We start from the raw sequence: 123,837 nt of genomic DNA on the forward strand, positions 1-123,837 counted from the left end.
TGAGGATTAAACACCTGAAACTATATCCTTTACAGCTCAAGGAACATATAATGTCTATAAAGTATTAATAATAGTTCTTCTCCTCTTCCCTGGGACTAGAGTGAAGGAATGGGAGAAGAAAAAAGAAGTCTTTTTTAAAAAAATTTTTTAACTAATTTATTTTTATTGGCTGTGTTGGGTCTTCGTTGCTGTGCGCGGGCTTTCTCTGGTTGTGGCAAGCAGGGGCTACTCTTCATTGTGGTGCGCAGGCTTCTCACTGAGGTGGCTTCTTTTGTTGCAGAGCATGGGCTCTAAGGCTCATGGGCTTCAGTAGTTGTGGCACGGGGTCTCTGGAGTGCAGGCTCAGTATTTGTGGTGCACAGGCTTAGTTGCTCCGCATCATGTGGGATCTTCCTGGACCAGGGATCGAACCTGTGTCCCCTGCATTGGCAGGTGGATTCTTAACCACTGTGCCACCAGGGAAGTCCCAAAAATAAGTCTTAATTAAGTGAGCATTCTTAATGCTGAGAAGCCTGTTCCTTGTTTCAGGGGAAGTAAGAGTATTTGTTGTTCAGCTTCTAATTTTACTGAGGTCTCAACTCTGCATATTAGAAACTCTTAGAGTTTTATAAAAATATTGATGCTAAGACCCCAACTCAGCCCAATTAAAGCAAATCTCTGGGGAGAAGGACTGGACATCATAATTTTTAAATACCCCAGGGGATTGTAGTCCAGGATTGAGACCCACTTTGTCCTGTGCTTGTCATGTTGGCTACCAAAGAGCCTACGGATGTGATCATGGTCAGCAGCTACACATGCCATGTCTCAAGTTACTCCACAGTCATTCAACGGGTGGAAAGTTAGGAGGGAGTGGCAAGATGCACCAACCCATAGTTATAGACACAGACATTATAGTTAATGAGACCCAAAAATGTCAGCTATATTTATAGTCAGTCAGGTGCTAATTTCTCTCCTAAAGCACAATGTTCTTTGGCAAAACTGATTTTAACACCACAGTAGGCCATTTTTTTCCCCAACCCCAAACTGCAGATATCAAAATTAGGCAGGGGGACTTCCTAGGTGGCACAGTGGGCAAGAATCCGCATGCCAATGCAGGGGATGTGCATTCGATCCCTGCCCCAGGAAGATCCCACATGCCACGGAGCAACTAAGCCCATGCGCCACAACTATTGAGCTTGCCCTCTAGAGCCCATGAGCCACAACTATTGAGCCCGTGTGCCACAACTACTGAAGCCCAAGTGTCTAGAGACCGTGCTCTGCAACAAGAAAGGCCACTGCAATGAGAAGCCTCACACCACAATGAAGGGTAGCCCCCGCTCGCCGCAACTAGAGAAAGCCCGTGTGTAGCAAAGAAGACCCAACACAGCCAATAAAATTAATTAATTAATTAATTTTAAAAAATCAGCAGGGCTGATCTGATGTACTCACCCAATTGCAGGCTGAGAGGCTGGACTAGAGAGAGCTGGAGTAACTGGACCTTCTAGGAAAAGTCCCTTTCTCTTTCCTCAAGGCAACTGGAAGAACAAGAGAAGTCAACTGCCTTTTCGGCTGAGCAGTGACATTTTCCTCCTGTTAAAGCAAAGTACCCTACCTACTAGTAAAAAGCCATGGCCCAGTGAATGCACAGACTCTGATTATCCACCCTTCACCTGAAGGGAAGAGAAAATAAGAATGTGAAGTAGGAGGTTAACACTCTCCTATTTTCCAAGTACATAGAAAATAGAAAAAAATCCTTGTGTCTGGGCCAAAACAGCAATGTCAGGTCATACAGTGTCATCAAAAGTCCACCAACTGTGTTCTATCTTAACCAGTAGACGTTACAGGCAAGCCTCTGGTCACCAGGAGTGTGAATGGCCCCAATGATTGTCCTGCATGATGACATACCACACCACCTCCAATGCCCTGATACATACTGCTGAAATTCATGGAATGCCCACTTTCCGTGGTTTTCTCCAAAATGCTTTGACATGGAGCAGAACATTAACTAACTCAAAGTTATGCTGTATACCTAAAAAGCCAATTTTCTTCTATTTCTCATTTCAAATTCTGCCTAGTAACTCTATTCACTGTAACTCATCCAAGATTATATGTGGCAGCATAAATAATACCCCAAGTAATACAGTGCCCTAAAAATTAATAACATAGATTGTCTAAATATGAAGTTGCCAGAGAGATTAAATTCCTAAATGAAACATCGTTCTCATGCACTAGAAAATTTAAGTTCAAAATCAGTTTTCTCTTTAGCTAGATTCAGGATAATCACTTAATCCGGGTTTCTCCAGCAGCTTGGTACATCCTGTCCTGTATTCCACTGGCGACACCCAAACTGTTATTTCAACTTTAAAACTCATGTGTGTACCTCTTTTCCAGTCACACTGAATAGGATACAGGCTATCACATCACTGTCCTCATACACATAAAACTTGTAAAACAAACCTTTGGCCCCTGTGGGTATATTCCTAGAGGAAAAATATATATATATTCCAGAATTTGAGACTACCCATACCTACAAAAGTGCTAGTATTATCTTGGAAAGAATGGTAGACAGCAAGTACAAGAGATAAAGGGAGAAATGTCTTGCCTTCAGTGGCTCAGGATGCCATTCAGTCTGTGAAAAACAGTCTGAAAGCTCATAATCTGTTAGCTGAAACTTATTTCTAAGAAACAGCCCACTGAGAGGTTAATCGTCATAATATGCTTCCTCCATCCTGGGGGTAAAATCTGTCTGTATGCACTGCTTTCTCTCTCAGAGCATTTGAGACATTTCAGTCTCCATAAGCCTTCTTTTTGCCCTTTGATCCCACATATTTAAAACCTCTTAATCGCCATTTTCCCTTAGAAAATGTACTTAGTACCCTGGGCATGAATTTCATGTAAATTATTTCTCATGTAACCACAGGTGCTTGTGATAAGCAGAGCTCCTCCCATTTTTAACATGCAACTTCTCCCAGCAACACTTATTACCCTTCTTTCTCTGCAGCCTCTTTATCCCTTTCTGCATCCCAAGAAGATCCCAAGGCTTTGCAGCCATATGCCACATGATGCCTGCGAATCCTGTCTCCTAGGACCAGTTTCCCCACAGACCCTACATACATGCCCGCTGGAGAGCTACTCTCAGCACATCCCAGAAACGAAGCTGCTGTTGGTGCTTCCAAAGCCCACGCCCTCAGAAGCACGATGAGGTTCAAGGCTTTCCCTCACTTTCTAAAGTTTCTAGATAGTACATAGAAAACTAAGTAAATGGAAAAAAAAAGTTAGTTGTTAACTCCAGGAGAAATTAAAAGTTATACAAGAAAAACTATAATTGCAGTATACCAAATGCCTCAGTGAACAACATGTACATGGTTCTAATAATCTAAACCTAATGCTCACTTAACCAAATGTATTAAATAAATGTGTTAAAAGGACGATAAATGGAAGCTCATGGGAGCAGGATATAATAAAGAACTAAATCTTCATCTTCCAGAGTAGGAAGCCATCTCACAATATACTAAGTTGAAAAAAATCAAGAAATAGCCAATAAGCATGCTACTCAGAAACCTGGATGTAAATACTAGAAGCAGTATTCAAAAATGTTGATAAACAATTTTCCCTGGGGAGTAGCACTCAGGGATGAGAGACGGGTCATTTGATAACTCCTTGCATGTTTGTGTGTTAAGTGTGTTTAACATAAGCCTATGAGGCTATCAAAACTTCCAAACCATATACAGATACCAAAATAAAAATTTTAAATTAATGTATAATATTACACATACCAAGCTGAGAGAGTTCATTGTTCTAATTTCTGTCTTTGTCAAGCCACATAAATACACCAGAAATGGAGCACTGAGGGTTTAATGGCTAAGAACATACCTACGTGTATTTAACAGAACTTCTATCTTAATTCTAAACACAATAAAAACAGACTAATTAGTTGGGTTCCCCTGCCTCATTTTTTCTAATTATCTATACGTAATCTCTCATTCTTAAGCACAGAAAAGCGATATGCAATTTTCCATTTCCATGAAGCAAAGAAATAAGAACCATCTGGAAAACCCTGTCTCCCAGCCTAAAAACTTCAAGGCAGCTTTACTCGCTTGGGCTACATAGTGCCCTGAATTTTAAAGAGAGGCAAGGAAAAGAGATCAAGACGGGTAAGTGAACACTCCATGGAGGAAGACGTTTCTGAATCTGAGCCAATGGAAGGATAAAAAGCCCTGTCTTGCTGATGGCGGCAGAGGCCGCACATTTGGAAGGAGTCCTTCCCCCATGCAAATCCGACTGACAAGCCTTCTAAGCCTGACAAGGACTTTATGCAAGCGAAAAGTTTCTTCTTCAGACTTCTAACTGTGTTCCCATTTAAAAAAGAAGAAAAAAAAGATCATTTTCCCTTTCTGGATGCAGGACACGGCATTATAACTTCTTTACAGACAACTTTGCTTTGTTGAAAATGCCTGTGTAATTTGAATGAATATCTTTAGTTGCAGGTCAGTTTCATGCCCCATCCATCCATGTGATTCCTATTTAATACAAAAAAATTCTTGTATTATGTTGGGTCCCTTTTCCTATCCTTTAAGATTTACTGATATTTACATGGTATTTCAATGTGCTCTGTAACTAAACTGTAGATCTGGAGATTTGAAAACAAGAAGAAACTTAATGAAAGGATTGCAAAGGATTGCAAAAGGAACATAAGGAAATGCTAACTGAATTCTGATTTTTGAATGTGAGTAGAAGCATTCATGAATCTGAGAAGTATTCATCACGTATGTCAATGTACCATAAGAAAATATTATAAAGGAATACTGGTCATACATTTTTTTCTAACTCATTGAATAAATGCCAGAAACAATTGTAACTTGCTTCAATTATGGATTGAATACAAAACTACTTGATTTTATTTTATCCTGAAATAATCAAACAAGGAGCAAACTTCATATTAAGCTTGGCAACATTCTCTTTCTGCCTCCAGTTATGTGGTCTGTGGAGACCAGCCTGGTTTTCAGTGATTACTTCTGTCTGGAACATTGGTATTTCTCTGTATTGCCCTGCCTCACGGGCAGCGGTTCCCTTGGCTCTCTCCCTGGTGGAGGTGGCCAGGCTTAGCCCTCTTTGTGATCAGTAGCCCACCTGCTGTGCACTCCCACGCCCAGGCAGCATTCTGGGCCTGTGGTCAGTCTCTGCCTCCGCTGCCCAGCTTCCTGCTGGCCTCTTGTATCAGTCCACCAGTTCTGGTCCGTCTTACTGGGTGCTACCTATTTTAAAGAAAGTTTCAAACACAAAAATACAGAGTGCAGCAAAAACAGAGTCAAAGTACCCATATCAACACTTTATCAAAATTTGGCCATATTTCTTTCCTCTCTTCCATATGCCCTCTTTCATTATAAGAGTTCCTAGTTTTAAAATGAATCCCAGACTCCAGGAGATTTGATCTTTATCTACTTTAGAATGAATCTCAATAATAATGACAATAGTAATGATAACATGAATGACATTTCCTTACCAAATACACTATTTTCATATTTTTTAAAAACACCAATAATTTCTTGATATTATCTAATAGCCAGCCTATTTTCAAATAGGCCTAATTTTCCCAAAATAATAAATTTAGAACTTGCTTTCATCAGATGCAAACAGACAATGCATTTGATTGTTACCTCTAAAGTTTCTTTTAAGTCTATTCGTTTAGAACAGTCCCAACATTATTATTTTTTTTTAATGCCATTGGCTTAAGAAACAAGGTCACTTCAGATCTGGCTCATGGCTTCTTTATATCATTTAGCATGTCCTTCACTCTCCATATCTCCATCAGATTAGAAGTTCGATGTAAAGGCTCAATTCAGTTTCAATTTTTCTTTTTTGGGGGGGCAATAAACAAGAAAAATTAAGTGGTGCTGTGTAACTCATATAGCATGACATTAAGAAGCATATAATTTATTTTTCCTCTTAATACCATTAAGGGTGGTCAGTAAATTCAGGTGGTAAACTTCCTTATCAGTAAAGTTCCTTACCATTCTTTCACCTAATGGTATCAGCGTCATTGATAACCTTTGCCAGCATCATTTTTTTGTTTAATTAGGAATTACAAAATTTAGTTTTTCCAACTCCAATTCCTTCTGCATTTATTACCTGGAATTCTTCAATGGAGAACTCACCCTCATTCACTTGGGCTTTTTGACTACCCTGAAACAGAGCTCAAACCAGAAAGGATAAATGCTTAACTCTTACCCTTTTATTATTTGTTTTCAATATTGAGGGTTTGTAGCAGCCAATAGTGGCTAATGAGTTTTCTTTTCTGTTTTGCCTATTTTTTTCCACTGGCATCTTTGTCTTCATGGTTCATACTACATAAATTCACGATATTTACATATTCAATATTTTTTAATCAAATGCAGTCACTTGAGGTGGGAGGCAGTGCTAAAATGGTCTTATTTGGGCCATTAGAAGCGCCTTCAACCTGGCTTCTGTGTCCTTTTGATACAACCTCATTAAAATTTGATAGCTTTCCGCAAATTCCTAACCACTGGACTGCCAGAGAATTCCCTATACTATTGTGTTTTTAGTTTCAGTTTCTGGTTGTTTATTGCTGGTATATAGAAATACAATTGATTTTTGTATATTGATCTTGTATTCTGCAACCTTCCTAAATTCGCTTAATCTAGTATGGCTTTTTTGTAGATTTCATCAGATTTTCCATATGCATAATTATGTCATCTCTGAATAAAGGCAGTTTTATTTCTTTTCAAAAAAAAAATAATAGCTTTCTTGCATTCTGGTTTCAGATATACAGATTTACTTTGTACACTTACTGTTCCAGAGCTGGAATTACTCATTTTTCTAAAGAACCTTGACCCTTATAGTGGGAAATATTGCTTAGAAACAACAATCTGGGTATTGTATATGTTCCTTGTTCCTGAGTTCTCATTGTTTTTAGATCTTTTTATCAAGCAGAGTTAAGAAATAAATATTTATCGAGAAAAATATGAATTTCCCTGATATTTACCATTCAAATTTAGTATTGACCTCCTTGATTGTATAATTTTACCTCTTATTCTAAATATCTAAATATTTCCTAACAATATTAACATAGTTCTGTGCTTTATTACACAGTAAACATATAATACTTTCAAATTAATAATGCAGTTTTTTAAACTAAAATTAATCTACTAAATGAAGTTCAAGGGTTTTTTTTGCAGTTTTTAGTCCTTAAGTTGTATATAGCTGAGGATTTATAGTCACAGCACTGTGTTCTAAGATCAAGTGGAATAAATCTTTTCTCTGTAACATTTTCCACCTATGTAATATACAGTAACATTCATTTGTTTCTATTGTTTTCAAATTTCAACAATACTAAAGACATTTTTCTTCATTACTTAATTTTTTTGACTATGTAAAATATTTACATGATTCCAAACTCAAAACTCAATGAGTGGGACTTCCCTGGTGGCACAGTGGTTAAGAATCTGCCTGCCAATGCAGGGGGCATGGGTTCAATCCCTGGCCAGGAAGATCCCACATGCCGTGGAGCAACTAAGCCCGTGCGCAACAACTACTGAGCCTCCACTCTAGAGTGCACAAGCCCCAACTGCAGAGCCTGCGTGACACAACTACTGAAGCCTGTGTGCCTAGAACCCATGCTCCACAATAAGAGAAGTCACCACAATGAGAAGCCCTCAAACCGCAACAAAGAGAACAAAGCCCCCACTCACCACAGCTAGAGAAAGCCCATGTGCAGCAACGAAGATCCAACGCAACCAATAAATAAAAAAAAAAAAAAAACTAAAACAAAAACTCAATGAGGTATAGTCAGAGAATTCTTACATCAACCCTAAATTTCCCTCCATTGTTCTTTTTTGTAAATACATATATTTTCCCATTTCCCTTTTTTTATATGAAAGTGAGCACTCTAAATACATTCTTCAGTACCTTGCTCTTTTCACTTTACCATATTTCCTGGAGATGACTGTACTTCATTGTACAGAGAGTGTTCTAATATCCTTAATCCTTTTAACAATTGCATAGTATTGCATTGTGTGATGTACTCTGTTCAACCAATTACCTATTGATAATTGTGTGAGTTTTTTTTAGTCTCTTGCTATTACAAATAATGCTACAATGAGTAATCTTGTGCATATGTCACTTTTCATTTTTGAAAACTTATGTTTATGATAGATTTCCAAAAGTTAGCTTGCTAAATCAAAGGAGGGAATTTAGTGGGAATTTTACAAACGGCAGTCAAACACTCCTACATAAAAGTTATACCATTTTGCACTCTTGCTAGCAAAGTATGAGAATGCCTGTCTTCCCAGAGCACACCAACAGAATATGTTGTGAAATTAATGGCAAGTAACAGTATCTCAGTGTGGTTTTAATTTGCATTCATCTTACTATAGGTCGAACAGCACTTTTTCATATTTATTCATCGAGTCATTGTCATTCTCTTTTGAGAACTCTGTGCTTTTGCCTGTTTAAAAAAATCAAGTTGTTTTTTTTCTCCATGATATCTAGGATATTGTTATATATTAAGGTTATTAGTCTTTTTCTGTGATAAAAGTTGCAACAATTTTCCCCCAATGTGTCATTTGTCTTTTGATTTTTGCCATGCAGAAGTTTGTTTTTCCTTTTTTATTTATTTGTGGTTTTTTTTGCACACAGGCTTAGTTGCTTCGCGGCATGTGGGATCTTCCTAGAGCTGGAATTGAACCCGTGACCTCTGCATTGGCAGGCAGATTCTTAACCACTGCGCCACCTAGGAAGCCCCAGAAGTTTGTTTTTAATATGGTCAAATTTATCAACATTTATGCTTCTGCATTTTAAGTTACTATTAGGAAGTTTTTCCCTATACTTAGATCAAAAAAGAAATTCATGAATGCTTTCTTCCAGAACCTGTACAATTCCACTTTTATGATGATAATCTTTTGGGAATTTTTCTTAGTTTATTGTGTATGATCTGAATAATTTTACCTTTTCCCAAATGAATGACTAGTTGTTCCAATACTTTTCATTAAAAAGTCCATCTTTTTGATAAATTTAAGTTCCTAAATTTATCATATGCAGAATTACCATATTCATAGTCTAGTTTTTAATTTCTTTATTCTATTCCATTAGTTTTCCTGTTCATTAATTAATATTCTACTTCTTTAATTATAAAGGCTTTATATTATGTTTTAACATACAATGGAACTAATCTCCCTCAATTTTTTCTATTTAAATTTTTTTTCTGGTTATTCTTGCTTATGTACTCTTCCATATGAACTTTTGAATCAATTTGTATGGTTCGAGAAAAAAACTGTTGGTATGGTTATTAGAACTATTATTAAATATACAAATTAGAAAGAGGTGCATCCTTATGACATTAAATCTTCTTAGTATATCTTTCCATGTAAGTCAATTTTTATGTTTTTCAGGAATGTTTTAAAACTTACTTCATAAATAGATTGCACATTTTATATTTCTTATGATGATTATAATTTTATTCCATTATATCTTCTAACTCATTGTTTGTATATATAAGCCTATTTAGAGAGATAGATAGACATAGAGTTGTCAATTTTTTATTCTTCTACTTTATTAAGGAATCTTAGTTTTGTAGTAGATTTTCTATTGATTTGGATTTTTTAGATATACAATCACATTATCTGTAGATATAGATAGCTTTACCTTTCCTGTTTTCAACTCTTAGGTCTTTAATGACTTTTAACAGTCTACTTTTATTAGTAATGCTTCTGGTACTATGTTAAATATTATCAATGATTTAGGAAATTTTGTCTTGTTTCTAACTTTGGGAGGAATATGTCTGGTGTTTCAGGCACTCCTGTTAAATAAAATGTTGCCATTGGAGTATACATGTTATATTGTTTTATTCTTATATTTTTAATTCTATTTTAATTGGGAGTAGACATTGGTTTTTGTGAAATACATTTTCAGAATCCATGGAGATGATCACATAACTTTTCTCCTTAGATGCAAATCAATAAACAATCTAGATTAATGGAACCCATAATATTAAACCATCCTTGCATTGCTGAAATAAATCTCACTGAATCCAAAGGCAATATACATTGAATTCTGTGTGCTTTATGATTTTATAATTAATAATTTTGCATCAGTATTGATAAGAATAATTTGTCATTCTTTTGTGCAGTTTTTATCTGATATTGGTATTAATGTTATATTTATATCATAAAAGAATGTGGAGAAGTTTTCTCTAATGTACTTATATAGCTTAAACAACATTGACCCTATCTGGTTCTTTAAAGGTTTAGTGGAATTTCCCTGTGAAATTATCTAAACCAGTGCTTTTGTGCAGGGAAGCTATTAGACAACTTTTTCTATTACTTCTATGGAGATTGGTGCTCTTGGATCTGCTATCTCAACTGCAGTCATTTGTAATAAATTGTATTTTCATAAAGACTTATTCACTTCATTTAGTTTCACAGTGTTTTCCAAGAGATGTATAATCACATGATATTTTAAAATTTTTTAGTCTTGCTATTTATTCCCCAACTTTTTATTATGTATTTGTGCGTCAGAGCTTGCCTTTATAACTAGACTAGAAAAGTGGCTTCCATTTTGTTGATAACTTCAAAAATATGCTTGATATTTTCTTTATTAATTATATAGTTTTTGTTTGCTAATTTTTTGGGTTTTGCTTTTATCTTTACTAATTACTTATTTCTGCTTTTTGTAAAGTTAATTTTGATGTTCTTTCCCTAACTTTTTGAGTGGAAGGTTTAATTCACATACTTTAAATGAGGAATCACTGTCTGCTACTCCAAGCTGTGTTGGAAATGTGCTGAAGCAAAAGTCTATAAATTTGCAAACCTTAACCTGTTGCATTTTCATCTTTAATGGGTACATTCCCTTTGACCTGCATTTGGTCACTTTCCAGTGCCCTCAAATAGTTGCTTTTATGTATTGTCCATATTTTACAATTTTTATCTTAGAAGAACTAACTTGACTAAGCTATTCTGCCACTACCAGAAGCTAGGGTATCTGTTTGGTTTATAAAACAAGAGTTCAAAAGATTTTTTAAAAACCTACCTTGCTTTATTTATTTTAGGGCTCCAAATCTCACAGCTTCTGCTGTAAAGAGGCAAAAAAAAAAAAAAAGAGGAAGCATTCTCCACGTAGCGTGCTTTTAATAGAATCTTGAGAGCATATGTGAAGTGACAATGGGTTGATCAGAGAAATAAGATTTCCCTCTAAGCCTTAAAAAATAAAGTAAAGCTATAATATATTTGAGATTAAATAAAATTACCTTTCAGAGAATGAAGGGTCCTACCATAAAAAACAAGTGACTAATGATATCAACTTATTTAAAGAAAAATTACATTGATGCAAAACTCCTATATAAAATATTAAGTCCCTATTATTGAATGGGTTATTATTTAACTTTTTTAAGCTTAATTTTTATTGTAACTATTTTCAAACTAACAGGAAAAAAAGGTATTACTAGAATCAATCTCTTTATATCTCAGTGTTTCTTTTCTTTTTTAACACATAGTAATATAGGGTATAACTCAATAATACAAAGAGGTTAAACATCAGAAAAAATCTGTCAAAGCAATTCACCATGTTACCAGAATGAAAGAGAAAAATATCAATAGAGGAAGAAAAGCCTGTTACAATGTTAAAAACCTATTAATAATAACAATTATTAGAAAATTATGAATAGCACTTCCTTAGACATGGCTTTCTTCCAAACATCCTTAATATAAAAATTTTAGAAAAATTTTATATAAGTTTAGGAACCTGGTAAGAATTTTTGCCATTACAGTGACTCCTCAATAAAGCGTTGTAGGCCTTGTAAATGAAATAAAACATATAAATAAATAAATAAATAAATAAAGCTATAATAAGTTGATATTATTTATAAAAGAAATTCCAAGAGAATTACTGTATAAACTACTAGAACATAAGTTAATTTTTTTACTTAAAAAAAGAGCCATATATATGATTTAGTGCTATTCTTCTACTCTATTCCAGCAATAATCAACTATTAAAATATAATATTCCACAAAATATATGAAGTTCATAGGAATTAACCTAGCAGAGAGAGCATAAGACCTTTATGGAGAAAAATTTAATATTTTATTAGAGGATTTAAAAGATTGTGTATGTGTGTGTGTAACAGCAGTTCTCTTCTAAAATAACTTATAAATTATTCATTCCATGAAATTACATTAAAATCTCAGAAAGTTTTGAAAGGAAGAAGTTTAACAAATTAACTCAAAAATTGACAATAATGAATACATATCCCTGCATAGCTAATACATTTTGGAAAAAGACAAGCAAATATGTTTGCATGCAAGCAATACTACAAAGCCAAGTAATTAAAATAGTGTGCCACTAGAACAAGAACAGATAACAAGTGCAGAATTCATGAATGTCTTTTGTAGACATTTGACTTATATGATATCTGGGAGAGAATGAAGTGATTTTGTAAATGCTGTCAGGATAGTTGATCTTCATATGAAGAAAAATAAGGTTGGATGTATTAAAATAAAATTTACATAGATAAAAATCTAAATGTAAAATAGTAAAGAAGAAGAAACAAGAGGTTATCTTTGTGACTTTATGGGGTAAAATGTCTTAACTAACATCCTAAAAGTATAAGACATAAGAGGAAATTAAATATATACATTATATTATGTCAAAATTGAAACTTCTCTTAAATAAAGGACATCTTAGACAAATTAAATGGATGGAAGACAGACTGGGGACAGTATCTGCAATTTTTATAACTGACAAGAGTTAATATTGAGGATATATATGGAACTCCTGAAACGAACGAGGAAAATATCGGAAACCCAATAGAAAATGTAAGGTCTTTATACCTTTTAATTCAGCGATTTTACTCTTGGACACATACACCAAAAAAACTCAATCAGAATGTTGAGTGCACCAAGATATTCACAGAGTATTGCTTGTGGTAGCAGAGGTGGATTTAATTAACAGTCTCACCGGTGGAATGGCTAAGTAACGACATATTGCAATAGTCAGAAGCCATGAACTAGACTTTCTAACACTAATGGTCATCAAAACATAAATGTTGTGTGAAAATGGTAAGAAAGAGAATGCAACTCTAACTTTTATTTTATAGCATTAAATTTACATGTATTAAAATGACAGAAAATCACACCTTATATTTTTCGAAGATTACAGCATGTCATGGAAGGTGGATTGGAAAGATTTATATGACAAATACAAAGTGGATATCTACTGAGGAGATAAGAAAATGGAATTGGGCATAGGCTGGTAAAGGAAAATAATAAATACCACAAAATAAACATAACCATAATTAGCCATAAACTGAGGAGTATGATCGATTTTCTTCTATTCTCCCAAAGGGAAGAAGGAAGTAGCATTCCGTGTGTGACTAGGAAGAGAGACTGTGGGTATCAGGAATAAAAGCATAAAATAAGAAACACTGTATCATTCACTGTCTCAAGATTAGAGTACCCTGATGCACTCAAATGTCCCATGCACCTTGCACACTGGGCTGGTATTTAGCATGTATGCACCATTTTGGTAGATTATAGCCAAAGTCCTAACTGAGGACATTATCCATTATATGGGTTGAGTGTGTGTTTACTTATTGTAGAGGCAACTCCACTGTGGAGAGCAAAGCAGCAAATTATCAGAATTTGATGATATTAAGTATTTAGATCATATAATTAATTCCCTTGTTCTGACACCATGCCTCCAGATAACATCATCATTAGTTTGCCTATAGGAAAATATATATTGATTAAAAGAAGGAAACAATTGTTGTACCAAACAGCTTTATTTTTAGTGTAAATTAATAGTGTTGATATTATGGTTGACTTTTATAATACAGTGTCTTGAACATACAAGTTGAAGTTGAAATCTTGGATCCTGAATAATGCATCGAATGAGATTGCTTTTTATGTTTGTTTAATTTAAAACATTAAAAATTGTTTGGATTTTTAAAATGTTTCCTGACTCCATTTCAGTATTTATGAGGTCTGAATTTGAATGATTAAACATGTAATTTCCCTTTGGTACCCATTGTTGAGGAAACCTTCCAATAAAAATGGAATTCTATTACCTGGAACATTGTCTGAAATGATTCTAAATTGTTATAATAATCAAGTTTCCCTAGCTATGAACTTGCAAACAAACCATGACTCCTGCCTCTGTCTTCCAGAATATCTCATAAAAAGAAGGAATATTTGATCAACTGCCTTTTTTCTTTTAATGTCTTCTCGAAGTTGATATTTTGATTACACATTCAAGCATTTATATTTTAGTCCTACCAGAAATAATGTAAAGTTTCTTTACCATTTCAAATACTCACAACCAAAAGGGTCTCTGTGCTGAAATCATGTTTCTCTTTTCCTAGAAAGAACCTCCTTGACAGTGTGTGACCTGCCCTTCCAAAGAGAGGAAGACCAAAAGGAGGTCTAACCCCTTACTACCTAAAGAGTCGTGCTCCTGTTCCCATCCACTGCATCTGCATCCCCTGAGATCTCCTTAGAAATTCAGTCTCAGTCTCCACTCCAGGTCCATAAATTAGAATCTCCACTTAAACAAGAGCCCTGAGTAAATCACACGCACTTTAAATTTTGAAAATCACTGGTCTCCCCAAATCTGGCCAATCATCAAAATTGCCATAAATAATTTTTGAAAATATTGAGCCTTGGATCTTGCCCATGGCAATTCTGATTTACTTAGTTTGGGATGGATCTAAATCTCAGCTTTTAAAACTTCTGATGCTTGGTCAAATTCAAGAACCAATGCATCACATGTTTTCATCAGTAATGCCCAGAGATTAATTCCATCAAGTGTGAACAGCTATTCATTTGCATTGAGGAAATGACTCTCCTCTAACATGAGAGATCCAACTTTGAAAAACCTAACAAAGTACCCATTAGAGGTAAACATTCTGTTCTATAGAGGAGAAAATCCTAGCTAGAGATGCAAAGTGATTTCTTCAAAATTACATTGTTAGTAATTCCAGAACCAGGCATTGAACATAAGCATCCTGCCTCATACAGTAATTTTCCCACTGTGCCAGAGCTGTCCTTTCCTTGTCTTTTGCAATCATGAAAATTCCCTCCTTGTTCTCTGGATGGGAAGGAATGTGAGGAGGTGAGCAAAATACCACATTTCCATAAAAAGTCCTGTGTTCCCTTCTCTCTGGAAGAGGGTAAATTGGGCCAACTGAAATCTCAGTTACATCTTTTTTTTCCTATCAAAGCTATAAGGTGTAAAATACACAAAGTTCCAAAATCTAAATTTGAATATTATTTTCAAAATTCATGGGGGAATAAAATCCTGTAACCTCACTACCCTACCACAACTTCTATTTTCGTAGTGTCACTTCTAGTTTTTGTACTACATGTATTACATATGTTTATGTATAACAATTACAAAGCTTTAGCTCCAAGAATTCCTCAAAATCTCCCCTCCAAAAACATTGGTTGTGGTGACAGGAAATTCACTGGATTCACACTGATACAGAAGGACAGCATTAGAGGGAAAGAGAGTCTTGAGGCTCACAAAGAAAACTTCCTATTTGCAGTCAAAACTTGGATTTGGAGCATATTTTTAATTACAGTGATATCAACATAATTTCTACTTAGACATTCTCCTTTTCTAGTCCTGTGTAACTTTGTGTTTTGTTTTGGTTCTAAAGGTAATTAGAGAGAGTGAAATTAGCAGTGAATTTGATTAGCCTCTCATGTCTAAACTTTTGAAACTATAGCATCTCAACAAAAAAGAAATTGACTTACTTGAGTATTTCCTCTCCCTTCAAGCAATTACCCTACATGTTTTTCAGTGTAACATGGGTCAGGAAAGTGGTTTTTAAACTGTCGGCAGAGAAAAGTAGATTGGACTTGAGTCTGCTCCACAGATTTCTCACTTCTAGGAGAACAATTCAAATCTATAGGCTTTATTTATGTTACACATCCACGTTAAGGAAAAAACAAACAAGATTTTAAACATTGTGAAGATTCGTCTCGTAACGGAGCTTTGATGCCGTGTGTTAATCAACACTGGGGCTGGGAAATGCTGCGATCATGGATAGCAAGGAGGAATGGTAAATGCCCAGCATGTGTAGATGTTGACGTTCACAGTGGCCAGAATTAGAGATGTCTGTATCACTACTTTCCCCAGGGTTAGAACCCACCAATGTATTTTCCCATAGGTGTTTTTTGTTTGTTTTGGTTTGGTTTGTTTTCCCATAGGTGTTTTGTACTTCAAGCCATTTATTTCTGATTGTAGAATAAAATAATTTGTCCCCTCTTAAATTTTCTTAGTGATCAACAAGCATGAGAACGAGTATGGTGGAATGCTTTCTAGTACCCCTAAAATCACATTTCCTTCACACAAATAAGATAGACCAAGCCTGGCAGGAAAAAAAAATCTGTTGTCATAGGACCCACAGATCTGAAACTCTCATGTATGAGATCTGAGAATTCAACAAAATTTTAGCAAATCTAATCAAATGTTGTATATAAAAGGAATAATGTATCATGCTCAAGTAGCATTTATTCCACATATGTAAGCTGGCTTAATCTTCAAAATTTCATCAATCTAATTCACCACAGCAACCAGCTAAAGAGTAAAAATCATATGATCATATCAATTAACACTGAAAAAACTTCAACATAATTCAACTTCCATTCATTATAAAAACTCTTCTGCATACCAGGAATTGAGGGGAACTTTTCCAGCCTCATATAGAACATCAATAAGTAATCTATGGCTAACGTCATATTTAATGATGAAAGACAATGCTTTCCCTCTAAGATCAGAAACAAAACAAGGATCTCTCACTTTTATTTAACATAGAACTGGAAGTTTAGGCACTGCAATAATGTTACTGAGTCCAAGATCATAGTGCTCACAGCATGACAGGCCAATACATTGAGAGGCAAGTTTTTGGAGCAAGGAATAATGACTTTATTTGGAAAGCCAGCAAACCAAGAGGGTGGTGGACTAATGTCCCAAAGAACCATCTTATCTGAGTTAGAATTCATGCTTCTTTTATACTAAAAGGTGGTAGGGGTGTGGCTGGTTGTTGTAAACTTCTTGGTGCAGGAATCCTTTGCTCTTGTAGGTGTCCAAGTAGGTCTGGTCACAATGTTTCCACCAACCTTCACCAAGACAATTTTTTTTTCTGTTTTGCAACTTTTTATATGAATAGAAAAGAGTTATAGCTTTAAAGGTCAGAGTCTTGAAAATGAGATATCATGTATATTTCAGGCTCTAGGCAACATTCTTTTATAAAGGTGTAAAGCCAGCATGACTAAGCACAAGAAGCAGAGCTGGAGGGTTAGAGCTAAAAAAATAGATTCAATATGGAGTCAGATTTGTTCTTCTCTGTTACAATAAGCCACAGAAAAGAAACAAAAGGCTTAAAAATTGGAAAAAAATAAATAAAACAACCTCTATTTGCAAATGGCATTATGTAGAGATAGAAAATTCCAAGGAATCTACAAAACAAAACCTAGGACAGTTTAGCAGGGTCACAGTATTAATGATCAGCACCCAAAAATATTGACAATGAAATTGACAATGAACAAGTAGAAAAAAATAAATATACATATCATTTACAATTGCTCGAAAGCAAATGAAATATATATAAATGTAACAAAACATGTATGGGATCTGTGTGTGAAAATGAGGAAGTGCTGAGGAAAAAATCAAAGATTTAAATACTCGGAGAGAACATGCCATGTTCATGGATTTGAAACTCCACATAATAAATATCAATTCTCCCTAAATTTATCTATATGTTTATCAAAATTCCTATCAAAATCTCAGAAAGTTTTATGTGGACATAGACAAACTTACTCTACAATTTATACAGAAGGGGAAAGACTCTAGACCTTTATTTTTCAAAATAATTTTGAAAATTAAAAATGAAGGGCTTCCTAGGTGGCGCTGTGGTTAAGAATCCACCTGTCAATGCAGGGGACATGGGTTCGATCCCTGCTCCAGGAAGATCCCACATGCTGTGGAACAACTAAGCCCATGCGCCACAACTATTGATCCTGTGCTTTAGAGCCCGTGAGCCACAACTATTGAGCTCATGCGCTGCAACTACTGAAGCCCACGTGCCTAGAGCCCATGCCCGGCAGCAAGAGGAGCTGCGGCAATGAGGAGCCCGCGCACTACAACGAAGAGTAGCCCCCACTCACCGCAACGAAAAGAAAGCCTGTGCACAGCAAAAAAGACCCAACACAGCCAATAAATAAATAAATAAATAAATAAATAAATAAATAAATTTATTTTAAAAAAAATGAAGTGGGAGGAATCCCTCTTCCCAATGTCCAGGCTTAGTATATAATTGAAATAACCAAGAAAGTATGTTACTGGCAGAAGGAAAAACACAAAAATCAATGAAATAGATACAGAACCCAGAAACTGACCCACATTTAGATGTACAATGAAGTTTTGACAAATAAGTAAAAGCAATTCAATGGAGAAAGGATTACTTTTTCAAAAATGGTGCTGGAGCAGCTGAGTATTCATTGGCAAAAGCAATGAACCTTAACCTATATCTCACACCTCATACAAAATTAACATACAAAAATGGGTCATAGACTCAAATGTAAAATTATAAAATGCCTAGAAAAGAACATAGGATAAAATATTTGGGACTTAGGACTAGGCAAAGTGTTCTCAGACTTGACACTCAAAGCACAATTCATAAGAGGAAAAAGTAATAAATTGAATCTAATCAAAATCAAGAACTTTGATCTGTACAATATCCTGTTAAAAGACAGAAAAGATAAATTATAGACTCAGAGAAAATACTTGTAAATACTTGTATGTAATACATACCCAACACAGGCTTTCTATTTAGAAGCATATGAAAATATGTTCAACATCATAAGTAATTAGTGCAATGAAAATAAAAATCACACTGAGAATCACTACATACCTATCAAAATGGCTAAAATACAAAATAATGACAACATGCAATGCTGGTGAGGATGAAAAGAAACTGGAACACTCATACTTTGCTGGTGTGGATGTAAAATGTAAAAGCCACTTTGAAAAACAGCTTGGCAATTAAGTAAATAATAATAATAATAATAATAATGTGAAACTATTATAAAGCCCAATGGTTGTGTTCCTGGGCATTTATCCAAGAGAAATGAAAACGTATGTTCACATATAAACCTATACACAAATGGTCCTAGAAGCTTTATTCATAATTGTAAGAAACTAGAAAAATCCCAAATGCCTTTCAACATCTGACTAAAGTGTATTATATCCATAACACAGATTAGATGTCACAATAAAAAGGAATAAACTCTCGACATGTACAACAACTTGAATTTCCAGAGAATTACGCTCACTTTAAAAAATCTACCTCCCAGAGGTTCATACTATATGATTACATTTGTATAACACCTTTATAATAATAAAACTATAGAAATGGAGAAGAGATTACTGGTTGCCAGGGGTTAAGGAAGAGGCAGGAGGGAGGTTAATTAAAAATTTTAAAAAGTGGTCTTATATTACCTCTGATGCTGAGAAAACTCAATTATGATAGTATGCTTCTCTATCCAGGAATGAGAATTTTCTACTCTTCCAATCTTTCTCTTCCACTTTTGACCTTTGTTGGAGATACTACAATGTAGGTACGTCAGTCCCTACTCACATCCCTTTTGATGTTATCATTGGAGTGAACACTAGCCAATTTTCAACTTTCCGAGGACTTTCTCTTCAGGCTAAAACCTGTATAAATCTGGCTAGAAGTGCTGGGGAATCAGTGTTCCCCCTCTACACCCACCTCTGCAACATTTCTTAACCCTCACCCTTTGGATGGGCAAACCATGAGGTACATTTTCAACATCCTGGGAGAATTAAGCTCCAGTCACAAACAGTAGTAACTGGTTTGATTAAGCACCCTTTATTGATTCCCTACCCTTTCTCAATTTCCCACTCTCCAGCTGACTTTTCCTGAGTCACCGCCTCCCAATCAAAATTCTTGTATTAAAATCTTTGTATTAGGATCTGTTCTTGAAGAACCCAAATAAGACAATCACTCCACAAATCTAGGAGTTAATTTTGGTGAGCTGGGATTATCTTATCTTCTGCTGCATGTTTCTGCACTTCACATACCCTCACCTAGACCTTGGAAGTAGGAGATCTGAGGTCCATTCTTCCCCTCTCTTTGCTTTGACCTCATGAGCCATGAGTACAGAGCCAGCCTAAGCATCCCTGGTTCTAGTGCAATTCCCACCTCTTGTTAGCTCCCTGAACTCAGCCCAGACAAACAACCACACTGGCTCTGAATTTTTTTCTTGAATAAATAAGGATAAGTACCTGCCTTACTGCCATCACAAATTTGTGCTACGATAAAATGTGAATATGATTGGGAAAGAATAAGGCATGATAAAATGCGAAGTCAGAACATCCGTACCTTTGTTTTCCCAGGGAAAATTCTCTCTGGAGTCACACTGCTCTGGTGTGACCGGCTGCTGAGAGGGGAGAGGCTCTGAGTCATCCTTTTAACCTTCCCCTTCAAGGCTTTCTCTGCATTCCACCAGCGCCAAACGGCTTTTGTAAGCAGCGTAAGTCTGGTTGTGTTCTATCTTGTTGGGAACCTCAAGATATCTAATTTCCTTTTCACAAACGCTGCCCCGACATCATTTCGTATTCAGCCTAAGCCAGCAAAGGAGCTTCAGTTCTGTAAAAAAGCATTTACATGTTCCCTTTGTTGTTTTGTGTGAGTCTCTAACAAAGGAATCTGAGTTTTATGAATTTTCCCTTCCCCACATTCGTAACAGAGATACGCTATTTTCTCTCTCTTTTAAATTCAAAGGGAAGATGTTGCCCAAGGCAGAAAATACTTATTATCAGATATTCATTTTTTATTTAGCTTTCCCCCTGCTGTGGCTTAATGTAGAGATGATGAAGCTACAGCTCTCATATAATCTGAGTTTTAAATAACTATGACAAAGGTCTCTCTCACACGTCTTGGCTGAAGTGCTGCAGATCTCTTGAAATAAGGGAAAGCTTTCGGAGTAAAGAAATGAGAAATGTTTGGTGCATCAGGTTCTAAGAAGTTAGGCTTCCAAAGCCTTCTCCCACTTCCAAATTCTCTTTTTGAAGTAGGCAGTAGTAACTATAATGCCAAAGAAGGTTTCATGTTATACTTTGATAGCTGTGTGACCTCCAGCAAGAGACTTAACCTTTGTAATCCTTAATCTGGAAAATGGGTATAATAATGATGACACCTGCCTCATGGGTAAAAATGCTCAGTTCCTGGCACAGAGTCAGTTTTTCAACAAATGTTCACTGCTGCTATTATTAGCATCTTCCTCAGTAGCGCTAAGATTATTTTTTCAAAAGTAACATAATAGTCATTAAGATTCTCTTCTGAGAAGACATATAGCTATTAACTAAATATTTTTCTTTTCTTTAAATGGCAGATTTTTCCTTTGCTTCCAATAGCATGGTGGTACTGGCTCATCTGAGAATCTATTCCACTCCATAGAAAGACAAAATTTTTGTGGGTGTCCTAAGAATCACCAGTTCCTCACCTGTAATGCTTGGCACTCATGATGCCAAGAAAAAAGTGCCTGCCCATGTTTCCCTAATATCATCTTTACTTTAGTTTCTTAATGTTCTTGTGTTTAGTATCATCAGGAAAGGGGCTTAATGAAGCAGACATAAATGGTAAGCAAACTAACTGCTTTGCCTGTTTTCAGGAACTGGGGTATACTTTTAAAATATGTAATTAATAAACTTTATTTTTTTGAGCAATTTTAGGTTTATGGAAAAATTGAACAGAGAGAAGAGAGTTATCATACAATTGTGTACTTTTAAAATCAATAAAATAATAAAATAATAGTCATGAGCCACTTACAAATAAGACTCCATCTGGCTAAGTGCGTCTCTCTTATAAAGAGATGGTCTCAAACTAAAGAGTTCAGTTTTGCTTGAGAGTAGGATGCAAAGGTAACACAGGTAAGAGATGATGCTTAAGTAGAGGGCCAAGAGAGAACTCAAAAGACATTGAAAAGGTGTGAAGATTTTATCCTAGAGGTAATGGGAAACTATTAAAGAATTTTGCACAGAGAAAACAATCAGATTTGTGTGGTAAGGTCATTCTGAAAGCAATGTGTCAGATGGATTAAGGAAAGTCAAGGCTAAGCTAGTGGAAACTAATGTGTCTATAAGTAATTCAAATGTGATCATTCAAATGAGAACTCAAGCAGTGACAGTAGGATGAAAGAGAGGATGGGTCATATTTAAAAATTATTAAACAGATGTAATTAACAGACTATGTTGGGTCATTCTTGATGAGGACAACATAGAGGAAGAAATATAGAATGACTCCCAGGTTCTGACTTGGGCAATTAAATTAATGATGATGTCATATCCTGGTAAAGAACATGTAACAAGAGAAGGACATCAGAAAAGAGAGTAAGTGGAGTTTTAAATATGTTGAGTTTAGGACATTCAGGTAGAGCTATCTAACAGTATATAAGATGTAGCATTCTGGAGCCCAGAGAAAGATGTTTAAGCTGGAGATAAGATTTAGGGGTCATTAGCTAATTGAAGAGTTTTCCTAGGGTGTATGTACTGGGAATACAGGGGGGACTAAAGAATACCAACATTTATGAAGTAGCTAGAGGAAATAGTGCTAGTAGAAAAAGAACCAGGTGAAGGTAAAGTCAAGGAAGTCAACAGAGAAGAAAATTTAAAGAAGGAAATGATCAATGAGCCTCTGTAAAACATTCTTCTAGTGTATTTAGTCACTAGAAGGTCACTGACAGCCTCAGCAAGGGGAAATTTGCAGTAGACTGAAGTATGAAGTGGAAATTGGTCTTATTCATCACTGAATCCCCATCACCTAGCACAACTACTGGCCCTCCTCTTTGTTCAGTAAATATCGATTGAATGCAGGGGGGGTGGGATGATCTGGGAGATTGGGATTGCCATATATACTTTCTAGTAAGAAAAAAAAATCAAGCTGTACACTTTAAATATATGTAGGTTATTGTATGTCAATTATATCTCAATAAATGTTCTTAGAAATGAAAAAAAATATTAATTGAATGACTGCACGATATATCTTTTTCTAAGTCACTTAACCAACAATACGCAGCAGAATTGTTATTCTTTTGTTGTATTCAAAATTTAGTGACTCTCCTTCTCTGATCTGAAAGCTCATCTGATACGCTAATGTAATCACACTCACTCAGCTGTACCCTTTACGTTCTATGCTCCTACTCAATTATTCTTGATAGAATTTTAAAACAAAGCCCTTTTCTTTTCAAACAGTTTAAAATAAATTTTAATGCTTTTTGAAACTTTTAATTGTGGTAAAAAAAATGATTAAATTTACCATCTTAACAATTTTTAAGTGTTAAGTACCCTAATGTTAAGTGTATTCACATTGCAGTGTGACAGATCTATAGAACTTTTTATCTCCCAAAACTGAAATTCTGTATCAATTGAAAAACTTCCTATTTTTCCCTCCCCCAGGCCCTGGAAACCACCATTCTACTCTCTGTTTCTATGAGTGTGGCTCCTTTAGAGTCTTCGTAGAAGTGGAATCATATAGTATTTGTCTTTTTTGTGATGGGCTTATCGTTCTCAGGCATCATCCATGTAGTACAACAAAAAATGGACCTGTTTTGTAAACATGGTTTCAATATTTCTCTCCCAAAAGTTCTAAGAATCCAACACCACATTATAAATCATACAATTTCAAGTTAAGAGGGAATCATGAGGGTTTGTCCATCTGCTGTGTGTTTCCCTAACAGGGAAAGAAATTATTCTTCTTATCAGAAATCATTCAGTGATAGGGAACCCACAAACTTTGAGGGTTTTTTAACATACCTCACCACTGAAAATTAATACTCCTCTACTCTCTATACTATTCTGGAGATGCATTTATTGAAATCCTAGAATTTGACGGAAGTAAAACAGCCATCTAATGCCAGTTTAGAGCACTGATTTTCCTGAAAACCTCATAACATCCTTCAAGTCACCTTTGTCTTTCTGGCAAATAGCCATTCTATTCCTTGTATCATTAAACTGGGGTTACTGATTAATCATCCCCCATGAGATGACTACAGTAACAGTGTTTTGCAAACAGGTTATGCTTTCTGGCTTGGGGCAATGAAAAGAGAGAGAGGTATAAAAGAGGAAGGTTAGAATTTATCCTCAAAGACCAGACAGAAACAAAAAGCAGTCTGCTATCTCGGCTGCTGATGGCTACCTCCTACACGACCAGATTTTACTATAATTAAGCTCTCAGTATCCAATTTAGCACAACTACAATTTCCAACAGTATTTCAGATACAGAAAGCCTAAAGCATATTCCACACATTTTCATTTGTAGTTTGGTCAACAGAAAATCTGAAAATGAGAAAGGAAGATGTCTAACTTCCTACGTAAATAGACAATGAGGGTAATGCAGCCTTTGTGCTTATCCTGCCACACATTTACCCAGAAAGAACTGGTTAATCTTAGCCAATGTGGTTCTTCCCTTTGGCCAGGTACAATAGTCTAGACTCCTGAGGGCAAACATGTTTAGCTATTTTCCCTAAGGTTGAACAAATAAGCACTAAATCTTTCTTTAAAACTTGAGCTGACCCTCAGCACAACATTTTAGGAAGTTCCAAAAGGTTCTGTTGCCTTAAGTTTTCAACCTGGTGTTTTCACTCGTTTCCCTGCTGTCTGCTAGCCAGTCCTCATCTTTTAAAAAGAAAAGAATTGTTTTGAGAAAGATTTTTATCAGCTCTCCCTATAAAACATGGGGGGAAAAAATCCATGATTACTCTGTATACGTCTACCTAAGATATCTTTGTAAGTTTTTGACAGGCAAATAGTCCTCTTCCCACCACAGAACACAAGCAGTACAAACAGTATTGTGGCCTTAGTACTAGTATTTACTAAAGTTTTCCCTTTCAGAAGACGTGTGAGTGTATGTTGAGATTAACAGAAATTTCTTTATATGGAAGACACTAACGGTTGAATTTTACTGTCCTATCTACTCAGATATATACACTTTTTTTTAAAGAATTGTTTTATTTATTTGTTTATTTATTTATTTATTGGCTGCACTGGATCTTCGTTGCTGTGCGCGGACTTTCTGTAGTTGTGGAAGGCAGGGGCTATGCCTCACTGCAGTGCGCAGGCTTCTTACTGCGGTGGCTTCTCTTGTTGCAGAGCACGGACTCTAGGCATGTGGGCTTCAGTATTTGCAGCACGGGGCTCTAGGTGCACGGGCTTCAGTAGTCGTGGCTCATGGCCTCAGTAGTTGTGGCTTTCGGACTCTGGAGTGCCTGCTCAGTAGCTGTGGCGCATGGCCTTAGTTGCTCTGCGATGTGGGATCTTCCCGGACCAGGGCTTGAACCTGTGATCCCTGCATTGGCAGGCAGATTCTTATCCACGGCACCACCAGGGAAGTCCTTATACACTCTTGAAGGCCTTTCATAACTGTTCCCAATGCCCAAGAATGCAGAGTTGGATTGTGAAGTATGTCTTGAGTTTTTACCAAACTACATGATTCTGCTCTAGGATGAAGCTGACTCTCTAGCCCCAGGCCCTCTACAGATTTGAGAAACATCCTCTGAAATAAGCCTCTGACTTAGACATGAGACACAGCTGTACAAAAATAGTAATTCTCGACACTTTGATAGAAAACACAATTACAAAGTATGTTTTCATGTGTTACCTTAACACAACAATCTGAGATAACCAGGTCTGGAAACACGGGCGCATTTTATAGGTCGGAAAACTAAGGATAAGCCCACAGTCTAAAACTAAGAGGTGAGCAGAGTGGAGACCAGATCCTCGGTTTCCTGACTGTCCAGGATGGTTTTCTTTCTGGTTATCTGTGTAAGCCCTAGAGCGAAAGCAATATCGTTCTTAACATTTCTTCTTTCTCTATGCTCTTCATCTCTGTCTTCCCCTCATCAGTCTTCTGTGGGCCTCCAGAAGTTACCCCTGCCCCGTAAGAGCCAGTGCATATTTACCCTTTGTAGCCACTCCCTGAGACTTCCTGGGGCAATGATTTTCCTGAGCTCCAGAAACCTCTCCTTTTTCTCAATGTCCTGCTAGCCTGTTGGGACCAATTCACAAGAAACTAATGAGAGAGAATGCTTTTGTGCAGTGCTTCTCAATCAGGGTGATTTTATCTCCTAGGTGCCCTTTGCAGCGTCTGGAGACATTTTGTGCTGTTGGCATCTAATGGGTAGAGGCCAGGGATGCTGCTAAACATCCTTCAAGGCACAGCCCCCGAAGACAAAGAATTACTTAGCCCCAAATATCAACAGTGCTGAAAATGTCAAGACTGAAAAACCTTAGCTTAGAGCAATAACCCACTCCACAATACTTTTTATAACCATTTTCCCAAAAGAATGACCAACATCAGGACTTTTACTCACCAAGGTAGCTGGAGAAGATAATAGGATTCAATGGAGCGGGGAGGGAAGAGTGGCAAGAGGGGGTGGTGCTTTCAGTGGGGTCACGGAAGTAAGAGCCTCGTTGGATTGTGTGAACCGATCATTCTTGACACAATAAAGCCACGTTAACTTCTCAGGGCTGCTTGTGGCAACATAGCAGAGACTTGCCATGAGAGGGAAGCAAACAAGTGAATGTGACCATGGAGTTCTCCATCTGAGAGACACTCAAGGTTCACTGTGTGAGCCCCACGATGGAACTCTTGCTTCCAGAGGCGAGTTCTGGGCAAATGAGTTCCAAGCAACTACAGGAAATGATTACATGATGGCAAAGCCTTAAGAATTAAAAGACAAAAAATATTTTTGATCTAATATCCCATGGTGAGGAACACATATCAGACGTGACAACTTGAATGTGAAATCCATGATCTGCTTTTGCTGGATCTATCAGAGCTGGAGGTTATCTAATTCTACTCCATCCACAGAATAAAATATTTATAAAAATTCATTCTGAGACCTATGCCATGTAAATTTCTAAGCAGCAATGCAAAATTCCACTTCATCTCAGGGACAAAAATAATTTGCTCTCAGGTACAAGCTTCCTTCTTCCTTCTCTGACATCGTCAATTTTTCTTGGTTCCTCCTGTCTACCCCCACGTGGGACCAGCTCAAAGGACAAAGATGTCCTTTCACCCCACTGCCCCTCCACTTTCGTGTTCATGAAGTGTATTCACAGTATTTTGAATGCACTATCATTACTTAATTCTAGTGTTTTTTGAAAGAACATTTTCCTTAAACTTCTTACTTTCCAACTCCAAGTCTCCCAATCCAAAGTAATTTCTCTCCTCGCACTTAGCTAAATCCAGGGACCAATCTTTGTTGTCTACCTTCTGTACCCCCGTTTCACATTTGATGCTTTTCCACGCTCTCTACTTGACTGCTTTCCAGTTTCAGCTGCGGAGGCATTTAGTTTTTATCTTTCCTCTCTTATTGCTTCTTTAGGGTACCAGAAAATTCCACATACACACATCACTTCTTTTCCTTTTGTATTCTAGGATTGAAACTATATGGGTATACAAGTTTTACTTGCCACTACTCAAGGAAAACTGCATTTATTTTGAGCTTTCCTCCTAATTAACTACAACCCACCCATGACAGTCTGAGTCATCTACTGAGATAAATGGGCTGGAGCTCTCCTAACCTTCCTTCTTTCCATAATCAATTTCTAGCAAAACTACTTGTGGGGTGTGTATGAGTGACTGTGTGTGTGTGTGTGTGTGTGTGTCTATCAAAACAAGAGAGAAGGAAGAAGATGATTTTCAGGTATTTAGTGGCGATAGAGGTCTTTTTGTTTCAAGCAGTTTCTACCTGTGTCACTGGCTGGTATAGCACATACGACGTAACACAATGACCCCTTGCTCTTCCATTTCAAGGTCCCAAGCTTATAAGGATCATGCTAAGAAAAGGAGGTTTTAGGACTGTGCTAGTTTCTGCTCACGACTGGAGTCTCTTCCAATCGTTGACCATTTTTTATCCTTTGGCAAGGACAAGTTTTTTTTTTTTTGTTTAGAAAATCCTTTGCTGTTGGCAGTAGCAGATATTTCAATTCTTTGAAGGAAGTGGAGAGAACTGTGTGACAGCATCTTTCTTGTTTTTTTTTTTTCCCTCAAAATGGAAGGATATGGGTCATTGAGGATGAGAAAAATAAGGTGTATTTTGACCTCTACAAAGTAAACACTGTATCTATTTTACCATCCCACAGAGCCGAGGTAAATGTCTATACCCAGTGTCAGGTCAGTATTATCGCCAGTCTGTTTCTGTCCTGAAAATCGGATAAAAAAAATAGTCAGATGAGAACTTCACGTGAAAGTGTACATTTCACCTTTATAATAAAATCCTGCTTAGAGGGTTAAATGGCTCCACCCAGTGAAAGTGTAATCAAAAGCTTTAAACCTTTCAATGTGCTGCCCCCTAGTGAGCATTTGCTAAAAAGACATCTCTGCCTGAACATTCCTTACCACAAGCGAGAGGCGGGGCCGCGTCTGTGGGGTCAGGTTGGTGGTGATGGTGGTGCTGATGTGTGCAGGGGATCGGCAGAGGCAAGAAATCCACCGAGAAATACAGAGACCAAAACTGGTGTGGAATGGCTACTTCTCAGACGTTTCTCTGATGCATTAATAGATTGTGTGGACTAAGCCAGCCAGGCTTAAGCCATGACAAGTTCCAGTGATGACCCCAGCACTCTATTTTGGAAACCAGGAACTAATGGGAGGAACTGAGAGGCAGTGAACAAGAAGTTGGCCTACCAGCTGGTGGTAAAAAACAAACCAACCTGAAATTCACATATAATCAGAATACTGAAAGATGCTATCTGAAAGAGCTGGCTGGCTATTGAGAAATACTCCAGCTTCCCCACATTACCTTCTCTGTACAACAAAATTATCATGGGAAAGGGAGCGTTGCAGAGTGGAATTTGTGCCGTGTTGGGAAGGGTTGGGTCTGGGCCCTGGGAGTGCGCAGGTCCAACACCGGCAGTCTGCTGGAGGTGAGATGTGGGTACGCTGAATCCAGCTTACAAAAGGATGAGGAGTTTGGAGCTCTGACCATGCCAGTAAACACTGAATCTTTTGTTTCAGCACTTTAACGCAACCTACTGTCCCCTTCTTGGGTGTGGAATATAGGATTAACTTTTTCGAAACTGTAAACAGGTAAAATGCATTTTAGATGCCATCTCTTCAAATAGCAACCTATCCCTTTTTGGTAGCCTTGCTGCTGCTACTACTACGACTACTATTACTACTACTAATGTAGGACGTATACTAGCCATTGTTTTTGAATACCTACTATATCTTTAATCCAACCCTGGATGTAAATTTAATTCCCCAGAGGCTGCTGCTAAGCGAGTTGCCAGTGATTAGGAAACTGGTACATCACAGTACTGAGACTCGACCTGCTTTGTCTGATACTAAAGACTAGTACCAACTTGCCTTCTCTCCTCTTTAACAGTCATTTCCTTTCAAGTCATATGAAATTCTGTTTGCTCTTCAGGAAGATAATTAGTGACGTTGATCTAATCTGAGCAAAGTAACCCTCCCTCTTCTCCTGAGTCACATGCACATTTGTCACCGTGGCTTTTTGAGATGGTGTCAGACTCAAGGAGATCATTGGACATTTCCAATCAGACACAAAGGGAAACTGTGACCGAATAGTAGAGGTAATTCTGGACAGATGAAATCCTACGATTCCTCTCAAATGAAACAATATTTCTTTGGATAAGCAGACTCTCCCTGGCGCTTTGTCTTACTAACCCATTGTACTGGGTTAGTAAGTGCCCCTCCACCCCAATGCATGTCCATCTGAAACCTCAGAATGTGTCCTTATTTGGAAATAGGGTCTTTGCAGAAATAATTGTGAAGAGGATGTCATACTAGATTACAGTGGGCCCTAAATTCAATGACTGGTGTCTTTACAAGAGAAGAGAGGAGACTCAGACACAGAAACACAGAGGAGGCATAAGGAACATGGAACTTAGGGAACAGAGATGGGTGTGATCTCTCCAAGCCAAGGAAAACTGTGGAGTGCTGGGAGCAACCAGAAGCTAGGGAGAAACAAGGAAATTTCTTCTCCTAGAGCTTTCAGAAGGACTACAACTGTGTCAACACTTGACTTTGGACTCTTAGCCTCCTGAGAAATGAGAGAATAAATCTCTGCTGCTGTAACCACCTATTTTGTGGTACTTTGTGATGGCAGACCTAGAGAACTAACAGAACCTTCATCATTTATTGATATATTCATGTAGTCATCCTCTTGAACTCTGAAAAACATAGAATCTGAAAGACTGAAATAGAAAATACTCAAGTTTCAGTGGCTGCTGAAAGCACAGAAACAAGACATGCTGAGTGGTCGGAGGGAAAATATGGTGATCCTGGAGCTGAGAGAGCAGATAAGATGGAAAGGACAGGTGAGACCACCTGCTGTCTGTGTTTGTCTAAGGGTGCCAGTTGATGACAGGCAGTCCTGCCAATTTCCTAAAACTAAATTAGGAAAATGAACATGCTTAGAGGGTTCATTTTTGTATTGGGGTATAGCTGATTTACAATATAGTAGTTTCAGGTGCACAACATACTGATGCAATATTTTTGTAGATCATATTTCATTTAAAGTTATTACAAAATAATGACTATACTTCTCTGTGCTGTACAATATATCCTTGTTGCATTTTTTTAAAGATTTTTTGATGCGGACCATTTTTAAATTTACAATATTGCTTCTGTTTTATGTTTTGGTTTTTTGACCCCAAGGCATGTGGGATCTTAGCTCCCTACCAGGGATCAAACCCACACACCCTGCATTGGAAAGCAAAATCTTAACCACTGGACCGCCAGGGAAGTTCCCTTGTTGCTTATTTATTCTATGCATAGTAGTTTGTATCTTTTAATCCTGTACCCCTATCTCACCCCTCCTTCCCTTGTAAACACTACTTTGCTCTCTATATCTGAGTCTGTTTCTATGTTGTTATATTCATTCATTTGTTTTAATTTTTAGACTCCACATATAAGTGATAACATAAAGTATTTGTCTTTCTCTGACTTGTTTCACTAAGCATAATAATCACTTAGAGGATGTTTTTAAAATTAGTGTATTTCTTTTAAGTTATGCTTTAGATACTTTATGTAAATAAAACCAGTTTTCCCAATAAAAACATTATCTAACAAACTTTGATTCTGATATGTTAAACCAAAACATACATTTTTAGATAAATGAGTGATTTTTTAAAAATAAATAAACTTCAAAAACCAATATTCATATGAAGGCCTTCCTAAAGTCAACAGTAAATGTACGTTTATATTATTAGTTCTAGCCAGAAAATGCTTTCAAAACAGTATTTGTACAAACAGTTCTTTGCTTAAGGTTTCATAAAACCCTTAGTGAATACGTTTGGGGGCTTTTTAGAAAAACAAAGTTTGAGTTGAAGTTAATTGCTTTCCCAGAATAAGCAAGCTGGAGTCTTGGATGGGGTGTGGAAATCCTTTATAGTCCCATTCATTATTGAGGAAAAAGCAGAAGGACTTCATAGCTTAATAAAAGGAGGCTTGTGCAGAGAATCAAGGGACTTCAACTGAATTATAGCCCAGGCTCTGACAGTGATTCACTGTATGACTTTAAGGCAAATATTTCATCTCCCGCTGTCTCAAGTTTCAACTTACTGTTTGCTGTGTAACATTCGATAAGTTATATAACTCTCTACCTCAGTTTCCTCATCTGTTAAATTAAATTACACCATCTTCTTGTAGAGCTGCCATGAGGATTAAATGGGTTGACATGTCTAAAGCATTGAGAACAATGCCTGACACAGAGTAGCTAATATTAGTGATTGCAGTGTTACATGCCTTCTCTCCCTTAAGAAATCATAAGCTTCGTGAGGACCGGGATCATATCTTCCTCATCCTGGTATCTCTCAAAATACCTAGCCAAGGATCTTGCATATAGTAGTTGCTCAATAATTATTTACTGACCCAAATGTAAACATCAAGGAGAACGGCTATAGGCTATCTAGGTTGTTGGAGTTGCATTCATTTAAATGTTTTTAAAATCCAGTGATCTGGGAAAATAAGAGAAATCTTTGGGGAAAACATCTGTGAACAAAACATTCCCATGAGAAAGTTTCTATCAGGTTGGAAAAGTACTTCAAAAAATCTTCGCCCAGTGAGGGCAGGAGACTTTCAGTGTCTCTGGGCGCCAGCGTCCCCTCTCTTAGCGCAGCCTGGAATATACCCGCTGTCTGGAAAAGCCTAGTTCCTCTTGTGATCCCCTCCTCTTCCTTCTGTTTTCCCCTTTCCAGCACCACGTCTAACCCCAGCCTCTTTCCCACTCTGCCGGAGGCCTCCTTCTCCCACGAGAACTAACTGTAAATTCTTTATTACTTTAGCTTTATTGCTTTTAGCTCTGGAAACAGCGTGCTTTTAGGGGGTAATTATATTTCATTTATAAATATTATCTCTAAGAGAATAGCTAATAGCTTTTTGGTAATGCTGTCTGTAATTCTGTAGCTGCTAAATTTATGTGCCAACTAGAATCTTGAAGTAAACAGAGCTTATAAATTGATTCCTGTAGAATGATGTAAGATCTTGCCAAGCTCTAATACCACTCAGATAAGAACAACGGAGCTCATTGGCTAAGCCAGTAGTGAAATTAAAAATACAATAAACATTCTGAGCAGTCTTCAAGAATCAGGATAGGGACTTCCCTGATGGTGCAGTGGTTAAGAATCTGCCTGTCAATGCAGGGAACACTGGTTTGAGCCCTGATCCAGGAAAATCCCATATGCCACAGGGCAACTAAGCCTATGCACCACAACTACTAAGCCTGTGCTCCAGAGCCGGTGAGCCACAACTATTGAGCCTACATGTCACAACTACTGAAGCCCATGTGCCTAGAGCCTGTGCTCCACAACAAGAGAAGCCACCGCAATGAGAAGCCTCCGCAAAGCAATGAAGAGTAACCAACGAAGAGTAGCCCCAGCTCTCTGCCTCAACTAGAGAAAGCCCATGTGCAGCAACAAAGGCCCAACTCAGCCAATAAATAAATAAATAAATTTATTAAAAAAAAACAAAAAGAATCAGGATAAATTAACAGTAAAACTCAACATGTGAACATCAGTTGTTTTGTGAAGCAGTCCGGTTACTGGTTACTTGGCCTCCAAAGGTTCATGTGGTTTTTCCCAAGTTAGGTTCAAATTAGCTTTTCCCATTAAGGAAAAAAAGAATGATTCAGGTGGAAAGAGTCTTTAATCTTCAGAGCAAAGAGTTCAAGGAATTGTAAAGAAGACTATAAATTACAGGTAGCTCTACTGACTTTGGAGAAGGTAAGCAGATGGAGATGCTTCTCAGTAATAAGTTAGAGACCACTCTGATGTCTTAGCTGTAATGACAGTGTGAGGGTGAGGATAGGGTGGTGGTTGGATCCCATCTTTATCTGGAGGGGCTCCTAAGGAAAACTATGTGCAGTGGCCTTCCCAACACTAAGGAGCATGAAATGTTGGCAAACATCTGCATATTTTGATGAGATTCACTTTCTCTCGAGAGGTAGCATCATGGCATGGTAAACTGCATAAGCTCTGAGGACAGAACTTCACAGGTTTATATCAAAATACTCTTTGAGTTGGACATGCTGTGTTGGTGTTTTCCATTTGCCAAATGGACAGTAGTTGCCAAGACTGAATGAGTTAATGCTATGGAAGGACCCAGGACATCATAAGAGATCAATGAGTGTTTGCTATTATTAGAGTTATTTTTATTTAGAATAATTATTAGGGTTATTTCATTCTGAATTGTTCTATCATTTAGAATCATTATTTAGCTCTTTCTTAGCTCTTGCTACCTTTATTTCAGCTCAGCTCCTTCCAAGCTGCTGCCACCATCTTTACTGTCCTGAAAATCTCTCTCTCTCTTTTAATTAAAAGACCAAAGAAGAATGAAAACAGTTAAATCTGAAAAGAAAGATAATACATCGCACAGCCTTCCAAAGTGACTTGGTACTATTGCTAAGGGAACTGAGTTCCCCGAGGAGCTTTTGGCATCCTCGGGGTAGGGGAGAGGAAGGCTCTATTTCTGGGAATACAGGAATTTAGGCAGTTTTCCCCTCCTCTGAGCTGTGGCTTCTGTTTTCATCTACTGGGATTCCTGTTTCCTCGAGACTGGTTACAGAGTGGATCACAGCTCTCCCTGAACTTTCCCTCTTTGTGCTATCTCCCCAAGTTAACAAACAATACTTTTTCATCCAAGAATTTTACTACTATTACTATAGAGTAAAAAATGGGGCTTACCTTTTTTTTAATTTTTAAAAAATTTCTCAAACAAAAAGTAAAAAAAGGGAAGCTACAGAGCTCTCAAAGTTCATATGAAACTCTAGGATTTTGACCCTAACTGCCTTTCCTACCTGCAGCTCAGATTCCACTGTTCTATTCTTCTGTCAGTCTTAAAGGTGGAATTTACCAAAATATCATCCATTACTAAACTTTCTCCAAATCCTTTTCTTTTTGAAGACTCTTCAAAATAGGGATAAGGACATAATTAAAGTAAAGAAAGTAGGCGCTCCTCAAATGAGTGCCACGTACCTCGGATGAATTCTAGACATACAGCTCTCATTTGGGGCCACCTCTGTGTTCTTCCACTTCTGTAATTAACGGTCACTGGGTGAAGTCTGTTTATTTCAGGACCCAATTCCCATCCTTAATCCAGTGGTTCTCCCATTTGATTGTGTATCACAATCACCTGGAGAGCTTGAAAAAGCACAGATTACTGATTCCCACTATCAGAGCTTCTTATTCAATAGATCTGGGATAAGGCCCGAGAACTGGCATTTCCAGTCAGGATCCAGGTGATGCTGATTCTGCTGGGAGCACTCTGAGAACCACTGACTTATTATGGTCCTCCTATGCTGGCTCCTCCTTTTTGCTCAAATAGAGACAGCCTTTCTGCAAAATGCCAGATTGAGACACACAAAATCAAAAGGAAGGACAGGGCACACCGACAGAAACGAGATTGTTCAACTCTGGGATCCATCAGGGTCTGAAGCCAACTTCAACACTCCATTTTCCAGTTATATATTAAAAGTTATAAGTATCCTTTTTGCTAAGCTAGTGTGAATTGTGTTTATGCCACCTGCAACGAAAGAAGACATGGCCAGTATAATCTCAGTAAAAGGTACAGTTATAACAATGTCCACTCAAGGGCATTTCTCACTGCTCCTGCAGGTATCACAGAAGTTATTTCTCCACATCAGTTCATCAGCTGCATCAACAACAAATACCGTTACCAACGTGACAGCTGCCACATGTTTAATGATGGAGATCTGATGCTGGTTGAAGCAGATGAAATTTCCTCCAGGTAGATGCAGGCAGAGAAAGCAAAGTTGAGTATGTGTTTGGTGGGTCCAGAATCGTTCATCCAGTGATTCAATAAATATTTGTTAAACCTCAGCTACATACTCCTCACTATGCCAAGTGCTGGAAGGAAACAGTGAAAAAGACCCTTCCTATCAAGTTGGGGTGACAGAAGTAAACAGTCACTTACAGTAGCGTCAGATCAGTTTTCTGCAGGCATCAGCACGGTACCATTGGCTCTGGAGAGAACAGAACCAGGGAACCCGGAATGTGCTCTGTAAACCATTGCTCTGAGACAAGTTTTGGGTGATGGTGAGAACACAGTGGATTTTAGTGTTTGGGGAGGCAGGCTTTTGGCTTGGACTGGGGACATGGCTCCACTGTCTTCTTGTCTAGTTAGTTACATTGATTAATTCCCTTGAAAGCCTTGGTTTCTCTTATTTATAAACTATTATAAGCTATTTTTACCTATTTTAGGTTAATATTGCAGTAAGAACTGCATACCAGTATCAAACATACAATAAATGTTCTATCAATGTTTGCTAAACAAAATACCCCCAAATTACATAATTTTAGAAAAACAGTAAAGGAAGCCTCCATCTTCCACTGGAAAGCTACTTATAGAAGAAACATGATACCTGAAATTCCAAAGACCAATGTGACACTGAAATTAAATAGAGAAATTTTGAGTGATCAATAGCTTCAGACCTGACACTCTAAGGAACATCTTTAAGAATCAAGACTGAAGCTATAAAAGTTATTGAAAAATATAAGAAATGGCATGGTATCTGTTTTTGAAAATGGAAAGATGATGGAAATAAAAAAGAAGCTGTGAGAGATGCAGATTTTATTTTATTTTATTTATATATTAAGCTCTTTATTGTAGTATAATTGCTTTACACTGTTGTGGCAGTTTCTCCTGTACAACAAAGTGAATCAGCTGTATTTTTACACATGTCCCCATATTCCCTCCCTCTCGTGACTCCTTCCCACCCTCCCTATCCCACCCCTCTAAGTCATCACCAATCATAGAGCTGATCTCCCTGTGTTATGCAGCAGCTTCCCACCAGCTGTCTATTTTACATTTGGTAGTGTATATATGTCAATGCTACTCTCTCACTTTGTCCCAGCTTCCACTTCGCCCTCCCCACCCTGTGTCCTCAAGTCCGTTCTCTACATCTGCATCTTTATTCTTGCCCTGTCACTGGGTTATCAGTACCATTTTTTTTTAGATTCCATACATATGAGTTAGCATACGGTATTTGTTTTTCTCTTTCTGGCTTACTTCACTCTGTATGACAGACTCCAGTCCATCCACCTCACTACGAATAACTCAATTTCATTCCTTTTTATGGCTGAGTAATATTCTATTGTATATATGTGCCACATCTTCTTTATCCATGCATCTGTTGGTGGGCATTTAGGTTGCTTTCATGTCCTGGCTATTGTAAATAGTGCTGCAATGGACATTGTGGTACATGTTTCTTTTTGGATTATGGTTTTCTCAGAGTATATGCTCAGGAGTGGGATTGCTGGGTCATATGGTAATTCCATTTTTAGTTTTTTAAGGAACCTCCATACTGTTTTCCATAGTGGCTGTACCAACTTACATTCCTACCAACAGTGCAGGAGGTTTCCCTTTCCTCCACACCCTCTCCCACATTTATTATTTCTAGATTTTTTGATGATGGCCATTCTGACTGGTGTGAGGTGATACCTCATTGTGGCTTTGACTTGCATTTCTCTGATGATTAGTGATGTTGAGCATCTTTTCATGTGTTTGTTAGCCATCTGCAAGACATGCAGATTAGAAGCAGTGAAGACACAAGTGTTCTGTGGCCCTCATTAATGGAAAACAGGAAAATTCACCCTGCAAGATTATTCGTGTACACATAGTGGAAGAAGGAAAAAAGGCAAAACATCAGGCTTTATACTTAGATTTGACCCAGAACTAGCTCCACCACTTTCTAGTTGTGGGGCATTAAATTCTGGGTTCAAGTCTCATGATAAATGATGTCATCATAACACCTGCAAGACAGGCTTGTGGAGAATCAAGAGAGACAGGAGTGTGAAGAGCCCAGGACAGTGCTTTGCATCTAAGAGGCACTCGAAGGATAGGAACTCCAATAATTGGTGCGACAGAGAGAAATGAATTGATACCCACTCCGCTGAGCAAGCAACACTCCATTCTGATGGCTTGAACCTTCCCACTGCAACACTTTTTCATCTTTTGCAGAACACAAGAAAATGCTGCCATAGCCAAAGTCAAGTTGGTTGCTGGACCTTCAATCACTGTGGGTATGATAGTGACATTACAAAGAATTTCAGCCACTTTAGATGGCATTTTCTGTCCCAGCCCAGGAGTTTCTAACGAAGAATCAGCTGTTTGAAAGTTGCCCTAACTCTGACCCAGCAGGAAAGTAGAGTTTCTTAAAACATGGTTCTCAAATTCCATGGGCCTACATCCCCTCTTGCCCTGAGCAGATGCTGGCACAAACAAGCAAGTGGTGTGTCAAGACTGGGCGCTCCTGGAAACTACTGAAATTTTTGTTCCATATGAAAAATTTTTCCTGTTTGATTATAAACCTGTAGACAGTTTTTCTCCCCTCCAGTATGATGGAAAGGGATAGTGTCAGAATCCATGGACCATTGAATCTTTTACATAGCATTTTAAAAAATAGGTGCTTTTAAAAGTAAGAGAACACTGATCCTACTGAAATGTGTTAAAACTGATAAATGAGTATGGCATTTATATTCCGTACATACCTCCACTTGTTTTATGTATTTAAATATCCACTATCTGAAAAACATTTTTAAGCTAAGAGGAATCCTACAGTTAAAATTAAATCTTAAAAAATCCCTGCAGGTCAGTGATGAATTGTTAGAGCCTCGAAATACAGAATTTGTAGAAACATCCACAGTTGTAGGAGAAAAAACATGGTGAATAAATCAATAAAGAATTTTTATTCATTAGAGTTCAGTTAACAATACTTGAAAGCATACTGGTTACATTAACAGATGGAGTTGTTTTATAAATTAATGATAATCAATTATAAGGAATGGCCTATATAGGTGGTGGAAGGCTGAAACTGTGAAAGAGAACATTGGGGTAATACAGAGGTTAAGTTCCAAAAGGAGGAACCACCATATGGAAGGTGAAATTGAGGGAAGGAGTTGGTGGAGACCTTCTGAGCTGAGCAGACCTCTGGGAAGACGAAGACTTGCTGGTGCTGACACTCTGCAGACACTAGGGGGCGCATAGAAAGAACTGGAGAATAGAGCCAGCACTACCAAGATGGCGGAGCTATTGTTGGAAGCCACTGCTGCCCTGAACAGGAACCACTCCCTCCCTCTGCCTCCCAACATGTCCCTGGCAACTCCTCCTTCAGAGACCCCAAACTACATTTCGAAGCCTCCCAGCCCAGAGTCACAAAGCTGAGTATAGAATGGTGGGTTTGGAGTAGAGAGGCAGTAACTTCATAGATCAACACAGTATCTTTTTTTTTTCTTTAGTTTAGATCTTTATTGTAGTGTAATTGCTTTACAATGTTGTGCCAGTTTCCACTGTGCAACAAAGTGAATCAGCTGTATTTATACACATATCCCCATACCCCCTCTCTCTTGATCCTCCCTCCCACCCTCCCTATCCCACCCCTGTAGGTCATCACCAGTCATAGAGTTGATCTCCCTGAGTACCGTATCTTCCTAGCAACCCCTTTGAGTAAACTCAAAAAGAGTCACAAATCACAGCAGGAGCTTCGACTGGCATCTGCAGTTTGCATTGCTGTATCCAGAGAAGGGATGCCACTGTTTATGTCATATTGATCTTTGCAACTGAAACCAAGAAGCTCCCTGTGGGGCTCCTGGGCACAGAAGCCTTTCTGTGTCCCGCAGTTCTTGATTATAGGAAATAGGCTTCATTCAGCCTCCATGACCTTCTCTGAGTTCCAATGGGCAGGTTCAAACAGTTGTTAATTAGGGAAGGGAGGGGATGTGGAGACAAGGGAAAAACAGTCAAGAGAAACAGTAGTGCAGCCTTGAGGCAGGGTCCTGGTTGCCCCTAAAGGGATGTACATAACAATATCTTTGAGCTGTTTTGCAGGTGCTGAAACCCCTACCCCATGGGAGAAATTAACTGTACAGCTGCACACAAGCTTATAGACCCCTAAACCCAAGACCAGTTGGAACCAGAAGGTTGATAATGCTGACTTTCACTTACTTCACCACCAACCAATCAGAATGTCCACAAGCTGATCACGCCCTCTTTGAATCTTTACTATAAAATTTCTCACTATCCCAAGTTGGGACACACAGTTTTGAGGGCTTTAGCTACTGTGGCCCCTTTGGCTGCCATAAAACTGTTCATTTCTACTTCACCCAAAACTGTCTCTGAGATTTAGTTCAGTGTTACAGTACAGAGGCTGGATTTGGCTTCACAGCCATCCATGCACAAAATCATCTCATTAATTTATTCTTGTGTTTATTCACCCAAGAAGTATTTATTGATGTCCTTCTCTTTCCAGGCATTTTTTTCAAGGTCCTGAGATGGTTATAATAGTGAATAAAACAGATAAACTCTTTGTCCTCATGGAGCTAATATTCCAGTGGGGTACATGGGCAGCAAACAGATAACCAACGCCCAGTAGTGCTAGGTCCATGGGGAAAAGTGGGTATTCAATCCACTTTCTTTTCCTAATGTGATGAACACACAGAAAGTTTTATAAAAATAACTAATTGCTCCAATTTACCTGGATTGACATTTTACATTAACTTTCTTTCTGTCATAAGCCATCATTTCAGCTGTCAAATGGCTCATATTAAGCAGCCTGATTGACATCGTGTACCTGATAAAACAATATCTAAGATATATTGTTTTATGGGAAGAGCAGAAATATAGACACATCAGCTCAAATCCAGGTCGTTGAGGTGGGTAGGCTGTAGGGCACTCTCTTTGAGGATGTTCTAGTGTCCCAGACATATCCTGTGGGTGTCTGAAATGATCCATCTCAAAGAGATTTAGTGATGCTGCAGGTGCAGATTTTGCAGGAGAAATTAAAACCTAGAGGAGATATTTCAGGGACCGATCCTTCTTTTAAAGCTTCAGTGGCAAATCATCTATTTGTAGCTTAACATACAGTTAGTTGCCTAGATAAAATTATATAAGATGATTCTTTTAACTTTATTTTTACTGTAGGAAATATATATGTGACAGATGCCTTCACTCCAACTTATTTTGCTTCTTCTAGGCACCATGACTATTAAAATATGAGAAAAATTAATCAAACGTGTGTGTGTGTCTGTGTGTGTTGTGGTAACCTCTGTTAGAAGAAGTAACTGAGGTTATAGTGTACGTTTACTAATCTTTAACTAATTTAAACTCTATGCAATGGGGGTGGTGGCTGTGAACAGGAAGCTGGGATGAAGTGAGAGAGTAGCATTGACATATATCACTACCAAATGTAAAATAGACAGCTAGTGGGAAGCTGCTGCGTAACACAGGGAGATCAACTCAATGATGGGTGATGACTTAGAGTGCCAGGACAGGGAGTGTGGGAGGGAGTTGCAGGAGGGAGGGGATATGGGGATATGTGTATAAATACAGCTGATTCACTTTGGTGTACAGCAAAAACTGGCGCAACAGTGTAAAGCAATTATATTCCAACAAAGAGCTTAAAAAATTAAAAAAAAATAAACTGTATGCAACATCCATAGATTATGTATACTAACTTTTTTAAATGCCATGGATATAAATCTTAATTAATTTTAGAGCAATTAAATAAAAATCTTCTCTGCCATATGATTGATACCCAGGAGGGCCCTGTGGGGTTCCTGGGCACAAAGCCCTTCTGTGTCCCCTATTTCTTTGATTATAGGAAACAACCTCCATAACATTCCCTGAGTTCCAATGAGCAGATTCAAGCAGTTGTTAATTAGGGAAGGGAGGGGATGCCCGAGACCTGGGAGAAACAGTCAAGAGCAGCCTTGGGATAAGGTCCTGTTTCCCCAGCAACAATACACACAACAATATCTTTGAGCTATTTTGCCGATGTTGAAACCCCCGCCAGGTGTGAGAAGTTAATGATGAACGATGGTGTGCTGCCCACAAGCATGGAGACCCCAGACCAGTTGGACCTGAAGGTTGATGACGCTGACTCCTACTTAGCTCACCACCGACCCATCAGAAGAATGCAGGACTGTGACTGCCTTGATCCTTATTGCCTCCCCCTGACCACGAGCCCTGACTATAAGACCTCTCCCTATTCCCCAGAGAGGGGGGCACAGTTCTTAAGGTGCTAGCCTACTGTGTTCCCCTTTGCCTGGCAAAGTAATAAAGCTATCCTTTTCTACTTCACCCAAAACTCTGTCTCCGAGATTTGATTTGTCAGGGAAGCTAAGCTTTCAGCAACATGATCCAGCAAGCCTACTCCTGGGTATATATCTGGAGAAAACTATAACTTGAAAAGATACTTGCACCACTATGTTCACAGCAGCACTATTTACAATAGCCAAGACATGGAAACAACCTAAATATCTATCAATAGATGAATGGATGAAACCATAAAAAAGAATGAAATAATGCCATTTTCAGCAACATTGTGTGGACCTAGAGATTATCATACTAAGTGAAGTAAGTCAGAAAGAGAAAGACAAATACATATGATATCACTCACATGTGGAATCTAAAATACAGCACAGATGAATTTATCTATGAAACAGAAAGACTCACAGACACAGAGAACAGACTTGTGGTTGCCAAGGGGGAGGAGGGGTGGAGGAGAGATGGACGGGAGTTTGGGATTAGCAGGGGCAAACTATTATATATAGAATGAATAAACAATAAGATCCTACTGTACAGCACAGGGAACTATATTCAATATCCTGTGATAAGCTATAATGGAAAAGAATCTCAAAAAGACCATATATATACACACACATATATACATATGACTGAATCACTTTGCTCTACAGTAGAAATTATTACAACATTGTAAACCAACTATACTGTAATTAAATAAATTAAAAAACAAAACAAAACACCTCCTTACCACATTCCTTCTCATACCTAACATGAAAACCCATATTCTGACTCCCCTTCTGAAAATCTAGGACTACTGGGCCCAAGTTCCTGGTGGCTACTGCTTGTAGATGTCATTTAAAATGTAGCACAATCTCTGGTTCTGTTCAGCCAGCTTCACTAAGTTTCAGCATGGACTGGCCCCTGGAAGCATTTGAGCTTTGCAGACTCCATATTCTACTGAAGAACTCAGAAGAAACATTAAACATATCTAATAAGCAGGAAGGCATGGGCAATAGAGTGAGGTCCTAAAAGTCTCGGGCAGTGTTAGGCATTCAGCCCTTGGTTTCTGATTATGTGTAGAAGAGGCTAGGGTGTGGAGGTGCAGGGGACACTTGGGGGGCTCAGGACAGTACATGCCTATATTGTGGAAACAGCAGTATCTGAAAAACCCACGTGGCCATATCGATTGAGAGTTAGATCCAGGTGAACACTTTAGGTGAAGGAGTTGTAAAACTCCTTCATGAGTCTAAGGTAACTATTGAGGGAAGGGAAGATATGGAAAGGAAAGAAAAGGTGGAGTGAAGAAAGAAGATATGGGACCTTCAGTTGCATAGAGCTAGAGGATAAACAAAGAGTGTGTGTGTGTGTGTGCGCGTGTGTGTGTGCGCGCGCGTGTGTGTTTCTACCAGAAAACCTAAATAAGGAAAGTCTGTAGAGATAAGAAAGAATACTGTTTCTAAGGCTCTGGACTTTGAGCTACATAAGATGCTGGACCTTGAAATATCTAAGAGACTCCTGTCTTAAAATGGGTAAGAAAAGCAATGATTCCCTGGGCCTGCAAGCCTCATAATGGAAAAACCTCAGGCAACAAGACCTCTCTTAGATCCCTTATCCCACTTATCTTTCTCCATCCATGGGACTGAGTGTCTCTCTTGCCTTTGTATTTCCCATACATCAGATAGTGCCCGGCACATGGTGTGTTTCCTCCCCTGCCTTTCATGCTCCAAGCTGATTTAGGTGTCCCCCCTTTGTTCCAGTTTATCTCAACTGAAAGGTCCCTCAGGGAACAGACTATGTCTTATTTATTTAACATTGTTGTAGCACTTGGCTCAGAGTAAGGCTTAAGATATTTGTTGAATAGATAAGTGGATGAATATCAATCCATAAACTATCCTGGCAAATGCTTGTGGAGAAAATCTGTAAGATTAGGCATTTATTTGCTTAAAGTATGTTGTTGACTTATGGGAAAATGGGGCAGACCTTAGTGACTGTACCCAAAAGTCATTCCCAACCCCTTCATTCTGGTGGTCTCCCTGTAGAGCAACCGGAAAACTTTATGGTCCCCTTTGCTTAGAGGTAACCATGTAATACAGCTCTGATCCATAAGCAGAAGTCTGCTGGGGTGAGGATAGGTGTAAATGGTTTATCCTCTGGTTATTTTGGATCTTTCCCCTGTTTTCTTCACCCTATCTTAAACATGGATATGATGGCTGGTGCTGAAGCAGCCATCTTGAAGTCATGAAGAAAAGAACATGAAAGCCCAGGCCAGGACATCTTTGAGCAGCCCTGACATCTTTGAGCAACTGAACTGTCACTAGAATCTACATACACTCACTCTCCTTTTTAAGATTAAGAAAGTGAAGGTTAAAAAAAAAAAAAACTAACAGCCAAATGTCCTGTTACTTGGAGCTGAACACATTCCTAATCAATAAATAGCAAATGTTAAAGTTATACAATTCTGGAATATAGTCTCTCTGATAGGCACATTGTGGGAATAGGGAATATAAATGTATTTAGATCTAAGGATCTGAAAGAGTGGGGTGTTAGAAACCAAGGTGTGTTTTCTGAACTTCCTCTAGTCTTTAGATGATTTGCTTTCTAGACATACACTAAGAATGAACCTACCCTGCCGGAAAATGAAAAAATAGACTCAGAAATTTACTCCTCCATTTCCCTGAGATGAGATACTTAAGCCTCTAATAAGCTCCTTTTCACTGTCAAGAATGTTGCTAAACTTCTGGGTACAACTTCCCTCCCTTTCCCATTTCCCCAGTGGCCTTTGCACCTGTTTTACTGACTAGGAATAATAAGTCTAGCCCTGCCCCAAACTGTATTCCTTCTGTATTTTCACAATAAGACTATCTTAATAAGAAGTACTTTAATACCCTGCTACAATGTTACAAAACCAATTACAGTGGTTAAAAGATTAATAATATTGCTATCCATTAATATTTATCACTGAAAAACTAATCAATATTGATTAATTCAACTCTGCCTGCCCTTGCCATTCATTTCCAGCAGCTTGAAAACTTCTGGATCCAAAGTAAAAGATCAACAACTTATTGAATAATCATTAAAAGGAGGCTTAGAGATTCTATCATTTGAACCTCCTTATTTTACAAATGAGAAAACTGAGAGACCTAAAATGGGAGCCATCTTACATATTTTTATGTTTCCATCACCTGTGTCTATTTATATAAACTAATAAGGGACAACGATTGCTTTCTCGTGTTCTTTTTCTTGTTTTATTCATCCAGTGCCTAACACAGTACTTTGCACACAGGAGACGCTCACTTAGTGTTTACCGACTGAAGAGGTGATTCCACACATTTTATTAGGTTTTGTCTCATTCATCAGACAATATCAGGCTGGCCTCCATCGAGTCCTCATGGGCCTCGTGGGCCTCTGAATGTGCCCTGATCATCTGCCCGCCTTCTCTCTAACTATGGGCCCCATTCTGCCAACTCAGGTTCCAGCTCCCCTAAGGAGCTGTCCATGCAGTCTCCAGTCCTCATGGCTCTCGCTCTGCTAAAAGAGCTCAAAGGACAATCAGCCTATCTTACACAAGTTAGGATTTAATTATGTAATCTCTTTTATTGATTTCTCTTTTTCTTGAATAATTTTGTCCCTGCTGTCATTCAAATGGGCAGTAACAATATGCCATATTTTCTGTGTACCAAAGTGTACATCCTGTTCCAGAGCACATGGAGATCCTCAGCCAGTCTTTGATTTGTTAACTGGAAGAAACAGAAACTGTCCCCAAGTTCCTTTGTGACTGCCTACTCTAAAAAGTAGATGTGAAATAATTTGCATCTCATGAAACCAACATCCTAAAAAAGAAATGAGAGGAAGAGTATTTTACTGAGAATCAGAAAACCACACTAGCACTAATAAAATAGAACAAGTTAACATTAAAGGGATTCTAACAAAGTGTTCAAGATGCAGGACTGGGTACATGCATTTATATGCTGTACCTCCCAGAACACACTGAAATAGTTCCGAGACACGCACACACACACACACCACACACACACACACACCACACACACACCCACCCCGCACACACGATCAAGAAAATAGAAGGGATTGGGGACATGAATAACCAATAGATGTGTGGTTTCAATAAAGACAAAAAACAGAGTGGAGTATACTGATGGACCACAGTGAAAGAAGTGCTAGCCTGGAATGTTCTATGAGGGGCGAGTTAGGGGGCGGGGGTGCCATGATCTGCCAACTAGAATCTCGGAGATGCTCTGAACTCAGGGGGAGGGATTGGTCTAGGGCCCAGAAACAGATGGATTTATTGAAAATATAAACAGAGAAGAGGTATGCCCATTCAATTCTCCTCTCTCCACCTCCCTCCCTGCTGACGTTTGCAAGCTGTCCGGGGGGCTGGGGCTTTTAGTGGGATGTGGGCACCCACAGGAAAGTTTTCTCACTCTGACTTTTGAAGGAACCCCACCTGACAGCCATCTCCACATCGTCTCCTTTTAAAGCTAAGCCTGCCATTCCACAAGCTCCTGCCTGTATAAACAGAACTCCCTCTCAGAATTTCCACCCCATGGAGCAGCCTATCTGGAAAGAAGTTGGAAACCAATATAGCAGAGGCGATGTCTATACCAGATCCCATCCTTCATTTTTAAGTATGAAGAGACAAACCAAAGATTAGTAGACATGAGAGAACAACAAGCACCACAAAGAAAAAAAAAAAGAAGATTTAAAAAAAACATAACCACAAGGGAAAAAAGAAAATTCAGGATATTCAAAAAAATTTTACATCCATGAATGGGATGTGAAGAAAAAGGAGCAAGCAGAGAACAGTAAAGAGGTTAAAAACAAGATTGTAAAAAACAAACAAACAAACACTAAACCAACCAACCAACCAAAGTCAGTAAAATAGGAGAAAAAGAAAAGACAGAAATATCACAAAAAGTAAGCAAAATGATAAAGAGAAATACAGTATGAGATAAAATATAAGAGAAATAGAGAACCCAATTTTGACTTAGAAACCCAGAGAAGAGAGAACAGAGAAAATGATGTCGAGGATAATATCAAAGAAAAAGTTAAAAAAAAAAAATTCCGAAAACTTAGAAGGATAAGTTTTCAACAGATAGCTCAGTGGGATGTGTGAAAAATCTTTGAAATTTTAGCACACTAATGATAAAAGATAATCATAAACATTTCCAGAAAGGAAAATACACACGTGATCTAAAAAAGAGAGTGTGTCTGGGATGACACAGTGATGCTACAAGGTTGAAAAACAACAAGTCCAGAGTGATTCAGTAGGACAGAGACTCTGGTAGGGATGTCTCCCCCAAAACAATTGGAGGACTTGGTGCAATAAATAATCATGAAGCCAGATAAACTTGAGGGTATGCCAAAAAAAAAAAAAGGACGATTAGAAAAACACCAAAGAAACAAGTAAGCAAACCAAAAACTTTACAGGACTTTAAGTAATTGATGACATGTAAGGAAAGAGAGTCCTTTTGACCTTAGTCCTGGAAGATGTTCCACTGAGCAGCCCGGAAATGTAGACGTTGAATGAATGGAGGAAGAAATATTTTCTAAGCATGCTACTTGGCCCTGGTTTAAAAAAATAAAATTATATAGTTGTAATAATGGAAAGGCTGTCCATGAGCTCTGCTTTAATCAATTTATAGGAAAATCAATTTACAGGAAAAAATATAGAAGGTTCATGTAGGGCGAGTGAACAGAAAATTAATGCTAAAAACCTTGAGGATGTAAAAGAAAAGTTGTGATGACAGAATGGGGAAAAGAGGAAGGAAAGTTAGAAAGAGTCATAAAGGCACTAACAGTCTCATCCTAATCCTAAATGAGCAAAGATTCAAGACAATAACTAAAGCTGATGGAAGAAAAAATACCACTTGAACTATATTTTCAAAATTATAGTGATAATCAGTAAGAGAGCTAAAGATAATAAGGATTGAATTTAGGGAATAAGAATGGATGTGGAAAGGGCTTCCCGGGTGGCGCAGTGGTTAAGAATCTGCCTGCCAATGCAGGGGACACGGGTTCGAGCCCTGGTCCGAGAAGATCCCACATGCAGAGCAACTAAGCCCGCAAGCCACAACTACTGAGCCCACGCGCTGTGACTACTGAAGCCTGAGTGCCTAGAGTTCGTGCTATGCAACAAGAGAAGCCACTGCAATAAGAAGCCTGTGCACTGCAATGATGAGTAGCCCCCGCTCTCCACAACTACAGAAAGCCCACATGCAGCAACGAAGACCCAAGGCAGCCAATAAATAAAAAATAAAATAAATAAATAAAATTTTAAAAATATTAGAAAAGAATGGCTGGGGAAAGTCACCAATGGTGTAAGTTAGTATGTCATCTTTTATAACAGGAAGTCTCTATATGTTGTTTAATTAAAGGTATAAGCCTATAACTTAAAGTTGTGATAACTACAAGAAGATAAAAAATAGAAGCAGATAAAGAGTTAACTCTAGAATATGGAGAACAGAGAGAATATAATGGGTACTTTGCTGTTTGGAATAAGCCCTTTAGTTTTATGAAACATATTTGTACACTGGTTTTATAACACTAATTTTGTAATAAAATAACGTATTAAGGGAATTCCCTGGTGGTCCCATGGTTAGGACTCTGAGCTTCTACTGTAGGGGGTGTGGGTTCGATCTCTGGTTGGGGAACTAAAATCCTGCAAGTGGAAAACAAACAAACAAACTACATTGCTATTTAAATGTTTCATATAATTCCCCAGAAAATAATGTATTAAGAACCATCCCCAAGGAGGTAGAGGGGATGGGATGAATTGGGAGATTAGGTTTGACATATACACACTAATACATATAAAATAGATAACTATAAAAACTATATATATCTATAAAAACATTATTTTCAAAAAAAAAAAGAACCATCCCTCAGCCTCAGTCCCATTCCTGAACCCCATCTTATCTTTATTCTCACCCCAAATCTCATATCTGTCCAAGCCGGGACTTACAGCCTTCATTACTGAACCTGGACAGAGCACATGGCTGATGTATCAAAACTGCCCATCAGATTGGCCCGACAAAAATATCATGAGTGACTGGTCATTTCCTCCTCTAGACCGCAAGCTTTTCTTCTGTAAAATAAGGGCATTCATTGAATAATCTAAAGTCTCCTCCAGTTTTCACATCTCTTAAGAATATATGTGCACATTTATTTGTTTACATACGTGTGTCTGTCAGCATTAGTGTGTGAATCTAAACATCCACAAGATGGCAGAGTAAGTCCAGCTCTATAAAGAGTCTGCCCTTATTTTGCTTTATAATTGTCTTAGGCTTGCTGGTAGAAACCACACAGCATCAAGGACTAAAACATATTTTGAGGAAAAGTTCAGGACAGCCATCAAACCACCCAGAGACCAGGCTTAGCTCCCCCAACATTCAAGCCTTTACCAAACCTCTCCAATGGCTTGTGCATTGCATTGTCACAAGTTGTAACAGCCTGAGGGTAAACGTGTCTTCACGATGACAGTCACAAAACCAAATTCTCTGCTTTGGGCCTTCACTATCACTGTAGGAAATATGGTCTGCTGCCCATTCCCCTAAGCCCTCCAGCTAGTTCTGAAATCGCCGGCAGGTGCTTTATCAGCCAAACCTGTTACACCTTCATTTCTGTATCAGCCACTGTTCTGCCACAGAAACAGAATGACTAAGATATAAACACAGAGGGATAAATTAGGAGTTTACTACACACTACTCTATATAAAATAGATAAACCAGGACCTACTGTATAGCACAGGGAACTCTACTCAATATTTTGTAATAACCTATAAGGGAAAAGAATCTGAAAAATATATATATATATAACTGCATATATATATACATAACTGAATCACTTCACTGTACTCCTTAAACTAACACAACATTGTAAGTCAACTATACTTCAAATAAATACGTAAATAAATAATTTTATTGCTAGAAATTGATGTACATGATTGTGGGAGCTGGCTGGGCAAGACTGAAATCTTTAGGGCAGGCTAGAAACGCTCAAACAGGAGCTGATGCTCTAGTCCACAGCCAGGGTTCTTCTTCAGGGAAATTTCAATTCTACTCTGAAAGTGTTGCGACTGATTAGATCAGGCCCACCTAGATTAGCAGGGACGATCTCTTTTATTCAAGGCAGCTGATTGCAGATGTTAATCACACCTACAAAATACCTTCACAGCCATACCTAGTGTTTGATTGAATAACTCCACACGGTAGCCTTGCCAAGTGAATACATAAAATTGACCATCGCAATTTTCTTTGGGGCAACGTTAGCTCCCAAGATGCAGGTGTTGCTGGTGTTGCTTTCACGCGGGGTTTCTGGAACACTCCCTCTCAACCACTGAAGCTGCAGCCCCCCAGGGTTTGAATATCCTTGTTCTCCCTTGTCCTCTTAATTTCTTCACCCAGATTTCAGCAACATGGTCTTTGGTTACGGCCCCTCTTCCCTGGGTCTCAGGACACAGGATAATCTGGGTGGGAAGAAACCAGGACGCATTCATGTACAAGCCCACCCTTCCACCGGCTGTTTTCTTTAGACGAAACTTGTATACCTTGACTTTCTCTTCCATTCTCTTAGAATGGATAAATAAATGTCTAATTCTTGGCGTGGCCTATGAGACACAAAGTGTCTGACCTTTTCGGTTTCTGTCTGGTTTTGCTCCTTGTTCCCATTGCTTCCCTAAACCATTTAATTCCTCTGTTCAAGTCCTGGAACTGGCCAGCCTCCCTCCTGCTTTGAGCCTTTGTACATGCACTTCCCTCTGCCTGGTGTGCTCCCATCCATGGCACCTTCATTCCTCCGGTATCCAGATAATTGTGTTTTTCCTCCAGATCTCACTTTAGTTGTCATTTCTTCAAGAATATCTGTTCTGACAACCTTACGCCGTTATTTCTCCCATTATATACACCTCTGGCTTTATGTGCCACAAATACTTATAGGCCTTACCACGGTTGAAATATTTTTATATGTCACTTTTATTTAATGTATTTCTTCCCAACTAGAGTGTGAGTGCCAGAAAGCCAGGGACTATGTCTGTTTTTTTTCCTTATTATGTTGGAAGCACTTAGCACGAGCACCTGACATAAACTGATGCTCCAAAAATTTGGTGAATGAATAAACATTAGTCTCTGTATTCCTCTCAAGACCTAACCCAGTATATGCATTTCCCAAGATGCTGCCATAACAGAGGCAAATCAGGCTTCCAACTGCGTGACTTAAAACAACAAAAATTTATTCTCTCACAATTTTGACAGCAAGATTCTGACATGAAGGTGCTGTTTAGGCCATGTTGCCTCAAAACCTCTAAAGAAGCATCTTTCCTTGCTGCATCCAGCTTCTGATGGTACAGGTGTTTCTTGGTTATGACAACATAACTTCTATCTCTGCCTTTATTGTCACATGGGCATTTTACCCCATGCAGGATGTCTGTGTCTGTGTCCAGATTCTCTTTTTCTTTTTTTTTTCTTAATCTTTTCTATTGTTTTTTATTTATTTATTTATTTATCAAAGTATAGTTGATTTACAATATCATGTTAGTTTCAGGTGTATAGCACAGTGATTCAGATATACATTCTTTTTCAGATTTTTCCCCTTATGAGTTATTATAAAATATTGAGTATAGTTCCCTGTGCTATACCGTAGGTCCTTGTAGATCACCTATTTTATACATAGGAGTGTGTATCTGTTAATCCCAACCTCTAAATTTATCCCTCCTCCTCCCTTTTCTCCTTTGGTAATCGTAAATTTGTTTTCTATGTCTGTGAGTCTCTTTCTGTTTTTGTAAATAAATTCATTTGTATCTTTTGTTTTAGAGTCCACATAGAAATGATATCATATGGCATTTGTCTTTGTCTGGCTTACTTCACTTAGTATGATAATCTCTAGGTCCATCTATGTTGCTGCAAAAGGCATTAATTCATTCTTTTTTTATGGCTGAGTAATATTCAAAAAGTGGGCAGAAGATCTAAATGGACATTTCTCCAAAGTAGACATACAGATGGCCAACAGGCACAGGAAAAGATGCTTAACATAGCTAATTATTAGAGAAATGCAAATCAAACCTACAATGAGGTATCACCTTACACTGATCGGAGTGGTCATCATCAAAAAGTCTACAGATAATAAATGGCGGAGAGGGTGGAGAGAAAGGAACCCTCCTTCACTGTTGCTAGAAATATAAATTGTTATAACCAGTATGGAGAACAGCATGGAGGTTCCTTTAAGAAGTAAAAATAGAGTTACCAGGTGATCCTGAAATCCCATTCCTGGGCATATATCCAGAGAAAACTATAATTCAAAAAGATACATGCACTCTAGTGTTCATTGCAGCACAATAGCCAAGACATGGAAGCAACCTAAATGTCCATTGACAGATGAATGGATAAAGAAGATGTGGTATATGTATACAATGGAATACCACTCAGCCACAAATTCCCCTTTTCTTAAGGACAATAGTCATATTGGATTATGGACATTGGGCATTGGGTAGAAAAGAGACTTAACGCTATGCGATGTTCACGGCTACTCTTTTTTTTTTTTTTTTTTTTTTTTTTTTTGGCACATGGGCTAAGTTGCTCCATGGCATGTGGGATCTTCCTGGAGCAGGGATCGAACCTGTGTCCTCTGCATTGGCAGGCGGATTCTTAACCACTGACGTCTACTCTTTTAATGTTTACCTTGTGCATAGACAAACATGTACATGATAGCCAAGTAGCACAACAGTTTGAATCGGTCAATAAGGGGGAACAAATTCAGAAACAGCTCAATGAATTCAAAAATCTAATAGAAATGGTCTTCCCAGGGTTCGTGAAGGGCTGACACATGACAGCAGGTGGCAGTACTATACCTGACTTGGATTAGGGGACCCTGGGCAACAGTGAAAGGAAGGTAGCTGGCCATTCATTCAGAAAAGAGCTGGAAACAGGCTCAGTGACTTAGGACCTCTGGCCATGCAAAGAATGGTCTGTTCGTGTTTGAAATACGTTTAGATCTATTACTTGATTTTCAGAGTTTTATACTGGAAGGGTCCTTGGCAATTATTTGATCCAATATCCTTGCTTTAACTCTCAAACATTGAGCCCAAAGAAGACGAGTGAATGAGCTGATTACCTAGTAGGTGCTGTACAGCCAAGCCAAGCAGAACCCAGGCCTCCTGACTGTTTTGCCCCAAGGAGATGGTGTGACTGGTGTGGACCATCGTCCACAGGATTCTTTCTTTTAAATTTCAGTTTCAGCAGCCTGAGTCTGCCCTAGTAAAGTAAGAAGCCAGGCAGCTCATTTCAAGTTGCAAAAAGCACATGCTAGTTTATACAAGCACACAACTTTTGCGGCCTGTATAAGCCTTCCCCTCTAGTCTTTCATAAAATATAAGTCCTCTTTTGTGCCTCTCTTTGAAATAATTCGGGGTCATATTTGCTCAGTTCTCACAATATTAGTTTTTATGTTGCTGAGTCTTGTGTGATTATTTTTCCTCCTGCTCTAAATATTGGACTTACTGATTATTCTTGTCTCTGTATCTTTCCTCTTCACTTCTCTAGTTGCTGAGAAAACGCTCTCCTCTCCTCAGTTTATGGTAATTCTTGCTTTTTTCACAAGCACAGTCAGCAGCACAGTGGTAATTGTTTAATGGCAATTGTGTCTGTTTGCCTCGGGTGTGCACACCGGAGGAGCACCTTCTCCGTATATGCTGTTTCCTGCTCTGTGATGCTAGGCACTCTGGAATGGGTGTTGGTGTCTACATCACCAGCACCATCACCCCCACCAGCACCATCACCCCCACCAGCACCATCACATCCAACTTCCTCGCAAGGATGCAAACAAATAGGAAAGGGGTGGAGGATAAGTGAAGGTCCCTGCCTCCACCTGCCCAGAAAAAAGCGCTCTTTCTGCCTGGTCTGCCTACTCCTGTCAGAGGAGGCAGATGAGGACAGGGAGGGACAGAGGCTACAGAGGGAGGGTGGCCATGCAAGGCAATGGCAAGAGGTCGACCCTGGGAATAATGGCACCTGTTTGGCTCTAACTTCTTGGCATTTGTCCAACACTTAGATTCTGAACTCTCTGACATTCCCTGCAAGTGAAGAAGCACTTAACTGGGTTAGGTGTGGAGGAGGGAGGCAGTCTATTTTCTTAGTCAACACCCACAGTTTGAGTCAGAACACATGACTGTTAGCCCCTGTTCTCACACATATCATATACCTTACTGGGGGCAAGTACAACTGATCTCGGAGAGACAGCAGTGAGTGGTCCTGAAGAGAGATCTTAGTTCCCTGCCAGGGAATTGGACCTGGGTACCCTGGATGAAAATGAGGAATTCTAGCCACTAGACCACCAGGGGCAAGAGGCTAGAAGCAAAGTTCCCTTGGCTCTTACCCTCATCGAAGTAAGAATGTTTCAAGGATGCAAAATCTGTAAAAACAGGTACAAAGTTTATTATTAGAGACACAGCACAAGATATGGGAGAGCACACAGAGAGGCAGTTTATTTATTTAAGTCAGAAGCTAGGCAGAGGGACCTCCCTGGTGGCGCAATGGTTAAGGATCCACCTGCCAATGCAGGGGACACAGGTTCAATGCCTGGGCCGGGAGAATCCCACATGCCACAGAGCAACTAAGCCTGTGTGCCACAACTACTGAGCCCACATGCCACAACTACTGAAGCCTGTGTGCCTACAGCCCATGCTCCGCAACTAAAGAAGCCACTACAATGAGAAGCCCACACACCACAACAAGAGTGGCCCCCACTCACTGCAACTGAAGAAAGCCCATGTGCAGCAACGAAGACCCAACACGGCCAATTAATTTTAATTAATTAATAATAATAAAAAAAGCTAGGCAGAAATACACACCCAGAGAGAAAGGGTATGGGCATCCTTCCTAACGAGGAGGAGCTCAGTAAAGAGGTGATTTGAAGCCCTTATGTAGGACGGTTCTTCCAGGTCTTTGTTTTCCTTTGGCTAATTATCCTGTTTCTTTTTTCACACCTGACTGGTCCCAGGACCCTCCCCAACATTCGTGCACAGTTTTTGCTAAGATGGATCCCACTGCAGAGGCCTGTGGGCACATGTCCACACTTATTATGGGATGGTGACCCCTCCCTTTTTGACCCCCAAGGAGCCTTCCTGCACATGTGCAGGCAAGGAAGTTTTCTTTGACCTCAAGAATAGTCATCTTATCTCTTTACTTCAGCAGAGCTCAACCTCTGCCACTAGCTTTGTCTTTGGAGTGTCTGGGTGAGAACAAAGCTTCGCTATTACTCCACCTGACAAACACCAGCTGTCCAGCCCAGGGGCCCATCTATCTCCGACCTCAGAACCAGTTAAATCTGTCACTGGGCGGTAACACGTTAAGAATTTGCTAATTCCCAATATTTACAATGTAGGCTTGGACCACATCAGAGTTTTTTTTAATTAATTAATTTAAAAAATTATACCACATTTTTATTGTATTTTTTAAAGAACTTTTATTGCGATATAATTGACATATAGTAAACTGCATATATTTAAAGTGTACAATTTTGTTTTTTTCTTATTAGTAATGTATATATGGCAATCTCAATCTCCCAAAAACCTCCCCCCCCCCGCCCCCCGGCTTTCCCCCCTTGGTGTCCATATGGTTGTTCTCTACATCTGTGTCTCTATTTTATTTCTGCCTTGCAAACTGGTTGATCTGTACCATTTTTCTAGATTCTGCATATATGTGGTAATATATGATATTTGTTTTTCTCTTTCTGACTTACTTCACTCTGTATGACAGTCTCTAGGTCCATCCATGTCTCTACACATGTCCCAATTTCGTTCCTTTTTACAGCTGAGTAATATTCCATTGTATATATGTACAACATCTTCTTTATCCATTCATCTGCTGATGGACATTTAGGTTGCTTCCATGACCTGGCAATTGTAAATGAACATTGGGGTGCATGTGTCTTTTTGAATTATGGTTTCCTCTGGATATATGCCCAGTAGTGGGATTATTGGGTCATATGGTAATTCCATTTTTAGTTTTTCAAGGAACCTCGATACTGTTCTCCATAGTGGCTGTACCAATTTACATTCCCACCAACAGTGCAAGAGGGTTCCCTTTTCTCCACACCCTCTCCAGCATTTACTGTTTGTAGATTTTCTGATGATGCCCATTCTAACCGGTGTGCGGTGATACCTTATTGTAGTTTTGATTTGCATTTCTCTAATAATGAGTGATATTGAGTAGCTTTTCATGTACTTCTTGGCCATCTATATGCCATCTTTGGAGAAATGCCTGTTTAGGTCTTCTGCCCATTTTTTGATTGGGTTGTCTGTTTTTTTGATATTGAGCTGCATGAATTGTTTATATATTTTGGAGACTAATCTTTTGTCTGTTGATTCATTTGCAAATATTTTCTCTGATTCTGAGGGCTGTCTTTCATCTTGTTTATACTTTCCTTTGCTGTGCAAAAGCTTTTAAGTTTCATTAGGTCCCACTTGTTTCCTTTTGTTTTTATTTCCATTACTCTAGGAGGTGGGTCAAAAAGGATCTTGCTGTGATTTATATCAAAGAGTGTTCTTCCTATGTTTTCCGTTAGGAGTTTTAGAGTGTCTGGCCCTGCATTTAGGTCTCTAATCCATTTTGAGTTTATTTTTGTGTATGGTGTTAGGGAGTGTTTTAATTTCATTCTTTTACATGTAGCTGTCCAGTTTTCCCAGCATCACATCAGAGTTTTCAAACTGGCACAAATTAAGAATAATTGGAGACCCCTGTTAAGAAACAGATTTTAAGACCTTTTCCTTGGAGAATCATATTCAGAAAACTTGGAGTGGGGCCCAAATTTTCTGTGCTGTTAACAAGACGTTCCCAATGGCTCTTATTATCAAGTGTCAGAAGATCTCAAAAAATCCTCCAACCCTAAAATTCTACGAGAATTCCCTTCTGCAGTTTTTCTCTTTCATCTATTGTGTTATCCCTATTTGACATTGTGCTTCCTCCACTTCCGGGGTTTATATTAGAATCGCCTTTGCGGGTTTTAAATGTATCCATGCTATTTCCTAACTCTAAGTAAAAAATCACTGGGTGACAAAGAATGTCTGTTCTTTGATACTATTGCTACGCTGGATATTTCCAATTTGCCCCTTCACATCCACTCTCCACCCTTCTCCACCTGATCTTTGGTGTTGAAGGTGGACCCTACTGACCACATCAATGGGCTCCTTTGCCTTCCAACATCAAATTAGGTTTATCCAATGGGAGGCATCAGCAGAAAAGTAGCGAAAGGGGGAACAGCATTGGGGTATTAATTAGCCTCACCTCCACCCCTCCTGATTGCCCACAGGATCACAGTGGGTTGGCTGTATCTCACTACCGAAGACCACCTCCCCCTCGGGGTGGGGGTGCTTTCCTATGATTAGAGCTTACATCTTAGGGTTCCTCCAGATCTAGGTTGCTCATGTAGCCCCAAAACTGTTGCTAGACCCAAGTTACTCTACTACCTTTTGTAGATTCTCCTCAACCCTTCCCAAGCCTTTATAAGCAGTTCCTTTGTTAAAATTTCCTCAGTTACTCTGTTTGAGAATGGCATCTCCACTCCCAGGATTTTGGTGGGGACAATGATTTACCTTTATCTTTTTCACATGTGCTATTTGTGTAATAAGAGTTTTCTTGTGTCATTTAAACTAATAGAAAAGATAGAATTAGAATTTAGGAATAGAAAGAATGAAATTCTAGGGTTTGAATGAGCTTTAAATTATGTCTATTCTACATTATGTTTTGTAACAGGAACTAACATAGTGCAGTAGGTCAAATATACTTTAAAATCAAACAAACAAGCAAATAAACTCATAGAAAATAATCAGATTTGTGGTAACCAAGGAGGGGGGCAGGTGGGAAGAGAGGGAATTGGATGAAGACACTCAAAAGATATAAACTTGCAGTTATAAGATAAATTAGTACTAGGGATGTAATGTACAATATAATAAATATAATTAATGCTGCTGTATGTTATATATGAAAATTGTTAACAGAGTAAATTCTAAGAGTTCTCTTATCACAAGAAAAACTTTTTTCTATTTCTTTAATTTTCTATCTATATGAGATGACGGCTGTTGACTAAACTTATTGTGATAATCATTTCATGATACATGTAAGTCAAATCATTATGCTGTAACCCGAAATTTATACAGTGCTATATGTCAATTATATCTCAATAAAACTGGAAAAAAATAGACAAATTATATCTATTCTGGCTTACCACTCAGTACTAGAATTCTACACGAAATAGGTCTGCTCCAACCTGTTCATTGCAATTTTTAAAAAATTTGCTGGCAATTGTCATTTTCTCTTTGCCTAAATATTTTGCATTCTTCAACAGTTCTTCACATAGCATGGTTTCTAGATCCTTCTCCATCCTGGCCGTTGGCTATGTTCTTTTGGGTGAATTCTGCTGTGTCAACATTACTGCTTCATGTTTAGGAAACATTTGCAAAGTAAGCTGAATGTGGACAGATTCTCTGCTGGAGAAAAGCACAAGAGTCCCTAAGTGAAAGGCACACGCTTCCACTGGGATAAGCAAGTACAGACTGAAGTTTCTGGTTGCCAAACGGAGCAGCTGCTTGAAAACAGGCACATGGGTGGAGGCAGAGGGGCTCCTGCTGGGGGGAAAGCATCCTTACCATTACACACCTTGCATGTCATGGTTTCACTTTTGAATTTATACCCTACTTTTTCTTTTATAATCTTTATTTTCCACTAAGTGTAATAGGGAAGAACAAATCTGACTCCATATTGGATCTGTTTCTTTTACTTTAACCTTTGTATTTTATTGTTTTTGCTACAAGCTAATCACTAAAGGGATGTAGCTAATCACTAAAGGGATGTTGCCTATAGTATACATAATGGACCATCTCCCAACCCTGGCTCCCATGCCTGAACATTGAGTTAAAATATCTTTGTTGAAGCTCACAGGAAACATCCTGACCCAGTCCACCTGTGAATGGCTACAAGAAAGAAGAAATTAACAATGCCTCCTGGAGTCTGGCCAGAACCAGAAAATATTTGCAACAATTTATCACCTCCTTTACTTTACCTCCTCACCCCTTCCCCACTGTAAAAGAAACTAGCATCCAAACCTGGGCAAGATGGTTCTTTGGGACACTAGTCCACCATATTCTAGGTCTGGTGGCTTTCCTAATAAAGTCACTATTCCTTTCCCCAACAACTCAGCTCTTGATTTTTTGGCCTATCATGCAGTGAGCAATACGAGCCTGGACTCGGTGACATGAGGAGGGAATAAAGTGGAATTCTAGTTGGGCCAAGGGTTAAAATGGAAAATGGGCATGCTTTAAATTCCCATGATCTGGAAATCCAGCCTCCTTACCCCATTCCAAACCAGATGTGTCCTTTGGGCTTTTAGATTTCTGGCCGGAAGGTAACAATGTCATTTGTGCAAAACAGTGAATGCAGGGCCTACAGCAGAAGAAATGTTGTCCAGTGCTAAGCATCTTTCATTCCCATGCTCAAAGTCACAGAATTTATTGCTACCTTGAACCTTAGATTACCTAATTCAGGCAAACTGGAGGATCCCAAGCATGCGATCTTTGCCCAAAATGATGGTGCCAGAATTAGAACCCAAATCTCTTCCCCCTCTATCATCCTGCTTCTCTTTTCAGTTAATTTACTCCGTTCCTTCACCACAAATTACAAAACTGAAATGAAGAAGTTGATACTGCTAGTGCCTAAAGCATCCAAGTCAGATAGAGGCAGCCCTTGAATTACACAATTGCCTTGAAAGTATTGGGGAAAGATAGCTATGTGCACATTACATTTGACACAACTTCGGGGTGAAGCAAACCATCATTTTCTTTTTCTGATTCCACTACCTATCTTTTGCATCTGAGTCTAAACTTTAAAGGACATAAGTCTTTTCAATCAACTCAATCAAGGCACTGAAAAGAAGGCTCACATTGTCAGAGTCTTGAGTTTAAATCTCCAGGTTGCCACCAAGTCAAAACTGTACAATTTAAAGCTGCTTCAGATATCAGGGATAACCTAGTTCAATAACATTTAGACCCAGAGAGGTTGTGATTTACAAAGTTACAAAGCAGAATCAGAACTTGACTATTAATCCTATGCTCTTTTGCATGCTCTGTGTTTATTTCCTGTGATTATGCCTTCTTTGTTTAATTGGGTTTGAGAGGACATCAGATATTTGCATATAGCATTTAATACAACTTCATCATGAGATTTGAGGTAAATATCTCCTTTATTAAAGAAAAAGGGGGAGGAGTGACAAAAATTGTATCTTTAAAATCTATTACCAATCATAATGAATGCCTAGCAAAAACAGATTTGAAGGACTTAAACTTTAGAGAAATACTAATGACTTCTAACCAGCTGATAGGAAAAAGTGGTAATATTTGAAATGCCCTATCAAAAGTTGATTTCACTCACTATTCTGAGGTAAATTATACTGCATGAGAGAGACTGACACTAAGAGAATGCTTAGTAGTAACTTAAGGGAAATGACTGTGTAAGCCAAAGAAACCACTTCCGACAGCTGCATGTCAAGCCTCTGGCAGATCAATAGGGCAGAAGTAATCAAAGTTACAGCAGATGCTGTTGAGAGTGGCAGAACCTCTGGTGTCTCAGATGATCCCAAACTGAGCGAGCTCGTGCAACTCCAAGTGGCTGAAAGCCTCCCAAGGACAAATCACCGTGATATCTGCAAGAGAGAAAAGAACTTATAAGCCAATCTCACCCCTAGCAGAGCCTCTTCTGCTCAATAGGGCATCCTTCAGGCAGAGACACCTCACCCCTCTCTCCCATCTGCTGTCAGATGACTGGGAAGTTGTCTAGAATGGCCCTTCAGCCCGGGAAGGATAAGACCAATTGTTTAATCCTCTGCAGGGCTCTGATTCCCCCCAAACAGGCTCCCCAGGTATCTGTGTTGGTTTTATTCTGCATCCTTTTGGGGGAGATGATCCAAGGCTTTTGACTGGGGCTATCTTGTGGGAGTGTAGCTCTCTGATTACACAGAGTCTCACCAAACCACTGAAGAGGGAACAAGGTGGAGGTCTAGTTAGGCCAAGAGTTAATGTGAGAAATAGAGGTGCTTTCAATTCCTATGGTCTGGAAACCCAGTCTCCTTACTCCCTACCAATCCAGATGTGTTCCTTGGGCTTTTCTGACTGTTCTTAAGCTTCTTAACACTCTGAAATGCCTATATCCCAGCGCATATTGGGAAGTGACCTCAAGGCATCATCCCAACCAGTCTCTTGCATCAGCAATAAGATATTATTGTTCTCAAGTTACAGAGAAGCTGGCTGATACCCAGAGGGATTAAACACCCAGCCAAAAAAGCTCACAGTTGTAGAGATTGAACTAGAACCAGGTCAAAGACTTCAGAATTTCCCTCAACATAAACCTCTTGCCACTATTCCAAATATGATGGCAAAGTTAAGGATATATTCCAGAGTCCAAAGTGAATTTGCTGGTCTTATATACAAAATAGAGACGCATTTGATTTAGAAGAATAGTATATGAGCTTTATAAAATTGGCTAGAAATTCTATCTGAGATCTGAGGAGTGGCATTAGACAATAAAAATATACTGAGAATTGCCTGGAAATGACACTGATTGGTATGAGTGCCACCATTTATCAAAAGAGTATTGGATGAGTTGAAAACTTGTGGCCACACAAAAACCTGTACGAGGAAATTTACAGCAGCTTTATTCATAATTGTCAAAACTCGAGAGCAATAAAGATGCCTATCAATAGCATAAATAAATTGTGATACAACCATCCAATAAAATATTCAGTGATAAAAAGAAACGTTCTATCAAACGATGTAAAGACATGGTGGAAGCTTAGATAAATACTACTAAGTGAAAGAGCTCATACTGTGTGATTCTAACTGCAGGACTACCAGGAAAAGGCACAACTATAGAGACAGCAAAAAGATGAATGGTTGTCAGGAGTTTATGGGGAGAATGGGATGAACAGGTAGAGCACAGGAGACTTTGGGGGCTAGTGAAATATTCTGTATGAACCTGTAATGGATACATGACATCATGTATTTGTCAAAACCCATAGAACTGGACAACACAAAGCCTGAACAAACTATTTCAGTTAATAACAATGTATTGATATTGGTTCATGAGGTATAACAAACGTGCCACACCAACGCAAGATGTTAATAGTAGGGGAAACGATCTATAGAGAGAGGAAGGTGGCAAATGGGGGTCTATAGGAACTCTGTACTTTCTGCTTAATTTTTCCATATACTTAAAACTGCTTTAAAACATAAAGTTTATTCATATGGACACCAAGTGGGGAAATCTGGGAGGGGAGGGGCGGGCGTTGGGGGGGAATGAATTGGGAGATTGGGATTGCCATATATACATTACTAAGAAAAAAATATCAAATTGTGCACTTTAAATATAAGCAGTTTATTGTATGTCAATGTATCTCAGTGAAAGTTCTTAAAGAAAAAAGTTTTTAAAAATTAAAAAATAAGGAAATAAAAATGGTTTATTAGTTTTTTAAAAGGATATGTAGTAATTTGCATGTATTATCCAACAAATAAAAATTCTAACCAATTAAAAAATATTGTATCAAAGATGAACCAGTTTGCAAGGCAGAAATAGAGACACAGATGCAGAGAACAAACACATGGACACCAAGGGGGGAAAGCGGTGGTGGGGGGGGTGTGTGAATTGGGATTGACATATATACACTAATATGAATAAAATAGACAACTAACAAGAAAAAAAATAAAAATAAATGAAAAACAAAATTGTACCGAATACTTTCAGTGTGTAGGGCCCTGTTCTGGGTGCCAGAGGATGTGTGAAAAAAGGAAGTTGGTGAGGGAGTGGTGAGCCCAGTAGAGTGGAAAGGCTCTCCAGGCCCCACCCTTGTTTCCAATACCTCACTCTGTGGCCTCAGTCTGTCACTTAATTCCTCTATGTCTCAGATTTCTCTTCTGAAAAATAAAGAAGTTGGTCTAGATTGACTCTGAGCATCATTCTAGTGTGGAAGTCTACAACTCATCATTGTGTGTCCTCAAGAGTGCTTAGCAAAACAGGGGATTCATTAAATTTGGGGGCTAGTCTGATTTCTCTTAGAGGTTTTACCTCTGGGCACACACATACTTATTTAGGAAGTTAAATTGAAACCCCACTTTTCTAGGTCTTTAAAGAATCTGTCGCCTTAGGTATTTCTGGTGACTTTCAACTGCCCCTTGAAGCCTGAAGTAGAAAAAAAGGTGAAAGTCCAAGGGTAAAATTCACTTAAATCTTTGGGTCGCTCACCTGTTCCTAGTCCCTCCATACCCGGAATGTCATCTCCAAACCTACAGGAAAAAGTACAAGAGAAATTAGCTGATATTGGAGCCAAAGAATCCTGGAATAGTCATGTGAAGAGTGTCCTGATTCAATGGGAAAGAAGTTTAAGTTTTTGTATTTGAGAAAGCCCTTATGTTTGCATTGAACTGGGCCAAAGGAAATGCCACTCAGGCAGGTTTTAGACAACGTGTCCCAGAGGAGTAATAATTTCCGTCTGTAAAAATTTAACCTAAGACAATTGAGAGCCAGGAAAAAAAAAGATCAGTTGGACAGTTTAGTCAAGCGCCACTTTTTAAAACAGAAATTGGAACGATAAAGCAATATGAAAGGCATTAAAATGATTAATTTATCCATTTGTTTAGTGTATCCAAAAGTACATATTAAGCATCTACTATGTCCCTAGCATTGTGTTAGGCACTGGGAGTTAAGGAAAAAACAAACACATATTTTCTGAGAGATCTCAGTCTCTGGGAACAGATGAAAAGAAATCAATATAATGTAAAATAATACAAGTTACTATAGCTGAATGTACAAAATGCAAACATGGAAGTAATGATAATGTTTGTCTAAGGGAGTCAGTAATGGCTTCCAAAAGAAATTAACATGAGTGTGTATGGAAAAATAAATAAGATTTTGTCAAGAGAGAAAGAGAAAAACAAAGAACCAAAGAGAGAAGATTTGAAGCCATAAAAATAAACTGTGTGTTCTAGAAGTGGCCAGTGGTTCTGTGTTCCAGATTAAAGCACAGGTTACATCAGCGAAGGAAAGTGGTCAAGAAACGTCTGAAAGGTCAAGTAGAAGGTCACTGTGAAAGGTTCCATTTTCCATGTTAAATTTGGCGGTAGATATGGGAGGTGACAGAGAAAGGATTCCAGGACTGAAAACATGATTCAGCAAAGATTCTGTTAGAGAGGAAAACAGAGGGTGGGGTGGAAACTTTTACAAGTCTATTTAATATTGTGACCATTAATTTCTCAAAACCAAAGCAGCCTTACGGAGGGAAAAAAAGTAATAGAAAGTCTTTTTAATCTTGTTCTTACCCTTTCACACCTTTCTTAGGAGGCTTGCTCTTGAACTGACGAGTCTGCCTCTGCTTGAACTTGGGGGGTCCTTTGCGTGGGGTGGTGGGACCCTGGTTTGAAGCTGGAGGAGCCAACGTGGTATTGTCACTCATTCTGCTGGTCCTTAGGGGGCTGATGGTTTTCTTTCAGGCTCCTTAGACAGTAAGAGAAAAAAAGAAGACCCTTCAAAGTATGAGGACCATTACTTACTAGACCTTTAAGGTAAACTGGAGGGGAGAAAAGCACCTTGATAAAGAAGCTCAGTATTTTGTGTTGACACCAAAAGGAAGAAGTTATCATCATTTAAAGGGATTTTTAAGAGAATATGGTATAAAGCAGCGGAAGCACTCAGTATAGTAGAATATAAACTGACAACAGAGTTCAAAAATCTAAGTAGATTTGTTGTTCCAATAAATCTGCCACTAACTTTCTATGTGAATTTATTATAATGATGTGTTTCTGTTTGATCACCAGTTCCACCATCTATAAAGGGAGATACGTGAAATAAAGGATGTCTATAGTCTTTGCAGCACTGAAACGTTCTTTAAGCTTTACATATTTCTCCATCCAGCTATACAATAACCTGACTCTAAATGTTTATTGACCCTTTTTTTGTGGCCTTTGTTCTTTATGGCCTTTGTTTTATTTAATTCTCATGCAATCCAGAGACTTCTGTCCCAGCTCTGGGGATGACAGTGTAGTCGTCTGGGGAGGCGGAGCTCTGAACCAAGTATACAGACACCATGAAGTAGTCAACACATACCAATACACACACACACACACACACACACACACACACACACACAAGACAATGCAGGGTTATTAAGTGGTGGGTTTGTGCTTTAACTCCACATCCAGATATGAAGTTCTTTAGCCACATATTTCTCAGAAACCTTCAACATTTTCTCCTATCCAAATCAAGGACCTATCCAATATGGTTTTCCCAGACTTTCATTTTAGCTACAGAAATATACATTGTCATTCTTTAAGTACATACAACAGAACATAACAAATTGTAACATGTGATAACAAATTAACATGACTTACCCTAAACTAAAGGATTTTGTTTCTTTCTCCTTTCCTATCACAAAAGTTGATAGCACACAATCGGGGAGGGAAGATTCTGAAAAAACTCCAAAGAACTCCAAACAGCCTTAATCTCCCACCTTGAGTCAAACTTTCCATAATCTACCGCCTGGGAGCTTTGTTTTCATGGAGTTCCATATTTCATTTGTTATAGACTTATGTTAATATTCTTAACTTCAATTCTCCCTGACAATGTTTGGCTCGTGCTAACCATCTTTTCTCTCTCTCTCTGCCACACTGCACATCCCTCAAATCTTATGTTGTATAACTTTTATAAACTTCTTCTTATTACTCTCAAAATCATGTTAAATTATTAATAAATCCTTGCCTCCGAGATATTTTTCCTTATCTTCTTTTCCCCAACTACTATTTTCATTTTCTCTTGCCAGTCCTCAACTTGTTCAATAGAAACACCTTGACTGCTCTGGGAGCTGGAAACAAGGATGGTGAAGCAAGTCGGGGCCCTGGACCATCTGCACATGCAATGGATCTTGTCTTAATCCCCCACTGGAATATTCTCCATGAGGCTGTTTTTTCCAGTCTTTGTTCATTTCTGTAGCCTCAGAACCTACAACAGTACCTGGCACATAGCAGGTGTGCCATATACACATTCGTCAAATGAGTGAATAAATAACTAAAGAGACTGAACTAATACCGTGAACCTTGGGTCCTGAGATCCTAACCCTGTGACCTTCTCCATCAAACCATAGGGAAGGCATCTGCTGATCTTCGCCTCGTAAAGCCCTCAGTGGCTTTAGAAAATGTGCTCCCAGCTCTTCTACTCACTGAATCCGATTCTTGTGCTGCAGGCCCTCTCCCACCCTGGTAAACAGGGAGAGTTTGTACCTCTCCCAAGTGTGGTTGGGACCATGGCAATGGCTGGTGAACAGCCAAGAGCAGCATTACTCTCGGACGGTGCCACCAGTAACCAACACATCCCAGCTCTGCCAAAGCCACAGAGGAAAACTAGAGAATTTCTCTCAGATCAAGCTTTTTGGACTTCCCAATTCTTTCAAAGCAATAAGAAACTACAAACTTTCCTTTCTCTCATCTAGAGAGCCTACTAGGTGTAAGATTGCCAGATTTAGCAAATAAAAGTACAAGACAGCCGTTAAGTTTGAATTTCAGATAAACAACAAATGATTTATTTTAGTATAAGTAGATCCCAAATATTTCATGGTGCATACTTATACTTAGAAACTTGTCTTGTTGTTTATCTGAAATTCAAATTTATCTGGGCATCTTCTGGGTTATCTGGCAACTCTAACTAGGATCCTACTATGTTAGATCCAAAGTCTATAATGTGAGGGCCTAAGGTAACCTTAATCAGTCAAATCACCCCTTAGGGGGTGAAACAGTGTAAAGAGTAGATACTTTAGAATCAAATAGAAATAATCTCAAATTCCTGCTCCATGAAGCTCTTTATGTGATCTTGGATAAGTTGCGTAAACTCTCTAGGTCTCATTCCATCTATAAAATGAATCAAATAATATCTTCTTTTTTTTAGAGTAATGGGGAAAATAAGAGGGAATAATGTAGAGTGCTGAAAAATACTCAAAAAGGAGTAACTATATAGTAGACCTTCTGACAGTCAAGGAAGCCCTGCAAGGAAATTTATGGTTTCGACATAGGTTCACCAGGACTCCCACACCCCTTCTCCTGGGGCCATCTGCTGAAGGGTCCTTGTCAAGCACCAGGGAGGTAGTTGCTACCTGCACTTTCTGGGTAAGCCTCTGCATCCTTCAAACACCCCAGCTATTAATCTATTTTTGATCTCAAAATTCTGACTTAAGAAGCCTTCTCTGGATTCCTTTGACACCCCTAACAGCAACCCCAAAGGACTTAAAATTCATACTTGACTTCTATGCACCCCTGATTACACTTTCCCTTTTCTCTGGCGAGTTTCTTTTGTATGTTTATATAATTCTGAAGTTGCACCTCTAGGCTTATACCGAGTTCCTGTCTAATTCTAAGCGCGATGCAGTACGTAAAATAGTTGCCTGGCTAATCCCTGAATCCTCACAGCCCTCAGGATTTGCACCATGAATAATAATTGTTTTTACATTTATTGTGTATTTCATGTACAATATTTCATTTTTGAATACCTAGCACAGTCAACCAATCCCTGGGGTGTTTCTGTCATAGATTTACCCTCCAGTTCTCCCTGTAACACCTTTGGGAGAAGCAGAATAAATTTGATGTTGTCTGGCCTGGAAGTCAGTCCTGTCAGCCACAGGTATCCCCTACAGCTGAACTTATCCTGACCATGTTTTCCTAGGAACTCCAAGGGCATCCCTGGAGGTGAACAATCCTGCATCTAGTATCAGCCTTGATTTTAGCTACAAGGGGCGGTTTCACATTTTTTGCCTCCAAAAGTGTCAAGTAACTCATTCCTTTGTGAAGCAGAATGTTTTCCTGTTTTTAAAATAATGTTAACCCTTCCCCTTTTGAAGATTACAAACTGTTCTTCTGCAGAAAGAAGTGGATGCAGCAACGTAAGATTTCAAGGTATAGTTTCGCAGTGTTGCCTTAGACCCAAGGTCTCCATGATTCCAGCTAAGGAAGGGCAGTTTCTGAAGATGCTTGAATCAGGCTCTCTGATGCTACTATTATCATTTTAGACTTCATTTCCCTCTTTCTCAGTAAAGATACGGACAGATGGACGATTCCGTTGTTGGTGGACAAGGATGGGGAGAAGACGGGTGGAGGAAGAGTTTCCTCCACTGATGTGGTCGGACCCATAACTGTCACCCAGGGTCCTGCTGAGGCAGAGAGAATCAAATAATTCGGAGAGCCATGGAAGACCCAAACCAAAGCCGTGAAAGAACAAAAACAAAAACCCGGAGAAGTACCTTGCTTCAGCTAGGAACAAACAAATGCTTTAACCTTGGGGAGAGGCGGTTTAGCACACCCGCCCGGCACTGCGGTCCTTCCCCTGCTGGCTGTGGGCTCCTCCCCCTCCCCCGCGCACTCCCACATTAGCCTCTTGGTGCCTGGACCAAGTTTTCAAGCACATCCTGGGAGTAAAGAACTGTTTGCTCTGTGGTCATTTAGTGCGCCATTTCCCTCCTTTCCCAGAAAACTGTTTACTATGGAGCCGCCAAAAGGGAGGGGTGGTTTTGGGTTCCTTCTAAACGAATTTAGTAATCAAGGTTTGCAGTCACCGCATAATAATCAAATTTCACTCAATAGCTTGTCACATGGCATTATAAGGCAGTTTGGGTGTATTCCCTCCATGTTTTCTCCCATTTCCATCCCCAGGCCTGGTCCAGGCCCACAGGTTAGGGTGTTCTTTTCTTCCACTTCTTTGTTTTAGAGCCAGATCGAACCCAACCCCCACTCCACACCCACACACTCACACAAAATTTCTTTGATTATATCCTGCTTAAACTCTCCAGAAGTTGAGAAATACTCACAGAGCTGAATGTTTCTCCTATAAGCTGTCCAGCTGCCTTCTTCACAGTAGATGAATAAAGGATCTTTGCATCCTGATTTATCTCTCTGTAATACCCTCACGCTACCTAATCGCATTGTCATAGGCTTAAGAGCATCAACCCAGGTGCAAAGAAGTTGGAAGAATGTGGGGTGAGACTGGGACAGGCTTTTCTGATAATTGGATGCTCTTACAAACTGACTTGGGCTCTCTCCTGTCCATAATAGGTATTGAATTCACAAACACATATAAAGTGTTGATTTCCAAGGGGGGACTTGCAGATTGTAATTCAATATCTTTTGTCCTTCTCCATTGCAACCTTTAGTCCATACCCCCCATCCTTTCCTTTCCCTGACACACACATGCCCATGCATACTGTCTCTCTCTCTCTCTCCTCTCTCTCTCTCTCTCTCACACACACACACTTATATACACACATACATCATCACATAATTCTTACAGTGTCCCCTGCTTCACTGGGGACACTGATCAGGTGAGCAGTGACATGGAGAAATACCAGCATCTCTCCCTAACTAATATGCATTTTCTCAGACAGATGAAACCGCAAATCAGGAATAACCTAAAATTCAGTGATACATGACAGAGAAAGAGCCCATGCGATAGCTGGGAACCTTTCACTGATGATATTGATTTGAGAACTGATTGCCGGATCTTCCACACCCAAAGGCTTCAGGTGGTAGGGTTGAGGCTACACTCCCATTCAGTGGGACACTTGACTCCCATCTTCCAACTAGCTTTGAGCTACTAGTATGAATTTGTACATCACTTTATACAATTTTATACTTTATGCTTTAAATAGACATTAATTCATATGCCAGCATCATTAAGCTCTTTTGACAAATTTGTCATAAAGAAATTAAATGATGTATTCAAGACTGCATATAAAGTGAGTAGGGGAGCCAGGAGCAAGGCCCAACCCTGCAAGTATCTTGCATATTCATTCTACGGTACTACGGCGAAGCAGGCCTGGGCCAGCCTGTGTTGCGGATTGCTCTCATGCATTGCTAGTGAATTGTAGTGTGCTTCTCTAAATTGTTACTTGTAAGACAACTGTACTCTGTCAGATTATAGAGAAAGAAGGTCAATTTATCCTTTCTAGGTAGGGAAAGATTCTTAACCTGCAGCCACAAGCAGATTATATGGGCAGCTAACCAGCTTAAGGGGGTTTTCAGTAAGCTTTCCCTTGGTACTTACCAAAATTAGAGGAGTTTTGAAGGCAGCAAACATCTTGCAGAGCCAGCAGGGTGTTTTGTCTCTGGATGGATCTTTCCATTCCTCCCCTTTTCCTCCATCACTTTTCATAGCTTTCTCTACTCCTACACACCAGACCCATGGATTTTTTTTTTTCTTCCTTTTGGTTGGGTTGAGTCTTCCTTGGTGTGCGTGGGCTTTCTCTAGTTGCAGTGAGTAGGGACTACTCTTCGTTGTGGTGCACAGGCTTCTCATTTCAGTGGCTTCTCTTGTTGCAGAGCATGGGCTGTAGGCGCATGGGCTGTAGGCCCACGGGCTTCAGTAGTTGTGGCACAAGGGCTTAGCTGCTCCACGTCATGTGTGATCTTCCCAGCCCAGGGCTTGAACCCATGTCCCCTGCATTAGCAGGCAGATTCTTAATCACTGTGCCACCAGGGAAGCCCGCACATGGATGTTTTGATGCTTATCTGTCAAACCCTCCCACATTCTCCATTTCTTTGGTGAAGGACAGAGGACTTCTCATCAGAAACAGTGGGGGCCAGAAGGATGTGGCATATTTTTCACGTCCTTGGAGAAAAGAACTGTCACTCTGAATTCTGTTATCAACTGAATTGATCCTTCAAGAATGAAGTGGAAATAAAGACACCCTCAGACAAAGGAAGATAATAAGAATCTGTCACCAGAATACCCTAAAATAATAAGAAAGGAAGGTCTTGAAACAGAAAGGAAATTTAAAAAAAGAAGGAAATTTTGCACATCTAGGAAGAAACAAAAATGAAAAGAGTAAAATATGGGATACGAGGAGGAATACAGAAGGCAGGGAACTCAATCACCCTCAACAAGGCTCTGTGGACAGTAAAACTTTGTTCAAAACACTGAAGTTCTAAAGACCTGGTCACCTTGTATCTTCAAGAAGTGTCTTCACATTTCCCCGTTCCACGTGGCTGCTCTTTCTGCTCTGTTTCTACTACTCCTGCTGCCACTGAGTCTTAGAGGATTGGAATAGACTGGCCAGTCAATCAACACTCTCCGCCTCTGTTGGACAGAGCGCTTCTGCCAGGTCACTTTATTGGTCATTGCCTTGCCTAGTGTGATGAATTTTTGGTCAGTTATCTATCTCTGATCTTATCAATCAGGTAATAGGGCCACACAGCTTTAAACAAGGTGATCAAACAAGTAATTTCCTAGAAGAACCTTGGGTGTGCCTGGATTTCATAGACAAAAGAAACAAAGCCAGCAGGAACCTTGCTGGGGGTGGGGGGGAGAAAAAGAGAGAGAAGACTTACAGATGGATGGAGGGACCTAAATGTAATGACATTATTTAACAGATTGAATATTAAACACATTTTGCTAAGTGAAAGAATCCAAAGTGAGAAGACTGTATACTGTCTGATTTATTTATGACATTCTCGAAAAGGCAAAACTACGGGATTGGAGGACGGATCAGTGATTGCCAGGGGTTGAGAGGAGGACTTGACTATAAAGGTAAATGAAAGGAATTTTTGAAGGGTAATGGAACGATCTGGTATCTAGATCTTAGTGGTGGATATACAACTGTATGCATTTGTCAAAATCTATAGAATTGTACACCACAGAGAGTGAGTCTTCCTGTAAGCTAATTTTAAATCTAAATATCATAAAATACTTTTTTGAAGAAAAAAATCTTTGTTCCATAGCTCTTTATTCCTTGGTTCTTCATCTTTTCTGATGCATGGGAAAGTGTTATACACAGGAAGAGAATTAAAAGACAAGTACTAAGTAATTAGAAAGTAATTAAAATTTTAGCTGTCCTATAAGCTGCTTACACAAATGCTAATCTCTAATCTTTCTTTAGTGTTTCTTAAAATACCAGTGAGTTGGAATACACACATCAAAATTACATCTCCTCCACACTTTGAATCTCCTAGACTGAGCTTCCCACTCTACTAACGCGCAGTACACCCTGGAGAGGAACACTCTAAACATGAAGGAGGAATGTGCAAGGCTGGCCCCTCCTTCCCTTAATACCCTACCATGCTCAGGGATTCTCCAGAACAACATTATTAATCTTGAAAAAATAACTTCATTAAAAATATAATATTCTCTTTCAGAAAATAGAAAGAAGGGTATACTTCCCCACTTATTTTATGAGGCCAGTTTTACCCTCATGAATTTTTAAAATTATTATTGTGTAAAATTCAGGTGTAAGAATTATAGTTTAACATCTATATATACTACGAAGTGATCACCACCTGTCCAGTTAACATCGGTCACCATACAAGTGACCCCTTACCCATATCCTCATGAGACTTTTTGACACTGAAATCAAACAAAAAACAGTAAAAAGGAAAAATACAGACCAATATCACACAGGAATTTAGATGCAAAAATCCTTAAAATATTAGCATATCCAATACAGCAATGTATAAAAATACTAATACATCAAGATCAAGTGGAATTTATTCCATATAGGCAAGGTTTGTTCAATATCCAAAACTCAATCAACAGAATGCACTATATCAACAGACTAAAGAAGAAAAATTGTATGATCATATTAATTGTTGCAGAAAAAGCATTTCACAAAATCTGGTATCCATTCAATATAAAAACTCTCAAAAAGCTAGAAAATAGAGGAAAACTAATAAAGAGCATGTACAAAAAACCTACAGTTAACAGCGTGTTTAATTGTGAAAGGTTGAATGTTTTCTCTCTAAGATCAGGAACAAGTCAAGGATGTCTGCTCTCATCACTCTTGTCAACATGGTACTGAAAGTTCTAGCCAATACAGTCAGGCATAAAAAAATAGAAACCACAAAGATTAGAAACAAAGAAAAAAACCTGTTTCTATTCATAGATGACATGATTAGAAAATCCTAAGGACTCTTTATTTTAAAACCCTCCTAAAACTAAGTGAGTTCAGCAATGGGAGATTTCATCCATTTACATTGTTTAAACCAGTATTTCTCAAGTTTTACAATTTACCAGCAGAGTTTTTTTAAAACAGCTTCCTGGCACCAATCCTAGAGATTCTGACACAGTAGGTCTCAGGTCAGGACTACGAATTTGCATCTCTATCAGATTCCTAGCTGATGCTGATCTGCTGATCCACAGACCACACTTGGGTAACCTGGTTGAAACGACTACCCATAGCCTGATGAGGTGTAAATCACTAATTTAGGGTTGAAATCCAGTTTTATACATCGCACTTACTGTCTGAAATCACTTCCTGGAAATGACCCAGTGTCTTTCAAACTCAATACTCAACACGTCCAAACTCAAGTCAGTTCCCCCAATAGTTCTGTTCCTTCCTTCGTGTTCTCCAACTCAGTTGGTGTTCCTACCAAGAACCCACTCATTCTAGCAAAAAACCCATAGGTCATCTGCAATTCCTTACTCTTCCTCACCCTCATCTTTCATATCCTGTTAATCATCAAGCCATGCCAATTTCACCTAAATATTTCTTGAATATGATCGCCTCTGTCTCTATCATGAGAGCTCTAGTTCAGGCCTAAACAGTCTCCAAGCTGGTTTTGTTCCCATCAGATCCATCGACACAGCTACCAGAGTAAACGACATGAAAACACAAAATCAGTACTGTCCCTCCTTCACTTTCAATGGCTCTGAATCACAGACAGGCAAAAAACAAGGCATGAAAACAAGGCCAAGCTCCTTGTTTACATAGTGTAAGTGGTCCACTGTGATCTGGACCTGCATCTGCCCGCCTCCAGGCACGCTTCTGCTCCTTATGTAACGTACACTTGGAGGTCCAGCCACCTTGAGCTGCTTCATTGTAATCCGCTGCACATACCGCATTATTTTACGATGCCACACCTTTGCTGAGGCTTCCACTTTCCTCAAATTCCTTCTCCTCCCCTTCCAACCCTCCCCATATTGACTGCCCAAAACCTACTATCCTTTGAGACTGGGCATTGTAGTCACTTCCTCCAAGACGCCTTCTTTGATATCCTTACTTAGCGCTCTCATAACATCCCCATGTATATTACTTTTCCTAAGCTCACAAAAAGTTTTCCATTTGTTTATTTCTGTTTTCCCCCATTACATCGTTGGCAACTAGAACTAGTTGCACAGGTCTAGGACTGTGTCTTGTTTATCTCTGTACCTATGCACAGGTCCTGACATGCTGTGGGCTGGGAATGATTAAGGGTTTGTTGAATTAAGAAATGAGTCTTTATGCCAAGGCTATGAAACCCTGCATAATGTAGTTAAAATGTCATATATATTAAAGAAAGGGAGAAAAAAGAAAGGTTGATCTCAGTGACTCCTGCCGACACGTGACCATACCCATACTTATCTTTCCCCAAGGCAAGATTCTCACCACAGAAAAGAGGTGAAATTAGGGGTAGAATGTAGGCAATTCTATCCAATTTAGATAGATACATGTCTACTAAAGAACTTCAATTCTGGGCAATGATTTGGTCAAGTCTTGCACTGGGCATTCCAAAAACTACAAGGTATGTAAAATACAGCCCTTTCCCCCTGCAACTTATGTTTGGGTAGAGAAATGAGAGTAGCATTCATAAAATAATCACTAAATAATACACAGCAGTGTTTCCTAAGGTACTAAATTTTATTTGTATAAACACTGCACACTTGGGCTTTCCTGATGGCACAGTGGTTAAGAATCTGCCTGCCAATACAGGGGACATGGGTTCGAGCCCTGCTCCAGAAAGATCCCACATGCAGTGGAGCTACTAAGCCCATGTGCCACAACTACTGAGCCCACGCTCTGCGCTGCAACTACTGAAGTCCGGGCCCCTAGAGCCTGTGCTCTGCAACAAGTGCACCACAGCGAAGAGTGGGCCCCGCTCTCCACAATGAAGAGTAGGCCCTGCTCTCCACATCTATGGAAAGCCCGCACGCAGCAACGAAGACCCAGTGCAGCCAAGAACAAATTAATTGATTGATTAATTAATTAATTTTAAAAAACCACTGCACTCTCGAAGTTCAGAAAAAAATAACACACTTATTTTGGAAAGGTTCAAAGAAGGAGGAGGTAATATTGGATATACATGCAGGCTGATTATAAGCACTGAGATGAAAACGACTCTTTTCTGGTTATTCTAACATTTTCTCTGCAGTAAGAAGGATCAGAATGTGATGGGGGAATGATGGTGGTGGTGATGCTTTTCACAGGCTGGACCATTTATTGAGTACTTAGTCTGAGGTAGGGACGCTGCTAGATCATTTCTCACACATTATTTCCAACCCTTCTGGCAACGCCAAAGTTTGATATCATCCTTCCTTTACAGAAGAGAAAACTATGGCTCAGAGAAGTGAAACCATCATCCTAAAGATACAGGGACAGAAAGAGCCAGAGCCAGAATGTCAGCCTGAATGCAGCTCCCCGCTCCCCGGTGCTGTTTGGGCATCAAGAACACATTGCAGAATGAATAGCTCTCAGGGCAGAAAGTCTTCCCTGCGAGTTTATTTTCCCTACTTGTAGCCTCCAAGAAATATGTCTGTGCAGGTGAGTGGGGGCAACGGTTGCGTCCTACATTTCTCTGAGGACTGACGCTGAAGAGTTTCCTTGAGATGTCTGTCGACTGAAGAAAATCCACACAGCTTAAAATTTGTGAGTTAAGTTTTATTCAGGGATCTTACTGAGGACTGTAGGCTGGGAGTCAGGCTCTCGTGTAGCTCTGAGGAACTGCTCTGCAGAGATAAAAGCTCTGGTCCAAAAAGACAGCTTCTCCCACTCTGTGGCTCTCTCAGAACTTGTCATTGGCAGAAAGAAATTTCTTCCCTGCAGGGAGAATAGCCCTCTGAATGGCCACTCTCCTTCTCTGTTGAATATGAAAGCACCTGGTCAAGAGAGGAGACTCCCTGAGAACAAGCTTAGCCCTCAGACCTGGATCCTGACAGCACCTCTGAGGGCGAGAAGCCAGTAAACCCCAGGCCCTATGCTATGACCTAGCAGCGCATGGTCTAATTTAAGGAGGGGAGAAGCAAAATATTCAAGTTTTTACTCTGTCGAATGATGAGAGAACAATGCTAGTCTTGAGCTCAATTTTTTGTCAAGATGGATGTATTTAGAGCTGATTTTGGTGACTTCTGCAATGTCAATAGCATTTTCACCAACACTGTGAACTTCTCCTGGCTTAAACATCCTCAGTTTCTTCAGTAATTATTCCAATAGAGTAGTTTCTAGAATTTTCCCTTTGGTCAGCCCTCCTCCACATCCCCACCGAGCTTGTTGGTCTCATCTAGAATGTACATAGTTCACCAACATTTTTCTTGAAATACTGTGTCTGCATTAACATAACACTTCATGTGTCATCTAGCATGGCTAGCTCACATTCTAATAGTACAATATGCTCATGTGATCAGGATAATATTATTGAGAGAGTCCAAAGTTGAACTGTCCATTCCCCCACCCCCCACACATCATACTATTGATTGTCTGCTAAATCTGTTGTCTGCAACGGCCTTGGGAGTAACTGCCAAGATAATCTCAACTCTCTTTATTCTCAATTTGTAGAACTGCCTTGTCTTTTTTCTACTTATTTGGATATAGAACTTTATATCTATTTTATTTCAAATGCATCGTTTAAGTCTATGGAAGGCCTTATTTAGTATCATATGATGTCCCTAGAAGGTGCTTTAAAAATGCTGGTTAACAAAATGCTTAATATATGCTTTTTAAATAAATAAAAAAAAAAGAAATATGTTTCTGCAGAAAGGGGAAGTTTCAACAGTCTGCAGTCATTCATCACTTTTTCAGGCTCATGGTGAAGTTACCACAGAAAATTTGCCTAGAATTTACCTTTCAGTATACTTATACCAGCAAAGGAAAACTAGAAAATACTTAAAAGGTTTGTTTGTTTTTCTGGAAATTCCTGTGCAGATTTCACAGTTCCATTGATTTCATTTGGCATTATGGGGCTAAGGTCCTTAGCGTAAGAGCATCTTTCTACCATGACAGGCATTTTCTTACTTTTGCAGAAGCTCAAATGTAGAGATAGAAGCCTTGATATATAACACATCTTTGTCAGCACGGGCTAGAAAGAGGTGTGTCTGCCATGTTAATCCTGAAGGAATCTCTTAATCTCAGTTTTCTCATCGGATATAAATACATGTAAAAAATGAACTGCAGCAGAAGAAAATGAGAAATGGTAATTTCAGGTAGATCACAACCCTACCTGTGATGCTGGAGGATATTTTAGAAGAATATGGCAATTGTCCTCCAATTTACTGAAAGTTCATCATTATATCACCAAGAAGAGGCTCTATTTTACATTAGCAACCCTTAATCCATTTGTGGTCATGGATCTCGTTGAAAATTTGATGAAAGCTATGAATTCTCTCTCATCCCCCAATAAATGCACACACACTGCATACATACTTATTTATTTCACAGACACTTTTAGGGACTTCCATACCTTCCAATGTCTGTGCCTAAAGCAGTGCATTAAGAAAAATTGTGACGACACATTGGGTTTAGCTGAAAAAAAAAAATGCCGTTTGACTAATGGTGTCTTCCCTAATGGCATGAGAAATGAGTAGTGGCACCCGTTGAATCTACCATTCCTGATTTTTCAAACCCTTCTTGTTCCAAATAATTTATTCTACCTATGTTTTTTTCTTTTATTGAAGTATAGTTGAGTTACAATGTTGTGTTAATTTCAGGTGTACAGACTCTTCTTCAGATTCTTTTCCATTATAGGTTATTACAAGATATTGGATATAGTTCCCCATGCTATATGGTAGGACCTTGTGATTTATCTATTTTATATATAGTAGTTTGTATATGTTAATCCTAAACTTCTCATTTATCCCTCCCTCCCACCTTTCCCCTTTGGTAACCATAAGTTTGTTTTCTACATCTGTGAGCCTGTTTCTGTTTTGTAAATAAGTTCATTTGCATCATTTTTTTTAGATTCCACATATAAGTGATATTGTATGTTACTTGTCTTTCCCTGTATGACTTACTTCACTTAGTATGATAATCTCTCCATCCACGGTGCTGCAAATGGCATGATTTCATTCTTTTTTACAGCTGAGTAATATTTCATTGGATATATATATATATCACACCTTCTTTACCCATTCATCTGTCAATGGACATGAGGTTGCTTTCATGTCTTGGCTGTTGTAAACAGTGCCTCTGTGAGCATTGGGGGTGCGTATATCTTTTCAAATTAGAGTTTTCATCTTTTCCAGATATATGCCCAGGAGTGGGATTGGTGGATCATATGGTAACTCGATCTATGTTTTCCTATGTTATTTTTAAATTGTCTGTCTCCCTTAGAACATAATTTCCACAAAAGAGCAGAGATTTTGAGATTTATGTCTGTTGCCTACTGCTGTATCTAGATATCTTGTATTTATAAACAGTGTATCTAGATGCAGTGTCTAAAACAGTTCCTGGAGGAATTATGTGCTCAAAAAATATTACTGAAAGAAGAAATACGTCCCCTCTTGAGAGTTCTGCACTACAAAATTTACTGTCTTGTGTGTAAATTAATATTTGCTTTTGTTTATAATATGGTCAGATACTTTGTTTCAAAGGCTATGTTCTGTCTACATCATTCTGAAATTTATAGACTACATCTGTATTTGGTTTTCAGCACTTTTATTGATTTTAATTCTATACAGTTTTCTTTTTCATATTTTTCCATATTAATCTCTTTTCTCCCATCAGATGACCATTACCTTCTCGACTATATCAGTTCCATTGACTAAGGATAAGATCTAGCTGGTGGCATCAATTTACAAAATGAAGTGAACAAATGAACTACATTTAAATGACAACAAAATAAATGGCAGTTTCTCCAAATATATTGGTGTAATTAGTCGGCTCTAAACATATTGGAACAATGTAAATACTGAATATTGAAATATTAATATAAATAAGCATTTATTATTGGCAGGAGCTATGGAAATATATAGCAAAAATGTGGCTTGGGTGCTTAAAAACTGTTTGTTCCCTCGAATGATTTAAATATGGCCTCTGCAACTTGTTCCCATTTAAATTACTTCACAAACCATTTCCTCAAATAAAGTACAAAGTCAGTTTTAGCACTTGTCAAATTATTACAAGTTCTGAGCTAGAAGACTGTGAATTAATGAAGTTTTATTTTGTAATCTGCATTCCTAGGTTTACTCAAAACAGGGCTTTGGCTTTTTTTTTAATTTAAAGGAAAAATTGGTGAAAACCACAATAAATAACATCTGCTGGTTTGTGCTAGCACACAAGCTACATCTTGAAATTATGACCAACAAAACTCTAAAAATCAATTTGAGGACAAATTTTAAGATTTAGGGCTCAATACATGTAGTTAAAATTCGTAATTTCTTAGCACCCTGACTTCACTGCCAGCGAACTTTCAATATATCTGGCTGGTAAGGAAGCTGGCAGAGACTCCAAAGAACAGAAGTTAGTGGTGCAAAGTAAGGCCTATGCGAATTTTCTGCTACTGGTTTTAGACTACTTGCCTCGGAAGCGTATGCACTGAAATGACTTGATTTTTAGACACATCCACACAATTATTCATAGCGCTCACAGCCATAGGCTCCAGACCCTTGTCTGAACACTCAGGCATACCCGTGTTCACATGGGCGGTCCTGCTCTCACATGTGCAGAGAATTGTCAAGAATGCAGCTCAGAGCTGGCTGATCGCGAGATACGCAGCGCAAAGGCACAGGATTTGAGACAGCCCAGGGTTTCCTCTTCAAGTAGGTTTAAAACAGTTTTTTTTTTTTCTCACAACTTCCTTCCTGCTTTAACTGCCAGTGCTCAGAAGACAGCCTTGAGAGGCAGAGGCACCCAGGACGGAGACGTGAACCCCTGGAGAATGTAAGTTGAAAATACCTTCGTGGTGGGGGAGGTTGTAGGTGAACACAGACAAATGGAGGAAACCTCTACACCAGGCTACAGCCCTCTACAGTTTTGTTTTTTGTTTTGTTTTTTGTTTTTTGTTTTTTGTTTTTTGAGAGGGGCTGTGCCTCTTGAAAACAAACTTTATGATAAGAAAGTACTAAGGAGGCTGCAGAGAAGGGGAAGTCAGAGCAGGGAATGGCAGCAGTGACTCAGGGGAGGCAGCTGGGTGAGGCAGGGCGTGTACTGCAGCCCAGGAGGTAAATCCTGGATGCCCTGGAGAAGGGCTCTGAGTCTAACCACTGGGAGTGCCTGGCCGGTTTCCTACAAGATCTGAGCCGGCATCTGGCCAAGCTCAGAAGCAAAAAGACTGTAGATCCAAACTGATACGAAACGCGTTGGTGGATGGTGGGTTGGTGCTGGGGTGGAGATGTGTGGTTTCCTGTTTTTAAGCAGACTTTAAAGAGACTGGTTGCAGAGAAAAAAAAAATTGGTTCAAAGTTGTCACATATTAAGCTCTTTTCCACTGAAGGATTTTCTGGGGATATAAGAAAATGCATAATGAAAGCCTCCTCTAGGGTACAGTGGGATCTAACTCTCTAGGGAGCAGCACGGCGGGATGCATGGCTACTTACTTGTCAGTCTACAGGGACAGCATTTCCACCACTAGCAAAAGCCAGGGACATGGGCAGAAAGATACGTGCTGGTGCTGCCAAAGACCAGCTCTTTACATCTGGGGGAACTAAAAGCAAACACAGAAGACACCAAATAATTTATTAAGAGATGCGTTCTAGAAAAATCGAAATGGGACTCCCAGTCAGTGGGCCTTCAAAATGTCAGGGTCTGGATTGGGCCACCATGAGACGTGCTTTCTTTAGGTGTGACCTGAAATACGTTCCTCCTTTTTAGAGGATGTCCCAGGCAGCATGTTTTAGAAATATGGTCTGTAATTAAACTCGGGACCTGGGGTAACTTGCGGCATGGGTCTGATAAACTCCGAGCTGTTCTTCTGTTCAAGGTGGGGGGAAAACAGACTGCTTTACACGGAGGTCCCATAATCAGTCCTCCACGTAGAGACCAAGCACCACTGAATTCAGGGTTGGCATGTTGGAGCCTCAGTGCAGGAAGGATCAAGCAAAGGAAATCAAGAGGCCTGTGCTGGCCCCGGAGAGTTCAGTCATGGGCAACCGTCATTCATCTTCGCCATTGCTCTGGTTCATTATATTTACACGGAAAAATCCTTCCCAGATCCAGATATGACACAAGCATAGTAAGGTCATCTTATTCTTTCCTGAGATGTGTGGACTTCTGAGAGAATAGTTCATTTCTCCATCCATCCTGCAAAGATCCAGCACATGTGGAATAACCAGGTTATAGCCGAACAAAGGCTGGCATCTTCCAGGCATTGGAATTTGGTCCTTATTTGGGAGGGCATGAGTTTGTCCCTCGGGAAGTATCACCTCTGAGCAATGTCCAAGCTCTGTTTCCAGTGGAAGCTCAGAACAGCAAAGTCAATCTGATGGAAAGATTGAGGGCCTCAACCAATTCACAGGAGCACAACAGATTCCAAACTTCACCTGGCAGATAGAGAGAGGCCCTGGGGGGAGTAAAATTAAAGCAGATAGAGGAGGAGAACCAATGTATATGGAGGGCTTTCTATGTGTCAGGCCTGGTGTGAGAAACTTGTAAATCTGAATCCCGAGAGGACACAGGGAGGACAAGAAGGCTGAGAAGTGTGCAATGACTTGACTAAAGTCACACACTGGTACAAAAAAGAATCAGTAGCTGCAATGCCTCTGAAGGACATTTTAGGAAATGCCCCATGGAAGAAATGTTCTTTAATTCCGCTTTCAGAGCATCCTTGTTCCTGAGTCAGCATTAGTGTCACCCAGGATCTTGGGTTAGAGTCCATGCTGGCACCCCCAGAGATGAGTCTCCTGTAACTCCTGAAATGGCAACATTTATCCATTCAGTGAAGAATTACTGAGTCCCTCTCTGCTGGTTTCAACACACTCTGGTTTCCACAGCCAGAGCTGGTAAAAATTCAGTTGGGTTTTCTTAGAGGGGCTGATATTCACCATTTGTGCTTATAAAAATTGTCTCTATTTCTGTCTATCTTTTCTTGCTTAACTTAAAAACCTTTGTGAATGGATCGAGTCATTGCAATGTAGTCTTTTGCCCAGTAATGGATGCCTTAATGCAATTTTCTTTGAGGAGCATTTTAAATGAATATTTGTGAAAGTACCTAGCACGGTCACACAGTAGACACTCAGAAAAGTTGAATGCGTCCATTGAGTTCTCTCTCCTTTTGCATACGAATCTGGGTGTCCACAGTTCATTGGTTCTAGCACCACCCCCCTTCCTCCTTGACACCAAAATCCACAGATGCTCCAAGTCCCATGCCCTGGGTATCAGTGGAGGACAAACTGCGCTGTGAATGCCTAGGAAGGAATGATGTACTGTTTCTTGGGAATAATTATTTCAAGGGAAAGGCTTGAATTCTGCTTCTAGAAATCTGTACCCTCCTCTGATTGATCTTAATGTTTATTGTATGTAACAGGACACTGTCCTCTCAGGCATTGGGTTGGTTCCTTTTACCCAGCTGTGCAGCTTCACATGTTCTTGGTGGGGCAGAGGTGGCCGAGAGCAGCTCTGAGGAGCCCTGGAAGCACCCGTTCTCCAGGTCACTAGGGAATAGTGACACACCAGAAAGGAATCCAAACCAAGACAGCTTCTGGTGTCCCAAGGGATAAACTTAGATTTCCCAAATGAGCCAAATCACCATGCAGGCAGCAAAGCAGACCCAAATCCTCCTCGACTAGCTCTGAAATGTCAGCAGTCCTTCGGAGATGGTCCAAGTCTGCATGACCTGCTGTAGAGCTCCGACCCCAGATCTGGGGAGAGTGGGCACATCCTGGACATGGGGAAGTAAAGATGGCAGGGGTGACAGAGAACGCTGATGAATGCTCACATAGGTACTTCTCTGATGGAAAGCCCCTACTTCTGGTACTTCCACATTTCTCTCTCTCTCTCCCTCAACTCTACTCTTTTATCTAATACTCCCGGCCTGTGCCTCTAGAAGCACGATCTGGCAACTTTGGGGCATAAGTTGTCTCCACTGTACTTTGCTCCAGAGACAGAGGGAATTCTTTCCATTAGCTGTGCCTGTATCTCCTGTCATTTCCCATCATTCACAGAGCGACCTCTGGCTTCACTTAGGAAAGGGAGCAAAAAATAGAATCTAAAATTAAATTCCTTTTTAAAGAAATATAATAGTGACAGTCCCATTTTACGGCTGATTCAGTTCATAAACAATCCTTGCAATTCCCAGAACTTCTTGTCTCTTCTGTACTCCTCAAAGAAACAAAATCTATTTTTAAGAAGGAAGGAGAGGAGCTTGTCAACTGCAGATCCAAAATAAAGCAATGGTGCCTGGCAGTCAGTTTCCTTGCTGAAGCTGAAACTGGCAAAACAGACAGCATCACTGGGAAGGGAGGAGAGGAAGGGAACAGACAGTTGTTGAACCTCTACTATTGGCCAGGATAGTCCTAGAAACGTTCATGTTTTCTCCAACGCTTCAACCCCGTAAAGAAAGGTTATTATTCCCACTTTACTGGTGGAAAAACTTGGGCTCTGTGAGGTTAATACTTGGCTTAAGTCCCGTAATAAGTCAATTGTGGAGACACATTTTGAATTTCTGGTCCATTGGACTCAAAGCTCAAGTTCCAGGAGACATAAAGCGTCATCTTTCTATGAATTAACCAGGTGATTTGCTTCATCTAAACTCAAGAGTTTTACCTTTTCTTGCCCTCCAATTATTTGGAACTACATTAATGAATAAGTAGAGCATGCTCCATCCTGGTAAATTCTTAAATATATTTCACTTTCAGTGTCCTGGAAATTCCACTGAATTTATAAGCAAAAACACTGATCTGTGCTATGTTATACTCACACCATGAGTACCCACCCTAATTTAATTTGGCTTTTTAATTGAGCCTGAGAGGGTTAAGTTCCTGCCTCAGTTCATCTAAAGCTTGACACTGTTTCACTAATTAGTAAACATGGGTGTGTGAGGGTTCACTGTGAAATTTTACCTGTACAGGCATCTGTGAAGCAGGAAACAGATAATTAGAGTGGTGAACACATTAAAAAAAAAAACATAAGTACTTGTTCCTGGGCGTTATGAAATACATAATTGATAATTCTCCATTTCACTTTTACTGTGTAAAGAACCAAAGTCAAAAACAACCTGCAAAGAAACACACAAACAAAATAACCCTGCTCTTTGTGGAACAGGGCGGTGAGCGGCAGAGGGAGGTGAGCAGAGCCCAACCAGAATGTTCTATGCCTATGGGCTGCGTTCTTCCCAGCCTCACCTCCACTTCCTCTTTCCCATTCTCATTTTACAGGCTTCTTTAACTTAAGGAGCATTAGAGTCATTGAATTATGAAGGGGTCTCAGAGATCTTTTAATGCAACGATTTCATTCTGCAGAGGCCAAAACTGGAACAGAGGTTCAGTGACTTGCGCAAGGGGACACAGGGCCGAGTTGCACCGAAACCCTCTTTATGTGACACTTCCCTGACTTGCTAAAGCCACCCTGCAGAGTTTTGCAAAGCAGCACTTGACCCTGTCTGTGCACCCCCTGGGGAGATTCCCAGGATGACCAACAAGCTCTCTAATTTCATTATTACTTCTTAATAAAGACAGCTGGAGCGACAGAGCATAGAGACTCAGGTCAGCCCGCCCGGGGCTCAGATCTTCATTCTGCCGCTTACACAACACGTCTTCTTGGGCAAGTTACTTACTTCACCTTTAGTTTCCTGGTCTGTAGAAGGGAATGATGATAACAGCCGTCCTTAAGGTTGTGGTGAGGACTAAATGAGATAATCCTCATGGCAGCATTTAGCACTGTGGGTGACAACTGTCAGAATTACCATCAATAACAAAACCAGCTGTTCTTTAGATGGTGAGATTAGAAAACTGCCTGGAATTTCCATAAAATTCCTATTCTCACTTCAGCAAGCACCCATGAAATGGAAGGATAAAAAGAGCAAAATGAGGGAGGTCCCTGATGGACTAGTGGTTAGGATTCCAGGCTTTCACTGCTGTGATCCAGGTTCAATCCCTGGTCAGGGAACTGAGATCCCCAAGCTGCATGGTGTGGCCAAAATAAAACAAAACAAAAAACAAACAAACAAAACAAGACAAAAATGAACAAAAAACACAAACAAAAAAACAGTAAAAATTATTTTTTAAAAAAAAGAGAGAGAAAGAAATGATATTTGTAGTTCATTACACACACAGGTAGTTTGGGAAACCATTGTCAAGATATAGAAACCAGTTGGGGCTTTGGAAGAATGTGAAGTTCCCCAGAAGATGAATTGTGAAATTGAAAATGTAGGATTTGGGGGGAATTCACATAACTTTGAAATAATAAAACAGAGGTAGGTCGTCTCTTACATACACCGGTGAAATAAGGTAACTGAACGGCAATTTAGCTGACATCAGACTACAGGTAAAGGCCTTAGAAAAGAAAAGCACCTAGAGATGGTCTGCCCTAACCCCTCACCTGCAAAGAGGAGGAAAGGAAGGTCACAGTGGTTGGAACATTTGCTCACAGGGTCACAGCTCGTTGGTGGCAAAGCCAGAATGAGAACTCATGCGTGATGAGGCCTAGTTCAGTGCGGGACTAATTATCCAACATCAAGTAGATTGACCCATAATTCTTCCCTAAAAGCTGCTCCCTGTGCACTGTTGCTCTTCTGCTGAGCTTCGAGCACACACTCCCTCAGATCCAGATGTTTCCCGGTATCTCTTCCTGCTTCTGCAGGTCAAGGTCCACAGACAACATCCTTGGCTTGAGGCTGAGTTGCATCATTGGTCCTGGGCAGGCTTCAGAGAGAAGCAAGCTTCCCCTTTACCCCTCAACACTCCGCTTCACTGTTGCCAAAAGTTGCAGTTTCAAGGTCATGTTCTGAATCATAGACTTCAGTAGAGTTTATGAAGGACATCAGGGGACCACGAACCTTTGTATCGCATGCACAATTTCTTGGGCTTTTTCCTTTTTTCCTTTTATAAGGACCATGACTCTTACCCGGTTTTTAAAGAGACTTGTAATCTCCAAAAAGATTAAGAACCATCAATCAAACCAGCTGGGCCTTTTGGGTATGGCCAGATCGTATTCACGCTCCAACTTTTTCTCCATTTTGGAGAATAACTTACACATCAGTACGTGCTAAAGTACAGTGTCTTGTAAACACCAGATGCTCATCAAATATTTGTGACCTTAATTTTGCTTTCAAAAGGGCTTTCCCTGAGAAGGGCTTTCCAGTCCTTTATTTGCCATATTATGACATTTTCATCTTTTTTTCTATTCAGGTATCCAGAGTGAACTGGTTTGGGGTCATTTGACCTCATATCTCTTTTTTTCTTTTTTGGGTGGGGAGGGTTTATGTCCTTTTTTTTTTAAGCTCTTTATTGGAATATAACTGCTTTACACTCTTGTACCAGCTTTTGAAGTACACCAAAGTGAATCAGCTGTATTTATACACATATCCCCATATCCCCTCCCTCCCGCGACTCCCCCCCCACCCTCCCTGTCCTGGCCCTCTAAGGCATCACCCATCATCGAGCTGATCTCCCTTTGTTACACAGCAACTTCCCACTAGCTATCTGCTTTACAGTTGGTTGTGTAAATATGTCTATGCTACTCTCTCACTTCATCCCAGCTTCCCCTTCGCCCCCTGGCCCCCCAACCCTGTGTCCTCCAGTCCATTCATATGTCTTTTTCTTATGCTATATAATCAGACCAACTTATTTTCATATAGTCCCAAATTTCCTCCTCTTGACTTCCACAATTTCATATAGTAATCCCACATTATCCTCTGATCTTCAATGTCTTTAAATAAATTTGTGGCTCATTTTTATAGAGCAATTATTGTATATGTTTGCAATGGATCAAGGAAATTTAGAATCTGAGACACAAGTCTCAGATTCACTAATGAAAAGATCAAGCTCTAGATGACAGATAAATTGACTTCCATGGATCACACTGTTAGAAGTTAGCAAATGCTGTCCTAGACCAGATCTCTCTCTCTGTCTCTCTGGGTCTATGTTTGTCTGTCTGTCTGTCTCGCTCACTCACTCTGTCTCTCTTTCTCCTTTCAAAATTGAAATTTGAGGGTGCAGAATTACAATTCCCTACAGGTTATTAAAGCCACCTTGAGCTAATTAGTGGCTGGATATGATGTCATAGTCTCATGATCAAACTTCAAGCACATGACTTGTTAGAACCAAGAGATATGTTCCAGAAAGCCCTGTCCATGGGGTCTGAGATGCTCTTATCTGCAGATAGCTTTCCTGATGCTCTGTCTGCAGGTTTCTTAGGTGACCTCTACTCTGGATATCTGGTCAGTCTCCTGGGTGTCGCCAGAGGAGAACCTGTCTCATCTGACTAGTCTCATCTGAGTTGCTCTTTATCTGTGGTTTAATGGTTGTCCTTAAACTACCCACAACCTACAACCTCCGCCCACTGCATTCTTCATTGTTTTTCCAACCAGTTCATTCACTTTCCCTGAGTGCTGTTTGGAATATGAGTTGAGTTAGTCACTCTGTTTATTGTGCTGTTCTCTAGAGGCCCTGTCCTGAGTGGTGCTGATTCTTCAGCTGAAGCAAGAGTTGCCATGGGAACGGGCCTACACGCTTCCTTCCTGCACAGGAAGTGGACCTGGGCATATTGCAGTGCTGTTTTCAGAGCTGATCAAGGCTCACAGTGTTTGGCTTGTTATTTTGCTGGAAGAGGGTTGAAGAGCCAAGAGATATCATTTCTTTTCCTTTCCCTTTTTCTTTTTTCTGTTAAAATTCCTTTTGTTTGGCTTCGCTTCCAAATTATTTTTCTTCCTGTTGCCAATAATAGCAGCATTGAAACTCAAAAGCACAACTGATTTTGGCCAGACACATCTTCACTCTCAGGGTACTTTACAGAGATTTGCAGAATCACTCAGGAAAAGATATGATAGATATTGTCTTAGTGTCTTAGTCTGCCACTTCAGAGCAAAAAAGCCTTTACCCAAGGCAGGGAAGAGAGTTACCCTCGGAGCAGAAGAACAGCAAATCAAGACATTACCTTGATTCCAAATATCTCCCTTGTTTCCCCAAATAGCTCCACTGCTGCCAGCCACGGGGCCTGAAATTCTTCTAGTAGAGATTTCTTCCTTGTTATTAGGACATGGCAGCTCATCCAGCTACATGAACTTGAGCGATTCTCTTCACCTTTGGGCTTCAGGTTTCTGAATGGTTAAATGAGGGGTTGGAATATATCACCTCTAAGGTTTATTTCAGCTCTGAAAAGCTCTGACTATACATGCCCTGAGAGGAGTAATAATTTTTAAATTTATTATACAGTCATCAACACTTCAGTGTGAATACTTTTATTAGCATGTCTCTCACTATTTTAACACAAAACAAACGTAAATGATGATGGAAGAAGACAGACCCCAGAGTATGCCCAGGTGACATCTTAGAGCATAAGATCAGGGGAAATCTCGAGAGGGGACAGAGGTACTAAAAGAGAAGCGGAGATGGATGGAAGGTACTAAAGACACAGTTGCAATTTGCCTGGAGGAATTTAGAGTCCTTTGCTACTTTGTGTCATTTCAAAAGAACAGAAGATCTTTAGATATAGAACCTATTAAGTCAATCAATGAATGCTTATAAAATGGCTGACCTATTCAAGAGTCTTGGGAGATTCAAAAGAAACACAGAAACCAGTACCTGCCCTCAAGAAATTATTAGCAGTGTTGGGTGGAAACCAATCAGGCACTCAAGCAGGTATCACAGGGACATACTACTTCTCATGAGTTATCTTTGAGCTCTTGCAGGAGTTCAGGGAGAAGTTTCAATGAAGGGGGAAAAGCTAATTTTCTTTAGCAAGTACTCGAAGTCATCATAACTAGGATTGTACAAGCTGAGCACTTTGACACTGGCAAGGCTGGCCGGATTTGGAGGACTGTGATCATTTCTATAAGTATATGAACTAGGGCCACTCATTCATTGTTCAGGACAGCGTGTGTTACGTTGTTTTACTTGTTTTACAGAATTCACAAATGAGTAACTTACTTTCTGCCAGTTTCATTCAAGGAATAGGAGTTCCATCACGGTATGGAAACTTTCAGGCATGTCAAAGGAAAGCCTGGAATGCATTATACTCTTATTTCATGAAATAGAATGAAGCTGAATTAGGGGAAAGTCTGGAAAATCACTGATAATTACGGTAGTTCATTAGGGCAAAAATAATGCTAAGAGCAGCCCCACAAACATTGTTCATATCCACTGACTTTTGGCCAATAGACCATCATTTCTCTATCTATCTATCTATCTATCTATCTATCTATCTATCTATATCTATCTATCTATCATCACTCTATCTATCTCACCCTCCCTCTCTCTCTAGATCAAAATGACTGAAAAGGCCCCAGAACCACACCTGGAGGAGGAGGAGGATGACTTGGACGGCAAGCTCAATTACAAGCCTCCACCGCAGAAGTCCCTGCAGGAGCTGCAGGAGATGGACAAAGATGATGAAAGTCTAATTAAGTACAAGAAAACGCTCCTGGGGGATGGTCCTGTGGTAGCAGGTGTGTGTGTGCAGAGACGGGGGGCAGGTGGAGGGACACAGATAAAGGCGGACATTTCAGCTACTCAGGAGCAGTTGCAAAGGAAAGGGTACCAAAGAGCTTCCAGGGTTAAGTGAGTGAGGTGCAATCTCTATGTGCTGAATCAAGTTATGGACTGGATAATTAAGTATTCTTTGAAGATAAGGTGCAAGTGGACATTGAAATAGGCAAAAATAACACATAGGGAGGATGTAGAAAGAATTTCAGACTACCACTCAGAATTGTGTTCTCTCCACAATCTCACACATTCTTTCTTCTCTTTCTCCTTCTCACTCCCTACCTGAACATCTCTCTCCTCCACATACATAATGGCGGGCTAAGACAGGGCCCAAAGATATGGATGGGCTGTGACTAACCAGCAGAGTACCTTATCCCTAGCCACTCAGGAAATGTCTGCTATTGATGATTAAGATGGACCTACAAGTTCCTGAAGCAGAAAAAGCATGATTGGCATGTATAAGGCCACTAAGACTAAGCATGGTTAATCTACCACTTCCATTTCTATTTCTCCTCCAGATAGAGATAGCCCTTCTCTTTTTCATCTTCCCTCTCTTCTACTTAAAACACACACACACACACACACACACACACACACACACACACACACACACACACTGTACGTACAAACCCCTTCTCTGTGCTCACATTCCTTTTTGAATCCTGCAGACCCAACAGCCCCCAATGTCACTGTCACCCGCCTTACTCTGGTTTGTGAAAGTGCCCCAGGACCCATCACCATGGACCTCACTGGTAAGTGGACACATCTATTCTGTTCAGCAGAGCCTAATGGCATCACTGGGAAGACTTGGATTTTGTCCCTTGTCCCAGGAAAAAACAAACAAACAAACAAAAAAAACCCTAGTAAGGTGAATTCTAGTCAGGTATGCTGGGAGCAGGTCACAAATCATTGTTTTCACGGTATTTACTGTGCTTCATGAAAAGCCCAGTCTCTGTCTCTATTTAATTGAAAAGGGGCCAGGCATAGTACTGGATATATCTATTTGTATCATATTTACTTCAGATTTTTATCTCCACGTGGTAGCAGGAGAATTACTATTTGTGTAAAAAAACTGCTGATGGAAATATTAAGAAGCAAGCTGTAGGCTTCTGAAATGGTAATATTTATACAATCTAAACAGCAGAGAAACTATTGATCTTATATCAGCTATAGAACTTACCTGAAGGCAAGAAGCAATCTAAGAGCTCCTGAATAATGCTAGAAATTCCACTGTTAAAAAGGCATTATTGTAGCTTAAAGCTCTGATTCTTTTAAAGAAGCAACTTCCCCCACTAAAGATGTACAAATTAACATGTTACTTTCTTTCACTTTATTGTGACAAGGGTCAAGCCCTTTCCTGAGACATAGGTCTGGCGGAGATAAGGAGAGATGGGAAAGGTGGCTGATTTGGGAAAAATTGGCAACTGGGAGGAATGAGGAAAGGGCCACCGAGCTAGGAGCTGGGGGCATCAAAGGCGAGTCTTTAGTGAAAAAAGAAATTATTACCAGATTCAAAAACATGGACACATGCGACAGAATAAAGCGTGACTCCAGAACAGCAGGCTTAGCACCAAGGGGGTTCCCCTCTCACAGGACACATCCACTCTTTACCTTATATGGGCTTTTTGTCAGAGGGATGAAATTGGAGGCTGAAAAGACACACTTCCTGTTCAACTGAAATCATTAGAGCAGACACATACATTCAACTACCCCCACGTTCTAGCATCTCTCTAAGAGAGAAACTCTCTCTCACCGGGCCTCAGACCTCTTCCTGTGTGAAATTGCATAAAGTTACCAGGTACAACTGTCATTTTGCAAGATAAGTTCTGAATTAGCGCTAAGGAAACCTGCTCTGTTCCAAAGGGCTTGATGATATTGCATAGAACTGTGCAAAACACACACACACACACACACACACACACACACACACACACACACACACAGTCATCCCGAATGTCAAATTATACAGGATTACTTTGGGAGAGGAAGAAAGATCAGGTCTCTAACCAGGGTACAGGAATTAGGGGCAGATCCCAGTTTTATGCAGCCTGAAGCTTTTATAACGTAAGTGATAAGTTTTCTCTTCCTTAAGAAAAATAATATGAAACTGCAAATGCAAAAGCAAAATTAAGTACAAAATTGAATTTTTTTAGAATGATAAAAAGGAACCAAACAAGTACATTTTTTAATGCTAGAAAACACCACAAATGCTAACAAATCTACCAAAACCAATAGCTGACACTCTTATATGATATGTTTCTCCTATTTCTTTCTTTGAGGGGTGAGGGCAGAGTCTCTAACCACCATGTCTTGCACGTTCTTAAGGCTGCAGTCCAACGTGAGGGAGAAGCTCTATCACGTTTCTTTCACATCTGACTGCAAGATTTCAGGCATTTCAAATCTGTGTTTGTACAGTGACTCATCTCAGATATTCTTTGACTTGAGGGCCATGTGGACCACATTCCACATGTGGTCTGAGGAGTCCAGCAAGTGGCTCTAGAGCTTCAACTTCATCTCCTTGTGAATCTCCTTCTGAGAAGAATTAACTTTTTCTAAATCCACTTCTACAGGGGATCTGGAAGCCCTCAAAAAAGAAACCTTTGTGCTAAAGGAAGGTGTGGAATATAGAGTCAAAATTAACTTCAAAGTAAGTATCTGGCTTTTTATGCTTTTATAAAGTTTCAATCCTTCCTGTAATCAGAGGAGGACAAAAAATCAAATTTCTTGCGTTATCATGTTGGCATATTTTTTGTTTATTTCCTTTTTTTCCCTGGATCTGGACTCTCTGTTCCCCAACCCTGAGCTCTACCTGTTAAGACCCATCTTTGCTTCATGCCTTTTCTCAACCAGGACCCTCCCCTTGAACTCTTTGGTGATCACTGAAGCCAATGGGATCCCTCTCCTGGGACCTTCTAATACTCCCATCTGCAAGGCACATGTTACTTTGTATTATACCATTTGTGTCATTTCTCCCCTATTCAGCTTAAACACCTGGAGGTGGGGAGAGATTATCTATCCCATCTTTGCAATATTTCAAACAAAACTTCGTAAATGGTACATATTTAGTGACTATTTATTGAGAAATAGATAAATGAATGAATCAATTAGTAGGAAAAGAAAATAGAACAGAAAAACCCTTAGCTCTAATTTCTCAAGGATATATAAATCCAGGGAGTGTGGTCTTTGGTAAATAACTGGAAATTACAATTTCATTGTGGAGCAGGTAAACAAGTAAGAGCAAAACTAAGTAGGAGATAAAATGACATAGAATGAATAGGTCCCTATTTCAATGAGCAGCCAAAATCAAGGAGAAAAGTAAACTTGACTTTGAAAACAAATGAGTTAGAAATTCACTGTTTGCTCTTAATTGCTTATACGTGCCTTGGTTGCCCCTCACTCCCACTCGGTCACTTCCTCCAGGGCTTGGGCTCCACCAACAAAGACCCCATCTGCCCACTCTGTTTGCACACCAGCCTTTCTTTCTCCAAGGTGCAGGATATGATTCAGGGCCCAGGGACAATCATTCCCTGCCACATATAAATATGCCTTAAAATAATTTCCTTCTGAAAATATTTGTTGATCCCTACTCTGTCATAGACACTCTGTAATAGTCACTTGCCTGTTTCCTGTATTTATTGCTAAAGCACCTGAGAGTTTGGTAAAGCATTGCATCCAAATATGCCTCAAATGGGTTTTCCATCAGTCCAATTTTGAATCATTAATGCTACTGCCTTAATTTGCAAATTTAATAAGACAGTTTCAATCCAGTGAAACATGGCTGGTAAACGTTGATGTGAGTGAGATGAGACAGGAAGGTCTGGAGCACGGGCTTCTGCCATGGGTGGAAGGGCCAGTGTTGGGTCCTCGGCAGTCAGGCTTACACGTGAAGGCAATGGAGGAGGATGGCATGGAAAGGGATTTTCAAGTCCCATCCTCTTCAGAGATTTGGCTCTGTCTCCGGCAGGGACTGATCGCTTTCTCTGTGTAACCCACATAAAGTTGAACCACCCTGTGGCCTGTCCCAGTGTGGATCAAAGAAGAAACACCAGTTCAAAACTGAAAATATATAATTGAAAAGTGATTTAAATCTCTCCCAATATCTCTTGAAAAATGTCCGAGAAAGTCTGCATTTGTAACACCAGCAACACATCCTAGAATCCCCTTTCATCATCTCTCTTCTTTGCTCTCAACGTTCTTCTCTTTCTTCCCTAAAACGTAACGACACTCCAGAAACTGGGATGGTTATTTTCGTTTCTCCCCGTTTTCCTTCCGCCTCCTAAGGAGATGGGGTATATGTGATTTCCACAGCTCTCACTTTTATTTGTGTCCCCAGGAAATTAGTGGAAAAGACAATTCGGAGGGATGGGCAGGCAGAGGAAGTGAATAACGAGGAACAGTCATGCTTTTCCTTTGTCTGTATCAATCATATTTATATTAAATGGACACTCCATAGACCAGTAGAAAAACAGCAGTCTCTCTATTTTGAAGGCCTTATTACTACTCCGCCACCGTTCCCGCTTTTTGGTCTTTTACCCACCAGACCACATCTCCTACTAGGCCCAGGGGACCAGCTTAGAGATTTCTAGAAAGGTGCATTTATTTTTTCCTATTTCTATGAGTCACATGTGGAAGTCTGAGGAATTAGAAAGTTTGGGTTTCATTTTATCACAATTTCTTCAATGAAGCTGTTTTCCTTCTGCTTTTGATAGGTTTAGGCTACAGATTTTACTGAGTGACAGTTTCAAACCTAAACGGACAGTATTCACTGCTATGCCTCCTCATTGCCAACTAAACAAAATGTAGCACTATCAGGTTGCTTTAATCATTCTCTCCAAAACAAAAAGGGAGTCCTACTTATTGTTGAGGACAAACTATTTGGAGATGCTTTCCTTCTTACATCAGTGAACAATTAACCCAGCCATCCAGCTAATGTTGCCATGCCCACTTTAATTTGTTTGTATAGACATGGCCACTGTATAAAATTAACAGACAAACCAGTTCAGTCCTAGGTAGAATGAATCATGGGAAAACAAAGTGCTTGGGCTGTCTATATTTTCATTCTGCTTTAGTAAATATTCTTTGAAAGACTTGGGAAAGTGGCAAGATCTCAGACGACATCTGAAAATGACAGCCATCCAAAAGGCTCGCCAGACGCAAATGGATTTCCCCCATTATTTACATATGAGGAGGATGTTTTCCTGTGACCCATCTCCTCATCTCTAGACTCCAGTCACCAGTTACATTATAGGCAAAACCATCTTCTAGACCCGATTTTCCATTACGACTTTTCTCCTTGTTTGTTTTTCATATGCTAGGTGGATCATTTCTGAGGTTAGGATTTTCAGATATTTACATAATAGTTTCCATTGGCACCTTTATAACCTAAAACAAGGATGGTCTTCTAGCCAGTAATATCAGGGAGGGAGAGTTCAAGTCCATTCTCTGGACCATTGAGGAAGGAGAAATGTAATGAAGAATATGGAGACCATGTTGTAATTAACCATCCCCTCCCCCACACCAAAAATCACAGTATTTGACAATTACAAACAGATTGGTAACATTGAGCCTTGTGAGCTCCTCTTTCCAATCTCTGCCTCAAGAGCAAAGCTGAATGGTAGTAGTAACTTATTCTGAACTAAATCTGCAGTCCTTTTGTCCTCAGAGAAGCCTCAGCTAGGTAGGATCAGCATGCAAGATGAGGAAAAATGAGAGACCCCTCTCTAATCTGAATCACTTGGACCCTTCCCATCTACAGGTGAACAAGGATATTGTGTCAGGACTGAAATATGTTCAACACACCTACCGGACTGGGGTGAAAGGTAAAGTATCCACACTTTCCACTGTCCCAAACTCTGCTTCTCACCAACACTTAAACTTCAGGTTATTAGCAATTTTTATTCCTAGACTCGGTTAAGAATCTGATGCCAGCTGTGGACACTCACCCTAGGAGAGGCACACACATACTCCTGACCTACATATTAATGCAAAATCTACGTTCAGGAAACCTAGTTAATTCTGGGTCAGCCACTAACCTTCAGCATTCAGCTTCTGGAATTCAACTTTATTACTTAAAAAGGGGAAGAGTAACCAAGATAAGTTTGAATCAAAGTACAGAAATGTATTTTTAAAATTTTTAAAGATCTGTTCACAGGTGTAAAACTTGAGTGTCAAAGAAATCCAAGACAGGAAAGAACTACCCGATGAGAGGTGGTAGTAGCATGTGGGGGGCAGGGGGCAGGGCGGAGGTGCTGGGGGCAGTGCTCAATTTCCTAAACAAAGAATAGAAAAAAAAAAGGTACTCTTTCTAGAGATGAGAAAAGCTTTGTAACTGAAACAAATACTATCACATTACTTAATCGGCAGTTTTCTTGACAAGCTCTACCTAAATGGTGCATGCCATGGGAATCTGTCTTCGGTTGTCTTCCGCCAATATGGGCAGGGAGACATGAAAGGTGGAAGGCTGATGGAGCACTTTTAAAATTCCCCTTTACCTGAAGATGTGAAACAGCGTCCCCCAGAGGTGTGAAACAGTAATGCGTAGGTCAGTTCCTCCAAATCAATCAATGAGGGGCAGGAAAGACACTGATCAATTTTCACGACATACAGAACTACTTAATGACTCAAATCCCACAGAGACTTGGGAAAGATCTTAACTGATTTTTCCAATTCCTAGTCTCATGAAAAAATAGTTCAGTTTCCTTTTTTCCTTTGGGCTTAAAGACTATGTTCCTTCATTCAGGCAAGAGGTCGATGACAAGTCTGTAGACGTTCCTCCAAACTTATTGAAAACAATAGCCAACTAAATGTCACCTGCCTGCCTACCTACCTTTACTTATACTTTCTAATCCCTACTATTCTTAATATATATCCCAGTTACTCACCTATTAATAACTGTGGTTGGCTATTTTTACCATCTGCCCCAGTTCGTCACTAATTTTTTTTACCAAATTATTGGTTTTCCCTTTTCATCTAATTATTCCATCCATGAATCCTGTTCATTCTGATCACCGGCTGTTACCTTATCTCCCCCAACTGTTCACAGAATGAAAGTTTGTAGATAGAAGATCCTTGAAGTTCATTATATAGAAAAGAAACAGGCCACAAAATGTTAGGTCATTGCAGAGCTGAAGCCAGAACTCAGGCTTCAACCAGCTTGAGATTTTTTATTGTGATATAATTGACATATAACATTGTATTAATTTTGGGGATACAGCATAATGATCTGAGATAGATATAGATATAGATATAGATATCAAAATGATTACCGTAATACATTTAGTTAACACCTATCACCACACACAGTTACAATTTTTTTTCTTGCGATGAGAACTTTTAAGATCAACTCTCTTGGCAACATTCAAATATACAATAGAGTATTGTTGACTGTTGTCACCATGCTATACCTTACAGGACTTATAACTGGAAGTTTGTTCCTTTTGACCACCTGGGATTGTTTTTATGATATAATCTGCTACATCGCCATAAAAAGAGTCTTGATCCCCATTGATTTAGGGCACTGATTCCCCAGCTTTCTTGATCTCAGAATCAGCTATAATGTGTTTTAAAGACACGGATTCTTTGGGCCCACAGCAATATGAACCATGGTCTTTGGTCAAAGTATACTGCATTATTAAGAGGCATTCCAATTTAAAAAAAATGTTTTTAAGGGGAAAAAAGAGTTGTCCCAGGCAAATCTGATATTTAGCCAGGCTCAGAAACCATTGCTCTTGGCTTGGATCACCGTGAGCTGTGCTCCAAATTCTCCAGTGAGCAGTGTTTGTTTTCCCTCTACCAGGCTCTCCCCCTGATGCACTTTTCTCTCTTCCCAGTGGATAAAGCAACATTCATGGTTGGCAGCTACGGGCCTCGGCCGGAGGAGTATGAGTTTCTGACTCCAATAGAGGAGGCCCCCAAGGGCATGCTGGCCCGAGGCACTTACCACAACAAGTCCTTCTTCACCGACGATGACAAGCATGACCACCTGACCTGGGAGTGGAACCTATCCATTAAGAAGGATTGGACGGAATGAGCACCTCTGCCCATCCCTTTCCCTACTTTGCCACCCAGAAGCTCCCTCTTGTCGTGCCCCATCCCTCCTCCCTGATCACAGCTGGGCCCCTTCTCCAGCACCCCCAAGGTTCTCTTCTCGTGGCGTCTTCTCCCACACTGTTTCTCACAGTGGTCCCCAAACAAGATGCTTAAAACCCAGGCTTTAATCCTGCCCCACCCTTCTGATCCCCTGTCATGGCCAGATCTCCCAAGTTCTCCAACCCCATAGACAATCATTTAACAGTCCCTCTTTTATTCCCATTTGAGCAACTAGAGGCCAGGAAATGGGCAAACTAGCACTAACTGTCCTGTTGCCTTGGGTCCCTGTATCTTCTTCCATCCCTGGATTCTCCTGTGGTTGCTGCTGGTTCACTAAAGGTCCCTAATCACATCCCCTGCCAACTGGGGCTCTTCTTTACTGGGAGACACTGTAAACAATGCAAGAGAACGAGAATAAAACAGTTGTATGATCTGACTGAGACCTTCATTTTTTGCTTCCTTCCTTCAAACAAATATGGCAGCTGGATGGTTCCCATTCATGAGTTTACTCAGAGGAGATGGGGCAGAGCCACGTACAGGAGGTGTTACATCCCTTGGAGTAGTTTTGTCACCCTGTTCCAGTGCAATGGGCAATGAGCTTTCAGGATGGGAATGGTAGAAAATCTTAATGTATTTTATTTTATAGTATCGTCACAGAGAAGTTTCTCCTAAGTTTTAGACTTATATATCCCTCCGCCTATGAGAACCTCTCGGATTTCCACAGGCACCTGGACCACATCAGGCATTGTTTCTCTCCTGCTTAAGATCTTTCAATGGCTTCACCTCACCTACAAAATAAAATTGAAGTTCCTACATGTAGTGTATAAGGCCCCCTGTGATCTGGTCCCAGCATGACTTTCTGCGTAGATTTATTATTCCCTTTTCTGGTAATACTCAATTACTAATCATTCTCTCATGCATCACATATGCATCTCTGTGCTTTGGCCCTTTACATGAAACTCCACCTTCATTGCATGGCAAAATTTTATTTACCCAGGACTCTGCTTAGGCATCCCCGGTAGGAAGAAAGCCTTCACTGGACCCCACCATTGTCCAAAATGTCCTTAGTTCATCCTCTCCTGGCACCCTATGAGTTTCCCAATTTTACAATCACTTTCCAATTTGTATTTATTTTTTTAATAAATTTATTTATTTATATATTTATTGGCTGTGCTGGGTCTTTGTTGCTGCGTGAGGGCTATCTGTAGTTGTGAAGAGTGGGGGCTACTCTTCATTGCCATGCATGGGCTTCTCATTGTGGTGGCTTCTCTTGCTGCGGAGCATGGGCTCTAGGTGCGCGGGCTTCAGTAGTTGTGGCACGTGAGCTCAATAGTTGTGCCTCGCGGGCTCCAGAGCACAGGATCTGTAGTTGTGGCACACGGGCTTAGTTGTTCCGCAGCATGTGGGATCTTCCCAGACCAGGGCTCGAACCCATGTCCCCTGCATTGGCAGGTGGATTCTTAACCACTGTGCCATCAGGGAAGCCCTCCATTTTGTATTTAAATGACCAGTTTCTTTGCCCATCTCTCATATTAACAATCTAAGCTGGGAGAGGTGAGATCACAATTATCGTTGTATGTCTAGTGCATAGGTCAATACCTGGCATAGAATAGTTTGTTTTATTTAAATGAACTGACCTGACTTTCTTCTGGTTGGTTTTGCTCTGAGGCCCTGTCACTGAACTCCGTGTCTTATCTCAGAAGTTGAAGGTCCCCCTCCCACCCCCAGGAGCCAGCTGCAAAGTTCCCAGAGCACAAACAACGCCACAGTCAATTAATTGCAGAGTGGGCTACCTTGAATCAGCACCCCCAAACACCATGTCCGGGGCTTGGAGCAGAAGCAGGAAAATGGAAGCTGTGCCATCCAGATGCCTGTTTCTATTATTTGTCTTCACATGCAAGCTATTCCTGGAAGTTGCTGCGGAAGTTCAAGAATCCTCAGGTAAAAGAAAAGAGCACTTAGGTGACCGTGGGGTGACAGTGTTGTTGGGAAAAGGGAAGGGAATATGGTAGTACTCTGGGTATTTGCCCTCCAAACCTAGGAAACTTTCCAGGAGATGCTGGATAAAGATCTTCCTTGCTTAGTGGGGAAGAGGGAAGTCTGGCTTCTCCTTCAGAAATAGGTTATCCCATGGGGTCCCCCTCCACAGGTTAGTAAAAAAAATAAAGCCTTGGACTGATAACTGCACTCCTAAATCTCTTTGGGCTTTGTATGAAGAGAAATAGTAGAGATGCCCTCATGATTTAGAGCTGCTTCTTCTCTACTTGGTGTCCCCAAACCATCTGTCCCTCTCTCACTCTTCCCCACCCTCCTCTGTCTCTGTCTAGATGGTCCCGGCGCCCTGGAACCGGTGCAGCTCACGGATGTCCCAGCTGCCATGGAATTCATCGCTGCTGCTGAGGTGGCTGTCATAGGCTTCTTCCAGGTTTGTCCAGATACCCCCCACCACCTGCAATTCCCCCAAAGAATCAGAAATATTCTACCTTAAGGAAGCCACACTAGTTACCTGCTGGCCAGATGACACTGCCTCAGAAGCCCAAGGGCACAGAGTCTGCTTCTAGCATGTCTATCAAGATCACTCCATTTCTAGACAGTCCCAGTCTCTGAATTATGTCTTTCTCACACTTGCTTCAAGAGTTCTGAGAGGGCTAACGGGGCCTCCTCATCTGTGGATGCTTTGAAGCTTCAGTCAGTATCTGAACTTCCGAGGCAGGGCCCAGAGTAAATCCAGCTTCTATCATCCAGGCAACACATCTGTCAAGAGTTGCCTCCAGTCTAGGGCCTCTTACTAAAAAGAGAGTCCCCCGTTCTTCCTTCTCTTTGTTTGCTCTGAAATGTTAAATAAGGATGGCATTTTTTTATTGAAGGGGTTAGCCTCCATCTTCCAGACGGCTGCCTGGCTAATAAAAGCAGCCATAAAAGAGAGGGTATCATCCCAGCATTTTTCTTTTTCTCTGGAGGTAACGTCTGGTGGTTCTCAAGCCGATCAAGCCCCTGCTCTCTCTCTGAAGGCCTTCTTGTCTTCTTTCCATTCATTAATTCCAACTCACCATCACCCTGTCTGTGTACACAGCTGGAAATAGCTTCGATGAGATGTTAGCTGGGGAGGAAGATGGGGGAGCAAATTTTTCAGTGATGAGAGATCTGATCTGTAGACAAAAACACCCGCCCTCAGACAGGCAGGAGTGGCAAACAAGTGGAACTGGAGAAGGGTGCAATAACTTAGTTGGCCACCAGCTGTCGTTGTTTGATTCGTGAGCAATTCCATTCTAAAGAGCAGATTTAAAAAAAGAGGAAGCCTTCATGAACAATTGTTTATAACCTCGAATGAACTCCATACACTCTTTTGGATGAGCAAGGAGCCAACACATGGATACACATGGGAACACAGTGGAAACAGGACTGTTCCTCTACATCCTACACAAGGTTTTGTTCATAAAACTTCTAAGCTTCCACTTTAATTTCTCTTATTTTTTTCCTTGTTTTGCCCTTTGGACAGCACCTAGTTCTGATTTTTGCATTTCTTCTTGCCTCCACAAATTATTCCCCAAATATTTGTCTCCTCAGCTATATCAGTGACCATGCTGGCCAACTCTGCAGGTCTCATGATATTGAGCCCCTCTCAGCTACTAATAAACTGCAAGTTCTGTGGTAAAGCCAGACAGGAGTCCCGGGCTTAGCTGCAATGTTCTAGTTATCTGTTAACCCACCCAGCCTGGAAAATTCGACAGTGTCGCTGCAAATCCAGCCTGCATTTTTAGAGGTCAGTGTTGTCTCATTGGACACCATGACTTCTGAAATGAGTGAGCACATTTCTATTCCCTAGTCTGTTTCTCTGTCTCTCTCCTCCAAAAACAATCTGTGGGCTTTTTCTTCTCTTTTTAGGATTTAGAAGCACCAGCAGTGTCCCTAATCCACAGTGTGGTGCAAAATTTCCAAGACGTGTCCTTTGGAATCAGCACTGCCTCCGAGGTGCTGGCCCACTACAACATTACTGGGAGTGCCATTTCCCTCTTTCGTCTGGTAAGTCGGGCGGCCAGCCCCAGCCTTCTCCCAGTTTTCCCTTGGGTGGTGGACACACAAGCTTGTGAGACCAGAAAGGAGTCTAGGTCTTGGACACTAATGGTGATGCTGGAGTCAGGGACCATGATGACAAGGATGATGGCTCAACTCAAGCTTCCTTAACAGATGCTGTCAGGAAGTGGGAAGAGGCCTGGACTAAGGGTCAGGACGCAGGATTTGTAGCACGGCTTTGTCACTGACCAGCCATGTGACTTGGGCAGCTCACTGACCATTTTTAGGCTTTAGTTCTTTCATCCACAAAATAAAAGGGTTTGACCATATCTTCTGTAAGGTCACTTTTTTTATTAGTTAGTTTTTTTTGTTTTGTTTTGTTTTTTATGTGGACCATTTTAAAGTCTTTATTGAATTTGTTACAATATCGCTTCTGTTTTATGTTTTGGTTTTTTGGCCGCAAGGCATGGGGGATCTTAACTCCCTGGCTAGGGATCGAACCTGCACCCCCCGCATTGGAAGGCAAAGTCTTAACCACTGGACCGCCGGGGAAGTCCCTAAAACATCATTTTGAGCTCTAAAATTTTATATTTTCCTATTTTGAGAGTTCACTTACATTTATCACACATATGTTAAACAACTACTGTGTGCCCTATGCAAGATATGGATAATAAAATCACATTGAGTATATTCTCCCCTCTCACAGATCTTAAAATACAGCAGAGGTTGTAAACATAATATACAAGTATTTATAATACAAAGAGCATCACCATAGGTAAAATATTACAGGAGTTTAAATGATAAAATCAGGGTAGGAAGTCTGACCAAAATAAATTCTGAAGGCGACAACTGAACTGGGATTAAAGAACAGATAAAATTTGGACAAAATAGAGGAGAATTTATGGCAACATGGGGGGGGGAATTAAACTTAGGAAACAGTGATCAGGCCAACTTGACTGGATCTCAGAGAACATGTTTTGGGCAAATGAATAAAAGAAGCTTGATTGGAACCATATTGTGGAGAAATCTGAATACCAGCTTAATGGGTTTGCGCTTAAGTTGGTTGGCACGGGGCAGCCCCTCGAGCCTTTAGATCAGGGGGAGTAACATGAAGAGAAATGTGTTTTCACTAGATTATTTTGGCAGCAGTGAGTAGGATGGATTGCTAGACAAAAAGGCAAGAGTAGAGAGAACTCTTATTAGGCTGATGAAATAGATCACATACTAAGGATCTGCAGCAAAGAGGTAGCAATAGAAAGTGAAGAAAAGGCAAGTCCTGCAAGGATTAGGTATCAAAATTATGGAAAGGAGGCGAGGTTTAAAGCCCGGGTACCTAGGAATAGTGAGGGCATAACAGAAATAGGGATTTCTGATGCTTTAGTTGGTTGTTACGTTTATATTGTTGTTGGAACATCAAGGTGAAGATGACCAGAGCCCACAGAAAATGAGAAACTGAGCAAAAGTTAGTTTCAAGATTTCTGGACTGAATGTCCTTCTTTCTCTCACCTCCATCTTATCTATCTCTTATATTCCTCATCCAGCTCTCTTTTAAATGTATTTTCTACTCAGTGCCTCCAAGTTTCTTTAAGCCCTTAAACACATTGCTATCTAGTATATGTACCACTCTATTAAAACTGCTTTCATCCAAGTCAGTGTGGCTTCCATGTTTCCAAATACAATAAACACTGTTTAAGTCTTATTTTACAGAACATTTCTGCCATGTTTGACCTTGTTGGCCACTCTTTTCTCTTTAATATTGTCTCTTTCCTTGACCTAGGAGCCTGCTTCTCCTGGTCCACCTCTTCTTTTAGCCTCCTTGAGATCATCTCTTCCTGCATCTGCACTACTGCCTGACCCAATGCTCCTCCCAACCTGGGTTATAGAATCCATGCTTCCAGAGAGAGAGACTGTCTTGTTCGTTTCTTCAACCACTGACCATTTAAATGTGCCTGCCGTGTAGCAGGTACTCACAAGTGTTTGTTGAATAAATGAATATGTGAATGAATTTCTTTTTTTTACTTATTGAAAAAGACTTCATTTATTTGGAGCAGTTTTAGGTTCAGAGCAAGATTGAGAGAAAGACACAGAGATTCCCTATATCTCCTGCCCCACTTATACATGGCCTCCCACATTATCAACATCCCCCACCAACGTGGTACATTTGTCCCAATTGATGAACCTGCACTGAAACATCATAATCACCCAAACTCCATAGTTTACATCATGGTTCACTCCTGGTGTTCTGCGTTCTATGGTTTTGATTAAATGTGTAATGACATGAATCTATCATTCTGGTACCCCAGTATTTTTACTGCCTTTAAGTTCCTTTGTACTCTGGCTGTGAATGAATCAATTAATGAATAAATACAGAATCCTTCAGTAATGTAATTCTTTCTCACGTGCGACATTTATGTGTTTGTTGAGGATTTGGAATGTTTTATCTCTAGCCTGGACCTCTCTCGTGATTCATACGCTTGCTGGATATCACTATTGGAATATCCTCATGAGCACTGCAGTCTTAACTTGGTCAAAATTGAATTTGTCATCTGCACCTGCTGAATCATGTTCTTCCCACTAAAACGCTGTTCTACTGAATGGCTGTGTTGATTCAGTCTCTCATCTTTGCCAATCATATCCCCCACCCTATTGAGCCTATAATCTCCTCTACTCTTTCTGTTTCGTTCCTTGCTTAGGCTCTTAGCATCTTTGGCATAAAATTTTCAATATCTTCTTAACAGATCTCCCTGTACTACTTCTTAACCAGTTGCTAGATTGGTATCACAATGATGGATTTAAAATGGAAATCTGACTATGACACCTCCTTCTTAAAACCTCTTCAGTATTCCCCATGTCTTACGAGAACAAGATCAAGATATTTAAACATGTAGTTTTTATGACCTGGCCACTGCCTGCTTCTCCATTCCCTTTCCTAGCACATTCCTACCCTCGGCTCTACCCTCTCAATACCCAGCTATACAGAGTGTGATGACAAAATTCTATCACGTCACACAGGCTGTTTCTCTGCCTAGGATGCCAACTCCCCGCAGGACCCCTTTCACTAAGCTTCACCCAACTAACTCCTCCTCATATTCCAGTGAATCCGTTCAAGCAGCTTACCCTTCAAAAAGCCTCCCTGGAATCTCCAAATTGGCCTAACTATTCCTCTAAACATCCTTGTCTCTGTTTTCATTTACCACTTTATAATGCATGTCATGTATCTCTGTGTCTGTCTCACCTTTTACCCCACTAGACCATGAGGTATTCAAGGGCAGAAATCATGACTTATTCATCCTTGTGTTCCAAGGTCTACAGTTTGCCTCTGGTACCTAGAAGACACTCAGAAAGTGTTTGAGGAACTGACTCACCCCTGAAAGAATGTCTGAAGGTGCATGAATCCCTTTAGCAATTCTTCCCCCACCTGGACAGCAATTGCAGGTTTGCACTGTGAAATAGGATTAAATCAAACTCTTCTGTGAAGGGTTTTGGTAAGAAAGAAAGATATCTATTTATACATATATAAAATAGATAAACAACAAGGTCCTACTGTATAGCACAGGGATCTATATTCAATATCCTGTAATAGAACCATAATGGAAAAGAATACATATATTCTGCTGTACACCAGAAACTAACACAACATTGTAGATCAACCATACTTCAGTAAAAAAAAAAAAAAAATTGTTTTCAAAAGAAAGATATGGAAGGTTACTCTAGTGCCTTTCATGGTACCGTTGAACTATTTGTAAAAACCTACCAATACCAAAATTCTAATTAGCAACAGATCCACAAGTACTTCTTTCCCAGTTTGTTGTTTATAGATCTTATGAAAGCCTGATTTAAAAGTCCTAGTACCACCAAGATACACATGTGGGAAGAAAAACAAGTTCTGTTGCTTCCAATGTCTCTGCAGGCTTTACAACCTCTAATGGATGCTTTAACTTTGTTTGTAGTGTATTCTTTACAAAGCCCTGTTGATGACTTCCCAGAGCTGCTTGCTCTTCTTTAGAATCTGTTTGTTGTTTCCCACTAGTGACAGACCTACTCCGGATGAACTCTTGGAACCTCTGTGGACAAGATTATTTATGTGCCACACCAAAAACAAGCACCCTGGTTCCTGTCCTGCTCCATTAGCAGGTCTGGGAGAGGTTTGGCTTCTGCGGTGACAGCTTTTAGATAAACATTTTTTTCTCAGTTTACACTTTCGAAAATTCAGTCCAAATTTTACTAGGATTATTATTCAGGAGTTTGGAATAACTTTTTTATTTTTTTAAAGAATATCAACCAAGACTATTCTTTCTTTCCTTTTTTTTTTTTAGGATTTTTTAAATTGTGGTGTATTTACAATTTTTACATTGAACAAACTAATGCTTTTAACACATTCAAAAACTACCACACAATGTGATCTCGTGCCCTTCAGAAGATGACCCCAGTGTTTAGAAACAACGGTCAATTCCTGTGTCCTGCAGGTGTGGTCTGGGAGCGAATGGACATGGTCTTTATTGAATCCTGCCAGTTGGTCTCTGTGACTCTATGCACGCCCATGAGGAGGCACTTTTACATCTGCAGTTAAGACTCTTCTTTTTGACACTGGGAAACGTGAGCCAGTTGCAAACCTTTGGGTACCTACTTTCATCTAAGATCTAAAATTTCATCTGTGCCTAATATATGCTAGGCACTATGCCAAGTGTTTCCCAAGGTTCTACCATTTAATTGTCACAAGAATCTGATGAGATTATTATTTCTATCCCTGCATTATCAATAAGGAAACCGAAGTTCCATGAGATTGATTCCAGCGTCTAGACTCTCACATGTATAGAGCTGGCAGATATCTGATGCATACTCAACATGGTCAGCTCCAAAGCTACCATTTCTACCATATTATAGTGACTTTCTCCAGTACTTAACCCTGAAGAAAACCTATGTTTTTACTACTAGATTCTATCTACTCTATTGCCCCTCATTCTAAAACCTTAAAAAAAAAAAGAAAATTTCTCCCAAACCATTTCTCTATCTCCCTGGCACTATTTAATCAAACCCCAGGATTATTTCTCAAGATTTAATCTAGGCATGACATATTTTGGCAAAGAAAATTTCAGAATTTGCCCATACAGTAAATTTCCATTGTAAGAACGAGAAATGAGCTGAAATAATAAGTGGGAACATGACAGCGATGTTGGAGAGATAAGAGTCTGGCAAATGTTATATTTATGAAACACATCACTCTGCAAAGATAGTGCAGGCCAACTGTATACATGTGATTGGGAAGAAATTAAAATGAAGCAATAGTAATTTGTGTATGATGACCTGTCTGTGTGAGGACACAGCTTGTCTTTTGTGAGAGTGACAGCAGAAAGATCCTCCCCCCTCTCTATAGGACTCTTATTGTTGCCCTAACAGAGTTGTTGAATAAACTGTGTGTCTGTCCTAGAATGGAATTTCAGATATTATTTGAATGTTTACCTCATTTTGAGTATTCTCAATCACTTCTATTTTAAGAAATATTATTAGCTTAACTTTGACCCAATGGCACAGTGATGGAAACATAGTAGAGGCAGTCTTTTATGCCTTTCACAATCATTCCTTGGACACCTCTTCTAAGAAATGCACCTTGCCAAGCAGAGAATCAGAAGAAACCAGTGCATAAAAATAAACGGGAAAGAAAAGCAAGAAGCAAGATATGACAAATTTTTTAATGTTTTCTCTAAAATATATATTTTCCAAGTATATGGTAAGCTAAGCAGCTTATACAAACAAATCCAGAGATATGAGAGCATTTGTTGAACAAATGATTTCTCCTTGCTAGCCAAGATATTTAATATTGTAACTGATGTAAACTAAGACAACTTTAATATATTTTATGAAAATCTAGGTTGTTAATTAGAGAGATCTATCAGAATTCAAAGGAATGTTGGTGAAATGCTAATAAAAGGGATGATGAAATGCATCGGCATGAAACCACATCTGAAACATAAGATAATCCACATCAGACGCTCTTGGGGAAACTCAAAATTATGTTGCAAGGGGACAACCCTTCTGGTTTACTGTTTCTGTTTTTCTTCTGGTGCCTCTTTTCTTAGGGAGAAAAATAATATGATTTTTCAAGGAAAATTCTTTCCCAAAACTGGAAAAATATATAACATTTTTCACCCAGTCTTGGTTCCAGGGTCGGATTTTCTTTCCAGTGCACTATGCAAATAAATTCCCTTTACAGAAGGGAGATTTCCTGTTCAAATGTTGTTTCCAGGAACCCAACACATGAACATTCCAGAGTTTACTGGTTTAAGACATAGAGAAATAATCAGGTATGTTTTGTTCAAAGAAGCCCGACCGACTGGATGAGGCTTCAGGAGGGTGGTTTTTATTAAAGCTCTTTGCTTCTTAGAGAATGTTATCACCACTTAAGATCCTCTGCCTCCAACATACTGCATTCCTTAAGTCCAGAAATACCTGGAGTAGCTGTTCCTCCTGTTCTGGGAAATGTGAGGGCTTGCCTGGAAAAGGGAGGAGCTCCTGGCCCGGAGCACAGCTCTGTCCTGCAAGTTACTAGAAAAATAATCAGGAAGTATTTAGACTCATCAAATACTAAAAAGACACTGGTTGTCAATGATGACTTTGATGGTCACACAATTTACCAAAGCCTTAGGAAGGAGACAGGCCAGGTGGCAACGCGGGACTTAAGCAGCTTTAAAGATCCTTTGTGCTCGCTTTCCTCTCTACCAACTAGAGGGGAGGGATGGAGGCAGGTGGGCAAGGACTCCGCCTAGGAAGACTTTTTCTCCTGTTTTTGTGTTTCTGCACCAAGCTTTCTACTCACACTGGGTGAATTTACAAACCATTAAATATGCAAACAGAGTTCACATTTTAAAATGTCCTGTGGTTTTGACGAATTTTTTTTTCGAAATTCTTTTTTTGAAACACAAAACATTTCCTGTATTTCGTAAGTCTGAATTGTGAAAAACAGTCATGAAATAAAGTGATTAAATTGCCATCTGAGTGAATGTGAGCACTTCTGGGCCTTGGTGCCTAACATATAGCAGGCATTCAACAAATAATTCAACACAAATGGATTATAAAAGATATATCCAGATATGACTAGATAAATTCAGAATCAATAAAATTAACCATAAAGAGTGCACTGGGTTTCTTGGAGGTTTGTATTGCTTTGAACTAACCCAATGAGAGACCACCTTGAACAAAAGAAGAGAAAAACAGAGGATGGTTCTGGTCCAGGGCAAGTTCTGATGGAGTTGGACTGATATCAGATAGCAGATATGAGGGACAGGGGTTAAGGAGGTGTACAAGGGTTGGTGGCCTAAGGATCTCAAAAGTGATCCAAACTATTTCTGGAAGCAGAATTGTTCAGGAGTGACCCCTAACCATTTTATCTATAGTATAGTTGCTATGGGTGATGGAAGCTTTATCTTCTGTCTTTATGGGCATGAGGAGATGGGGACAGGGGAACAGGAAACCCTGGGAACAATGTTTGGTAATATAATGTCCTATCTTTCAACATATCGGAGTATCCTGGAAAGATAGCTCTAAAATGCAAATCTGGGATAACAGACCAGGTAACTAGACAATTCGTTCTACCAAGGATAATTTTTTTAAAAAGCTGAGCAAAAGAAAATTATTTTAAAAAAGGCTTTGGAGAACTAGCAAGAGAAGAGAAGGGGAAATATCTAGGCTAAGATCTCAAATAAAATGGAAACCCAAAAAGATGAACCTTATACTTGGACTGCTTTCCATCTGGGGATCTTAGCCAGTTCTAGAAGGAGCAGCAGAGAGGCTAAGAAGTTTACTAGTATTTTTGAGATCCTCAAGGAGCCAGAAAAATAAATGTTGGAGTTCAGGGACCACAAGAGGAAGTAGGAGATAAAACTAATAAGACACTCTTTGTTCCACTTTGGATCCTAAAGAGTAATAATCTAAAATTAAAGATGAACCATACATAGGGCAGCCCTCCAAAGGGCTGCAGCACAGATTCAAGTCATCTCAATTCTGATCATATATAAATATACACAAACATACATACTTATATACACACTACATACACCTGTACACATATATAATTATATATATATGTAACATCTATATAATTTACCCTTAGCCATGCTATAGTATAATAACTGAAAGTCAAAGAAAAACAGAAAAATCTTAAATCAGAGAAAAAAGATTACCTTCAAAGTAAGCTCAAAGGGGTAACACTAAGATTCTCAGATGACAATAGAAAGAGTGGAATGCAGAATACAAATAATTATATCTTTCAAAAACTGAAAGAAAATAACTCTCAACTAAGAATGCTACCCCCAGCAAAAATAACCTTCAAAATAAAGGTGAAATAAGCATATTTTAAACAACCGAACTGAAAGAATATGTCACCCAACAAATCTAACTCATTCTAAAGGAAATACTAAATGTGTTCTCTGAGCAGAGGGGAAAAAAATCCCAGATAGAGGCTCGAAAATGCAGGAAAAAATGAAAAGAAACTAAAATGTAAGTATGTGCACAAGTGTAAATGTATATGGATTATATAATAGGAAAAATAGCATTTTGTGAGATTTAGAATGAACACACAGAACAATAATCGCCTGTAAGCCTTGAGCGTGGGCCACAGACTAGATCTGGGAGGAAGTAAAATGTAATAGAATGTTCTAACGTCTGCAATACCCAAGACAAAGGTAGAATTGCCAGTTGGTAGTAGATTCTGATAAGTAAAGTATGCATGTTGTAACGCATGCCAGTGACCCTTAGGAAAATAATTACAGAGTATGTAACGTCTGAGTCAAAAAAGAGAAAGAAGACATAATATAAAGTGCTCAATGAATTCAAAGTAGGCCAAAAATGAAGGAAAATGAGATTTGGAACAGGCAGAAGCAATGGAAAATGCATATTTAATTAAATGTATTAGTAATTACATTATATAAAAATAATCAAATTAAAAAATAAAGATTATCAGACTGGATTTAAAAATACAATAAAACTATGTGCTTTCTACAAGGGATACAATGTTTTAAAACATAGGGACATATGTAAAATATAAAGATAGATTGAAATAAAAGGCTAGAGATATACCATGTAAACACTTCTAAAAGAATGCTGGTATAAGTATATTAATATAGACAAAGTAGTCTTTTATGCAACGTGCATCCCTAGAGATAAAGGACACTTCATAATGATGAAAATTTTAATTTGCCCAGAAGATTTACCAATTCTAAATTTGTGTACATGAATTGAGAATATATAAGAAGAAACTGGCAGAATTGTAAGAAAAAATGGTTAAATCCACAATCATAGTGGGAGATTTTGACACACCTCTCTTGATAGAATAAGCTGGTTAATAATAAGAATATAGAAAATTTGAATTATTAAATTAACTAAGTGGCCTGATGAGCACATACTGAATACTGTATTCAGAAACTATAGTATATGCATAATTTTAAGGACATATATAATATATATAGGTGACAAATAATAAAAATAAAATGTAGAAATTAAGCTGGAAGTCAATAACAAGCATATTAACACAAAAATATTACATTTTTGAAGTAAAGAAATACATTTCTAAATAACCAACAGGTTAAAGAAGATGTAAGAACAGAAATTAGAAAACATTTTGAGCTGAATGATAATAAAATACACATAAAATTTGTGGATGCATCTGTAGCCTTCTATGGGGAAATATGGCAATTTTAATCTGTATTTTAGAGAAGAGTAATTCTAAAAATCAAGAATCTAAGTATCATTTTAAGAAGGAAGAAAATAATGGGTCCCAGGTGGATTTTAGATCTATTGTGAAAAACAAAATAATAGTGTTTCTGAAGACAAGAGAATATCTCCATAACTTTGGTGTAGTCAAAGCATTTTAAACAAGACAAAACATAAACACACACTAGTGATAAAGGAAAAGGTTGATAACTTGACTACACTGAAATTACCTTCTGTTCATATGCAGTCACCATTCAAAGTCAAGTCCCCAGTGAGAAAAGATATATAATGTAAAATCATAAAGGGCTCATATCCAGAATATATAAAACATCTTCAAATCAGCAAGGAAAGAATCAATTCAATAGAAAAATAGGCAAGTGGCTTGAAAAGACACTTCAAAGACGAGAATATACAACTGGTTAATCAGGGAACTGCAAGTAAAACCACAATGAAATACTACCACATATTCACCAAAATGAGTAAAATTAGAAAGGCAGATAATACCAAGTGTTGGCAAGGATATGAAGCTATGAGACCTTTCCAACAGTACAGGTGCAAATGTACATTATTATTCATTTTAGAAAATAGCTTGGCATTGCCTCCCAAATAAATATCAAAATGCATGTCAAAAATACATATATCCTATCATCAAAAATCTCAGTCTCAACAGAGACAGAGGCATGAATACCAAGAGAAATGAACAAGAGTGTTCATTGAAACCTTGTTTTAATAACCAGAACCTGGAAACAATCTAAACATCTGTCAGTAGTAATATGAATAAATCTTTTGCATATTTATACAATGGGATATTATACAGCAAGGAAAATGAACTATAGCTATATGCAATAACATGGATGGCTCTTATAAACACAATTTTTAGCAAAAGAATGGAGATACACATAGAAAAAACATAGTTTGTTCCCACTTACATCATGTTTTTAAAAAGAGGAAACTCAACTATAACATTAAAGAAATGCATTTTTTAGACAGCTAGTGGGAAGCAACTGCCTAACACAGGGAGATCAACTCAATGATTGCTGATGACCTAGAGGGGTGGGATAGGGAGGGTGGGAGGGAGGCTCAGAAGGGAGGCTCAAGAGGGAGGGGATATGGGGATATATGTATAAATACAGCTGATTCGCTTTGTTGTACAGCAGAAACTGGCACAATAGTGTAAAGCTATTATATTCCAATAAAGATCGAAAAAATTTTTTAAGAAAAGAGATGCATTTTTAAGCAGTAAAGCTGTAAAGGAAAGGATGAAAATGGTCATGATGAATGTTCAGGGTAATGGTCGCTTTGGCAGAAAAATAATGGATTATTGATTAGAAGGGATCGCAAAGGGCTTCAGGCATTCTGGCAATGTTCTACTTCTTTCCCTGAGTGGTTGTTCCATAGTTGTTTGCTCTGTGATCATTTACTGAGGTTTATATTTTCTGTTTCATGTTTATCTCTGTGCGTGTGTTTTATGTCATGTTAGAAGGGTACATAAATAAAATGTAAATCTGATCCTGTAAGTGGCTCCCCTTGCCCTCAAGTTAGAGTTTAAACTACTTACCTTGACTTCAAGGCTCTTTGTAAATGTGCCCCACCTACCCCATTGTCTGTGTCTCTCTTCTACTCACACTTAACATCCACTGCTATAGTCAAGCTAAACTAACTGCAGCTTCTAGAATGGGGCATCTCCCAGCTTTTTGTGTTTTGCAAACACTGTTCTTTATTTAAAACTCCCACCCCCAACCTCATTTGTCTGACCAAGTCTTAGCCATTCTTCAGGAGCTGCCTCTTCCTGGAAACTTTTCTGCTCTTCCTTCAGTGACACATGGGCCTATGATTCTGCATGACAAGTGTCTCTGTGATGACACTTGCCACATTCTATGGGAAGTTTCTGTTTACTTCTTTGTGTCACACAGGACAGTGTGTTCCTAGAGGGCAGGGAACACTTCCTATTTACGTTTTCATCTTTGGACCTTTAGTTAGTGCCTGACATGTGGTAAATAGTCCAGAAACAATTATTGGTGAATGAAGACAGTGACAATTTTATCCTTTTTGTGTTACCCAGGTGGATAATAAACAACTGGATTTAGAGAGTGAAGACATCAAAAGCTTGGATGCCACTAAGTTAAGCCATTTCATTGAGAGCAACAACCTCCACTTGGTGACAGAATACAACCCTATGGTAATACAGCCCTTGTCTCCTTAAGTCCCTATGTCGGGGGATACTTGCCTTCATAGCATAAATCCTTACCTCCAGGAGTTCTGATCTTTTGACCAATAATAATATTAACCACCATCAATAGAACACCTAGTTGTTTATGTTGCCATCCCTACTACAATCCTTAAGATTGATAGACTTGTCCCTACCCAACAAATAAACAGAAAAGTTAAATGATATCGCATGACTAGTAAGAAAGAGTCAGAGTGTAATTTTTGTTTTTGTTTTTAATAACTTTATTTTTTTATTATTTTTTGGCTGCTTTAGGTCTTTTTTGCTGCACGCAGGCTCTCTCTAGTTGCAGCCAGTAGGGGCTCCTCTTCATTGTGGTGTGCAGGCTTCTCATTGCAGTGGCTTCTCTTGTGGAGCACGGGATCTAGGTGCGCAGGCTCAGTAGTTGTGGCTCTCAGGCTTAGTCGCCCCGCAGTATGTGGGATCTTCCCGGCCCAAGGATGGAACCCCCGTCCCCTGCATTGGCAGGCGGATTCTTAACCACTGTGCCACCAGGGAAGTCCCAGAGTGTAACGTTAAGGTGACTAAAAACTTCTGAGTTTGGTTTCCTGAGAAAATTCAGTGAAGGCAACTCTGATGTGAGCCTCATTCTAGACCTTGCTTCTCAAACAAAATTGTGAGCATGCCACAATTGCAAAAATGATGAAGGTCCATTATTTTCCCTAAAGCATTGGTGACCAATACTTTTGTAAAATACAATAAAAGTAAATTAATAGACAAATAAGATGTTTAAAAGTAAAGCCCACCAAACACATATTTGGATGTAAAATTTCTTTAGAGTTTTTACACACCTACTCCTATTTTCTGTGCCCACCTCCTTGTGGACTAGTAACTAACCTTTCCCGGTCTGGCCTAGACCCTCATGGGGTCTCAGGTTTCTTTCTGGGTTTGTCTTCCTTGGGTGTTGCATGATGCCTGAAACCTGGGTGAAGGTGTTGGTCCACCTGTCCTGATGGACCATTTGGGATTATAACACTCTACAGCATATAGAATTAACTTATATGGGTGAGTCAAAAATTATCCACACTCTGGCTGTAGATTTTATAGAAGTTTTAATATAACCAGAGTGCAGTTAATTTTTGACTCACCCTTGTATGTCCTTCCTTTTACCTTCCTGAGTGTAAATCATACTGACGGAGTATTGACTGCCAGTGATCTACAACAGCTCAGAGATGCTGTTCATTGTCTAATAACAGTATTTTATATGCATGTCATGCTTTTTAGAACTTACAGAGCCCTTTCATACCATTTTTTCATTTAATACAGAGGTTCTTTGAGGTAGAAGAGAGGAAATTATTATGTCTATTTTAAAGAGGAGAACTCTCAAGTTCCAAACAACATTCAAAATTACACAATAAGTGGAAAAGGTACCATTTAACGCAGAAAATTTAACTGATGATGCATTAGCTCATATTGTCTATTTCTGTTTTACTGAAAAGGAAATGGGAGTTCAGAAAGTGAAGTAACTTCCTCAAGGCCATATGACTAGGAATTTGAGCTTCAGTGACAGCCCTATCCACTTGTCCCTGCCTTTTTTATGACAAGTCTGTCTGACTGAGTCCTGTGGTTTTTCCATTGCCCCACATAGCCTGTAACAGAAAACACCTCTTTTCCTGTTGACTAAATTCCTATCCACTTTTCCTACCATGTTTCTCTCCATGGAGTGGTGACTCCATTTCCACTTTTGCTAAGATTCCAAACACATGCACCCCAGGGGTGTTGGCAGCAATAATTGAAAAGGCATTTGTCTTCTAGACCATCATCATTCCGGTTATTGTGTCTATAAAGCTGCCAGGAGTGCATGTGTGACCAGAAAAGATGATCTCCCGGTCCCTGAGTTTATGGCCCAGGGCCCTGGATTTCTGCAGGCAAACGAGGGCAGAGGCAAGGACTGGCCTTCCTGAGTTCTGATGCCTGGTGCATCACTCATTTTACAGAACAATGAGATGTTTTGTTAAGTTCCACATCAGTAGTGACAGCAAATCATATCAAGAAGAAATCAGGAAAGAATTTCTTTAGAGAAGCAAGTTCAACTTTTATTGTGACCTTTTCATTTCCCAAAAGCACTATTTTTCTCATTTGGAGACCTGCCCACACAACCATAGTTATTTCTCATCTGTTGCTGGTGCAGAGGCTTGTACCAGTAGCAACTTGGGCAGAAATTTACAGCCATGTATTTGGCTTCCTGTGCACTTTTAATGCACACACTCAATACTTGGCTTCAAGGTGAAAATCCAGTTGTGCCTATTAGGATTAAACTAGTCACTTCTGCTGTGTTCAATCCCTTCTGCTATCCCTTCACTATATCATTTGACTCTTTAGCTTTGATTTCTTGACTCTTCCCACTATTTATCCTCCATCTCTGTTCTAGGAGGATAGGTGCGTGGTCTAAATTTAAGTAGCAAAACAAGAGACAATTATTTAACATCCAAACTTCCAAATTTAAAACGAAGACCTGGTTTTAAACTCCAGGGAGAAAGTTTTGGGAAAGAACTCATTGGACCCTCCTTGGCTACACGTTGGCCAGTAGAGCTGGAAAATCTCTACAGATTAGTATGTAGCTTCTGGAAGGATCCTACCTAGTTGCTCCTCTTCCCATCATCCTGGGACTCTGCCCAAAGATTCGTTAACCTACCATTCTCTCTCTCTCTCTCTCGTTCTGCACATGCTGCTAGTTTTACAGCAATGCTTTTTGTATTTAGAAGGGAGGTGTAAAGGAATGGGATTTTGTTTAAAATAGAGACAGTTGCAGCACTGTTTCAGGAAAGGGAAGTGAAGGGAGCTGGTGCCATGTTTTCACACTCTCTCTTCTCTCCTCCCTCCGGCTTACAGCGGTCCCCTCCCCTTCATCACCAACAACTTCCTGGGGAATCACCATCTCTAATCAGCAGAAAAAGAGCCAATGCTTTCGGTCTCCTGTAGAGCTTATCTTATGGCTGACCTGAGCGGGACTGATTCAGCCATGCTTAGGGCTGAATTGGTTTTGTTGACATTTTGCGATCAGCTGTGTATGAGGCAGTAACATCCTGACAGTTAATAGCACGGACTCTGGATCCACACTGCCTGCTGCAAATGCCAGCTCAACACTTGCGTGACTTTAGGAGATCTGGTGCCTCGATTTCTTCATTTATAGAACTGGAAACTGTGACTTTAAGGATTAAATTATTTATTATGTGTTAAGACCTGAAAACAGTGCCCAGCAGATTGTGAGCACTCAAAAGTATGTACTACTAACACGCAGTCAAAGTCCACGTTTTAAGTGCATCTGGCTGCTCTCGTTTTTTTGCTGTTTTGTTTTGTTTCATTTTGCCGTGCCATGTGGCTTGCGAGCCTGATTGAACCCAGGCCCTCAGCAGTGAAAGCTCGGAGTCCTAACCACCGGATAACCAGGGAATTTCCAGCATCAGGCTGCTTTTACAACATGTAAAGAGGTTGAAAAAAGTGACTAAAATGTTTCACGGTGTATTTGTTGTCTATTGATGTATAACAGCTTACTCCAAAATTTAGCAACTTAGGGAAAAATGTATTGTCTTGCACAGTGTGTGTGGGTCTGCAGCTTGGGAGCGGCTAGAGCCAGGTGCTTTCGACCTGGGGGCTCGTGTGAGGTTGCAGCTGTTGGCCAGAGAGGCATTCATCTGAAGGTTTAACTGGGACTAGAGGATTTGCTTCCAAGATGGCTCAATCTCAGGCAAGTCAGTGCTGGCTGTTAGCAGGAGACCTTAGTCCTTTGCCATGTGAATCTCTTCATAGGACTGCTTGAATGCCCAGTATAAGAGAGTAAGTGATAAGAGAGAGAACAAGGCAGAAGTTGCTATGTCCTCTATGACCTAACCTTGGAGGTCACACTCCAACATTACTGCAATAGCCCTTTGGTTACTCAACTCAGCCCTATTCAGTGTGGGGAGGAAGGATCTACACAGTTGCATGAAAACCAGAGGGTGAGACTGATTCAGAGATGTCTTGGACGAGTTGCCATTGGTATGATGGCTGGATGGCTCTCATTTACGTCCCAGTGTACCTATTCACTGGGTTGCTACTAATGGTTTTTTCCCCCCTCTTTTTCTCTTTCAATCTACTTTAACACACTTCAATTTGCCAGACTGCGATTGGCCTATTTAATAGTATGATTCCGATTCATCTTCTACTGATAATGAACAAGGCATCCTCAAAGTATGAAGAAAGCTTGCACAGATACCAGGAGGCAGCTAAGCTCTTCCAGGGGAAGGTAAGTCTGGACTGGGAAATACCCTTTTGAATACTCAGCAACAAGACACTAGTAAAAGGGAGATGGGGCTGGGGAAGTGAGAGAAATGTGGAAAATACATACAATTTAGAGATAACAAAGTGAGAACTAGGGCATAATAAATCCCATTATTCTGATTAAAAATTTAAGATGTGTTTTATACTATTAAAGATGTATTTAATCATATCTTCCATTAGCAGTAAATCTATTTCCTTTTTTGTGCCTTGATGGGTAGAGAGAAAATAGAGACCCAAAGAGACTGAAAATAAAAATCACCTATTAGTCATGATTTGTTTACTCCTTGCTATCAACTTTAAAGTTTTAGACCCCACAAACTTTATCGTGGGCTTATTTCTTATCTAAAATACCTATCATGTATCTAGTGCCCACTGGATGTCCAATAAATATTTATTTCTTTCCCTTCCCTACTTTGTGCAGTTCTGCTTGTGTCACTGAAATACTAAAACTTCAACCACTTTAAGGCTACTGTGTTTAACTAGAGACCTCAATGATGAGGGCTGTCTGGTAATAAAATAAGCTAACTTTCTGGTGGTTGTTTCCTTAACACTGGAAGTTTTCAATGTTATTAAATGTAGATAACTCTCTAACTAGACTATCATCAAGAAAATTTCTACTTTGGGCAAAATGTTTGATTTAATAATATAAAATCATTAATAGTTATCGAGCACTTACCATATGTTAAAAATTGTACTAGAAATACTAAATCCATTCTCTTGTTCAGTCTCCCCAAACAAAAGCCCATTTCTCCAATGAGAACACTGAGTCTCAGAGAGGCTGAGTAACATACCCAAAGTGACACACCTAGGACGTACTAGAGGCAACATTTAAAGAATTCCCCATGTTTAGCCACTAGGCCATACTTTCTCCCTTAGGTAATCACTGAAGTCTCTTCCAATTCTATGGTCTTAAAATTAAATAAATCTGATCAAAGGAATAAAAAAATACCAATGCAAAATAAGAAGAAATTATTTTAACTCAATGAAGATTTAAATTGTGTGGCACAGACCCTACTGCAACAATCATAAGGTATCTCTTTCTCCCCAGGACCTCAGATAGATCTTTCTCTTTCAAACTTTTCCAACTGCAGATTCTTTTTATTCTGGTGGACAGTGGTGTGAAGCAAAATGGGAAGGTGATATCATTTTTCAAACTAAAGAAGTCTCAACTGCCTGCTTTGGCAATTTACCAGACTCTGGACGATGAGTGGGATACACTGCCCATAACGGAAGTCTCAGTAGAGCATGTACAAAACTTCTGTGACGGATTCCTGAAAGGGAAGGGGTTGGTAAGTGTGTGAGACTACAGGTAAAGCAACTTGAGGGTTTTTTTTCCCCTCTTGGTCTCTTTAATTTCCTGTTGAATAAAAATTCTTTGATCTCCACTGGATTTGATTAAGAGTAAAGGGATAGGAAATGTGCATATAAATACATGCACTCCCTCTCTTCTTTCACATTATACACTATTGTATATTATTGTACAGCTTGACTCTTTTACTTAATATGTGTTGAAAATCACTTCATTTCATCGTGGGAAAAACTTTCTTCTAGTTTATTAACCAACTACACAGAATTTTAATGCACTGATGGACCATGATTTATTTAACCATTCTCTTATTCATAGACATTTAGATTGTTTCCAGTTTTTTGCTATTTCTCATCCCCCAATAATGTAAATGAAAGTCTGTTTCACCCCAACTTTGTCCACACAATGTGTTCTCAAGCTTTCTGATCTTAATCAATATTAAAAGAGAAAAACTGGTATCAGTATAAAAAAAGAAAAGAGTAGAGGGATGGGAGGATATGGTGGCCAGAGTTAGGATGCTTTTTAGGTTATAGTCATGGGAACAGAACTCCAAAAACATTTCTGGGAAGGTTTTGCATGTTCAAAGGAGTTGAATTTTGGATTTTACGATTCTGTGTCCAGCATCAATGGGAAACAAGTCAAATCCCATATGAGGAATTCATAAGATAAAAATTAAAGATGGATTTAGGATTTTTAGGAGGAATTAAATAGCTCAACTTGCTAATCTCAGAGTTCAAAAACAAGAGTGGACTCCAAATCTGAATATCAGTGTTATGATGTTTTTCAGAGAGAAAATCATGAATCAGAAGAAAAGATGTCAAAGGTGGAACTCTGATTTCTCCGTGATTCTTCTGTGTACAACCTAGTAGTTACCTTATGGCGAATAAAAAGGGATGACTCAAACCTCAGAGACACTAAACAACAGGATCACCAGGCTTTACACATATGCTTGTGCACGCACACACACACACACACAGAGCTCCAGTTTGTTCCTTAAAATCTCATTCACGCTACTTGCCCTTTCTTTTAAATTTCCTATACTCTCTCACTACGCTTCTGATTTTCCCTTCTGCCATCATACTGAGTAGGCCCATACACTGTCACACATACACTGGGTGGAGGCTGTATGAGAAATACCACGATGCTGGTGTGAAGGGGCAGCATTCCTAGAGGGAGATTTCTCTGATGGGTCATTTAATACTGAATTCATATACTGCGCGTGACTTACACACAACCTCTTGTAGGGTTGCCTAAAGGTTGAAACGCTGCTTTCCTCATAAGCCTGTGTTCCTCTCTGACTCAGGGCCAAGGACAAAAAGATGGTTTTAAACACCTTTCGGGAATTGTCTTTTTTGCCAGAAGTCCAATGATGTTTCCAAGTCTCTGGGCTCAGCAGAAACAGACCGTGTAAAAACTCTATGCTTGTTTTGCGTTCCTAACTCCCCGTGTAAATCAACAACCACATGATAAATAAAAGGCCATCATGTTATAGGAAAAGACTGGCATCTCTTTGCAGACCAAACCTCTTGTAAATACCCCGCTGCGAAACTCAGCAGAATGGACCTCCCCCTTCGGCGCCCACTGTGAGAGTCAGGCCATGAACCACTGATGTCTTATTGTTCACTGTGGGTGGGCTGAGAGCTGGTAGACACCACCCTGCATGAGGATTGGTGTAAATGTGGCAGAGAAGCTATGGGAATCAAATAGGTAAAATGTTGGGGAAGGGGTAGGAGGGGGGCACTTGGCCCCGGGGGCGAACTGGGGCTGACTAAGAGTGGATTATTGCAGGTGAGGTGTGCCGTCCAGCCCACGCGGGACGGAGGGAGAGTTTGGCTGAGTGTCTCTGGCCCACAGGCTGTTACTGTCAACACACAGATGCTGCATTGTTCCCAGAAGGCCCTTGGCTCTGAAGCAAAGTACCTAAGTGCCGAAGGGCTGAAAAACCACAGAGTATACCTAAGGACTGGTCCAAGTGGGGAACAGAGACTGAAAGACTTAGTTGTTCCTTTCTGGGGGAAAAACTCCGCGGCCTGTGCGCTGGGAGCGGCTGCTGGCATGGACTCTGTGCAAGCAGCTCTGTACCTCACGCCTCTCTGCAACATGAGCCCATCCCATCCATCCACAGGGCTGCTGAAAACCACCCAAACAGTCTCCTGCTTGAGGCTGGAAAATATTCCTGGGATAGGCACATCCCAGAAGCCTCCCTTTGATCCTGCAAACCAGAACTCTTGACGTTTACAGTCAGGAAATTCTTCCTGATATCCCACTGAGGTCCTCTAGCCACACAAGCTCGTTTCCCTTACCTAAACTGCGTGGAAATTCTTAACAGCTGCCAATCACCATCTATAAATGGTACTTTTAACTCCTCTCTGGTTGGTCTTAAGCCCTCTTATCCAATCTTCTTTCCTCCATACTCATAATTCAACCTTTTCACCATTTTTTCAAAACCTCCGAGTTCTTTGATCGACTTCACTATTTTCTCTCTTCCCTCTTTTTCAATGTTCCCTCTTTCTTGCTTAAAATAATGGGATTCCAGACTATTGCAGGAATTTGGTAAATGCTAAAACACAAACTCCCATGAGCTACATTTTATTCAATATTGGGTTAATTTTTCAATTATTTTACTTGAAGTCTTCCCCCTAATAACTATGGTCACCATTGACCACACAGATCTTAACATTTTTACAGTGTATTTTTCTGCTTGATGACCTTCAGTAGCAATTTTATACACGTTGTACTTCGTATCTTTTTATCTTTATGATATTTAATTTTAATCATTTATTTTCAGTTTATGTTTCTCCAAAACTGAAAGATATTTTTGTCTGTCTTCTTCGCAGCCAATCCTGTTCTTTGTACAGGACTTATGATCAAAGAATGGAACTTCTTTTGAAAGAAGAGATTTCTAAAAGTTCTCATTCATTCACTAAAGATCAGACTTAGTATTATAAACTTCTGTCATCTCTCAATCTTCTCTGTATTTGAGTAATATCTTCCTAAGTCTCTAGATTCATTTCCCCAAGGCTGTATTATTGTTTTTTAAAATATTTATTTATTTATTTATTTATTTTATTGGCTGTGTTGGGTCTTTGTTGCTTCACACAGGCTTTCTCTAGTTGCAGTGAGTGGGACTGCTCTTCATTGTGGTGCACGGGCTTCTCATTGTGGCAGCTTCTCTTGCTGTGTAGCACGGGCTTCAGTAGTTGTGGCATGTGGGCTCAATAGTTTTGGCTGGCAGGCTCTAGAGTGCAGGCTCAGTAGTTGTGGCACACAGGCTTAGTTGTTCCACGGCATGTGGGATCTTCCCGGAGTAGGAATCGAACCCGTGTTCCCTGCATTGGCAAACAGATTCTTAACCACTGTGCCACCAGGGAAGTCCTTGTATTATTGTTGAAATATCTAGATATATCACAGCTATTTTTCATTGTGGAAATTCATTGGTCCTAGCTGGCAAGACAGCCATACTTTTTTCCTTAGAGGATGAAGGAAGTGGTGATGCTATACAATAGAACTTTGTTCTTTTTGTTTGTTTTTTTTTGTTTGTTTGTAAAAGCTACTGGAAGGTTTGGAAGACTAGGACAGAAGGCAGGAGTGGGAGCAGGGCATGAGTCAGAGGAATGCCAGGAAAGTGTGTATTTGAGTCTCACCTCTTCTGTGACTGTGGTTCTGTGACCTTGGAAAAACTACTTTCTATCTTAAAACTTCGGTTCACTGAGGATAATACAATAATAATTCATAGGATTTTTTGAGATCCCAGAGTGATAATACACATTAAGTACAGTTTGTCATTACTTTTATTTTTTGATTTAATGCTACCCGCCCTTCTTTGGGCAATGGTCATTTCTCCAATTATCAAAATTTATGGCAAAGGAGAAACTTCCTTCAGGGTCTTAAAAGAATTAACATGAGAGGCTTCACACATGAGATTGGAGAAGTAGTTGAAAGAACTTTTAAAGTTTTACTTATGGAAGTGCTGGGCGTTGAACCCATGGCCTCATGCATGCTAGGCATGTGCTCTACCACTGAGCTATACTCCTCCTCCTTTGAAATAATATTTAAAATGTAGGCTTTATAATTATCCAGATATGGTGAAGCCAACAGATCAGGAGATGATTGCTATTTCTTTTTGAAAAGATAGTTTATGGGGTTTCCTAGGTGGCACAGTAGTTAAGAATCTGCCTGCCAATGCAGGGGACACAGGTTCGATCCCTGCTCCAGGAAGATCCCGCATGCTGCAGAGCAAATAAGCCTGTATGTCACAACTATGGAGCCTGTAAGCCACAGCTATTGAGCCCATGTGCCACAACTACTGAAGCCCACATATGTAGAGCCTGTGCTCCACAAAAAGAGAAGCCATGGCAATGAAGAGCCCGTGCACCACAATGAAGAGTAGACCCCACTCTCAACAACTAGAGAAACCCCGCATGCAGCAATGAAGACCCAACACAGCCAATAAATTAATTAATTAATTTATTTTTTTTTAAAAAGTGTGTTACTCACAGTTCCCAAGAGGAGGGCACATGCCATGTCACAAAGGGCCATGTGGGGAAGCACCAGAGTTGGTCAGGAGACAGAAGGAACAAGGGAGAAATATGGGCAAGAGCCTATATTGTGGTTTCTGTGGGAAGGAACAGTCAAGGCAGGGTAAGCAGGATTGGCTGGTTTGGATAATTTCAGCAGGCTCTGGGCCATAGAAGCTGTCCCTAGTTGCCTTGAACCTGGCCCTGGTGTTCTTAGGGCAAGTGGATTGTGTCCCAAAGTATGAGAGCCTTGTAAGAGCTCAGTAAAGGAGGTGGTTGGGGTATGGAGTGTGGATTTGTTGACTTGCATATGAAAGAAACTCTAGCAGGTGAGATGTTTACTATCTCCAGGAACTGGCTAGCTCTGGGAGGAGCAATCTCTCCAGGGTGCAAGGCTCCAGATGTCAAAGCATCAGAAACATATGGTTAATACAATCCTCTAACACTTTACCTGTCATGAGATTTCTCTCCCAACTCACCTAGTTCAGTCACGCTACAAAGGAAGGCACACTGTCTTTATCAGGCCTTTATTAATACAT

At 39.7% G+C, this 123,837-nt stretch overlaps 3 protein-coding genes across 4 annotated transcripts; 2 read left to right on the forward strand and 1 right to left on the reverse strand.

Annotated features, from left to right (window-relative positions):
- Positions 1-60,126: 60,126 nt before the first annotated feature.
- PDE6H (phosphodiesterase 6H) lies at positions 60,127-69,961 on the reverse strand. The gene is made up of 4 exons (XM_057703533.1): positions 69,694-69,961; positions 63,939-64,113; positions 62,866-62,906; positions 60,127-60,274 (listed from the first exon to the last, which is right to left on the reverse strand). Exons 2-4 carry the CDS (start codon positions 64,070-64,072, stop codon positions 60,198-60,200), a joined length of 252 nt encoding a protein of 83 aa, XP_057559516.1. The 5' UTR covers positions 64,073-64,113; positions 69,694-69,961; the 3' UTR covers positions 60,127-60,197.
- A 9,294-nt stretch (positions 69,962-79,255) lies between these two features.
- ARHGDIB (Rho GDP dissociation inhibitor beta) lies at positions 79,256-97,705 on the forward strand. 2 transcript variants are annotated; one of them, XM_057703378.1, is made up of 6 exons: positions 79,271-79,486; positions 88,961-89,144; positions 89,850-89,933; positions 91,752-91,828; positions 94,937-95,000; positions 97,011-97,705. In XM_057703378.1, exons 2-6 carry the CDS (start codon positions 88,967-88,969, stop codon positions 97,208-97,210), a joined length of 603 nt encoding a protein of 200 aa, XP_057559361.1. In that variant the 5' UTR covers positions 79,271-79,486; positions 88,961-88,966; the 3' UTR covers positions 97,211-97,705. The 2 variants fall into 2 exon arrangements, with proteins under 2 accessions (XP_057559362.1, XP_057559361.1); XM_057703379.1 differs by lacking the exon at positions 89,850-89,933 and having other exon boundaries at positions 79,256-79,486.
- A 1,411-nt stretch (positions 97,706-99,116) lies between these two features.
- On the forward strand, positions 99,117-120,256 carry ERP27 (endoplasmic reticulum protein 27). The gene is made up of 7 exons (XM_057703514.1): positions 99,117-99,210; positions 99,597-99,694; positions 101,155-101,292; positions 113,051-113,167; positions 117,315-117,440; positions 118,567-118,764; positions 119,569-120,256. Exons 1-7 carry the CDS (start codon positions 99,117-99,119, stop codon positions 119,614-119,616), a joined length of 819 nt encoding a protein of 272 aa, XP_057559497.1. The 3' UTR covers positions 119,617-120,256.
- The last annotated feature ends 3,581 nt before the right edge of the window (positions 120,257-123,837 follow it).

This window comes from Hippopotamus amphibius, chromosome 12 (assembly GCF_030028045.1).
Source record: "Hippopotamus amphibius kiboko isolate mHipAmp2 chromosome 12, mHipAmp2.hap2, whole genome shotgun sequence".
NCBI classification, from domain to species: Eukaryota; Metazoa; Chordata; class Mammalia; order Artiodactyla; family Hippopotamidae; genus Hippopotamus; species Hippopotamus amphibius.

Bases quoted from the DNA above. Each gene is read 5' to 3' on its own strand.
- PDE6H (XM_057703533.1), bottom strand. From the start codon at position 64,072: ATGAGTGACAATACCACGTTGGCTCCTCCAGCTTCAAACCAGGGTCCC. The intron at 62,907-63,938 runs GTAAGAACAAGA...TTTTTCCTGTAG, and splicing joins CCTAAGAAAGGTGTGAAAGG to GTTTGGAGATGACATTCCGG. The intron at 60,275-62,865 runs GTGAGCGACCCA...TCTCTCTTGCAG, and splicing joins TATGGAGGGACTAGGAACAG to ATATCACGGTGATTTGTCCT.
- ARHGDIB (XM_057703378.1), top strand. From the start codon at position 88,967: ATGACTGAAAAGGCCCCAGAACCACACCTGGAGGAGGAGGAGGATGAC. The intron at 89,145-89,849 runs GTGTGTGTGTGC...TGAATCCTGCAG, and splicing joins GGATGGTCCTGTGGTAGCAG to ACCCAACAGCCCCCAATGTC. The intron at 91,829-94,936 runs GTAAGTATCTGG...TCCCATCTACAG, and splicing joins GAGTCAAAATTAACTTCAAA to GTGAACAAGGATATTGTGTC.
- ERP27 (XM_057703514.1), top strand. From the start codon at position 99,117: ATGGAAGCTGTGCCATCCAGATGCCTGTTTCTATTATTTGTCTTCACA. The intron at 113,168-117,314 runs GTAATACAGCCC...TCAATTTGCCAG, and splicing joins TGACAGAATACAACCCTATG to ACTGCGATTGGCCTATTTAA. The intron at 118,765-119,568 runs GTAAGTGTGTGA...GATGTTTTTCAG, and splicing joins TCCTGAAAGGGAAGGGGTTG to AGAGAAAATCATGAATCAGA.